This window comes from Thalia democratica, chromosome 4 (genome assembly GCF_965202585.1).
Source record: "Thalia democratica chromosome 4, ktThaDemo2.hap1.1, whole genome shotgun sequence".
NCBI lineage: Eukaryota > Metazoa > Chordata > Thaliacea > Salpida > Salpidae > Thalia > Thalia democratica.
This window is the reverse complement of record NC_139168.1, coordinates 56,733,784-56,877,962: the sequence shown is the minus strand read 5'-3', so window position 1 is coordinate 56,877,962 and position 144,179 is coordinate 56,733,784. Positions and strand designations below refer to the sequence as shown.

The 144,179-nt window shown below is 25.4% G+C and overlaps 3 protein-coding genes and 1 pseudogene across 7 annotated transcripts; 1 reads left to right on the top strand and 3 right to left on the bottom strand.

Moving 5' to 3' along the window:
* Nucleotides 1-9,291: 9,291 nt before the first annotated feature.
* LOC145835233 (WD40 repeat-containing protein SMU1-like) lies at nucleotides 9,292-28,888 on the top strand. The gene is made up of 10 exons (XM_082942795.1): nucleotides 9,292-9,414; nucleotides 12,529-12,618; nucleotides 13,082-13,354; nucleotides 18,922-19,166; nucleotides 19,650-19,818; nucleotides 24,973-25,068; nucleotides 25,185-25,343; nucleotides 25,672-25,833; nucleotides 25,988-26,095; nucleotides 28,248-28,888. Exons 1-10 carry the CDS (start codon nucleotides 9,322-9,324, stop codon nucleotides 28,395-28,397), a joined length of 1,545 nt encoding a protein of 514 aa, XP_082798921.1. The 5' UTR covers nucleotides 9,292-9,321; the 3' UTR covers nucleotides 28,398-28,888.
* Nucleotides 28,889-41,932: 13,044 nt separating this feature from the next.
* Nucleotides 41,933-60,234, bottom strand: LOC145833457 (SUMO-conjugating enzyme UBC9-B-like; annotated as a pseudogene).
* Nucleotides 60,235-64,959: 4,725 nt separating this feature from the next.
* Nucleotides 64,960-94,455, bottom strand: LOC145834021 (solute carrier family 53 member 1-like). Its single transcript, XM_082941329.1, has 16 exons — nucleotides 94,376-94,455; nucleotides 85,941-85,992; nucleotides 83,925-84,023; nucleotides 82,948-83,150; nucleotides 81,184-81,270; nucleotides 80,855-81,004; nucleotides 77,350-77,430; nucleotides 76,974-77,110; nucleotides 76,616-76,760; nucleotides 75,940-76,131; nucleotides 73,238-73,391; nucleotides 72,483-72,680; nucleotides 69,457-69,644; nucleotides 67,659-67,795; nucleotides 66,454-66,687; nucleotides 64,960-65,530 (listed from the first exon to the last, which is right to left on the bottom strand). The coding sequence occupies exons 1-16, from the start codon at nucleotides 94,442-94,444 to the stop codon at nucleotides 65,452-65,454; spliced, it is 2,205 nt and encodes a 734-aa protein (XP_082797455.1). The 5' UTR covers nucleotides 94,445-94,455; the 3' UTR covers nucleotides 64,960-65,451.
* An 11,369-nt stretch (nucleotides 94,456-105,824) lies between these two features.
* On the bottom strand, nucleotides 105,825-135,699 carry LOC145834339 (calpain-15-like). Of its 5 annotated transcripts, none has more exons than XM_082941746.1 (19): nucleotides 135,539-135,699; nucleotides 135,180-135,242; nucleotides 135,017-135,080; nucleotides 134,385-134,458; nucleotides 129,494-129,522; nucleotides 124,446-124,577; nucleotides 123,037-123,153; nucleotides 122,742-122,862; nucleotides 122,417-122,577; nucleotides 121,415-121,629; nucleotides 121,186-121,356; nucleotides 120,908-121,045; nucleotides 114,533-114,706; nucleotides 113,659-113,767; nucleotides 112,719-112,821; nucleotides 108,282-108,427; nucleotides 107,344-107,540; nucleotides 107,076-107,266; nucleotides 105,825-106,136 (listed from the first exon to the last, which is right to left on the bottom strand). In XM_082941746.1, exons 1-18 carry the CDS (start codon nucleotides 135,684-135,686, stop codon nucleotides 107,086-107,088), a joined length of 2,343 nt encoding a protein of 780 aa, XP_082797872.1. In that variant the 5' UTR covers nucleotides 135,687-135,699; the 3' UTR covers nucleotides 105,825-106,136; nucleotides 107,076-107,085. The 5 variants fall into 5 exon arrangements, 4 of the variants coding, with proteins under 4 accessions (XP_082797872.1, XP_082797871.1, XP_082797873.1 ...); XM_082941745.1 differs by having other exon boundaries at nucleotides 105,825-106,090; XM_082941747.1 differs by having other exon boundaries at nucleotides 105,825-106,090; nucleotides 135,180-135,239.
* Nucleotides 135,700-144,179: the final 8,480 nt, after the last annotated feature.

The window sequence follows — 144,179 nt, the reverse complement described above, 5'->3', positions numbered from 1 at the left end:
ACGCAGCAACACTTTTAAACTAAAAAATTAAGCAAAAAAAAATCAAGTACAACTGGTTTAAAAAGGCAGCACCTCTTATTTACTTTTAAAACTTAATTTAAAACTTGAGTTAATTTATTACTAATATTTTTTTAGTAAGTTGAATTGTTGACATTAATCGTAGCAGTTAAATATCTTTGATAAAAAAGGAGTTATTTTTTTAGCACTGGGGTAGAAACAAGAAGCTCCTGTGAAAAGTTCCAAATTTTGTTGAATAAGTCAGTTCTTCTGCTTTAATTTAAATCTAGTGTTCATAGGGTTTTCGGTTTAGTTTAGTTTAGTTTAGCTTTAGGATCACCGAAATTACTTTAGGTGATCACCATATTCAATATCAAAAGCGTTTTCACAGGAAAATTTAGATTTAGATATTTAGTTTTACAAGTTAGTATTCAGTCTACTTGTATACCAGGGCTTAAAAATTAAAAGTTTTGTTTGAATTAAACATATAATTGCAATTATTTTCAAGTATATTGCAATAAAATTGTTTTAAAAAACGGAAGTATGCATTTTACCTAAATTACAAAAAGAAAAATTAAAATAAATACTTTCTTTAGTATATTGTGATTAAATCAATTAAAAATCACGCATATCAAACATGTAACTTAATATATATATATATTAAATATTTAATTGCATATGTTTTAACATATATTGCAATTCAATCACTTTAATATAACACAAACTATACATATACAATTCATTATATTTGTTAAGAATATAAAACAATGCATTGCAAACTTTAATGACTGATTTTATAAACTATTTCAGAAATAATTAATTGTATCTATTAAACAAATACAAATTTTATCTGAAACACGAAATTTTTATTAAACTAGATACATAAATCTTTAGTAAAACAATTTGTGATCAGCATATTTTTTCTAAGTTTATTCAAAGTGATCACAGTCAAATACTTTTAAAAAATTCTAAAACACGAAACATAAACTATATTTTTCATTTATTTGCTATAAAAGTTTGTTTAAAGTGTTCACATGTAAAATAATATTTTTAATATGATATGAAACAAGATTTGTTCGGCACTTGTATCAAACTAGTTAAGTAAAGGTGTATACGCATTTAAATTACATTTGAATTTAAATTAATCATGAAAAATATTTTTAGTTAACCTATGTTTTGTCCATGTTTAACAAACGTGATCACATAAAAAAAAACTTAAAATTGTTGTACGATAAAGCTTAAACTAAGTTTTTCAAACCAAAATCATTTGAAAGGTTCAAATTTAAAAAGAACACTTAAATGGAACAGAAACGTAAAGTTTTGTTGAAACAATGAGCATTCGGCCAACTTTTTTATGTTCTATTTGAGCTCAAATGTTTTCTAAATACTTGTACTATACGTACACCTTAATTGAACTAGATTGATGCATGTCCCAAAGAAATCTTCTTTCATATAATTTGAAGTGTTCTTTTTAAATGGGAACACTTTAAATGAACTTGTTTTAGTAAATAATTGAAAAAGATAATTTATGTTTGAGGTTTTAGAAAACTTTAACTGTTATTTGATTGTGATCATTTTTAATAAACTTAGAAAAAACATGCTGATTAGAATTTGTTTTGTTAAAAATTTATGTCGCTAATTCTTTTAAAACTTCGTATTTCACATCAAATTTTATTTTTTTAACAAAGAAAGTCATTATTAAAGTTTTAAATTGTTTATAAACCCAGTAATTAAAATTTGCAATATATTATTTTATTTTCTTTGTATATTTTACTAATTGAAAATATTTCAATTTTATTTTAAAGTGATTTAACCGCAATATATGTTAAAACGTATGCTAATAGTTATTAAATAAATATTAATTAAACATTTTACTTGCGTTATTTTTAATTGGCTTAATTTCAGAATATTAAAGAACATTTATATTTTATAATTTCAATAAACTTTATATTTTCGTGTTGTTAAACTGATTTTATTGCTTTATATTAAGAAGCATTTGCAATTATATATTTCAAACAAATAATAAAATTTACATTAAACTTTTTATTTTAAGCCCTGGTAAAAAAGTACTTTGAATATTAGTTTGTAAAAATTATTTAAAAAACTTTAGTTCCCTATCAAAATGCTTTTGATATAGTACTAACTTAAACTGAACCATAACCATTTTTTTTTCATGTTCTTAAAACTTAGTCTAGCCTTGGTTACTCAGGTTGGAATTTTGTCTTTAAAAGTTGCAACACTCACTCAACCAGTATGTTATAAATACACAACCAAATATTTCAAACCATATTGTTTAAATCCTGCTCAAATTAATGCTCACCAAGTTCAATTCCCACCTGATCAAGTTAAATCCAAATCAACTCCCATATAATCAATTTCCACCAATCACTTTTTAACAGTATCACCTTTTATTAAACAGTCACTTTTGCACTGCATCAGTTTTGCATGAACATAAACTTCTGAAACAGTCATTTCTTTTCAATAAATCATTGAATTTTTAGGGCTGCTTTTATGCAGGCCTAATGGAAATGACCATGGGTTAGAACTTTGTAAGTCCTGACTATTAGCAGAATGTTAGTTCTAGGGGTACACAACATTTTTAGTTCTAGTACTTCTAAGTTTTTGTTAATTATCTCTTTTAATAAATATTAAAAAAAAATATTGCCATCATGATCTTATTAATTAGAGTTACATGAGATTGTGATCTTAACTGGCTAAAGTAAAAAAGTCCTAAAGTTTCCGCATGAGTAACTACAATAACAGTTGCTTGGCTAAAGTAAAACTTGGCTAATGTTGGCTAAAGTATAAATTAATAAAAATGTAGTCCATTAATAATAAACAAACAAAATATAAACTTTAGCGAACTTTTTTACAAGCTTAGCATAAAAACGCTATTCGACTCTTACACAAGTTATAAAAAAAATCAAACATCATTCTATGATAAGTTTCATTTATAATAATAAGTATAAATTATAATAAGTTTCCGCCAATCTAGCTTTCATATTCTTTAAAATCGTTTGCTGTAATTAAGTAAAGTATTTGTTGCACTAATCTTAAATTATACATAAAATACCTCAATTGCTATTGCGTCAAAATCTAAAAATAAAAAAGTTACAGTTTGTCATACTTTACGGAAACTCGTTAAAATATTTGCATATAAAAAAAAATGGTAACTTTGTTTTTAACATATCTTCTAAAATTTCGCTTCAATAACTTTATAACTTTTCAAACATAATCTTTAATAGTTTATGAATAATCATAACTAAATTTATATCTTATTCTCGAAAATTACACAAGTTACAGTCTATCATAGTTTTACGAAACTTCTTCAAAATGTTTGCTTTTAAAAGTAAGTGTTGTCCTCACTTTTCACTTATCTTCTACAATTAAGCTTAAAAACCTATAAAACTTTGCAAGCATAATTTTGAATCATATATTAAACTTCATTTTAAATATTATGTCTCTATCACGTAAACAAATCAAGTTACAGCGTTTTCAAATAAAACTTTGCTTACCTAAAAAACTTAGCTTAAAACACGGTTTTCTTAACTTTTACTGTTTTAGAAGTAATCGTTGTTCTTGTTTTTCACTTATCTTCTACAATTAAGCTTAAAAACCTATAAAGCTTTGCAAGCATAATTTTGAATCATATATTTAACTTCATTTTAAATATTATGTCCCTATCTAGAAAATAAATTAAGTTACAGCGTTTTCAAATAAAACTTTGCCTACCTAAAAAATTTAGCTTAAAACACAGTTTTCTTAACTTTAACTGTTTTAGAAGTAATCGTTGTTCTTGTTTTTCACTTATCTTCTACAATTAAGCTTTAAAACCTGTAAAACTTTGCAAGCATAATCTTATGTTTTTACAAAAAAAAAATAGTTTAATGAATTAAATACATTTTTAATCAAATGGTTTGTTTTACTAAGTTTGGTTTATTTTCACAATTTGTACTTTTTTATATATATTTACTTATTTTTAAGTAGTTTCTAGCATAGTTCAAAACATCTTTTTATTTTTAGTAAATGAAATTTCTCTTGTTGTTTATTTGTTTGAAAGAGTTAAGACACTTCTTTTAATAGTTTTTTTTTTCAAACTATCAAAAGCTGTCTGATTTAACTCTAAAATAGGTAGACTACTTGCATGCTATACATATTTGTTATAAAATTAAAGTTTGTAATTTTAGTACTGAGTTTTTTTTTTTCTTTTTAGGTTATAAGAAGAATATTAGATGGAAAAATAAAAAACTGTTTTGTATTTCGTTAAGAAACACTTATTATATCTTTAAACAAAAGTGTTTGAAAGTGACACTTATTTGTGCCGTTTCAAGAAGTTGTAAGTGTCACTGGAAACTTACCATTTATGAAAAAAGAATTCATCTAAAGCGAATTAACTCACCAACCTATGAAAAAGAAACTAGAATGAAAGAACGAAACAAATTGACTAGCAAGGAAGCAGGTTATATGAGTAATGATTATTAAGCTTTGACTGTTTTGACATTTTAAGTACTTAGGCTTAATTCATATTAATAGTTTTTTAGATAAAATTGTTCAACTACTAGACAAGAATGCCAATGTTGATTATGTTGCAATACAAATGTCACAAAGTTATGACAGTAGAAAACTAAAATCAGGTTCTTATTCTAATAATTATATCTCAAAAATTCACTTCAATAACAACATATATAAAATAGAACTATTAACAAACTAAATAATAGAACTAGTTGTACTATTGTAAGTAAAATGTTATAGATCACATATGGCCTTGTTCAAAAGTTTTGCAGAAAATTAAAATAATTAATAATTGAAATTTGAGTTGATGTAACTTTAAATAAATAGGAAACATGAGTGGATTTATTGAGCATAAGACTATAGTTAACAAAAAATACCAGGAAAAGAAAAGAAGACAAAGAAATGAACCAAGTTTTGAAAAAAAATCAAACAAGAGATCAGAAAATTAGAAAAAAATCCTAGAATTAGTAGCAGTAAGGTAAAAATATAAAACATATGTTAATAACCTGAAGTAAAAAAATAGTTGTATTATGGTTAAATAAATTTTATAGATTATAAATGGTATTGTTCAAGAGTTTTGTTCGAAACTATTTCGCATAATTACACACAACAAAAAGCAATTGAAGATCAAAAAAGAAAAACTAAAAAAAAACCTCTAAAAGTTCTAACTCTAAAAGTTAATAAAACTGTGTTTTAAGCTAATTTTTTAAGGTAAGCATAGTTACATTTGAAAACGCTGTAACTTAATTTATTTTCGAGATAGAGACATAATATTTAAATTAAAGTTTAATATATAATTCAAAGTTATGCTTGCAAAGTTTTATAGGTTTTTAAGCTTAAATGTAGAAGATAAGTGAAAAACAAGAACAATGATTACTTCTAAAACAGTAAAAGTTAAGAAAACTGTGTTTTAAGCTAATTTTTTTAGGTAAGCAAAGTTTTATTTGAAAACGCTGTAACTTGATTTGTTTACGTGATAGAAACATAATATTTAAAATGAATTTTAATATATGGTTCAAGATTATGCTTGCAAAGTTTTATAGGTTTTTAAGCTTAATTGTAGAAGATAAATGAAAACAAGGACAACGATTACTTCTAAAACAGTAAAAGTTAAGAAAACTATGTTTTAAGCAAAGTTTTATTTGAAAACGCTGTAACTTGATTTGTTTACGAGATAGAGACATAATACTTAAAATGAAGTTTAATATATGATTTAAGATTATGCTTGCAAAGTTTTATAGGTTTTTAAGCTTAAATGTAGAAGATAAGCAAAAAACAAGAACAATGATTACTTCTAAAACAGTAAAAGTTAAGAAAACTGTGTTTTAAGCTAATTTTTTTAAATAAGCAAAGTTTTATTTGAAAACGCTGTAACTTGATTTGTTTACGAGATAAAGACATAATATTTAAAATGAAGTTAAATATATAATTCAAGATTATGCTTGCAAAGTTTTACAGGTTTTAAAGCTTAATTGTAGAAGATAAGTGAAAAACAAGAACAACGATTACTTCTAAAACAGTTAAAGTTAAGAAAACCGTGTTTTAAGCTAAATTTTTTAGTTGGGCAAAGTTTTATTTGAAAACGCTGTAACTTAATTTATTTTTGAGATAAAGACATAATATTTATAGTGAAGTTTAATATATGATTCAAAATTATGCTTGTAAAGTTTTATAGGTTTTTAAGCTTAAATGTAGAAGATAAGCGAAAAACAAGAACAATGATTACTTCTAAAACAGTAAAAGTTAAGAAAACTGTGTTTTAAGCTAATTTTTTTAGGTAAGCAAAGTTTTATTTGAAAACGCTGTAACTTGATTTGTTTACGTGATAGAAACATAATATTTAAAATGAATTTTAATATATGGTTCAAGATTATGCTTGCAAAGTTTTATAGGTTTTTAAGCTTAATTGTAGAAGATAAATGAAAACAAGGACAACGATTACTTCTAAAACAGTAAAAGTTAAGAAAACTATGTTTTAAGCAAAGTTTTATTTGAAAACGCTGTAACTTGATTTGTTTACGAGATAGAGACATAATACTTAAAATGAAGTTTAATATATGATTTAAGATTATGCTTGCAAAGTTTTATAGGTTTTTAAGCTTAAATGTAGAAGATAAGCAAAAAACAAGAACAATGATTACTTCTAAAACAGTAAAAGTTAAGAAAACTGTGTTTTAAGCTAATTTTTTTAAATAAGCAAAGTTTTATTTGAAAACGCTGTAACTTGATTTGTTTACGAGATAAAGACATAATATTTAAAATGAAGTTAAATATATAATTCAAGATTATGCTTGCAAAGTTTTACAGGTTTTAAAGCTTAATTGTAGAAGATAAGTGAAAAACAAGAACAACGATTACTTCTAAAACAGTTAAAGTTAAGAAAACCGTGTTTTAAGCTAAATTTTTTAGTTGGGCAAAGTTTTATTTGAAAACGCTGTAACTTAATTTATTTTTGAGATAAAGACATAATATTTATAGTGAAGTTTGATATATGATTCAAAATTATGCTTGTAAAGTTTTATAGGTTTTTAAGCTTAAATGTAGAAGATAAGCGAAAAACAAGAACAATGATTACTTCTAAAACAGTAAAAGTTAAGAAAACTGTGTTTTAAGCTAATTTTTTTAGGTAAGCAAAGTTTTATTTGAAAACGCTGTAATTTGATTTGTTTACGTGATAGAGACATAATATTTAAAATGAAGTTTAATATATGATTCAAAATTATGCTTGCAAAGTTTTATAGGTTTTTAAGCTTAATTGTAGAAGATAAGTGAAAAGTTAGGACAACACTTACTTTTAAAAGCAAAAATTTTGAAGAAGTTTCGTAAAACTATGATAGACTGTAACTTGTGTAATTTTCGAGAATAAAATATAAATTAAGTTATGATTATTCATAAACTATTAAAGATTATGTTTGAAAAGTTATAGAGTTATTGAAGCGAAATTTTAGATGGTATGTTAAAAACAAAGTTACCATTTTTTTTATATGCAAATATTTTAACGAGTTTCCGTAAAGTATGACAAACTGTAACTTTTTTTTTTATAGATTTTGACGCAATAGCAATTGAGGTATTTTATGTATAATTCAAGATTAGCGCAACAAATACTTTTTTTAATTAAAGCAAACGATTTTAAAGAATATGAAAGCTAGATTGGCGGAAACTTATTATAATTTATACTTATTATTATAAATGAAACTTATCATAGAATGATGTTTGATTTTTTTTATAACTTGTGTAAGAGTCGAATAGCGTTTTTATGCTAAGCTTGTAAAAGAGTTCGCTAAAGTTTATATTTTGTTTGTTTATTATTAATGGACTACATTTTTATTAATTTATACTTTAGCCAACATTAGCCAAGTTTTACTTTAGCCAAGCAACTGTTATTGTAGTTACTCATGCGGAAATTTTAGGACTTTTTTACTTTAGCCAACTTTAGCCAGTTAAGATCACAATGTTACATGAGTACTTTTTACTTTTGAAAATCTAAACTATTTTTGACATATGGCTTAGAATTTTGACTAACAAAAAGTTTAAAATTAATTAGACAAAACTACTTTAAAAAAACTACTGAGAAAAATTACATAGATTATAATTTATTTTCAAAATTAAGGTTTGAATATCAGTTAAGTAATATAATTTAAGTTACTTAAAGTTAAATTAAGCTAGTTGATTCACGTACTAAGGTCTTAAAAAATTGCAAGTAAGCATTGATAAACATATTTGTTAATATTTCTGAATGAACTTATAACAAACTCTAAGAATAAAATCCTATTTAAGAAAAGAGTTTTAACATTATGACATAATTATAAGTATTTGGGTTAACATTGCAAGTTTTTAAACAGTTTTAACTTGTTTTTAAGATTATTTTTATAAACTAATATTGACATATTGACAATTTGTATATTAGTTTCTTCACAAAATTCAAGTTTTAAAGTTAAGTTTTCTAATTTGGACAGAGAAACCAAGTAATTTATTCCTTTTGTTTAATGTGATTCTTCTGTCAGCGTTTGTGAATTAAATTTTTTTACAGATAGATTTTGCAGATTGTTTATCCCCCCTGTGTGATGTATAATGCTTAAGTTAATTTGTAATTAATTTTGTTGTTTTTCCTTACAAATATATTTAATTTTTTTATAGTTTTCCCTGTAAATTTTTATGTCATTATTGTGACCCTACCAGTACCACTTGGCCTCCAGTGGCCCCTTGTGCATCCTGTGCTGCTGTGCTTTTATTTATTTATTTGTTGTTTATGTTATAGTATCTTATAGATAAAATTTTTATAAGGCATTTGTTCTTAACAGGAAATGAATATTTATTTAGGTTCGGTATAAGTTTGTTAAGAGATGACAACCTTGCTATAACTGAACAAAAACAAAAAATTATAAATTGGAAAACTAAGAAAAAGATAACAGTGCTAAAGATAAAACATACCAAGTTTTAATAACATGAAAAAATGCATTGTAATTATTTGAAAAACAAATTTTAAGTATTTTGTAACCATAAGTAAAAAAAACAATCTGAAATTTAATATATTTTACAATAAAGAACATTTTTACTTATTTAAGAAAAGTTCCACAGTAGAATTATTACTATTTAATTAAGATTAGATTAAAAATTTTTGATTGTCTCTAAAAGCTACTTTGAGTGTTAAAAAAAGGTTTTTTACTAAAAAAGCAACTTCTAGCTTAGATATTTAAAATGAGATCAACTAGTAAAAAAGAGCCTTACCTTTTATGACTTTTATATTAAGTATGAATTTTTAATAGTAGTTTTTCTTTTCTTAGACTTAAAAGTATAACAAGTAAATGAAAAATGACCCTTGAAATTGAATCAGCTGATGTGATCAGATTAATTCAACAGTTTCTTAAAGAAAATAATCTCCACAACACTCTAGATGTATTGCAGGTTAATTTATTTTATTGCGTTACTTTATTTTTTAAGTTTATGTTATTAAGATAATCTTAATAATATAAAATATATAATTAATAATATAAAGCAACTTACATGAAATTCAACAAATACTGATTAAAATATTAAGGGCATAGGGGGGGGGGGTAAACACCCTTTTTTGGTTTTTGATCTTATTTTATATAGTTTTTACTAAGCTATAAAATGCTTTTTACAGATTTAAAAAATTCAAAACAATTTTTGAGATATAGCCGGTCAAAGTCGGGGGCAACAATGGGATCCTTATTGGAGGCGCAAACTAAAACGGCAAAAATAGACTATTTCACTAAAAATCTATCTTCTCCTACGTTTTTTGAGATAACTACCTCAAATTTTCAGGAAATGTTCCTTGCAATATTTAAAAAATTCTGTCGGAACAAAATTAAAAAAAATTAAAAAATAAAAATTTTATATAAAAAATAAACAAAAAAAACAGTTTTTTTTTAGTTTTTTTGTTATAAAATTTTTATTTTTTATTTTTTTTTAATTTTGTTCCGACAGAATTTTTTAAATATTGCAAGGAACATTTCCTGAAAATTTGAGGTAGTTATCTCAAAAAACGTAGGAGAAGATAGATTTCTAGTTATTTGCCGTTTTAGTTTGCGCCTCCCATAAGGATCCTATTGTTGCCTCCGACTTTGACCAACTATATCTCAAAAATTATTTTGAATTTTTAAAATCTGTAAAAAGCATCTTGTAGCTTAGTAAAAACTATATAAATTAAGATCAAAAACCAAAAAAGGGTGTTTACCCCCCCCCCCCCCCTATGCCCTTAAGCTGTTGTCAAAGATTCAAAAAAATATCCAATAATTACGTCACAATAATACACTCATTATACAATAATATTAAAACTAGTCATTTATATTGCACTGCAAACAAGATAATTTATTCCTTATGTTTGGAAAAAAACTAGTAAATAGCCAAAAAACCTTAAATTAAAGAAATTTTGGAAAAAAAAACCCTGGAATTTTAAACAATTTTTACATATTAAGTAGAAAAATTTCAATTTGACACAAAAAATATATTGTGTAAATATATTTTTTTTGTCATCAGCAAATTTTTTATTTATTTTGAACACATTTAAAGTAGCTTCACAGTACCTTTTCAATGTTTTTTACTAGTTAACGCAGTTTTTTACCTTATACTTATCTTTAAACTAAAAATAGATCCTAAAATGTGTACTTTTAAAACCTGGAGGAAGTTTTGAAAACTTGAAGAGAATTTGCCAAAAAAAATTTGCAACTCTGTTAATATGAATTCTAGTTAGTATTAACTTTACATTTGTTGAATGACTAATTACTACTTTTTTGTTTTTCCTGTCTTTTAAGAAAATTAATTTCTTATTCTTTGCCATGTTTATCTAAGATATAATGTAATTGTTTACAAATCTTTCCTAATTCAATCAGATACATTTACAAATGTTACTTTGTTGTTTTATTTTAAAATTTAGTATGTTCTGTAAAACACAAAATGATAAAAATTCAATTGTACTGTCTTTTATTGTATGATGAACAAAAAACATACTTTTTTTCACTAGTATTTTGTTTTGATCAAAAAGCTACTTAAAAGTTTAAACGGTTATTAATTATAAAAATCAGTGCAACAAAATTGTCAAATAGTACTATTTTTAATCAAGAAAAGTCTACAAACAAAATAAAAAAACATTAATGTAAACCAGGCCCCTTTTAAAGAAATTAAAAAAGCTATGGTCCTCTTCAACAAGATTACTCAAAAAACTACCATTAAAAGCATCTAAGATCTTTTTTTTGCTCTTCATCAACAACTCCAAAATATCTAGTGTAAGTTTCAAAACTACCATTAAAAACACCCAGCACTTTTTTTTTGCTCTTTATCAACAACTCCAGTAAGTTCCAGTGTAAGTTTCAAATTATGACCTCATGGCCCCCTGTGGCTCATTAAGTGCACATGCCCCCCTTTGGCCTCTTTGCTGCTAATGGCCTGCTGAGTATCTGTCATTGCACCCAAGGGCCCACTTTGGGAAACCCTGATGTAAACCTAGGTAAAAGTTTTCAAATTATAAAAATTCTTAATTTTTTTTGGCCAGCTTTATACTTCTTATCCATTGACCTACCTTTATAAAAATTGTTTACTTTCTTTTATATAACCTTTTATATAGCCTATTTAAGCTCTATATTTTATGTCAATGAACTATAAACAGTTTGTAATTTTCTTCTTATTAAGTTTTAAAATTTTTAAGATTTTTTGAAAATAACTTTATTAGTGTTGCTTTGATTATTTTTTTATGAGCGTTAATTTAGCTTGATTAGAATTTTTTGCAATTAAAAAAAAATGTCCAAACTTTAGATTTAATTATTTTCCTTATCTTTAAAGCTAAATTAGATTTTTTTTAAATTCTATAGAACGCTTCTTTGCCTTTAATTAAAAAAAAATCCATTGGATTGGGGTATGAATTTTTGAGTGGGCCTCTTAGAATTTTTTTTTTGGAATTTTTACTCTAACAGATGTTTTAGCCAAAATGTATATATATATATTTTTTAATGTTCTTATTTTGCTGTGAACTCAAGGGTTGTTGTTTTTAATTTCTAATATTTTGATAATATATAAAAATATTCCTGATTTTAAATTTCAAAAACCTTCAACTTTCTAAAAGTCACTGTAGCAAAAAATTTTTTTTTTCTAAAGCTTGTTTTAATGCACTTAATTATGAGTATTTTAAATGGCTAACACTTTTTTTTAATCTAAACTGTTTTTATGTAAGACATGACCCATGTACCTTTTACTAAAATTGTCATTATTTGAACATGAAATCCCTCATACTTACTTTATGAGTTTTAATTTTTGACTTTTTTATAATATATACAATGATAACATTTTTGAAGACGTTTAAAAAATTAAGCAATATGAGTCTAATAGATTTTTAATTTAATTTGTCAAAAACTTAATTTCTGATTGTAATACTGTTAACATTTTTAGATTTTACTGTTTTAATTTAGTTTTTATTGAGTATGTTAAATTTTTTGAATTAAAATTAATTTTTAAAAACTATTGTGTAAGTAGTTACAATTGTCTGAATACTAATTGTACGTACAGAAAGAATCCACAGTTTCTTTAAATACAGTTGATAGTATTGACAGTTTCATAGCAGACATAAATAGCGGTCATTGGGAAACAGTTTTAAAAGTTTGTTTGAATAAATATTTTGTGACATGATTCCAAACAAAAAGTTTTATTTTATTAAGTTTACGTTTTTTTTAATAGTAAGTTTTAATGTTGTATATATTTATAAGTTTTATAATCTTTGTTTATATACATCTTTATCTACACACTACATATCTACAAAAGTTTAAGCTTCTTATGTTTGCTAATTACTCTTATAATTTTGATTTTTACCAAAAAATGTCTACAATCATTTTAAATTATTATATTTTATGTATTTTAGTATTAACAATACAAAAAAATCAACTAATGTTCGATTTGTTTACTATAGTTTCTACGCATTAAGCGTTTTATCAAAACAATAATAAAGTTAACAGCAAAGTTTTCCAAATCACAAAAATACACTGCATGACGTGTCAAATAAGTTTTTATTTAATTTTTTTATCACGAATTTTATATATATATTTAAATTCTCAAATTCTCACAGTCCATAGGTTCATTAAAACTTCCACAAAAAACTCTTGTTGACTTGTTTGAGCAAATTGTAATTGAGTTGATTGAAATGAGAGAATTAGGAGCTGCAAGATCTCTGTTGAGGCAAACAGACCCAATGACAACGTTAAAACAAGCACAGCCTGATCGATATATGCATCTTGATAACTTACTCACTAGATCTTATTTTGACCCTAGAGAAGCTTACCCTGATGGTTCTACAAAAGAAAAACGTAGAGCTATTATAGCTCAATCTTTAGCAAAAGAGGTTGTTTGTTCTTTTTAATACTATATTAAGTTAAGGGCATAGGGGGGGTTCAACATTTTTAATTTTTTTTTTTCATTAGAAATAACATTGGATCTTATATAAAAGCTTGAAGTACAAACTACAAGCCAGTTTTTATAGAATTAAAAATTCTTATTTAACTTTTGAGATATTGTAAGTTTTATAAAAATGTTTCCTTACAAACCGCAAATTTTTTGGGGTCAATTTTCTTGGAAACTTAAAAAGTTCCTAAAAATCTATCTTCTTCATTTTTTGAGCTAGAAACTTCAAATTTTTAGGAAACGTTTCTTTTAAAGTTTAAAATAGACTTATTGTAAAAATTTGAAGAAGGTTGGTTAAAAATGAAGGAAAAGAAAGGTTTTTATTAAAATTGTTTTTTTTTTGCGTTTTTAGTTTGCGCCTTCCATTTGGAACCTATTGAGGTCACCGACTTTGATTGCTCATATCTCAAAAATTACTTTGAATTTTATCAAGCAGTTAACAATGTCTTATAGCTCAGATAAAACTATAAAATAAGATCAACTTGTAAAAACCTAGGTTGACCCCCCCCCCTCCCCTTATGCCCTTAATCTAATTTATGAAATAACAGTTTATGCTAATTTATATCTATCTTTCTCAGCCCTTTCTACTTAAAACATTTAAGTTTTATAAATATATCAGCTATCTTAAATGAAGGTAGATTCATCATTTTTTTACAGTACCTACAAATAAACAGTTCAGTGCTAATGTACTAGACTTGTTTTTAAGATTAGACTGTTATTATAGTTCATTGTAGTAACCATGTATGCTTGATGATTTATTGAGGACAAAATCAAGTTGCAAAATGTTGTGTGGATTTTTGTTGATGATCGTTAATGCATTCTAGTTCTTACTTTTAATTATTAAATGTTTTTATATAATTTATTTACATGCCCAGTTTAAATTGTAGTTGTTGAAAAAATTTTCATTACAAATTTTTCAAACGGATTTATACTTTTCGTTTTATCAGGGTTGCCACTTTACCTGGAAACCTGGAAAAACCTGGAATTTTAAATAATTTTAACATTTTCAGTAGTAAAATTTCGATTTGACACAAAAAATCTATCATATAAATAAATTTATTTTGTCATCATCAAAAAATTTTTGATTAAAAAACACATTTAAAGTAACTTTACAGTATCTTTTCAATGTTTTTATACTATTAAACACAGTTTCTTATATAGAAATTAGCTTAAAACTAAAAATAGACCCAAAAATAAGTACTTTTAAAAACCTGGAAGAAATTTGGAAAACCTGGAAAATTTTTTAAAAAAACAAGTGGCAACCCTGTTTTATTCATTTGGAAAATGAGTTGAATCTTTTTATTTAATTTGTAAGAGAGTATACTGTAAAAACAAAAAGTTTGATAATGTTTTAAGAAGTAACAAGTGCCTTTTAAGATTCTAAATATCTATTAAAAGCATATATTAAGATTAGTTATTGAATTAATTTTTTATAATTAAAAAGATAATTATTTTATTCTAAACAAAAATAAAAAATGGTTAGAACCATCAAAAAAATCAGTCTCAGTCTTATACACACACTTAAAAGAGATCTTTCGTTTATTAAAAAACAAACATTTTGAATTCTGTAGAAAACAAAAAAAATACTAGCAACTAGAGAAATTTTATACTGTTAATTAGATTTTTTTCGTTAAAAATTCAAAATAAAAACTAAAACAAAAAAGTTACTATTTTACTAAAATATTAAATTTTATACTTTTACTTCTAGATTAATAGACCACTTATATTTGAGATTAGTCAGTTAAGTTTGATATAATTTTTTAAATTTGCGAACCTGAGAAAACAAAACTTAAGAAAATTATTTTTGTTTACTGTAACTAAGAAAAACTATTTTTATAAACAACAAACCCCTAATATTGTATTTGATAAAAAAAAACTGATGACATTTTGAACTTTTTATTAAAACTTTTCCTTAAAAACATTGTTTAAATTAATTTTTTCGTTAGTTTTTTTTATCCACCATTGTTCTGTATAGTCTAGATTAGTTCTTATAAGGCTTTCTTAAAACTGGACTGTGTATGCATTTTCAATTTGTTCTGGTATACTTTCCTTGTAAAGTTTTTTATAATGTGTAATTAGAGCAAATTGGTCTTTTATTTCATGATTAATTTTAGTTTTATTGTTTTTCATATGTTTCTGTGGGCATTCCACCTCTTAGTAAAGCTGTTCATAGTTTGTCCAATGTATAAATTTTTGCATATGTTGCATGTAGCTGCATATATTCCTTAATTTTTGCAATTTAAATGTTGTTTAATTTTCATATTTCGTATTGTTTTATTGTTACTTATCATACTTTTATTATAATTTCCACATAAAGCACACTTTCCACATTCAGCTGTTTTGTTGTTTTTTTTTTTGTAAAATTGTTTTTGTTTATCAATATATTTCTCAGTGTTTTTGGTCTCTTATAAGTTAATCTTAATAATTCTGTATCATTACATTGTTCATTTTTGTTAAAGTTTATAAATTGTTTAAAGCTGGTTGCCCAAGTTACTTATCACTTTGTTCTGATTGTTTTTTGTTATTTGTTTTAGGATCTTTATTACATACTTCATCTAATTCATTAAAGGTATTATTTATTAATTTTAAACTATAACTTGATCTACTGCATTTAATCTTTAAGTTAGTTAGTGCATTTACATAATCTTCTTTTTTTCTTTTAACTTTTTAAGTCTATTAGCTTCTGATAAATGTACTTCTCTTATGTTTTTTGTTTTAACTTGTTCTGGGTTTAATTTATGAGTTTTAAATGTTGGATAGATATGTCCTGGGTTATCATTTTTAAAATATTTAGCTTTTGGACCTGTAATTTTGACATTATTCCACTTTTGTTATTTTTTTTCCTTTGTGTGAAATAATTTGTTTTCATCTAATACATTTATTTTGTTTAAATGTTCTACTTTAAGTTCTGCTTTTACTTTGGTTTGATTTATAAAATTGGTTAAAGATGTATTTGTCCTGATTTCTTCAATTTTTTCAGTTTTTAGAAACAATAATGCTTCTGCCTAGAAAATAATTTTGTTAGTTTTAAAAATACTTTATACAAAAATAATCAAGGAATACCCACAGGAGAAAATTTCAGCGTCTCTCGGCCAATATTGCCCTCAATTTTTTAACCAAAAAAGTAAACTTACAAAACTTTTATTACACTTATAAAATATACATAGACGACATATTTTTTTGTGCCCGGAAAATAAATCAAATTTTATTCAAGAAGAACTCACCAAAAAATTTCAAACTCATGATTTAAATCTACAATTTAAAAAAGTCTCAACTACAGAAGAAGGAAAAGAACTTGAATTTTTAGACATCTTTTTTAAAATAAATAGGATGAAACAAACGGATTTAAAACAGTAAACCATACTAAACCCACAGCAAAATTAGCAAAATTTTTAAATGGCAATTCTTACCATCCAACAACACATGTTTTTAGAGGGATAATTTTATCAGAAGCTAATAGACTTAAAAAAATAAAAGAAAAAAAAAGATTATATAAATGCACTAACTATCTTAAAGATTAAATGCAGTAGATCAAGTTTTAGTTTAAAATTAATAAATAATACCTTTAATGAATTAGATGAAGTATGTAATAAAGATCCTATAACAAATAACAAAAAACAATCAGAACAAAGTGATAAGTAACTTGGGCAACCAGCTTTAAACAATTTATAAACTTTAACAAAAATGAACAATGTAATGATACAGAATTATTAAGATTAACTTATAAGAGACCAAAAACACTGAGAAATATATTAATAAACAAAAACGATTTTACAAAAAAAAAAAAAAAAACAGCTGAATGTGGAAAGTGTGCTTTATGTGGAAATTATAATAAAAGTATGATATGTAACAATAAAATAATATGAAAATTTAACAACATAAATCAATAAAACTAAAATAAACCATGAAATAAAAGACCAATTTGCTTTAATTATACATTATAAAAAATTTCACAGGGAAAGTATACCAGAACAGATTGAAAATGCATACACAGTTTAGTATTTAGAAAGCCCTATAAGAACTTATTTAGACTATACAGAACAATGATGGATAAAAAAAAACTAAGGCAAAAATTAATTTAAACAATGTTTGTAAGGAATAGTTTTGTTTACCGAAAAAAGTAACATCATCTATAAATTTAGTTGTCACTGTTGTAGTGACTACGTGGGAAAAACATCTCAAAGGTTTCATATAAGAATCGATCAGCATGTTCCGAAAGTCTTGAAAAGCTGGTTTGATGGCCGTTCGGAGAAACCAACGAAAAAATACTTCTCGGCGATTGGGCAACATTTGTTGGACAATACTGAGTGTGCTAAAAATTATAAAATAGAGAATTTTTCTGTTTTAGTGAGAGCGGAGAACTCTTTTCAACTGCATATTCTGGAACCCTTATATATTCAATCGTTAAGGTCCAGTTTATGTAAGCAGAAAAAGTTCGTATACTAAACTAGACTTTTAAAATCGTTATATTAAGTAATTTTAAAGTAATTAGTTTCTTGTTAGATATCATTTTGAAGTGTAGATTTAATTTTAATTTTTATCGCTGATTTATTTTAGATTGTTTTTAATCTAACGAGTTTTATTAGTACACCAAATTTATAAAGCATAAGCAGTTACTTAATTTTTAACATTCGATTATTACGTCATTTTATATTTTTAAACTTTAAACTATAGTATGATTTTATTACAATTTCTATTCATTTTAACTTAGTAAGATAAAATTTTTGATGAGCCTTACTGCAAAAGTACTAAAATAAATTTAAGAAAAATGAACTGTATTTTGTTATATTTTTTAAATAAGTTTTGCACCGGAAAAAGCTGTTCAAATAATCTAGAAGTAAAAGTATAAAATTTAATATTTTAATAAAATAGTAATTTTTTTGTTTTAGTTTTTATTTTAAATTTTTAACTAAAAAAATCTAATTAACAGTATTATAATTTCTCTAGTTACTAGTATATTTTATGGTTTTCTACAGAATTGACAATGTTTGTTTTTTAATAAACGAAAGATCTCTTCTAAGTGTGTGTATAAGACTGAGACTGATTTTTTTGATGGTTCTAACCATTTTTTATTTTTGTTAAGTCTAAATTTCAACCCTGTCCGGTCTTTAAAGTCAAAAGAGGCAGACTACCTTCATCCCAGTTTAATTATTTTTTTCTATAGATTAATATAAACAATAGTTTTTACGAAATGTTCTTTGAATCAAAAGTAGAATTGTATGTTATGAGGTTTCATAAAGATTTTATTTACAATTCTGAACTTTTTTTTTGATAAGTATTGTGATGACCTTATACATTTAAGTTTGTTAAGAAATATTTATGTACAAATCGTTAAATACATTAGAATATTCATGCAAGTTTTATAAAATTGCCTTATATTTTTAGTTACTTGAATCTGTAAAAATCTGTTGAATTTTAATAATATCCGTAATTAAATCAGCTACTTAATCTAATTAACTACTTGCTTTGATTTAAGTTAAAAAAAATGTTACTATTAAAAACTAATAGGTGAGTGTAGCGCCACCTTCAAGACTGTTGGCGTTGTTGGGACAGTCCATCAAGTGGCAGCAGCATCAGGGACTTCTTCCTCCTGGATCTACCATTGATCTGTTCAGGGGGAAAGCAGCGACAGTTCATGAAGAAGATGAAGAAAAGTATCCAACACAAATCAGCAAAACTATTAAATTTCCTCAAAAAGCACACGTTGAAACGGCTATTTTCTCACCTGATGGCCAGTTTCTTGTCACTGGCAGGTTTTCAATTATATTTTGTATTAACAATGTCTGAAAAATAATTAAGTCAAAATTAATAGGGTTTATATTAAAATCAACCTAGCAAAATATTTCAGGTCAAGACTTTTTTATTGGTATAAGTTAACTTTATAAAAACCTGATTATGATTCGCCATATTGGAGAAACTAATAACATTACCTAGTGTTTGTAGCACCTGCAACCTTGAAAAGTTGTAATAAACTAATTCAATTTTGAATTATTACTTTTAATAACATTTTGATATAAAATGAACGAGCTTTAACAAAAAGTCTTCTATCCATCAATTTAAATAATATGTAATTGTTCTAAGTATATTGTTTTAATTTATCTAAGATAATTGCATAATCTATTTTTTACTCAATATTTTAATTACGTGTTGATGATTATTGTATAAATTAGTCTTTGATAACTGATAGAAATATACTTTAAAAAGCTTGTTAGCTGATACCAAAAACATTTGCACAGTGTTGATGGATTTATTGAAATATGGAATTTCGCAACTGGAAAAATCAGAAAAGATCTACCTTTTCAAGCAGACGAAAAGTTTATGATGATGGACACAGCTGTTCTTTGTCTTGCGTTCAGTCGAGACAGTGAAATGTTAGCTAGCGGTGCTAAGAATGGTAAAATCAAGGTAGGTTTTGCCACAATATTTTTTCTTAATATTTCAAAATTGTGTAAAGAAAATTTGTTATAAACCAAGCTAGGAACACTTACTGAAGTTGTTAGGTTACTAGCTTAAATAATAGAAGAAGAGATAGGTTTTATAAATATATTGTTATGTTTTCCCTTCAGTAATAGACTCTTAGTTTGACTGGCATTATCTAAAAGGTTAATTTGAATTTTAAAAATCAGTACAATGAATTTTTAGGCTAGCTAGAGGTTTATAAAAAGTTAACATCAAAAAAAATTTTTTCACCACCCCACTTTGATTAATAAAAGGCTTACATGACAGTTCAAATTGCGACAATTCAAATTCTTAATTATATATATTTTTTAAGTATTTAGTTTAATATATAGTCTTTTGAACAAAAAAACGAAAAATTGCTCAAAAATTTTTGGTTCAAGGACCTGGGTACACAAAATGACCTCTCGGTCATCGAGTTGCATACCCAACTATAATCAAAATTATAATGAGCTAAAATATGAAAAAAAAAATAAAGTTAAACTCTAAAACGAAAAACTCTATTAAAAATTGAGACTATTAAACTTTACAACATTAAATATTTTCTTGCACAAAAATATCCAAAAATAAATTTTTATATAATAGTATCTAATTAAACACACATAAAATTTATATTGAACTCTACTTAAGGTAAAGTTCTAATCTGAAATGTTATTTAATTTAATTTTTTATTATTATTTTAGCGATTGATATAACCTTTTATACATTTTATATGATTAAAAAATAAAAATAGAATAAAAAAAATAAATCTTAAGTTTTGAAAAGTATGTTTAAGAATTTAAATTCTAACATGAACTTTCAATTTATCAAAAAATAAAGCATATAACATTAAAAGAAAAAACAAAAAAAACTGCATTAAAAAATAAAAAAAGTAAAATAAAACTGTATCCAAAAAAAGCTATGCTTAATCTAAGTAAAAAGAATAAAATAAATATACCCTTTTAATTAAAACTATCAGTTTTTACAAACTTAAATAAATATCTAAATATAAGAGTTTAAGCAAACCAAAATAATAATGTAAACAAGCACAAAAACACTTTAATATAGTAAATCAGATTTCTCTGTAAAAAAAAAAATAATTATAAAAAAAAGTCAACCTAATACTAGTTTCAAATGTTATCATTAGTTTCAGCTTATGATTTAAGTATTTAACTTTTTTTTGGCAAAATATATATAGAGATTATTAAGTTTAGTTACTTAGATAAAATGTAGACTATTTAATTAAACTCTTTATTTAGGAATTATAATTATGTAACAATTTTAAGTATTAGTCAAAATACTATAATAAAAATATTTTAATTATTTAATACTCGTGTAAGCGTTTAATTTTAAACGTTAATAACACACGACAATGCACGTCGTTTTATTATAAATCTTCTGGTTATAATGTTTTTACTTAGTGCTTAATTAAATTGAACAATTGTGTTTAGTAATATATATTAAGTTTCTACACTAGTAATAGATTAGATATAACACTTATTTTAAAACTTATCACTGAATTTGTTATGTTAAGGGCATAGGGGTGGGGGGCCAATCACCTTTTTCACAATTTAGTCTTATTTTATTGAGTTGTAACTAAGCTATGAGTTGCTTACTGCATACTTTTGAAGCTCAAAATATTTTTGAGATAAAGCTGGTTGAAGTCGGAGACTATAGTAGTTCGAATCAAGCCCCCCCCCCCCCCCCCCCAAATACCTAAAATGACTTCTAAAGGGGATTTTCCTTACTTTGAAAAAAATGTCAGGCTAAATTAGTCGCAATCAGGCTAAATGAAAAAAAATTTTGCGTACGAACCCTGCATTTGTTTTAAAATTAAAATGACTTATAATGTTGGGAATTTAAAAATACTACAAAACAAAAGTTTTAGATTAAAAAGTAGGTGTTTTTTTTATCTATTTATTTTTCAAACTAAAAGAAAAGGCTCTAAATCGATTTAGATATTAAAAATAGACTTATTCTAAAAATTTGAAGAAAATTGGTTAAAAATGAAATAGAAAATAGATTTATATAGAAATTGTTTTTTTTTTCGCGCTTTTGGTTAGCGACTTCTATAAGAAACCTATAGAGGTCACTTGCTTTCATCGCTTATATCTCCAAAGTTACTTTGAGTTTCTTTAAGCGGTTAAAAATTTGTTATAGCTCAGATTAAACTCTACAAAATAAGATTAACTTGAAAAAATCAAGGTGGACCCCCTTATGGCCTAAGCTCTGATACTAAAGCCTATATCAATAAAAATGCCCCATGCTCTGAAAAAGCTATGGTATACACAAAAAAACCTAAAAGTGCATTCTGGTCAATTAAGAGTACTTATCATGTTTCTTTCTTACACGACTTCTAACCTTCTTTGGCGAATTTGGTCTTTAGGTAAAAGGCACATAATTTATATTGGAAAAGCCTTCTTACAGTTCGTTGCTATGAACTTAAAACAAGACAGCATAATATTAAATAAGAACAGTTGCGAATTTTCTTAAACTTGCATGAACAATATTAAGACAATAATCCACAGGCACATCAGAAATATCTAAAGAATAAAACTACTTAGATGTTTTTTTTTGGATTTATTTCTTTATACTTATAAGCTTACCACAGATGTTCTTGTGCTAAAACTTTATTTCAACTAACGGCGTTTCACTGCTCTCAAATAAATTTAAGAACAGATCTACGGAGTCTATAAAATGTTAACACACATTAGAAAAAAAAGCAGAAAAAGCATGTATAATTATGTATAGTGTTTATGTAGGTAGTAACTATAAATGAACTTTATGGTTTAAAAACAAAGTTTGGGATAAAAACATAAAATTATAAAATTGTCTACAAAAAATACAACATTAATAAAAGTAGGCACTAACCTCAAAAAGCTCTAAGAGTAGGCAAGTTTTTAAAATGAAAATTAAATTGAGTTGTGCAGAAATGTTACGTCGTAATAAATTTAACAAATTGGTCAATAATTTATACAGCTTAAAAACATGAAGTATTAAACTTGCAAGTGTATGTAATTGTAATGTGAGTGTTGTGAAATAAATTAGTACATAAGTAGGCAGAGTTATTTAAGGTAGAATCGTCGGTTGTGGGGACAAATATTCGATAAATCTTGCCGCTTATTCAGAAGTAGGTCTTTATCTTCTGCTGCAATTACTGCTCTTTCTGTATTGCAAGTTGGGCAAATTCTACTTACTCCGTTGGATGCATGTTTGATCTTTGAAACAATACTCCACTCCATGTTTGGCCTTTTACCGTACCTGTGAAAAAAGCTCCAGACATAATCCGATAAACGCGTGCTTTGTTTTTCATTTATATTTTTAAAAGTATGTTTATGGTTAGCATATCTATCCTTGAAACTACCTGCTGTACTTCCGATATAAATTTTATCTGGGCCTTTACTTTCAACTTTGACTTTATAAATTACATTTTTAATTAAACAATTACCTTTTAATGGGCAGTTATCTTTGTTTAATTTACGGCAATTACATGTTTTAGGCATATTACTTAACTTATTACTATTAGGGTTAATTGGTTTTGAATATTTATTTATAGTTTTATTGTTATGCATTTTGCTTATACTTTTAGCGCTATTATCACTTACTTGTTATAAGTTTTCTTTTATCATTTTAGAAATACTTCTAGTTATACGTTGATTATTATAATCTACACTATTATTAGTACTATTGATATGGATATTTTCGTTATCATTAATATTAAAGTTATCATTACAGCTTATATCTTTAATGTTTAAATAGTACTAATAATAAATAGTTTTAATAGTACGAATAATAGTGTAGATTATAATAATCAACGTATAACTAGAAGTATTTCTAAAATGATAAAAGAAAACTTATAACAAGTAAGTGATAATAGCGCTAAAAGTATAAGCAAAATGCATAACAATAAAACTATAAATAAATATTCAAAACCAATTAACCCTAATAGTAATAAGTTAAGTAATATGCCTAAAACATGTAATTGCCGTAAATTAAACAAAGATAACTGCCCATTAAAAGGTAATTGTTTAATTAAAAATGTAATTTATAAAGTTAAAGTTGAAAGTAAGGGCCCAGATAAAATTTATATCGGAAGTACAGCAGGTAGTTTCAAGGATAGATATGCTAACCATAAACATACTTTTGAAAATATAAATGAAAAACAAAGCACGCGTTTATCGGATTATGTCTGGAGCTTTTTTCACAGGTACGGTAAAAGGCCAAACATGGAGTGGAGTATTGTTTCAAAGATCAAACATGCATCCAACGGAGTAAGTAGAATTTGCCCAACTTGCAATACAGAAAGAGCAGTAATTGCAGCAGAAGATAAAGACCTACTTCTGAATAAGCGGCAAGATTTATCGAATATTTGTCCCCACAACCGACGATTCTACCTTAAATAACTCTGCCTACTTATGTACTAATTTATTTCACAACACTCACATTACAATTACATACACTTGCAAGCTTAATACTTCATGTTTTTAAGCTGTATAAATTATTGACCAATTTGTTAAATTTATTACGACGTAACATTTCTGCACAACTCAATTTAATTTTCATTTTAAAAACTTGCCTACTCTTAGAGCTTTTTGAGGTTAGTGCCTACTTTTATTAATGTTGTATTTTTTGTAGACAATTTTATAATTTTATGTTTTTATCCCAAACTTTGTTTTTAAACCATAAAGTTCATTTATAGTTACTACCTACATAAACACTATACATAATTATACATGCTTTTTCTGCTTTTTTTTCTAATGTGTGTTAACATTTTATAGACTCCGTAGATCTGTTCTTAAATTTATTTGAGAGCAGTGAAACGCCGTTAGTTGAAATAAAGTTTTAGCACAAGAACATCTGTGGTATTTATTTCGATAAGCTTAGCTTATCAGGATCTCCAGGATTTAACGCCTTTTAACGTTACATCTTATACTTATAAGCTTATTTAGCTAATAATTATTTATAGAGAAGTTTAAAAAAAATAAAACTATATCAGTGTTATTAATAGTATTAAAATAGTATAAATAATCTCAAGTATTTTTTGTTTAGCCGTTGAAAATTTTCAAATCTTTTCATTTTACATTATTTTTAGCGTAATAGCATTAAGCAAAACTTATTTTTCAGGTATGGAAAACAGCAACAGGTCAGTGTTTAAGAAGATTTGATAAAGCTCACAGTAAAGGGATTACAAGTGTCGCGTTTTCAAGGGATGGCTCTCAGGTGATAATACATTTTATTTTTTTACTATTGAAGTTATTAATCCGCTTTATATAAAATTTAGACACAAAACTTGAGTATTATTAGTTTTATTGTATTGATATCTATGAAAATAATAGGTTTTGAGTACTTCATTCGACGGAACTGTCAAAATTCATGGTTTAAAATCTGGAAAAACATTGAAGGAAATGCGGGGACATACTTCATTTGTCAATAGTGCTGTTTACATGCTAGACGGACAATCACTGATATCTGCTTCTTCAGATGGAAATGTCAAGGCCAGTTCATATATAATGAGTATAAGTATAAAAATACTTTTTTAATCTAAATTATTTTTACCTTACCTATATATCAAAAAATGTTCTAAATTATTTAAACAGGCACATCTTTACATGTGTTTCGGGCTAGATGCTTTATGCATCAAGCTTACCTCAGTGTAATGATGGTCTGTTTTGTATACTATATATATTGCTGTACTTTGCTTTTTACGTATTTATTTCATTTTTTAAAATACTCTCTTAATCTTTTTGTTAACTTGCATATTATTTTTTATAATAACTCAACATTCAAATGTTATGTACATTAATGTCGACAAACAAAAAACAGATGTGGAATTTAAAGACAGCTGAATGTACAAACACATTTGCCTCAATAGGAGGAGTTTCTAGTGAACAAGAACTGACTGTCAACAGTGTTCATACTATTCCAAAAAATGAAAATTTTGTTGTATGCAATAGATCCAACACCGTTTCTATTACAAATCCACAAGTTTGTTATTATGCTTTTGTGGCTATTAAATCATTGTAAATAATTTTTCATTAAGCGTATAAACTTAATCACTTTAACTTTTTTTATTTTGAAAAAAGTTAATAAATTTAAATTTTAAATTGAGTACATAAAAAAATAATATGTTCTTATAAAGGGTCAAATAGTCAAGTCTTTCAGTTCCGGTAAGCGTGAAGGAGGAGATTTCGTTTGTGCAACCCTATCTCCTCGCGGTGAATGGATATATTGTGTAGGAGAAGACCAGGTAGTGTTTTAAAATTTTTAAACTTTACCTTAAGCCAGTGGTTCCCAACCTTTTTGATGCCCCGCACCCCTAAAATATCTTAATTTGATCTCGCACCCCTAATACTTGATAATTTGTTTTTTAATTTTTATGATAGTGTACTATATTAACAAAAATAAAATGCTTTGAAATTTAAAAACATTTCAGTGTTCAACTGTTTCAGCGCAAGTTAAACCAAACTGAACATAACTATCATTCCACTTTCTTATCTTTGACATGATTGAGTACTAATTATATAAACTGTATTCTAAGAAAAATAAAAAAGTCAATTACTAAGACATTTTTTTCATAAAATTTATACAAAAACATTGCTTCAGCCTATGACTTCGTCATTTAGTTTTTTAAGATTTGAAAAAATATTAGAAGTGAGGAAAAAGCACTAGAAAAGTAATAAATATTAGGCTTAAACTTAAAACTAAACTTTTTATACATTTTGTTATGAATATATGTACTTAAAAAATAAAAACCAGCTGTTTTAAGTTAAGCTTATGTAATGTTTTATTTTCAAAACTATTAGCAGCTAGGAGGTTTCAAAATAATAAAGATTTTTAAAAATTAAAAGATATTTAGTCTTAAATTGTCTAAAGATATGTATAAAAGCAAATACAAAAAAAGTTTGTATGCTTACAACATAAATAGAAACAAGTAGATTGAAAAACATAAACGGTTTAAGTTCAAAAAAGGAATGAATAGAAATAAAGTTGATGCATTGATTACTTTTGCTAATCTATAAAAATTGGTTTCACTAAAGCTAAAAACAAGTTTTCTTAAATGGTATAACATACAGTAATTGCTGTGAACTTTACAATTTACTGATGTAAAATCTTTAAGCACAGTTTTCTGCACAACTAAGCTTAACAAAAGATTACATTATAAATGTAATAGACTTAACAGAACCTGTTCTTAACAGCTATAAAAAACCTGCTGAACATACTAATTTTTAATCTAAGTATTTTAATTAAAATAGATGCTAGATCATAAACTGTTTTAAACAATTAATGGCCAGTTAAGAAAATAAAATATTTAAAGAATAGATGATTAAAGTTCACAGGTGTAAAACTCTAAGAAAGCTTTACTGAAATGTCAATTCTAAACTAACAGCTATAAATGAAATTAGAAATTTACTTCTAGAAAAGCGCTCTTGCTCTATGACGTATTAATAAAATTAATTTATTCAGAAAATCAGCGTCAACTTCTTTTTATAACAAAATGTACTTTTTAACTTTATAAACTTTATCAGAGAGTGAAAATCTCCTTATTTATTAAACAAAAATAAAAACCATCTCGCACCCCCAAGGGGTGCGAGCACCCCTGGTTGGGAACCCCTGGTCTAGATGAAAAATCAACAAATTCAATTTATTTTACCTAAAAAACTATAGAATATATTAAGCCTTTATTTAAACTCTACTATTAATCTCTAAATTGGTTTTGCATTAGTATTTTTTTTCATTTAGGGTTGCCACACCCTCAGGCTAGTTTAAGTTTAAAAAAAATCCAGCCAACTCAGTATCTTTGAGGTATTTTGTAAAACTAAACCTAGCTAAGCCTTGTTTGCAATTTTTTAATAATTCTGACTATTTTGGTTTTAATCTAAATGTCAACTTAGTTTTTGATAAATAAGGCTTATTTTTTTTATAAAGTGGCAACCTTGCTTATGGTTTAGTTGTAAAATGTCAGTGGTTCAAACTGTTTAATATTAATAATAAAAAGATAAAACTTTTTAACTTCTACTTTGTGTTATTTTGCGACTAATTAGTTGTTTGTTTATATAAATCCATTTCATTCAGATAAAGTTTTTTTAATTTTTATTCTAAATATGAGTTATACTAAAAATTTAATTTTACTTGAACTGTATTTATTCTTTTTACATTACTTTAATGTTATTCATGAGTTGATAAATACAGATCATTGATTTGAACTTTATTCTCAATCATTTAGTCTTAGTTTTTAATCGAACTTGGACTTTTTTATTTTTATTTCTTGTGTTTTAATATTGAGATTACAAACTTTAAATGACTGAAGATATTTTGTTAGAATAAAAACTGAAAATAATATACAAGAAATAATTTAAAATTAATTTCTACATAAAATACGCAATGTTATTATAACTTAGGTGCTCTACTGCTTTTCTACATCAACTGGAAAACTTGAAAGAACATTGACTGTGCACGAAAAAGAAGTGATTGGTATTTGTCATCACCCACACAACAACCTTGTTGCTACTTATTCTGAAGATGGTCTTTTAAGAATATGGAAGCCTTGAATATTTACTTGTAGTTTTTTTGTGTGTATTTTTATTCTTAATTGTGTTAAGGTTAAATTGAAATTTAGAATGTTATATAGTTTCAAACTGAACACTTTTAGCAAATTTTATTTTTACTGAATAAAGTTTTCTTTGTTTTTTATTAGTTCTTTGTAATTTTTCAAGAAGATTTTGACTGTTACAAGAGCTATATTTTAGATGACTTTTTTTTTTAATTGTAAATATAGAATTTGAAAAAATACATGCATACCACTGAAAAAGTTCTATTTTAAACATTTATAGTTTTTAAACTCAGCTATTTAATTATTTTTTTTTTAATATTATCTTTACTTTAGTTTAATGTAAGTATTAAGAACATTTCAAATATTGAATTGCTGCACTTGATTATATTTTATAAGCATAGGTTTTATGTTGTAAACTAAAGTGTTGTGTACACATAGACTTTATAGTGCAGTAAAACTTCGATAGTTATTGTAACATAGGAAATTATGTACCCCATTCTTTGTTATTTTAAAATGTTTTAGTTTATCATTAATAAAATTTAAAGTCACAAAAGTTAAAAAAATTTTATACGATATTTAATAATAGAGTTGTTAAAAATATTACTGGTCCAATTCTTACACTCAGTTGTCGTAATCAGCTACAAATAAGTAAATTTTTAAAGTGATTGTATTTTGATAAAAAATCTATCTTTCTTCTACCAACAAAATCAATTCATGTATAAAAAAGTAATTGCTAAAGTCTATTTTAAATACGGTTTTTATAACATTAAGAATTGTTGTACTATAGTAATATTAATTTTTTAAAGCATTTGTTACTTGTACTAAGTTTTACAAATTTGTTTACTTTCAACAGGAAAAAAGAGCCTTCAATCTCGCTAAGTTTTGACATATAACCTTACTATAAATGTCTAGCATTTTAGAGCTAAGTGTTTTTGGGAACTGCTCATTTATAATCCGCATTAAATTTCAACCCGATTAAATCTCAACCGTACAAACCTTATACATATTTTTTTCTGTTTTAATCAAGTCTTGCCTGTTCACTACAAAAAGAAATGAAATTTGATAGCCCTTTTCTTTTGCTGCTGCTCTCGTGACTCATTCTAAATTATTTGCCTAATTTAGGGTTGCACAAAACCTTGAATTTGTCAATTTAAGTATCCTAGAATTTTAATAATGTTATATTAAATTAGATATGAAAATCTCTAACACAATATAAACTTTTTTTCCTTGTTTAGATGATTATGTATTATAAAACATATTTAAAATAAAATTATAGTATTTAAAAAAAATTAGTTTAACACTTCAACACTGTAAATTTGTGATATATAAAGTCTTTGGCTGACATAGCCTAGTCCCTAAACTTATTTATAAAGGGCTTGAATCTGACCATTTTATATATTGTGGACACTTCGTTATTTACCTAATAAGGCTACGTATCTTATTTTGCTTACTAAGATGAAGTCCGAAAAGTTTTCGTACGTTATTTTTATGCTAGACTTACAGAGGTTCTAACATAAACCTAACTTTTTTGCCCCAATATATAACGTAGTTTTAAAGATTTATATATTTTGGTGCTACTTACCTTACAAGTTACAACAATAGGTAAACAGTAAGCTATAATTTTCTAAAGAATCTACTATAAGTTCAACTCTAGTTTAAGTAATTAGTTATATACTTGTAAATCGATTAAAATTTTAAATGACTGTCATTTAACACTTATTTTAATAACTTAAATGATATACTATTACGTATTTTATGCCTTAAACACTTGATTGATACTATTTTTGATAGATATTTGTGTTTTTCTTGTAGAAGGTCAAGTTATTCTAGAAGATATTAAAGTTCTAAAAAAATCTTGAATAGTAAAAACTAATAAAATCAAATTCTAAATTTGATGTAAATCACTACTATACTAAGCTATAAAGAATCTTAATTTATAACAAAAATACATAGTTTAATACACTGATAAAACGTGACATTTGATAATTTTTGAACGTTATTGTAAACAATGGGAAACTTAGTTTATGTTAAAAAAAGACAGTGATCTTACAATTCTACTAATTAATTCTAATTTGTAAATAGTGTAGTTAAATGACTAATTTTCTATAGAATCGTATAAAGACTTCAACATAAGTTTGATTAAAAACTCCCTTGTTTATGACTCATGAAAAATGTTTAATTAAATTTTAAAATATATAGTAAATTATGACTGGACTTTGAAAGCATAATCTAAGTTTTTTCATGGAATACTTTAAAATATTACTATTCGTGTTAATCCAAGAAGTCTAATTGCTTTCTTTTCATCCTATGTTTGTTGAAAGTTTAAAATGCTGCTAAAATTAAGTTTTAGCTTTATAAAATCTAAAAGCTTATAATGTTTTATTAATAGTCCGACCAAAAGTCCTTACGATGTGAATTTATTTGAATAAGGAATTGTCGGTTTCGAATTGAAATTTGTTGTGGAAATCAATAAAAAAGTGATTAAAATTTCAACAGTTGGTCAATGATCATTTGAATGGGAATTACTTCCGATAATAGTTGATAAGGATAACATTTTCCAGTTTGCCTTATAAACGGAAACATAATTTAAAAATTAACTTCATTCGTCATACTGATGCATACTAGACATATTCTTATATAATTTTAAACTAAATTTTAAAAATAAATTACATAAACACTTATTCAAATTTGTTTTATTTAAATTTCGATAGATTGAATGTTTAATGAACGACAAAAATGCGGTTAAAAAAATTTTGCTCATGGGTCGGGTCAACTGCGGTTGTAAGGTTTTCGATTATTTTTTAATTTATAACTTTATGCAAATGAGGTAAAGTGATAATACAACAGTATATTAAAATATCTAAACCCTTATCCCTAACCAACTACCAAAATATTAAAAAAAAAGTTTTATCAGCTAAAACTTAAAATAAAAATAAGAAAAAAGCCAGTCAATTATAGCGTCTTAGATTTCAGCCGACGCCTCAAGGGCCTGGTGTAAGAAATAATATTTTGGTCATTGAGTCATACACCACTGGATATAGTTTAATGCCTTGTCCAGGATAAAATTATATAATAAATAATAAAAAAAGTAAAATTGGTTAAATAGTAATAGGTTTGCGGGTAAAAACATAAGGGTAGAACTATTAATTACAATTTTTTAAACGTAAATACTGTATAGAAAATTTAAAAACGTAATTATTTATTGCAAATGATACAACTTATTTCATTTTATAAACACATTGTATAACATTAATAAATATTAACACATTAATAAATATTTAGGCTAGCTCTCGAATCGCGATATTTAGGTATACAAGAGTTATTTGTTATTCTTTATAACGACCAAGTTAGTTAATAAGTTTATGTTCATTAACTTTTAAAGCCTTATCTGATGACGCATTATTGTAAGATCTAAACGACAAAAATATTTATACACGTTTATAAACATTTTCTGAATAGAAAACAAAAATAATAGTATGTGTAGACATTAAATTTTTCGTTTGAGTGATTCGCTCTTTTATTTTAGAAAAAAGCTGCTACTTGGTCTCACCAACATGTTAGTTATCTAGATCTCCTAGACACCGGAATTTAAAAACTAGGCCGCTTCTGTAGTTTCAACTGATAGAACCTTTTTAAGAAAAATAGTTACTAACTTAGTTATACTGCATGCCGTGTGCACTTTGTTTCCATCTTCAGTGTTTTGGTTATTTTCTGATGACATTTTTTAAATGTTCTTTACATATGGTATTGTCAAACACTACTTTTTTGTAGACTTTTACGCTAATGCTTAAACTTAATTTCATCTTTTAAACATCTAAGTTTTATGTTTAATAAAATTTAATAGATAATTTTTTCTACGTTTTTTTATTCATTATTTACTTCTAACTCTCTGAAAACAAGTTTTTCTTTCGTATTGTATGAATATTATGATGATTTTTTTTCTAAGAATATGGTGTAAACAAATTGAAACCTACAAAAAATTAAGTATTTTATAGTTTATTGTAGGTTGGAGTTCCAAGGTTGTTGTTTCTTACTTTTATACTTATTTAAAGATACATTATATTTTTTTCACTAGTTTAGAATGTAATGATCATTTCCTTATTAAGTTTATTCAGTTTTTGTTTAAATTGTTTTATTGTGTCTTTTACTTTTTCAGTATATCATCCACAAATTGGTAAACATTTTTTAGTTTTTGAAATTTTCCATGTAAATACTTCTTTAAATCACTGACTAGCCAGTTTAAAAATTTTCAATCCAAGAAAGAAGCCTCTGATCTGTTTATAAACTACTTCATTTGACATGAAAACACTCTTCGAACTGGTTCTTTATAAGTCTTTTTTAGTAACTTTTTGTTTTGAAAACATAAAAATTGTATTAAATTTGTAAAAAGTTTCATTGAATTTGTTTATTGTGTTGTTAAGTGAACTATTCTTTACATAATTTTTATTTAAAACATGACACACGTGTATGTATTTAAAAGGTTAATTTAGTTAAACTTGTCAATATTGTTAATTTTCGAGTTTTTTATATAGTAGTATTTTAAATATGACTTTAGTGACGTGTTTTTATCAAATCCATTCATCTTATTTGGCTGCAATTCCTTTGAAATCAGTTTATATTTAAACATTTTCATCCACCTTTGGTTTATAATAAATTATTTATTAGTTTATACTGTACAGTTACTTTATATACAAATGACTTATTATTATAAACAGTAATTGAAAAACCGCATGTAAGAATATTTTAGAAAAGTTCATCAAAAACATAACTAATTGGCTGGAAAACGGTATTTGAACTTTTTGTGATAAAAAATCTAAAAAAGTGTTATACATAGCTTGGCAGAACTAGATTTTTTGTAATCAAAACTATTCTTGTTTTATTTATGTCTCACTTTTTCAGAATTGGTGTAAATTTAGCTTTAAATCAACCAGTTTTTTGTAATTTAAAATCATAAGTTTTATTAATATTTGTAGAAATTAAGTTTTGCAATAACTACTCGAAAATACATGAAATACTTAATTACAAATATTCTTTTTAATACTTTGTTTGATATGATAGTATTTCTATTAAAAAATTGCAAAAACCTTAGAAAATTTTGAATATTTAACATTGAATTTGTTATTAAAAACTAACATTTTTTTTTAAATTTTAATGTAAATATTAGGCAATTTAAGAGTATATTGAGGTTAATAGTCCAAAGTAAACCTACGTTTGATTTTTCTAAGACTTTAGCGGAATGTAAAAAGAAAGTCAAAATAAAGTAAATTTCCAAGTAAAAAACATTGTTTAGGTTTTTAAAATCAATTTTTATTACTATTTTCTTTTTTTTTAACTATGTCATTAAAAACAAAGATTTGTCACTAAACGCATTCATAATCATAAAGTTAATTGTATAAATAGAGTTATATTATCTAAACGTTGTTATTGAAAACGTTGTAGTTTAATTTTTCTAAACCGAGATGTTTAATTTAATATTTAGAACACTTTTTTTTAGTTTTGTAATTTAAAAAAGTTGTAATTTAAATTATTGGAGGTCGAATCGCTGATATTCACATTGTCGGAATTCTTATTGTCATGTAATCGACCATAGTAAAAAAAGATCCACAAAAAAAAACAATACATAATGATATAGAAAGGACTCGGTATAAATATTTAATTTTATAAAATATTTATTTTTTGTAGATAGATAAAGTATATCAATAAGTCAAGATTAGTAGAACTTGATGCAATAAAGTTAGAACTTGTAACAGTATATCAATAAATGAACTTAACATACATATTCGTCACTTAGTAAAACCATAAATGTTGCAGTTCAACTCTATCTTTACCATTACAAAATAGTTAAAATTTCATACGACAATAAATATAATTCAAAAGAACATTGAATTCTTTTTTGAAATTAGAAGTACTCAGGAAGTTTTTGAAAATTACAAAAAAAAATTCCATGAACAATGTACTTAATTTTTTAGAAAAACTAATCATTCAAACTCTTAACTTCATTTGTTTAGTGAAAAAATATCTTACTTTACAAACTATATTTAAGGAATGAGTGTTTAATTTAGATAAAAAATTCTTTTTTTTACGTTTAGATAAGCCAGTATAAATATTAAATGAAAATGTTTGATTACCATTTAAATTGTTATTCTTAGCTAAGACAGACTTCTAAACAATAATTAAAAACGGTAGTATTTCGTACAAGAAAAAGCTTTTAAATATGATATTAACCTTTTTAAAACTGTAACATTATTAATTCGTATTTTCTAATGTAAATTAAAAATTTTGAAAAGTATTCTACGAATAGCATAGAAACGTTGTTAGTTTAAATAAATTGAATACTTTTCAAAAGCTTTGTTGTTTTATTTTAACTAGTGATGTACCGGACCCGGTTAGTTTTTTTAAGTTAGAATCCGGCCGGAACCGGATATTTTTTTAAAATTAAAATCCGGCCGGATCCGGATTCTGAATACTCTAAGTTATTTGTTATGTAAATAGCATAAAAAATACTATGTACGATAATGGAATTTTATATAACTCAATACTAACTAAGTATAATTGTGTGAAGTTTATCTTTTATGTGTTATATCTAACTATATCCTTTTGAATTTTGAAAAATTATGGTTTAAAAAAAGTTTAGACTAAAAAATATAAATGTGTTATTAAAATAATTAAATAATAAGAAAAATTATAATATTTTATTAAGGTCTAGTTAAGATTAACAGTTAAAAATAGTAGCTGGTATGTTGGCTAATTTTCTGAACAATATTTACATTTAAATTTTATTAAAATTGAAAGAACAAAAGAAAAACTTGAAATTGAAAGAACAGTATAAAAACTTCAAATTGAAAGAACAATAAAAAACACTAAAATATCTATTTTGCTAAGTTGTGGTGAAGAAGTAAAAGCTTTTCCCCGGTATTTGGAAGTAAGCGATTGCGCTTATTTTCATACAAATTGCCAGCTTCAGAAAACAATCGTTCTAAATACACAGAAGATGGAGGTGCAGACAGACATTTCCTTGCAAAGCTTGCAAAATAGGGGTATTTTGCTCGGTTTAAGTTCCACCATTCTAAAACATCGGCTTCTTTGGCATGACTTTTTAAATTTACTTCGGTTAAGAAGCTGTCAATCTCAGCAACAACCACGTCACTTTTTATACTTTGTTGCTCGTTCTGTGCCTCTTCTTCAGCAGAGTAAAAGCTATGAAAGTCATTTGGATCAAACGTTGAAGATTGTGACTATGAACTTTGATTTCTAATGGTTTATGTGTAGGAGAGTCACAACGTCCATTTGCCTCACAGCTGCTATGCTTTTTGACCTCCATTTGCAGCAGTGTCTTAACTATAATTCAGAAGGAAAAACTGAAAGGCGATAGCGCGGATCAAAAACCGTTGTGGTTAACAGTTATCATTCAGGTTTAAACCCGAAGAGGTACTATAAAACCTGTTTTCGCACGCCTCTTCCATTTTCCGATGAAGTTCTTCAGTGCTCGTGCATGCGAGATAACACTAGAAAGTAAAGCATCATTTTTGCTACTATCTTTAGTAACTAATTGAAAAGGTTCAACAAGCTTTAGTACAGGGCTTCCCAAAGTGGGCAATATCGCCCCCCTGGGGGCGATTTTAGCAAGTCGGGGGGCTATAATTAGTAAGGGGGCGAAAGGGTGGGCGATAGCTAGTAAGGGGGCGAAAAGGGGGCGATTTTGAAATTTTGGGCTGCCATAAAATTTTTAATTTTTAAATTGCTATTTTACTAATTTTAGCTTGCTATTAAATATTTGACCCTGAGGTAAAACTTAAACAAAAAAAGTTTTTTTATTTATGTAAAATATAGAGACAAAATTCAAGTGCTTATGACTCCTACTTTAAAGTAAATTACAATTTTTCATTCATATATTTTCTTATTTAACAATTACATAGATCGTAGACGATCGGAATCCCTCTCACCATTTTATAACCTGACATATATGGTATTTGGGATCATAAACCGTTCATAAAAATCTATGTGATATATTATTAAGTTTCTAGGTAAATTGGCAACCCTGTATAACTTTATTTCTTATTCTAACTTAGTGACTTTTCAAAAAACAATTGAAAATATCATGAGGTGATAGTTATATTACCTCATGATATTTCCAATTATATTTTGAAAAGTGACTGACCTTGAACTAAAAGTGAATTTTTCCAAAGAACGAAATAAAAGCTTTTGGACTCAACAAAAACTAAGGCAAAAGTATCCAATCATTTGAGAGGAATATAGATTGTTGTTTATAGTTTTTCCTTCTAGCTATGTTGTTGAGAAAGCTTTCAGATCAGTTATCAATATCTTTAGCAAAAGATCTAACCTAGATATTTGTAAAGGAGGCTTTTTATAACTGATTAATAATCAGATAAGAAAAACTTGCAAGCAGTCATGAACCTCATCCTTCACATTATATTAGACTTCAATAGCAGACATTATTTTATGAAATTTCTTTTGTTTTATTTAATCTTTTAAAATACTTTTTATTTAACCTGGTTTGTATTGTATTTAAGTAGTCTTTTTATAATATTTTTTTTTAAGTTATCTATTCTACAACAGGTTTGCATAATGCTTAATAAATATTAATTACGGTAGACTTCCTCTTGAGTTCGCACTTTTTACCCAAAAAAAAAGTGCAAATTTATATTTTCTAAAGTTTAACTTAAATAAAGTCTATTACTAACTAAGTATTAATAAAACAAAAAATACATAATATTTAATATCTTATATAGATCTATTTTTAATGAATGTTTGTTTTATGTTTTAGTTGATTTTATGATTATGCATAACGTTATTGCATATAATATATTTAAATTTATCATTTTGTAAAAAAAAGGTAATAACTTTTGAGTTTGCACTTTTTGATTTCGTTCAAAGTGCCAACTCAAGCGGAAGTCTACTGTATTTGTTAAATCATTTATGTTTTAAATCTGATATTAGTTTTATTTTGATCTGGTTAATTTTGTAGTTTATGTTTGTCGTTTTGCATTACATAAAAGTTTTTATAGCATAGTGATTAAAGTGTTTGTTTGAAAGAAATTTATTTGAAATGTTTTTGTTATTACTTGTTTAATCTGTAAAAATAAATTAATCTTGATAACCATTAAAGTTTTTATTTTAAGTTTTTTTTTTGGTTTTAAAAGAGTATAGATTTGAGGTCTCTATTTGAAACTACTTCAAATTTTTCATTTAAAACATTTTTAAACTCAATTTTTTTTTCCAACTTGATTTATTATCGTTAAAAAACCTATACATTAAGGAATTTTAAATTATTAATACAAATATTTTTTGTTTTATCTTAATTTTTAATATATTAGCAATTAGAATGCGTTGTTTATTTTAATAGTTCAACACTAGCTTTTAGTTTTTCACTATTTTCTTCTGGTAAATTATCATAGGCTAATGACTAGAGAAAAAATAGATTTAAAACAGTATTAAATAAGCCATTAAAAAGACTGCTGCAGTTACGAAACAAAATTTTAAGCTAATTAAAAGAATTTTTTAATCGATTGCTTTCTGTTCACAGAATTAACTGTAAAACTTTTTATTTTTTTTGAATTTATATTAAAAAAAAAAGAAAATGTTAAAATTAAGGTTTAGTTTCCTAAAGGTTATTCCAAGTCAAATACTATTCAATAGTATTCTATTACAAAACATGTAGTTTAAAAAGTTTAAAATTAAGTTTTTAACTTTACAAGTAACTTGCTTATAATATATCTTAGCATTGAAATTAATAACTTTACTTCATTAACTGAAGCTGTTGATGAAACCACTTTTCATGTGAGATAATCAACCAGTCGGTCAAACTTCCTCAAACTAGATCAGAAATTATGTTATGTTATTTATTTTATTATGTGTAATATAAACTGTTCATTTTTTTATAAATTCTTTATCTCTGGTATAGTAATTTTAGAATATGCCTATTTATAAAATTACTATACCAGAGATAAAGAATTTATAAAAAAAATACCTTGTGCGGCTTAAACAAGTTACTTAGTATTAACTTCTAAATGTCCGAAATTTGTTATATGAGAGATTATTATAATGTCAGGTTTAAATTAAGATTTCAGATGGGTAACGTACGGTTAAGATCCAGTCAAATATCGACATGCTAAGTAACTTGGAAACTAATTGTGCAAAAGAAACAAAATTTAGTTTTTTGTTACTAAATATTTTGAAATACACTTTCAATTTGGATTTCTGTTCACAATAGTATTTCCTAGATCACAATAATACTAAATCATTTTATTACAATTTTGCTCGAGTTTTTTAATTTTCTTATATGTTATTTTTTAAATTATGCAGCCCGCAATTACATTTTTTAAACGAGTTGAAACTAGAAAAGATTTTTTAGTAAATATGAATTGCTGACTACAAAAGTTGTCCACCACTACCCTAAAAGTTTCATTAGTTTCAAAACAGTTCATATCTAAACAAGACTAATTACAGATTACACAAGGCTTTTTAATAATTAAGTATTTTAATACACTTAACTGGGCTTATAAGAAAACAAATGTAACTTATTTTCTCAAGCCCTGTAAACTACTTTGAACACAGCTCAAAAGTGCGTGCATAAGAAGTACCAGACTAAATTACATTTCGAACACAACTTTTTCGGCTCAAAAGTTTCTACTCAAGAGAAAAACTACTTTGTAAAATCGTGGGGGGCGATTATTTTTCGAATTTCTGAAAAGGGGGCGATTTAGAAAATGAGTTTGGGAAACACTGCTTTAGTACCTGACATACCAATTGTCACTCTTTTTCTGTAATGATAAGAGCTTGCAAATGGCTAGCTACATAGTTCTGGACATTAATTTTTAACTTATTTAATCTTTTTAGCATTAGGTAGGTCGAATACCACCTTTACACAGGGTTTGTTTTTAAAAAATACTTTTCTGTATGCTCTTTTACTAACTAGATCCAAATAGGCCGGATATCTGTTAGGATCCGGCCGGAACCGAACCTTTTTTTAAAATCAAGATACGGCCGGAACCGGATCTTTTTTTTTTAAATCGAGATCCGGCTGGAACCGGATCTTTTTTTTAATATCAAGATCCTGATATCAGACAGAAATGGCAATATCCGGATAGTGAGTCCAGTACATCAACAATTTTAACACACACTTTTCGATTACTTAATAGCAGACATAACGAAGTTATAAAAAATCAATATTTTAGTTTTAAATTTACAAACGATAAAACTTATCTATATTGTTTTAATATATTAATCTTTTTGTATCCGTTTTTTGAGAAAATTCAAATAAAGTTTTCTTTTAATGAAAACCACGTAATAGAATCAATATAGTTGCAACACATGAAGAAAAATGTAGTACTATTTTTATATAGTTTACTGCAACTGTCCATAAAAACCCTTAAATAAAAACCCAAATATTTAAAAATGTCAGTTTTATTTTTAGTTAAACACTTTTATATTTATTAGAAAAAATGCTTAAAAATTTAAAAATATAAACGTTCTTAAATAGAACAGCCTAAGCTCGGGCAAAAAAGAAGTTACGTGCATTTGTACTAAACTATTGTAAGTTGTATGTCTCAAGTAAAAATAATACCAGTATATACTACTAAAAATTTTCTGAATACTTTAAAATTATTGCAAGTTTCAGAAAAATTTATCATAAATGTCACATATGTATAAGTATACCTGCTCTGTAGACCAAAGCATCTCCTACATAGTAGAGGCATCGCATCAAATCATTTACATGAATGTATACTGTGTCAAATTCAAACATCAAAATTAAGTTCAAAGTTCTTATTAGGTTCACTCTTTGAGTCAAAAAAAATATCCTGAGTGACCTTAAACTGTCCTGACCCATCCTGAGTTATTTAAATTCTTTTTAAAAATGTTATTTAACCTTTTCACAACCAATACAAACTAATTTTTTGAATAAAATTGGTTAAAAACTATAAAAACACTGAAACAACTAAATCTCATTCAAGATCTAGAAAAAAATGAACTGAGATTTTATAAAAATAGCAAAACTTGTCGAAGCCATCTTGAGTTTAAAAAAATTCAAACTGTCCATAGTAATTGCGAGTGTGTAGCAACCCTGATTATAATTTAATATTGATGCTAATCGAAAAAAAAACAAGTAGACGTAAATGGGAACATAGCTTTATTGACAATATATTTTATTACTTTCGTTCTTAACTTTAGCAGAAACTATTTTCTTTTTATTACCTTGTACAATAACTTCATAATCAATTTAAATTTTAACCATCGTCCAAACAACTTCACATTTCATTTAATTACTGACAAAGAATTGAGTACAACTGTAAAAGTTTAATTAAACATTATAAAAGGTGTACCCGAGTTGAACTTTATAGTTTGGAATAGATGCTCATTGAAAATAAAAAAACAAAACTAAATACACAAGTTTCTGGAGATGAAAAGATAGTATTACTAACAATATATTAAGTGAATTATTGTTATTAATTTTTTCTTTTGCTAGCATTTTATATAGCTTTGTACAACTACGTTATAATTAGCTTAAATTATATATCAATCTTTAAAACTGTTTTACAATTCATTTAATTTTGATAAAGAATCACGTTGATTCGAAAAGCTTTAAGTTTTATGAAATTTTTGAAAATAATAAATATGTTTTTATTGAGTTGCAAGTGTTTAAATTAGATAAATTTACGAAAAAGAAAAATGTAGTGATTTTAAGTTGCAAATGTTTTTTAAAACAACAAAATCTATTTCTCGAATAGAAATATACAGATAACATACAGAATATATTCTCTAAAGCTAGAATTTTTTTTTTTTATTAACAGGGTGGCCAAAGGAGTTCTAAATTGTTCAAATCCAGGTTTTCTAAATTTTTCAGAGATTTTTGAAAGTTTAATTTTATTGTAAAAATTGACAAAACTGTCTTAAATAGTATAAAAAAATTAAAAAGTTATTGTAATTCTATTTTAAATGTGTATCATAATAAATAAATATATTAAAATAAAAGTTTTGTATTATATACTTTTCATACTGTACCAAAATTTCATTATAAACATGCAAAAATTCTTTAAAACTCAAACTATTTTTAAAATTTTTTAAACTCCAGGTTTTTTTTCCTAGATTAAGAAATTCTAGGTTTTATGAAAAACATGAATTGAAAAAAAAAGAGTTTTCAATTTAGTTAGGAACTGCCATTATTAAATGCAAAACTAAAATACTAGTAACAAATAGTTAAGTTTATGAACTAGGATTACAAACACTAATTTTCTAGTATTGTTTGGCACATAACAAAAAAACTTAGAAACTAGCTTCTATAAACAAGTGAAAGAACTATTATAGAACTTAAAAAACTTAATTTAAATAAAAATAGCTAAAGTTAAACAATATTAATAACATACTGAGCTGGCAAAAAATTTAAAAAATATGCATAAGTAAACAGCAACCCTGACAACATTTTTGTAAAGAACTATATAATATAATACAAAAGTATTTATAAAAAGCTTTATTTCCTAAAACATTCAACAAAATATTTTTGTGGTATATACAAAGGCATTATTTTTTAATAAACTTTTTACTGATATTTCACAAAGCTATTTGAAAATAAAACACATTTGCATGGTAAATAATCAAAATCCACATTTTAAATGACAGCTAGACATCACTATTAATAACTTAACATTTACATAGTAGACAAAAAACTATTTTAGTTTTAATTAATTAGCTTTTTTTTTCTAAAATGGAACATACATAATTAAGGCAGTATCCATGCTAAGACAATATAGTGTTGTTTATAGAAACGAAACTAATAATATATTTACTATTAAAAAATTACTGATGCTTTTTTGCCTGTTTTCGTATTTCTTTTTCATACTCATTAACACATTTTTCGTACATTCTACAAGCTTTTACTTGAGCAGGACTGTTAATATTGGGTTCTGATAGTAAGTCCTGAATTCCAACTAAAATCTCTTTGACTGTTATTCCAGGTTTCCAATTCTCTTCATCTAAAATTGATAAGCAAACAAGACCATCATCATATATGTTTACATGAAAAATAGACGGTTTAAAAACACAGATGGGAGGAGATAAAGGGTAATCATCTTTGAACATCATCTCTAGCTTGTAACTACCACCTTCCCAGCTTGTATTTTTCTTTCCAGGAATTAAACAGCTCCATTTTTTCAGATTAAAATTACCTGAGGAATCTTTAATTGGTTTTGCTACAAATCCAAACGGATGGTCTTTCCTCCAAGCTTTTCGTTCAGCAGCAAGTCTTTCTAAGCATAGTTTTGACATTTTTATATATATTTTATTTGAAATTATAGTACAAACTGTAGATTTTATTTGTTTAGGAACTTTGTTTCTTACATTTAACATATACTAGAATCAAGATTTATATGATTCAATTTATTAGCTAATCTATGTCAAAAGATATAAGAAAAATAAAACATTTTAATCACAGGACAGATTGAAGAAAGAAAAAAATTAACCAAAAATAAACTAGAAAATCATGGAATTTGATATTAAAAAAAGTAATAAACCTGAAAAATTTAACTAAAATTAGTAAAAAACCTGGAATTTAGATTAATTTCTCAATCAACATAAAAAAACTTAGACTAGATAAGAATTACACTAAATTATATAACTCAGATGTTATTTATTACAAATACAAGACACATATAGAGTACATTTTTACAGTACATTACAGTACATTTTTCAGGGTTCCCACTAAAATTTCAAAAAAAATGATAGGGAAATCCATTAAATATAGCATATTTATAAGAAAATTATCAAAAAAATACAAACGTTAAGAACATATTTTTAAGGTACAGAAAGTAAAATATGTCATTAACCGTTTATAACACAGTCTTAATAAGAAATTTACAAAAGTTTGAGGGTTTTTGAGTTCTAATTTTAGTTAAGTAAGTTAAGGCCATAGGGGGAAGGTAAAACTCTTTTTTTTTACAAAAATTAACTTTGGCTTTTATATGAAAGCTTTAATTACAAACTATAAGCCAGTTTTTATAGAATTAAAAAATATCATTTAACTTTTGGTATATTTTATTTTTTGTAAATAGTTTACGATACAAATGTATGGATTGCAAAATTTTTGGAAATTTAAAAAATCACTAAAAATCTATCTCCTCCTTCATTTTTCAAGCAATCTCTTCAAACTTTCAGGAAATGTTCCTTACATTATAAGAAAAAAACGTTACCTATAAATATTGATAACTTGAAAAAATAAAAACTTTTTGACAAAAAATTTAAAAAAAAAACTTAAAAAAAAAAAAAATATTTTTAATAATAAAATTTTCAATTCACAAGTAACGTTTTTTGTTATTGTGCAAAGATTAGACTGTGAAAGTTTGAAGAAGATTGCTTGAAAAATGTAGGAGATAGATTTTAAACAAAATAGTCTTTTTTCGCTGTTTTAGTTTTCCCTTCCCATTGGGAACCTATTATGCGACCCGACTTTGACTGATCATATTTCAAAAAATAATTTGAATTTTTTAAAACCATAAAAAGCATTTTAAAGCTTAGAAAAAACTCTATAAAATAAGATCAACTTGTAAAAAACATGGCTAACCCCCTATGGCCTTAATTTTAGATAAATTGAATTTATTATGAAAAGGAAAAAATATCCATTAGGAGGCGCAGTAGGATTACATTTTTGTACAGAAATTGCAAAGCTTTTGATTTAAAAAAATAATTAAATTATAAATTGTTATAAAAAATCAAACGTATGCACTCATTATAATGCATTTATGAAATATGTATAATAAAATTCTATTTGAATAAGGTGTAATTTTATTAAATTAAAATGTCAATGCAAAAAACAACCTTGAAGAGTTTGGAGAAATTGATCATGGAGGTGATGGATGACCTTGTAAAGGTATGGGGGGTCTTTCAAAGGATATGAGGGAACTGAAACAGGGGCTAGTGATCCAGAAGAACAGAGTTGTTGAGCTTGAAAAATCAGTGAAATTTATTAGTGGTGGTTTTGACAAACTGGAGAAGGAAAATAAAGTTATGAAAAATCAAATAGAAGTTCTAAAATCAGATAATGCAAAATTATCTGAGAATGCTAATAAAGTTAAAAAAGGTAGTGAGTTGTCCCAAAGAGTTAACCAGATGAAAAACTTTCTAAGAAGGTCAAATGCTGAAATCCAAGGGGTACCGGTATCAGACAATGAGAATCTTGAAAGTTTGGTGATGAACATATTGAAAATAGTTGACCCACGGATTCATAGAAAGGATATTGTTTCATTTAGAAGAGGGGTCGGCAAACTGCGGCCCGCAGGCCACATTAAAATTTTTATTTAACTAGTTTAATATACTAATATTTTCAAAAACACAAAAATAAAATTTTAGTGTTTTATTTGAAGGATATTCTATTGCCTAATTTTTTTTGTTCAAAAAAATTGTCTTTAAATATGTTTTTTAAAGCACATAAAAAATGTTCCTTTTTGACCTGCCGGCCCATTATTTAGAATAGGGGTGGGCAACGTAAATAGTTGATGGGCCGGACCCAGAAAAAAATAGTCCTCAGCGGGCCGGATCATTTCAAGTTAGTGATCTTTCGGATTCAGCTAGATCTTTTTTAGATCCGGATCCTATTTTAAACATATTATATAGATCCGGCTTAATTCTAATTTTAGACAAAGATCTGGATCCGAATGGATGCTAATTTCAAAAAGATTAGAATGGCTAGATGCTTATTAATCGGGTATTTTAGAATTTTGAATCCATATATTAATTACCAACGTTCTAAATTATGAAATTTTATGTTAAATTTTGTTAAGAATTCATAATTCTGTATATATTATAATTCTGGACTGAATTAATACTAGTTAGTCCTAAAAAATGATAATTTGGTTACTAAAAGTTACTCGAGCCTAACATCTCAAGCTAAAACTTAAAAAAATTGCTATTTATCGAAATTAATTAATTTTGGCAATCCTTATCTGGAGCTTATATTGATAATATTTATCAAAAATTAACATTCATTACAATATCAAACTAATACTTTTTAATTTAATTAAGCTAAAGAAGATTCATTACATTTTTGTGCATGTATAAAAGAAACAAAACAAAAAATAATTCTGATACAATAAACAGTTTTACCATAAAAAGCAAAAAAAAAAAAGATCTTGATGAAACACTTAAATATTATGTATTAGAGTTGATTAAATCTAGTTGCATGACAGTTTGGGAAAATCTGCAAGTGAACTGAAATACCGATTAGGTTTGAAGTTAGCTTATCCTTGTATATGGTCGGAAATGTTTGTTTTTAAATGTATGAAGTATCGAACAACACAACTAGTTTCATGGTCACCTTTAGAAGTTGACAAACTTTGGTTCGATCAATAATACATAAAATCTATCTAAAAAATCTTATAAAAGCAACGAAAATTATATATTTGATTTCAAATTTTCTTATTAACTTATTTAAAAAACAGTTAAGCCTAGATAACAAATTACTTTGGCTTAAAATTTTAACACTTTTATTTTCAAAATATCAAATAGTTATAAATAATTTACGAAATTTAACTAAATTATGTACTTAAAAATTATTATTGTCAAAGAATGTACCTAAAATACTTTATCAAGAGTACTAACATAAAATAACGAAATATTGAAACAAAAAAGAAATTGATATATATTTTTAACATACCAAACATATTAAAATAATAGACTTTTAGATTAAGATCGATTTCACTAATGAAAATAATACTAAAGAAGAACTAAAGCATAAAACTGTCACATTATACTTTAAATTTTAAGTTTAAAGAATTTAGCATGATAATTACACTAAAAAGAAGTCAATGAAACATTTGTGGATCGTAAAAGTTTTTAACAAGTTGTTTAAAATCTGGAAGTATATTTGAAGTAGATATTCTCAGTAATGACTGCAAATTAGTATCAGTAAAATTTGAACGCAGCTTACTTTTGTTTATATACATGGTTAAGAATATTTGTTTGAAAATATATGTAGACCCAAACAGAACAAATAACTTCATTGTCATCTTTTTTAAATTAACAAACTTTGACTTGTAAAGTAAGTCATAAAATCTGTCAATTTTTCAGTTTTTAACTTTTCTTATTGTGTATTGCCACATTGAAGTTCAACAGTTCTAAAAATATTACTAAGTACATTTTCGGTGTCAAACGTCGACGGTTATGAAATAATGTCGAATTCTTAACTTAATTGTTGAAAGTCTGCAAAACGACGACCAAACTTATTATCAAGTGAAACTATCATCAATTGGTCATCACTAACCTTAACCATGTTATTAATCAAAAAGTCCTTAATGAAAAAACAATAGCAGAAAAAGTGCAAATTGCATGGTTGCCACTGATCAAGCTGAGAAAAATTTCCTGACTTTTTACCAAAATTTTCCTGATTTTTTTCAACCAAACTCTTAAATTAAACTTATTCTAAAATACATAATCTAACACTTGAAACTATATAAAGCTTTCAGTCTAATTTAAATACAGGTTAAAAACAACAGTTTTTTGCTGAATTCTTTCATCAAACTTCCATTACATCACTTAAACCATCTGTGTATGATTGATGTATTTGCAATAAACAGCTCTACCAGCAAAATACTTGTATTATTACCTTAAAACACAGCTTGTCTGAAAAAAGGCACAATTTTTTAGCATTTCCTAGCATAAATGTATCTAGATAAACAAACGACATATAAGGAACTTTCACAACTAAAATCTTAAATCAATAACAAATTTTTACAGTTGAAACCTTAAAACAATAAAGAACACAATTTTTTAGAATTTCCTAGCATAAATGTATCTAAATAAACGAAACGACATATAAGGAACTTTAACAATTAAAGCCTTAAATCAATAAGGTACTTTCACAACTCAAACCCTAAAACAATAACGAACTTTTACAGTTAAAACATTAAAACAATAAAGAACTTAATCAAATAATGTTTTTTTTTAATGAATGTACTAAAAACTATTTGTTCCGTTTTTTATTTGCACTTCAACCTCTTCATCTAATGAAGATATGGTTTCCTTCATCTGAACTGCATTCCGCTTCATTTTCTTGGCAATTAAAATCATTTGCCTCATTTTATTTAAATCGCTCTCATCTGCTGCCCCTACACTTGTTGAAGAGAATCTTTTCTCTAAATCAAGCCACAACTTGTGGGCTTCATTTCTTTTCTTTTGGCACTCATTTATTTTTACTTTCATTTATAAAATATTTCCTCTTATCAATTAGTATAAAATTTGTAACAAATAAATATACTCTTATATACTTTAAAAACTTAAGTTACTCTACAAAAAATACAAATAAATTTAATCTTGGCATATACCTCTCTTATAACTTATTACATAAATTTAAACAACTTTGAGAAAATTATAAAGAGGTAAAGTATACACATTAACTTGTTACATAAAATACTAAACTAACTGCTTAGTTATAAAGAACTCAATTATTTACTTAAACAAAAAACACTTTGATTCTAAAATTATGCTAGTTAAACTTTTTGTATATATCACAGTTTCACTATGGAAGTGTCCTTGCTACAGATCATCAATACTAAAAAGCTTACAAAATCTGCTTGTTCAAGTAGGGTACTTGTTCAAAATGTTAATAGAAAATTTTTGCAGTTTTGTAAGGGATATTTTACTAATTTATACCAGATGAAGGCATTGGAAATAAAATTATGATTTTTGTAAATTTTTAAGAAAATTTTGTAGTTTTTTTCTGACTTAAAAGGACTTTTAATTAATTTTTACAAGGACTTTGGAAAACAAGGAATTTTGTAAATTTAAACTGACAAAATCTGACTTTTTAAAAATTTTATCAAATTTCCTGACTTTTTTTCAAAACCCCCCATTTTTTCCTGACTTTTTTGATTTTTTTAAATTTTTCCTGACTTTTCCTGACCGAATGGCAACCCTGAAATTGTAGTTTCAACTTAAAAAATTTGACTAAAATTTAAATTAAAACAGTTTGACTTAAAAAAATTGTCAATGTTTATAAATTTTTTTTTTAAACATTTAAAAAACAAGTCAATACTTATCTGGAAAAGACAGCAATTTTGACATGTCTATATTTTATGAAAACATTATGGTAGGTAAGGTCATCAAAGTTAGTTCAGCAAAAAATTGCTTTTGGATAATTTGAAAAAGGATTACTTCAACTGACTTGAAACAGAACAAGATACTATAACAAAATAGTGTTTTATCACCAATAAATAATAAGCAATTTTCACAAACGTTTTCAGGGTCAAAATCTTACAGTTTTGTTTAATGAAACAGTTCAAAAAAGGTATTGTAGAAGTTTTGTAATAATAAAGTTGGCTGGCTGGATTTTAAATAAATTTTGAAAATGCTTAGCAGGCCGGATCATCCACTTGCGGGCCAGGATAATTTTGTCTGCGGGCCAGATTCCATTTAAAATTAAAAAAGGTTTGGGGGCCGATCATTTTCACTCTGTGGGCCGGATCCGGTACGTTGCCCACCCCTAATTTAGAAGGATGAAACCAACTGGAAAGGCTGAAGATAAGAAAAAAGTATTTAATCCTATTTTGGTTAAGTTTAGATTTTTTGAGCAGAAGGTTAAGATCATGAAAGAGAAAAAAAAGTTGGCAAATGCTAATCTTGACTCTATGTGTAATAATATTGAGAAGGTTTACATCAACAAGAATCTGACACAATTTATTCGGGACCTCCTTTACCATACAAGAAGGTTCCAAAAGGCTAATGGCTGGAAGTTCTCTTGGTCATCTGGTGGGGTTGTTTTGATGAGATTAATTGTTGTTTCTTGTATATATAAATGACATATTTTCAGCTACAAATATTAAATTGAGATTGTTTGCAGATGATGCTTGTCTGAGTTATCAACATTGTGATATTGACCATATTAATACTGTTATAAATATGGAGTTGAAGAAAATTGATGAATGGCTGTGTAAAAATAGATTGTTAATTAATTATACAAAGACAAAGTTTTTGATGTTTAATAGAACTGCAAAAAAGAATGAATTCAGTGTTAAGGTAAATGGTTTTGTGATTAAGAGTGAAAATATTAAATACTTAGGTGTGGTATTAGACAATAATTCAAATTGGAAGGCACATTTAAAGTACCTTAAATCTAAGTTTTTGAGAAGTTGTTTTATGATGTCAAAATTGAGATATTATTTAGATATGAGTACTTTGAAAATGGTGTATTATAGTTTGTTTTATCCTCATATCCAGCATTGTATATCTGTTTTGGGTGGTGCTGCTAGTTGTCATTTGAAGCCAATTGTTTGTATGCAAAAAAGAATTGTAAAATATGTTTATCCTGTGCCTGCACTGACTTAAACAAATTCATTGTTTTTGAAAACTGGTATTCTGAAATTTAATGAGGTGTTTAATTTGCAAGTTTGTAAGTTGATGCTGAATACTTTGAGGGGATTTGAGGTTGACCACAGTTGTTTTACTTCTGTTTGTATAGTTCATACACACAATACAAGACATTTAAAAAATGATATTTTTGTAATTGATTGACTTAGAACACGGCTTGGCCTAAACTCATTTAAGTATTTTGGCCCTGAGTTGTGGTCTAGTGTTCCAGAAATATTTAAGAACCTAAAAAAGGATCAGTTTAAATACAGTTACAAAAAATTCTTGTTGAGCCAGTATACTGAGTAGGTTTAAAGTGCCGTGGTTGAGTAATTTGTGTTGCATGCAGATTTTGCTTAATTGCTTTTGGTTGTTATTTTTTATCTGTTTCTCTTAATATATGTATGTTGAATTTTGTTTGTGTTTACTCTGACCATGAATGGCTGGTTTTGGTCTGTTGATGGAAAAATTATTGTATAATTGTACGTAATTGTTTTCTAGTTTTGTTATATTTTATTTGTTAGCTGTATATATTAATTACTATTACATAAATATAAGTTTTTCTATTCTTCTTACTTTTATTAGACTTAAATTAATTCTACGAATAAGTTTCAGAAACTACATTTTTCTTATTAGTTTTTTTTTTTCATTTAGCTTTATTTTTAATTTTTTATGAGTAAAATTTCAGTAAATTAGTTAGTTATCAAGCTTTAAGATAGTTATTTAATACTAATGTATTCATTATAAAAATAGTTTTATGCATTTTCTCAACAACTGATTGTGAGTTCACTATGGTGGCGGTGGTGGATTGTTGGTGTGATTTTTTTTGTTGTGTGGCTTGCTTGGGGATTTGAGCCTTATGATTTTCCCACACTTTGTGGTTTTTATTGCTGAGATTTTAGCCTTGTGAGTGTTCTCCAAATGGTTTGTCACCAAGGGTTTTTTTATTTGTTTAAAATATAGTTTTTGTTTATTTCATTTTTGGATAGTTAAAGTTGAATATTAATGGGGCAGGTAAAATTACATATGATTTAACACACTCACTTTTCCCCAGAAAACGTTTATCGTTGCAAAAGGTAGAGTTTGAGACTGATGTTTTTTTACCATAAAAAAAAATTCCAGGTTAGATGGCAACCCTGTTTATATCAAATTAGTACATACTGTACATCTTACTTTTTTTTAGCAAATAAATTTTTGATTTACATTTTCAAATATAAAATAAGCAGCACTCATAAACTGCCTAAAAGCTATGTTTGTTGTAGGAAATAAAATACTTAAGTAAAAAATGTTGATTATACAAAGTTTCACTGAATATGGTAAATTTTAGTTTTGAATTTGATGCTAGATTCTTTTATGTTCAATATTTTCAATAACCACTTATCTGAGAATGCTGAATTTAGTGTAGCATTCGCCAAGTATTTTATTGTTTTGCCAGAGAATTAGTCTTATAAGAAGTCTTAATTGGTCTTTAAATATAGTATGGACGGTTTTCTTAAAATATATATTTTAGTCTTAAGTTTTAAAGTTTTTGTAATACTTACCTTATGTTTTGCAAGATATTTATCTTATTAGGAGTCAAACTTGTTCTTAACATACGATATGTGAGTCTTTTTTTAAGATATGTATTTCTTTAATTCTGTCTAATACTTTTATATATCATTAATTATTCCCTTAATAACGTATTAAAAAGACCTAAAAGTTTTAACTGATACTCCAGGTACATATCAACCTTATATTTTTATTGTTAACTATATATTTTTGTTGTTTATTGAACAAAAAAAGCGCTCAAAATATTTGGTCCTTGGACCTTGTGCACCAAAAAACCTTTCAGTTATCGAGTCGAACACCACTTAAATACCTTTTAGCGTCTTGTCAAGGACAGATTTTACAAATTCAATAGTCGCTAATTTTAAAGTTTATTTTATCTAAAGATTGTCAGTTCGTCAAGTGTATAGTTTTTAAAAAAATGTTGCAAAAAGTTTTAAATTACATTACCTTTTATAAATTTAACTATCAAAAATATGATTACTAATATATGTTTTGGTTTTAAAAAAACAAATAGAGAGATCAATATGACACAAGAGAGAAAAATATGATTACAATGAAACTAAAAATACAAAAATAATTTAAAAGGCAATAGTTATTTAATCTAAAAGTTCTTAATAAGTGTGCTAACTTGTTAAAAAGTAAAGTGGAGAATCTCCACTTTACTGACCACTGTAGATATTGACAGTCTTTAATTAATTTTAGTTATTTCTGTCCTTAATAAAGAAATTAGACCATTTACAGGACGTTTATACAATGTTCTTAATGTGTATGTTAACTTAAAAATTTGTTTGCTGATAATTCTCTAACTAAAACTGCTTTGAAATTCACTAAGAAACCATTTTTATTATTGTTGCACTAAAAATTTCTTATTCATGAAGTTTTAACAGTAATTTTGTGTTTATTTTAACTAAAAAGAACTTCATTTTTAAACTTTGTAAAGAAAGGTCAGAAGAAATATGTTTTTACTATGTAATTTTGTTTCTTATTGACAATTATTTTTCTACTAAAACTGCAAAACTTTCTATTATTTAAAATTTTTTTGTTTAAAATTTTTTCTCGTAAACAATGTTTTTGGTCAACTTCGTGTATGTTTTTTTAACATATATTTTTTGTACATTTTACTGTTTAAACTCTCAAAAATTCATGTTTTTACTTTGAAGTCCGTTTTAAACCAATAAAGCTCTATTTAAGAAGTTATCGCTATGTTTTTGTGATTATTTTGAATATATGATAACTTTTGGTCGAGATTTTTATAAGTTACTTTTCAAAAGATTATGTCTAATTTTTTTTAATGTAATAACTTGCTCTATTTTAGAATTAAACGGTCTTTTTATTATTTCACTAAGTTAATTTAATGTCTTTTTGATGTTAAAAATGTTGAATTTTTTGTGTTACCGCAATTTTTTAATGTATAACTTATACAGTATAAGTATACTTAAAATATCAATTTAGAATTATAGCTTGTGTTTCTATGTGTATTTTTGATTAAAAAAACATTTATTATATATAAAAAAAACCTAGAAATACTACGTTCGCTACTTCATGTCATTTATGTTGCAAAAAAGAATTTTAATTTATTAGAATTTTATTTATTAAGTCTAAGTTTTCTGAATGACCTCATTTTCATGCACTGGAGTCATGCACCTTAATTTCCTATAAGTACAAAATTTAAAGCATGATAACACAAAATTTATTGGTATTTAAGTTTTTAATTGAATACTTAATAGTTCTAATGATTTGGTTTTTTATTTATGATATTGTAGTAGTTATCTGCTTATTTCTTTAAAGTAACCTTAGGTTTTACATGGCTAGTAAACTTGAAGGTCTTTCTGAGCTAAAAAAAAAATGAGTGAGCAAAAAAAAACTTTTTTGTTACTTTGTTTTTAATTTTAGTTATATAAACTCTATTTTTTGATTAATTTTTAAAGTTTTTGGGTAAGGCGGGTTGAAGGTATGAAATATAAATAAGACTTAAAAGAGCTTTAAAATAATTTGGTGACTCATCTTTTTTCAGCTCAGAATGATCTTTAAGTTTACTTTCCGTTTTACATAAAATTTTTTAATTAATGAAGATTAATTATTGTGCCGTTTTTTTTATGTGATTTGCTACGCACAAAGATTTAAACTAAGCTTAACTCTAAGGTCAGGCAACATATGCACCCTACTACACAGATGAATAAAAACCATTAGATACCAATTTTCCAAGTTTTCACTTACTTAAATAAAAAATTATATAGTTTTAAAACAAAAATTAACATTTTTGTTTTGACTATTATTATAATAAAAAATTTAAGTAAACTATATCTATAACTAACTTTTTTGAATTTATTTGGAACTATAACAGTAACTATTCTAATAAAATTTACATCAAGTTTATATTTTGTTTATGTTTATTTATGTTCTATGTTTACTTATGTGCACCTTCAATGCCATTGAGCAACCCCTATCCAAGTTTGTGGTATTTCAACTTGTAGCGTCAAGAAAACACGGAGTCTGTTATAAAATACTTGTACAGTGCTTATTCACTTATCCGAACTTCACTTATCCGGACACTCACTTATTCGGACGCTCACTTATCCGGACAGTTTCGGTAAGAAAAAAAATTCAAAAAAAATTTCAATAGTAAACGCAAAAATTCATTCAAAAAGTTTCGCAACTTTTTGAATTCCATAAGTTTTCTGCTGAAAAACGTGTTTAACTATAAAACAAACGTATATTATTTCTAATTTTAGTAAAACTTCTAATTAAAACTAGTTTGTTAGGAGTGATATGTTTCCTTTAAATTGACTTTAAACTTAGTCAAAGTTTCCCGTTTTTTTTTTCTGTCTGTTTTTTTAATTAAAAAAAAAGTCTTTCATTTTATTTAAAGAGATAGGTTTACATTATTTTTTTGTTTTTAAAGATAAATTTAATTTATATTTTCTGTTAAACAAAAACTGATATTTTTTTAAAATTAATAGTTAGGGCAGCCGGAATTACAAAAGATGAATTTTACTTGCTTAACCCATAAAAAATGTATATAGTTGCAGAGGGTTAGTAAGTCTGATGTTTTTCAACCGAAAAAAAAATAATTAATTAACCTTAAGTTTAGCTTTTATTATTTATAATTTCATTATATATTACTTACAGTTACATTGTATTTGTTTTTACCATAACACTTTTATTATGCATTGCATTATATGCAGCAGTTATATTAATATATGAAAAAAAATATTTTTTGTAGCTATCCGGGTTTTTAGTTATCCGGACACGTTTACAGAAAAATCTTGCCCAACGTGTCCGGATAAGTGAATAAGCACTGTACTTATCTCAGGGTTGCCACTTGTTTTTTCCAAATTTTTTCCAGGTTTTCCAAATTTCTTCCAGGTTTTTAAAAGTACACATTTTTGGGTATATTTTTAGTTTTAAGTTAGGTTTAAGGTAGGAAACTGTGTTAGATAGTATAAAAATATTGAAAAGATACTGTAAAGTTACTCTAGTGTGTTTTTTAATAAAAAATTTTTTTGATGATGACAAAAAAATTTTATTTATATGATAGATTTATTGTGTCAAATCGGAATTTTACTACTGAAAATGTTAAAATTATTAAAAATTCCAGGTTTTTCCAGGTTTCAAGGTAAAATGGCAACCCTGTTCTCTTTAACTTCGACAACAGTTTCTTTATTTTGCAACATCCAAATAAAAACTTGGAGTCTTAGGGTTTGGTGTTGGTCTTCAGTACCATATAGTAACTGTGAGATTCGAAGAGGCAGTCCCTAGCTCTAGAGTTTTTAATTGGAATTAACTCTGTAGGTATTCCAAGTTCCAATTTTAAGGCTGCTTCATCAACTTCATTAGTTTCAACAAAGTGTACACCTTGTCTGAACACACTAAGTAGCCCGAAACTTATCTGGGAAATACACTAAAAATGTTTTGTAAACTCATTTTCTGCCAAATGTTTCCCCTACTAATTAATGAAAAAATTTCTTGTGTCATAGCTTTTAAAAAAGAAACTTGTTACATAAAATATATTAAACAAAATTAGTAAATGATCATACTTTGTAGGGTTTGAACTAAAGTATAAGTTGCTTTTTACTGTTTTAAAAAGTTTAAATTAGTTTTTGATATATAACAGGTCAAAGGTAGAAACCAAAAAGTATGGTAAAAGTAAGAAACTCAAATCATTAAGCAACTTCGTTCACCGTGCAAGAAAAAAAACCAAATAATCAAACTGTGTAATAAGTGTTACCAACAAAAATTAGTATTTCATAAAAATTATTTGATGAGCATTACCACAAATATTTTGACCTATAAAGACCAACTTTACAAATGTTTTGTTTTATATTTGTTTATTTTTTGTATTTTATAACAATTAAATTATTATATGCTTTCATTTTTAGAAAACAAATTAAGTTTAGTTTGTATATAGTTAAATTTAGTTTTTTTTCGTAAGAATTTAGTTTGCATAATGAAGTGTTGAAAGGATATATATAGTTAAGTAATTAAAAATTCTGTTATCTAGTCTCCTATTTTTCTGCTGACACTTTTACTTCGTTTTAATGTTTTATCTTTTAAAATAAGTACAAAATATTACATACAATACAAAGTATATAAATTATAAAAATTATATTATCTTGTATAAAAAAAAAGTTAAAAATAAATTATTATATTTTATTTTGATACTTAGAGATAAAAATTGGCAATATAAAAATAAAACATTAAAAACATTAATAAATTTTTAATGACAAAATTAAACTTATAAAAAAGCGAAATACAAAATTTTCACTTGATCTGGCTATAGTAAAAAAAAGAGCGTTCATAAACTTAACTTTAAGCAAATTTATAACATTTAAAGTTAACTAATGTGTTACTTTCTATGTTTTGTTTAAGCCAGTATTGTTTACATTGCATAAACATAAACTTGAGTTCAACATTTTAGAGGCCTAGACAATTTTTGTTGTTTGTTTACGAACTAAAAATACAAAAAATTTATTTAATTGCAGCAACACTTATATGACATCACATAGAATTATACACAGATTTGTTTGCAGCAATTCTATGCATAAAATAGAGCCCATAATTTAGCTACGCATAAAAAGATTAAACCTTTTATATGCAAAAACTTATTGCATATGTACAAAATAAAAAAAAAGAATATCAAAAATTTAAGATAAACTTGTTTATCTAAACTGACTTTATTTAAGTTTTTTATCTTTTAAAGATACTTTAAAATAAATATTAAGATCATTAAGTTTTTATTAGTATTATTGGATATTTTAAAAGTTCAACTAGATTATTGTAAAAGAAAAAATCAACTTTCAAGTTTAAAAAAAAACTTTTATCGAGTGCATGATTATTCAAATTCGGACAATTCAATTTCCAAAAACTCAAATTCTTAAAATAATGTTTTAAGGGCAACTATTCAAAAAAAATGTATATTTGGAAAAAAAATTTCAAATATGTATGGGGTCTAATTAATACCTAAAACCAATTTTTTAAATTGCAAAATTAAAAAGAAATTGAGATATGGTTATAATAAGTTTTAAAATTTAGTAATTTTTAGTAATCATTAACATTCTTATCAATAATTTTCATTTTTTTCAATATCATAATATTATTAATTAGGTCTAAAACAGCATTTTTAATTAAAAAAAATAGTTATTAATTTGGAGATATGGCATATTAATTATTTTTTTAAGAATTTGAATCGTCGGAATTTGGGTTGTCCTAATTTGAATTGTCATGTAACTGTGTTGTCCAATTCGAATAGTCGTGCACCCAGTCAATAACTAAATATACTATCTACAAAATTTAAAAAACAATAGTTGAGTATTTTTAGATTTTTTAATACTTGTACTTGACTTATAATTTTTTTTTTCTGAAATTCTCAACCAACAGTTGGTATCTACTGAATGTTTCAACCAAAAGTTACTATCTAATAACAATATCTGCATAACTAAAAATTTTAGTTAGTTAAATGTTTTTTCATACGTTTTTTAACTCATAATTAGTTTTCTGTGTTGTATTAAAATTTAGCAAAAAGTTAATACTAAACATCTTCTAAACTAAATGACCTTATTGTTTAAAATTTGTTTATAAATTAAATCTTTGAGCGAGAAACTGTTAGAGAAATATTTTTTGAGAATAAAAATAATTAAAGTGTAAACTAAACGTTAATGAGAATTAGTATAAAAAGCTTATATAAACATATTTAATAAGGTGTGCATGCATTTTTTACTAAAATTATTTTCAATAAATGCATAAAAACTTGTTTACTAAAAAATAAAGTTTTAGCTTATACTTATACTCGTTCTAATACAAGCTATGTTTAAATCAACTTTTAAGTTTGTGAGATAGAGGACTTTATTATCTTTTAAAATCAGGTATCACAAAATATAGCTTTAATTTAGTGTAAAAATGAGTTTAGTACTTTACAAACAATATTAGGCTGATTAAAAACTAATATTATTTGAGCTTATTTGAATTTATATTTTTTCTCCAAAACAGGGGACTATAGCTAACTAAAACTAAGTAAAATTTCTTTAACTTTCTTCGCCGTTAAAAAGTAATTATCGAAAAACTTTTGTCGAATAATTCTCTAATAAATAGATAATAAGAAAATAAAAAAGATAGACGTCTTGATCTTTCTTAAGGTCAGTAAATTTGTATACTAGTCTTTGAGATTTTAACATTTTTCAAAAAAGAGTAATAAAAGTCTACTTTTGTTATAAATATTTTGTCGGAGAATTCTCTAATAAAGTGATAGTCGAAATAATATACTAAAAATTAAAAAGCTTTTTTCCTCGAGGTTTGCAATTTTTAAAATAAATCTCTGATTTTAAAAAGGTTTTTTATGTAACAAAAAAAACATTTTTTGACTTAAAAACCTTTTGACGGAGACTTCTTATATAATCAGTCAGTATCAATACTGAACAATGGTATGTGATGTGCGTCTTCCTCAAGATATGTAGTTTTGCAAATTTTTGTGAGATATTAATTTCTTTTCTAATAAAATTTTAAAAAGAATCTTCTGAAAATATTTTTTCTCGGAGAATTATTTAAAAAAAGCAATAATTTAAACGAGCAATTAAAAATAACTTTCTCTATGCTTATCTGTTGAAAAAAGTGTTTTAATAAAGCTAGTCACAATAAAAAGATAATTTTGTTTTGGAACGTTTATTCGTAAGTTCTTTTGTGAATGAGACAAAAATTGTCTTAAAATAGGTATTGGCTTCTTCTTTTACGTCTGTAGTGCTGCAATACTTCTTTTTTATAATCAAAAATTTACATTATTTTATTCCAAAACAAATAAATACAAAGTAGTTTATTTTTATTATAAGACTTTAAAAATAGAAAAAAAAAAGTCGAAAATTTGAAAAGTTAATTTTGTAACATTTAAGCCTAGTGTTTAAAAAAAAATTACTTACAAAGTTTTTAAAAGTTGATTTCTATTTAGAACTTACAAGTAAAAGATAATCTTATAAGTTTTTAATAACTTGTTCCTAACACTCGATAATTTAATACAATTTTAACTTTTCCTACTTTTATTAGCTTATTAACTCTGTACTTAAATTTAAGTCACTAACGTTATAAGTACGCACCTTTATATACTAAATAAAAATTGGAGTTAAAAAAATATTGCTATTTAAAAGTTACAGTTTAGTCCAAATAAAGGAATTTTATCAATTAATATAATAGTAATTATGATTTTATTTTAAAACTGTGTGTATTATTAGTTTTGTATAATTTTATACTTAAAATTTATACAAAACTAATAAATTTTCTAGAAATGCTGTTAAAGTGCGCCTTGGGTTGCCAACTATAAGAATACGGCATTATACGAAAACCGATAAAAACTTTTCTAATCTTGCATTTCCGAGAGTAAAACGAAATGTTTAAAACTTACAAGTACGAGATTTTCATGTGCTGACGTTGCTACAATCGTAGCTCAACCCGCCTAAGATTTTTTGACACTGTTAAGACAATTTTTGTCGGTATGCTAAGATTAGGCGTTAACACTAGATTTAATAAATTAAGTCAAGGAAAATTCTAACATCAGTCAAAACTTATGGTTAAAATATCAATAAAAAAACTTGTAAACATTAGTTCAAATGTTTCGTCAAACACATAAAGTGACAAAGAAATTAATTGCCGCATTATTAAAGCTTTAGTCACGTTTGCTCATCTGTCTGTAAGAGCTCGGGATAACCAAAAGTTAAGTTTTTGCATAAAGTCAAATGTTTGTGCCTATTCATGCAGTACTTTGCTGTATGGTACGAAAACGAGGGCCCTGTCGAGCGTGTAGGAGAATAAAATTAATATTTTCCAACTAATATGACTCCGCTGTACCCTTAAAATTGTTGGCAACAAAATATCTAGATCGTCTTATAATTACCCTCAGCCAGCGGAGACTTCGCTCGTTTGGTTATGTTCTGAGGATTGGCAAAGAGAGTATGCAAAATTCTCTGTTAAACAGCAAGTAGGTTTTTGGCAAACGCAAATGCACCTAAAATGAGGAGCTAGCTAATTACCGTAATAAATTGCTATTTTTTATGTACAAACGAATGAATTGAAAAACTGATTCGGTAGAAATGAAATTAAAAATGATTTATACTTATTTATTTTAGCACTTTAGTGCATCACTGTGTATGTCTTTGTTTTTAAGTTGTGTGACTACCGCTTAAGTACGCAAATTGAACCCGACCAAAAAGTGCGTACTTAGCACGGGTAGTGCGTACTTTTTGACGACATAGTATAATATGAAATTTAGTTGTTTGTTTTCTTTCTTACAACTAGCCACTAAATAATTAAGCCAAATAAACAAGTCTTTTTATTTTAAATCCTGAGCTCTATCACAAGCTAAAAAGCACACATGAAAAATATTAATTTTTGCTAAACAAAGCAGCCTTATCTGAGCAGGGCTCGCACAGAAATAAAACCAAGCAGCTCACACTTTTTGACATGATGGAATAGAGCCAAGATTTTTTTTTTATTCTGGGTAGATTGCTAGTCAAGCTAAGTTTAGTTTTATGTATTCTTAAAACCATTTTTCTGTTATTTGCTAAATTTTTTCGGTTTAGAATAAACCTAGTTTTGTTTTTTATAGTTGCGATTTTTGTTAAACATTTAATTTAGAAAGTAATCAATTTGTTATAATTTTCCATTAGCTAAAAAGTGTTTGATTCTTTTTATTTAAATAAAAACATTTCAGGAGTGTTTTCTCGCAAAAAATCTGTGAAAGTAATTATTCAAGTTATTTGTTTATTTAAATTTGCTATAAATACATAAAAAAATTATAAAGAATTTATATAAAAAAATTAGAAATTTTCTTTGTCTTTTTGGATAAGTGCGTACTTAAGGCGGGGTGCGTACCAAAAAAAGTGCGTACTTTAGCGGTAGTCTACTGTATTCATTATTCTGGGTAAAACACCAAGAGCCATATTTAGAAATTTTTATGATTTAGTATGTAATTTACTCTAGTGCAAACAAAATAGCTCTAAATTTTGGCAACTATGCCCATCGCCAATTTCGACTGATAGCAGGTTTTTTACAATTTTTTTATAGTCTTTAGCTTAAAACTTAATAATTAAGACTAATTTATTAGAGTATTTAAGTTTTATTGGTTTTTTACTGTTAGTTTAATTATTTATGTTAAGTTGTTTATTAGTTATTCCGTATTTATCTTAAGTTAGTCTAATTTGTTTTTTGTTCTTGATAAAAACTTACTAAGTTGCTGTCTTGGTATTTATTAAGCTAGTAGTAAAATTATGATGTAAACAAAGAATCATAAGTGGCGAATACGTAGCAGTAACTGAATAGCATATTAAATGTTCAGCGCGCCTTAGGGTACCTGTAGATTATAACAACAGATAATTTTCCAGAAGTTTTGAAGAACGGGAGCCAACGTCTACGAGTTTCAACAAGACTCTTTTTTTAATGAACATTTAAAGTAATTATGTTTATCAATTTATACTTAATATAAATAACTAACATATTTTGTATGAGCTACTACTCACTAGTCTGGTACATGGTTTACTATCATTTCTAACTCGCTATCATTTCTAACCTGATCATTTCTAACCTGATCACTTCTAACCCGATCATTTCTAACCCGATCACTTCTAACCCGATCACTTCTAACCCGATCACTTGTAACCCGATCACTTCTAACCCGATCATTTCTAACCCGATCACTTCTAACCCGATCACTTCTAAACCGATCACTTGTAACCCGATCACTTCTATCCCGATCACTTCTAACCCGATCATTTCTAACCCGATCACTTCTAACCCGATCAATTCTAACCCGATCACTTCTAACCCAATCATTTTTAACCCGATCATTTCTAACCCGATCATATCTAACCCAATCATTTCTAACCCGATCGTTTCTAAACCGATCATATCTGACCCGAAATTTATTTAGCCGATCTGTATTAATATATTAAAATATTATTTTTTTAAGATAAGGATTTATTTTATAAACAAATTAATCTCAACAAAATTGTTTTTTTGGAAGTTTAGTTTATTTTGTTTAAAATAAAATCTAATTTTCAGATAGCTTTTGTTAAAACTTAATTGTTGATATTAATTTGTTCATTTATTGTTTTGATAATAAGGTTTAAATTTGGATTATTAATTAAGTGTAGTTAATTAGTTTTAAAAAGCATTAGGAAAAGTGTAAGTCGTTTGTATTCTAAAAATTAAATATTAAGTTTTGATAGTCGTCAATGTAAGAAATATAATGAGTATCGCAGCGGCTAAAGTCTACTGTGTACTTTTTTTTAAAATGATTCTATATGGTTATTATATATTTTTAAGTGTAGAAACCAGATTACCAATTTGCCTCTAAAATCAGGGAGAATTTATATGAAATACAACATTTTTTTTTAAATATTAATATCAGCGTTTATGAAACTTTAAATAATACACATTATAAAATTTAATAATTGTAATTATAATGGTGGTTTCATTAAAAATTAATATCATTAAATTGTAAGTTGTTTAAACGAAAGTGTATACTGTTTAATACAAAGCCAAAAATAGAGGTAGAAGGTTTTTTTAATATTCAGAACTTGTCATTTACTCGAATTTTAACTTAATTTTAATTCTTAAATCAACTGGTAAATTGTATATAAAGATTAAATGTAATTAAGTTATAATTAATTATAATAAACTAAACTATGAAAGTTTAATGTCGAAAACTTATTATTGCGCATTTTTTCTTTTGAAATAGAATTTATGTAGGGCGAAATAAATTTACATTTTTCATAAAAATTTAAATGTTTTCAAAATTTAAAATTGCAAAAACACGATTATTCTCACGATTAATAGTAGATATTTCTAAAATAATTTTCTTGGTATCTTTTGAAAGCTATTTTTTTACAGGTTTTCAAAAACTTTAGATTATTTAGCGATCATTAAATATGAAATGTAAGTATATATTATTAGATTAAACTATATAACTTAAAAATTTATAACAAAATAATAAAACCAGTTTGTATTGAGAAACCTATTATATAGGTTTAAATTTTTATTAAAGAAAAAACTCATCATATTTATAGAAATTTAGAGGTGCAAAAAACCACCGAGATTAAAATCAATAGACTGCAAAATGGCTTTACTGTAATGAATAAAAAATAAAGATGTTTTGTGTAATAATCGTCTGGAAAAATGTTTGATTAAAAGAAACAAAGAACTTAATGGAGTTTTTATAAAATTCTGCTCCTAATTATACTAAATTAAATATAATTAATTTATTATTCTATTACAAAATGTTTAGATTTAATACCTATTTTGTTTTTACTTACGTTATTTCAACTGCTCATAATAAAGTAATTTAAAGAAATGTTTTTCAATTAAAGTACTAATTTAAGTCGCAATTAAAACATAGGCGAGATTTATAGATGTACTTAATTCGATCTTGTTATACAAATAAACTTGTCTGTTCAACAATTAGTGTTAAACATTATTTTTGCTCTAAAATTAAGTAGGAATTTATTAATGATGTGAAATCTAGACGGTCAATCGACATAACAACTTTTGCGGTTTAGTTATATGACAAAACTGTTTTAATAGCTAATTTCTATTAAAAACAATGCTTTTCCACTTAATATAACAAAAGTTTTTAACTTCTCCTAATGCTTGTTTGAATTCCATTGTCTTAATAGGCGTATGCAAGTTGCATAACAATTTGTATAAGTTATTAAGAGGAAACTTAAAACTACCCTACTATAAAAGGTTAATACATTAGTAAGTAATAATAAAACATTTACGTCAGACTTTCAATGTAGTTTTTAAACCGTAATATAAAAGATTTTGTATCTAAATATTACAATTGTAAGAGTTTACTTTTTAAAATTTGCTTATGTTAAAACTATTGTAGTCACGTTAATTACAATAAGATCCAACTAAAATATAATTATCACTGCTTATTTTTAAATCCTATAAAGAAAAGTTCAAAATACTTTAAAGTAAACAATTTAGTAAATTGTGTATGATTAACGAAAAACGTCTCTTTAAGTGTATTGAAAAACAAAAAAACTAAAATTATGTGTAGGACAAAAAATCAAAAAATAAGGTAATAAAAATATATTAAGATTATGCTAGTTAATACTAAAATTAAAAATAAAAATGTTTTTACGTAACACATTAAAATTATTATGTATTTAAGTAACTAAAAGTTTAATTATTTTAAATTATTTTGATAACTTCATAACGACTAGTTTGTTTTTGCATGAAATCCAGATTAAAAAATAAAAACGTTACTAACATAAGTAAATTGGGTTAGAAACGATCGGGTTAGAAATGATCGGGTTTAATTGGGTTAGAAGTGATTGGGTTTGAAATGATATTGTTAGAAATGATCGGGTTATAAGTGATCGGGTTAGAAATGATCGGGTTTGAAGTGATCGGGTTAGAAGTGATCGGGTTAGAAGTGATCGGGTTAGAAATGATCGGGTTAGAAATGATCGGGTTAGAAATGATCGGGTTAGAAGTGATCGGGTTAGAAGTAATCGGGTTAGAAGTGATATTGTTAGAAATGATCGGGTTAGAAATGATATTGTTAGAAATGATCGGGTTAGAAAAGATAGCGGGTAAGAAATGATCGGCTCCCCTGGTACATACATAATCAGATTTATATGCTGGTAACAATCTTTTTTGTTGAACAATATTATTTAATAAAAAAATCGGTTATTAAGTTTAATAAATAAGGCCTTGTGTTAACTTTAAATATTAAAAAAAAAATTAACGGGATACGGTCTATTAAAGGTATAACCTGCGGAAAGCATGCAAATGCACCCCTCAAAAAAAAAATCGAAAATGACAATAGATATTCTCAGGTTTGAAGTGAAGAACAAAAAAGGTCTTAAGTAAAATTTACAGGAAATACGAAACTTACACTAGATATTTTGGGTGTTCTACGAAGAGTAAAATCTGAAACTACGACTGTGTACCCGCGACAATCTTTGTTTCAGAAATTTGTTTTGCGCCCACCAAATACCTGCCGATCCCTGATCTAATTTATTATATTCAGAAACACCACTTGCCAAAAATTCTTATATAATATAATTAGTGAAAAATTTTATTATGTTAAACAAGTTTAATTGCACATTATAAAATCAGAAAACAAGAAGAATTTTAATTATTAACTATTGATACTATACGTACTGTGAATACTTCTAAATGAAACAGAATTTATCTAGTTTAACAACAAAGAGGTTGCGATATTAAACATTTTTTCGTATTGTTTAAACTCTTAACAACTTAAAAGAGTTATAAAGTAAACTTTTTTAAAAACGCAATACAAATGAATGTGATTGTAAAGTTCAAAGCAGCTTAAGTAGTCGGCTCTTAAAAAACAGAAAAAATAAAACTTTAAATAATTGTTTAACTTACGAAAGTGACTTTCAACAAAGTACAAAAATACTTAAATTAACAAAAATATTAAAAAAGGTAGTTATAAAAAAAAAGAGTTAAATATATTAAATGAGATTTGGCTTTAAATAAATAACTTCATTAAGATTTATCTGTTTTGTATAAAATTGAATTTGTAACTTTTTATTTGGTTTAAGAAATAATTAAAAAAATATTTTGTACGCTCAACAAATGTTAAGTGAAACTACTGCAAGGAAGAAAGAGAAAAAAAGGTATCTGAAAATGTCATGTTTTTATAAATACTAAACAGCACTATCTCCTATAGAAGTATTATCGCCTAGATTAGGTGGTAGCTCCACTTTTGAGCTTTGTATAGAGTTCCTGTTTAAAGTTAGTAAGATTACAATTTGTCTAATTATTCATTTTAATAAATATTAAAAGGCAAACGAGAGGGCAAATTAAAATTACTTGAAAATTGTTATTTTGGATCTTTGTTATCAAAACCTAAGCCTTCTAATTGAATTTTATTAGCTCAAGGTTAAAATAGTTTATTTTGCAGGAATAAAAAAATTACTTAAACATAATAATATTTTTGTCAATAAATTAAATTTGTAAGCAGGGTTTTGAAGCAATCAAAAAAAAATAAGCCAAACATTTCTTAATAATTAAAAAATAGTTTTCTATTATAAAATATATACCAGGTATGTATTTTGAATACAAATCTGTTATTGGAACTTTTTTTCTTCGTAGTCTATTTAACACAAACTAAATTTATAGCTATGCAACTTTTTAAGTTGCTGTTTTAATTTATTAATTGTAGCTAATTTCCACTAGTTAAGAATTAATTATTGCTACTGAAATTTCAGCTCATTCTTGATATTGATGACTTATTTACTTCACAAGCTAGTGTGTATAAAAACTACTTTTTTTGCACATAAAAGTTAATAATAATACATGAGTATGTTTGTTTTCTAATCTAAACTAGTTTAATCTTTACTTTGCTGGTCTCTTTTTAAAGTTTTCAGGTATTTAAAACGGTTTCAAATTACTTATATACTAAAATATTTTATATAAATATAATACTTAACTTCATAATAAAATAAACGATTAAAGTATTGTTTAGTTTAGAAATACTCAGCTAATAATTTAATCGATCGGGCAGCGACTTTTTTCCTAGATATATTATAATACAAACTTCTTGTAATGTTCAATATTTTAGCTTGATTTTATTGACTCAAAAAATTATTAATACTTATGCACATTTTTTCAGTTTTTCGAGTTTTAAAACTTTTATAAACATTCACCTTTTTAGTGATGTCATCGGAACCACGGAAGTTTGCTTCACATTTAAAGCAGAATATCTGGTTACAGGATCGATGAGATAATTTTCCGCACCATCGCTATCATCAACAATGTTTTCAACTTGCTGATGGTCATCTTTGCGAAACGGAGTAATAGAGATATCTCTTACTGCTCGAAACTCTCCAATGTTATTTAAATGCTCGTTCTCTAAACGAAAGAAATTCCATATGAAACGCCTGTAAAAAATACAGTTGTATAAAACTAAACCTACCATAATACAACTCATATTTTTACTAAAACTTTAAACTTAATAAAAATAAAACAGAAATTACAATTATACAAAGCTTAAATTCGTATTAAAGTATGATTGTTATAAAATATACATCAAGTAAAAGCAAACTGAATTTTATAATAAACTTAAAGAAAAGGGGATTTTAAAAACCTCAATAAGAAAAAACTATTTTAAACTGTTTTTATTGCCACATAGGAACTATTTAAAAAACCTTTTTGGTAACATAATAGGTACTTAGTAAAATATTTTTTTTTAAGTTGTATAAATATTTTGATAAAGTTGATAAAAATTGTTCTAGAAAATATTTTTTTCTATTTTTAGTTACAAACTAAAACAGCACATGATAAAAATAGGATTTATAACAATTATAGCTTTAATAACAGTAAGGAAAAAAACACTTCAAATGTAAATTAAATAGCTTTATTTATTTACATTTTCAAATACTTAAACTGTAAGTGCAAAATTTAAGGTTATACATAAACATAAATTTTGTGACATTAAACTCCGGGTTGTCAAAGGTTCTTCCGGGTTTTTGAATGAAACTTAAGGTAAAAACAAATGTCCTAGGTAGTAGTAAAACTATGAAAAGATACTGTAACTTTAAAAATGTTTTTTAATAAAAAAATCAAATGATAACATTTTAATCTTTGTGATTGATTTTTCATAATTAATCGGAATTTCGTTACTTAACAAATAAAAAGTTTAAAATTCCAGGTTTTTTGGCAACCCTTTTTAACTACAAAAAAAAATCTTTTTAGAATTTTAAAATAGTAAAATGTAAAACAAAAACAAATTAAACCATTATCATTGTACTGGTTTTATAAATATTTAATAATAATTCTGATGGACGGAATTTTTTCTTAGTTATATCTTTACACATTTATTAATAACAGATTCAACTAATGTAAAAAATACCTGGTTACTTCAAGCAAAATTGCTATGTTTTCTAATATTGAAGCAGCTGTACTATCATAAACTTCTTTAATAGCGTAAATAACTATCCAAAAGAATCTCAAAACAAAATCTACTACTATAGCACCGTAGTAGTATACCTACAAAAACAAATTAATTAATATACAAACTAAATGGTTAAGTAAAAAGGTTTTAATACAACTGTTAACTTTTATTATCTTTAGTTCGGTATAATTTTTGTAATGCAATTACAAACTTTGATTCAGAAAATACCAGTTAAGTTACAAAAAAGTTTAATAACGTTAGGAAATAATTTTATGTTTGAAAACTTATAACATAATCACTTTTTACAAAACTTTTCTTTATCCATCGATCTTATCTGATGAGTACTAAATTTTATCAAGAATAATTGTAGGAGAGTATATACATTTTTAAATTCTTTAAACTAGATTATCAGGAGAATGTGCAAAGTTTTAAGCTTGGAAAAACTTTTGCACTTGATAAAAAAGACTCAACTTCAAAGTCTTTAGAGTTTACTTGCTTAATAATTTTCGTATTTATTGCAATTAAACCGCTTTATTTGTTTATAATGCTCATTCGAGTTATTTTATACTTATACCTTTAACCCACATAAGCCTAAAATACACTGTTACTTAAAATGGTTTTATACAGACCCATATAGTTAGCCAGCTCACATAGGGTTTATATTTATACTATAGTCCTTGATGATAAATCTGGGTTAGGTAGGTTAGAGTGAAATATAAAGCTTATAAAGAAAGTAATTAAAATAATATTTTTCTTGGAAAAGTTTGTATAGTTGTGTTTGCTATATTTCATTTTGTTCTAATGTAACTAAAAATAATATCCATTTTAATGTTATAAAAATTTAAAATAATAAAACAAGATTGTATCTACTACTTTTGAAAAAACTTAAAAACTAGTTGGAATTTTTTGCAACTGCTTTTTATAGATAAAACGTATTTAAATGTATTATTTTATTTTTGGAATCTTATAAGAGATAAAACTAGGAAATTCTTTCAAACAATATAAATAAGACTCATTTTTCAGAACAATATATATTTCCTGCTTCTTTCGTCAGTTGTATACTAAGCAATAAAAATAAAATTTCAAATCTAGCTTATATATTGAAAACGCGATCAACGTAATTAATAATAAAGCAAAGAGTAATTAACAATACATAAGTACTTCTAATTACAATGCAACTAAAAAAATTTAATAAAACAGAGCAACAACTTATAAAACAATTTAAGAAAACAAAATAAAGATTTTGATTATACTGTTTCGTTGTTTTTTTAAATTGTTTTATAAGTTGTTGCTCTGTTTTATTAATTTTTTTTAGTTATTTTTTTTTATTTTTAAATTTTTAATTACGTTGATTGCATTTTCACTACATAAGCTAGATTTGAAATTTAATTCTATTGCTTAGTATACAACTGACGAAAGAAGCATGAAATATATATTGTTCTGAAAATTGAGTATTATTTATATTGTTTAAAAAAAATAGGAAATGACAGAAAAAAGACGTATGATTTTCTAACCACTTTACATTGCAGTTTAATACACAACTTTATTATAATTTACCTTAGCCCAATATTTCCGAAAAAAAATCATATTAACTCTCTAAAAAAAAACAGGTAAAGCATGAAATATTTTTGCTGACTTTAACCAAACCTGTTTTTATTGCTTCAAAATAAAGTAGAAAAACAGTTGGGAAATTTCATAAAATAAGTTTTAATATATAAGTTTATTAAAGATAATTTTAGGTAAAATCAACAACAACTTTTTCAGAGTATATAATTTCTTCACGAAGATACTTGTTTTCTTTCGGAGCAGAAGCTTCAAAAAATCCCCAATCCATTTTAATGTCCCATGAAAACGTATAGCAGCTGCTTATGAAACAACATGCAAACCATAAGTAAAAATAAACGGAATTATTCGCAATGTTTTTATCATCATTTTCTAAAGTATCTAAAAAATTTATTGTACTTGAGGGAAAAAAAAAACTATTAACATACATTCTATTTTATTGACAAACAACATCTATACAAGTATTCAGGGTTGCAACTCGTTTTTTCCAAATTTTTTCCAGGTTTTTCAAATTTTAAAAGTACACATTTTTGGGTCTATTTTCAGTTTTAAGTTAGGTTTAAGGTAGAAAACTGTGTTAGATAGTAGTATAAAAACATTGAAAAAATACTGTAAAGCTATCTTATTTATGTTTTTAATAAATAATTTTTTTTTATTTATATGATAGATTTTTTGAGTCAAATCGAAATTTTACTACTGAACATGTGAAATTTTTTAAAATTCCAGGTTTTTTTTGCCTAAATTGTCAAATTCCAGGTTTTTCCACGTAAAGTGGCAACCCTGTTAACAGAGCAAAATTATTCTGACTAAAGTGTTCATTTTTATTATTCAAAGTTTTTTCAAATTGATTTTTGCAAGTTTACTAAATAATAACTTTTGAGTTAAAATGTCTGTTTAGTCTTTGGTTTTAAAAAGCAATATATATTCTGCAACTCTTTAACAATCAAAAAATTATTATGACAAAAAATGTAAAAATGTATATTGAATGCAAATTTGATAGTTAATTTTGTTTAAATATTACATTTAGACAAAAATTATGTCAAGGTATAATTTTATTTTGTTAATACTAAAAGTAATGGCTACGCATAAAACTCTTAAAAGATAAATTATTGGTATAATATTTACATAAACAATTGTGAAGTTTAATATGGTTTATATTTGTTGTTATAGCTAGTATTGTTTTACTATGCAGAACAAAATAGCTATAGATGAAAAAAGCTCATTTTAAAAACTTTGTAATTTTGAAAATTCTGAGATTTTTTTTTTCAGCTTTCAAGACATTGTGTTTAACTTGCACTTTTTTTTTTTTATTCTTTACAATTATGAATAATGTTTCTTTAAAAATTGTTTGAAATAAATAATAGCTTTTCAATTAAATTAATTCTCAATATTTTTTTTGTTTGTTTTCAAAACATTGTTCAAATGTTTGATTGTAATATGTTAAGGCATAAGACTTTTTATTTTTTTGCACATTGAAACTTGCTTTTTCACATATATTAATCATCTTGGTCTCAGAAACTCTCAGCAGCGGACTGCATTGCTTATGGTTCCCAAGTTCCCAGGTCAACTGAACCAAAATTGCAATTTTGCTATCACATGCTCCATCTCCCACTTAGAGAGCACCACAGATGAAAAAAATTTGTGAAATAAGTGCCAGAGAGCACCACAGATGAAAAAATTCTGTGAAATAAGTGTCAGAGAGCACCACAGGTGAGAAAATTTCTGTGAAATGCGTGTCAGAAAACACCGCCATTGAGAGCATGTTAGTAGAAGATGAAAGGGCCAGTCATGGGACCTGATTCAACCATGAGCATGCAGCAACGACACTTAAATGCAGTGATAGGAGGGAACAGTCAAGACGGAGAGGAAGCAGCGAATTTTGTGAGTCGTTGATGAGAGGGAACGGTTCAGAAGATGACAAGTGCGTGATGAAGCGGCAGCTAATGCTAAAGGAAAAAAAAATAAGACGAAACTAATTCTAATAACTTTACTGTGTTTTGAAATAATGCGATGTATCAGTTTTTCATAGTAAAATTTTTCCATCTTTCACAAAATTCATGATATAAAACAGCGCTTAATTAATTTTTTGAGTTCACATGTAATTACATTTTTTGACTTTAATTTAATAAAAGAAACATATAACAATAGAAAACTCTCGTAAGGGCTTCAGTTAATGGGCCAAACGAGAAAAATGTAACAAATTTGCCCTTTGTTATTGATTGTATATTAGTTTTCGGCCATTTTTGTCATGTGTTAGCGGTTAATGTTTTTATTGTATATAAGTGTTGTTGATGTAAGCAGTTGTTGCACAAACTTTGTACATATTCTTAAAAGTTGTTCTATCATTGCTGTTATTAATTCAAGATAAAAAAGAATAAACTATTTGTCACTCTGAAACACTTGTTCTTAACTATATAAAAATTAACGTAGCTTTTTTATATAAAAGTAATCCCTTAACACAGGTCTAGGGTTACACCCCTAACCCTTACAAAAATAAAAAAGACACCTCGGTCAGCAACTTATTATTATTATTTTTTTTTATCAACTTTTTTTTTCTTTTTTTTTAATTTTTACTATCACGGTTACTTCTAACCCTTACCCTCGGTCGGTATCTTTTTTGAATTTTTAATTAATTATTTTTATTTATTAATTTTTCTTATTTTTTAAATATTATATTTTATTTTTGCTAACACTGTTACAGCTTACCCTTGGTCAGTAACTTTTTTTTTTTCTTATTTGTTTCTTTATTAATTTATCTTTTTTTTACTCTAGTGCAAAATTGACCCTTAGTGCAAAACTGTCGTTGTGCAATTTTGTTCCCTTGTGCAAAATTGACCCTTCGTGCAAATTTGACCCGATCTCAGTTTTTTGAGAAGTCTTGTCGGAACGAGCCATATTATTTTATTTCTCTCAAGGGGGGCTTATAAAAAATGTTTGAGAAAACCGGATGTAGACTTTTAAATTTAATCGCAAAATGTTTTGGTATATTTTGTATATCTATTATTTGGTATATTTTCTAGACCTAAATTAAAGTTCACTGATTCTTTGTCAAACAAAACTTAATATACAGCTTGAGAAAAATAATCAGTTAAACTCAGCTTCAATTTTATGTTGTTTTATACTTATCGAAATTGTTAACTAAAACTTATCAAAAAAAAAAAAAATTTAAAACACCTGGTACAAACCAAAAAATATCTCAAAATACTTTAAACACCTTACCAAGGTAGACCATGTACAAGGCTCTGAAGGTATTTTTGAAAAAAGATGTAGAATACTTTCCAGCGTTAACTAGATGTGGAAAAGCTTTTCTAGAGTCTTTATAACGCCGCAAGCATTGCACAAATCTAATATATGCTGGATATGAGGCCAAGCAAGCGAATAGTGCATGAGAATACGGAGAACAATTTATTCTACCATCTGATTGAAAATAACATTTTATAATTAAATCATTTAAAACAAAAAAAAACTTTTAAAGTAATTCTACGAAAAACTGCTTGTATTAAATTTTGAAGATCAAGATTTTCATCGCGAAAGCCGAGGTAAAATATGGCTTGATAATAAACATAAATAAATTAAATATTAATAGGTAAAGTAAAACAACCTTAGTACTTTAGGTTTTTATACTGTAATAACAACTACCAAACTATTTAAATTTCCAAAAATAAATGGTTATAAATAAATGAAGGGATATACTTTATAATGACTTACTTATAGTTTTTTATTAGTTTACCTATTTTAGCAAAAATACTTTAAGCTTAAGTGTACTACAACTGTTTCTAAAAAGTTATGCTTTAATTGTTTATACTTTTCTGTTAAGAAGCAGAGGTTGTATAGTAATAGATTAGATTAGTATGAAAAATTCAAGTTTTAGTTTAAATAACAATAAAATCAATATTTTGTAAACCTTTTGTAAAAGTATTACATTTGTTCTAAATTTTAATACAAATAAAAAATGTGTAAAAAGAATAACTAACTTTCGATCACAACTTCATCATCAACTGCAAAGTTTGAGTAGTAGCAAATAATGTACTGTGTATCTACAAGAAGTACAGCCAGGCTGTTAAGTTGATCTGCTAGCCAAAAATCAGCAAACGCTACTGGATAAAATCCACAAGCAACTAACCTCCACTGTTTTGCACAAAAAGTAATAGTTTAATGTAATTTAATCCCACTTTTAAGTAACAAAATAGATATTTAAACAAAGCTTTATAAAATGTATTAGGGTTCATTCATATTCCTTGGTAAGAGAACTTTAAGTTTAACATTGGTAAATATAATTACTACAACTTGCAGTTTGATTGTAATTAAAAAGCAGTAAGAATAGAATATATTTATTAAATAAATAAATCTTACAATAACAGATATTTCTACAAAAAACTAAGTCTGAAAACTGAAATTAATATGGTACTGCTATTTATAGAATATTCTTTTAACTATCATTGACCCAATGACTTAAAGCTTCAATCGCTTTCAAAAATATACTCACTGATTTAAAGTTATAATAAAATTTAAAAAAAAACAACCAAAACTCTATTTCAAACAAATATTTGCCTTAAAAGTTATTAAATATTAAATTTTATCTTTAATTTTTAATTTGTTTAGACGTTTTGCTCTATGCTTTAAATTTCTTTAATTCAAAAACATAGGCAGCTCTTTTTCAACAACCTGGAAATTTAACGTTTTATTTATAATACTAAAATTTTCTACATTTTTAAACACAATTAAATAACAATACAAACATTTGAGGTCGAAAATAGTTTTAAACAACATAACAAAGACACTCAGTGCAAAAATCCAGATATACTTCACGCTATTTTCATCAGTGGATATATAGCAATAAATAAAAGATAAGTTTAACTTATATAGTAAAAGTAGTAATCATCATAAACAAATAATACATACAAAGTCTATTACACAAAACTAATCGAAATACTAATTATTAGAGCTGATTAAACACAAACATATAAACACTAAAAAGAGCATTAAGTAAATAAAGCAACACTATAGTCAAATTCTTTTTGCCTACAAAGGGTAGGTTTTCTATTTAAAATACATATAGCTTTTGACAAGTCAAAAACGTTACAACAACTTTTAATTTTCTTAAATCTCTCCAAATTTAAATTTTCATCACAAATTTTATTCATCACCAAATGCTCCGCAATAGCAGATCTTTTAAATATATTAAACTATTAAATAGCTTAGCATGAAAAACAGCTTAAAAAAATTTTTTTTAGCTTCAATGAAACACGTTTACAGCTTATCACTGTTAGTTTTATAAAAATTGTTACATATAGAATAATTATTTCAATTTTTTGGTAAAAATTGTGCTACTTGCGTTATAAAAAACTACTAAAATTGTTAATTTTTTGAATAACAAACATTTCTTAAATTAAACTTTCGTAATTCATAATTATAAAATATTATTTAAAAGCATAGGGGGAGGTAAAACACATTTTTTTCAAGTTTAATCTTATTTTTTATATAATTAGATAATCTACTTGTTACTTTTTACCGCTTGATAAAATACAAAATAACTTTCGAGATATATGTATCAAAGTTAGAGCGTTCAATAGGTTCTTTATCGGAGGCAGAAACTAAAAGGGTAAAAATAGACTATTTCACTAAAAATCTATCTCCTCCTTCAGTTTTTGAACAATTATTTTGAAATTTTTTCAAAGTAATCTTGGATAAATTTTAAAGAACTTGTAGGACACATATAATTAAATTTTTGTGTAATTTTTTTAATAAAAAATAAACTAAAAAAAGTGTTTTCTTAATTTTGGTCATTAACTTTTTTTTATGGCTTTTTTTTAATCTCCTTCCAATAAGACATTTGTAATATTGAAAAGTGTCTTTCCTGAAAATTTGAATTAAAGTGGTCTAAAAATAAAGAAAGAGATATATTTTTATTAAATTTTTCAAAATTTTAAGGAAATTAGTCTTGAATTTTTTTGATTCCATACGGTTGTTTCGGATTTTTTTTACAAAACTTGCTATATCTCAAACTTTATTTAAAAATTTTTGTCGTATGAAATGTATTGTATAGTATATACTATAAGCTTTGAAATAAGAGTCAATGTTAATTTTTGTAAAAAGAAAAGGTTGGACCCCCCTTTATGCCCTTAAAAAACAAGAATAAAAATAGTTAATTTAAATTAAATGACAACTAATTAAATAGTGTTAAAAAGTATTTAGCCTGATTAAAAAAATCAACTTTATTTAACGATTTAAACATGTTTAATTTAAGAAATTATAATTTTTTACAGCTACTATTAATATTGGTTATCAATGTGTTATTTTGAAATTTAATTAAAATAGAAATGTACACAAAGATTTATACTATGAAGACAGCTAACAAGAAATCATAGAAGTTACTTATAAGGGGTTAGTTATTGGTAATTTTAGTGATCTAAAAAAAAATAATCGAAGTTCAAAAAAGCTATTATAAATACTATTGTGAATAAATTGAGAATGCTAAAATTGTTAGTTATAATCAACATAAGAAAATTAAATTACCGTAAACTAAGATTAGTTTTTGTTAGATAAGGTAAAAATATATAGAAGTGTATAAAAATACTGTAAACCTATAAATAGATGAGTTAACTCAAAGTTAGTAAGTACTTAACATATTTCTTATTCTGAATTTCATAAAAATTAACAAGTAAACGGAGCTTACAAGTATTTTGATTAGCCAGAAACGAGACTTGTGATAAAAAACAGGAATTGGATTGAACAAGAAGATAATAAAAAAAAGGTACATAACACCTGGATTGATTGAATACGGCACAAAGTCTTTGACAGCTTCCACTCTGCCGAGAACATACGCCACTACACTCAAGCACCATATGAACAGAACAAGCGCGGATATCTGTATAACATTTGTCATTGTGTATATTCATGTAGTCAATAAGGCATCTTTTGATTTTGATAAAATATTGAAACTTTTTGCAATTTAAAAAAAGTTGATACAACAAAATTTTAACTCTTGATAAGTGTTAAACAAAATTTAATTAAATATTTGAATTAATGAATTAAGTATCCAATAGGATCATTTATAATTAAAATTATATACTGAGAAATAGGTTGTATAATTAATTATAAAAGCAAAACTTAAAGCTAATAATTTATTTGAAACATGTTTTAGAAATAAAAAAGATCTAAAAAAAAACTATTGTAATATAAAATGCATTTAATGAACACAGATGTGTCACTTATAATGTATTTTAAAAAGCAATTCTTTTTAACACGTAGTACTCCAATATTAAAGTTTTTATTAAATCATATATATTAACCAAGTATTATAAAATTTAGTAATACTTCTTTTAAAATAAAGAAACAATATTAAAAAAAACTTCGAAAAAATGTTGATGTGATAAGTGTTGCCTTGGGTCAATTTCAAATATTAGTACGTGATTAACTCCACATTTTTTCCAACCTTTGACGTTTAAACCCAAGTAAAAAAAGAAAATTGAACAAATAAGTCCACTTCTATAAAGTCTGTGTTGTTAAGATTTTTATAAGTTAACATAATTCATCTGAAAATTAAGACATTATATAAGAAACATATTAGATAAAATGTTGTTTTATTTTAAGATTAATATATAGTACCTGCCTAAAACATGTAATATTAACTAAAAATTATGGTATTTAAGTTATTTAAGATTTATAATTTATTTAAATCTTTATATTTACATTATAAAATTATCTCACTTAACTATCTGTAACAAATCATCATCATCATCAGTTTTGGGTAGGTAGTGGTAACCAAGCACAAATACTAAGGATAATATGATTGACATACCAAGAAACAATCCTATTCTAAATATTGTTCCCTTAGGATGTGTAACCTGAAAACACATACAGCTGTTGTGATAGTTATGTCAAAAATATATTTGTAGCTTTTTTTAGTTGCAAACTGAAAAAAAAATTATATAGATTCAACTTTTCAAAACTAAAGTGAAATAACTTAAACAGATTTTTAATAAGTATTATAAATATTATGTCTAGAAAATTTTGTACCGAAACACTTAACTGAATATAAACTTCAGACAGAATATAAATACTATATTTTAGAAACACTACTTACAGTACCAGTCAAAGGCGGCACTCTCAATCGTTTCATTGCCCTAGTTCTATCTCCTCCTTCTAAGTGGTTAATGTAAGTGTCCTAATTGTTAGACTTTTTAAAATCAAAGTAGATTTTAAAAACTTAGAAATTTAACATAAGTTTTTAAAGTTTTGTATGTTCATAATAAAATATTGTTAGGATAAATGAAAAATAATTAAGATTATGCACTAAATATAGAATTTGCATTTACGTAAAAAAAAAATCATTTTATAACTTTTATTTTTAATTGTTTATTAAATATTAGCTGATTACAAATTAAACTGGATTTCTTAACAGCTTAAGTATATGCATTCTGTGGCTAAAACTTAACTTTTACGCAGCAGCTCAATATAAAGGTTTAATCTAGATAAGTAAGTATTTAGATAAACAAGCCAAAAATACAAATTTATACATGATGTATTACGAGTTATTAGCAAAAAGCAAATAAAAAGTAATTAAATTGTAGTTTAGCAATTACGATACCCAGAAAACATAATATAAAATTTGAGTTTACTATATTGTATGTTATTTAGTGCAGCTACACATTTTATCGTGCCAGAAAAATTGAGCTAAGTGACTTGTATTACATATATATTTTTTTTCTCTTAAAAGTTTTAAAAATACCCTTTTTTAAGATATGCTTGACTGTATTAAAAATAAACTTCCTTAAAATAAGTATAATTTTCATGGAACAGCGTTCGGAGAGCTTTCATTTAATTATATGCTATGATTTTTTTAAAGTTTAACAACAATTTTTAAAAGTATTAAGAAATTTAATGCAGAATTTCTAAAAAAGATATATTACAAGTTTACATAATTGTGCCGACTTTTACCATTATTACGGTTGCAAACTTACCAAGCAAAAAACGTCGGAGTTTATGAGTAAAAATTAAAAATTCAATTCTGGTTCTACTTCTACTTTATAAGTTTTATAACTACATGTTATGGTAAATACCAAGTAAAAAATGAAAGATATTAATTTCTTCTACATAATAGTTTCTATTTTTAAAGGTTAGTAATTCATGTGTAAAGTAAGTTAACATATATGTTTGTTGACTTTGTAAAAAACAGGGTTTCCACTCGTTTTTTCAAATTTTTTTCCAGGTTTTCCGAATCTTATTAAAAATTTCAGGTTTTTCCAGGTTTTTTTTTAATTTCTCAAGTTCCAGGTTTTTCCAGGTTATTTTTGCCTAAATTGTCGAATTCCAGGTTTTTCCAGGTAAAGTGGCAACCCTGAAAAAAGCATAAGAAGTTGATATTAAATATAATTTAACTTAATTATTAAGATCTGTTTAGCTAATTGAATTTAATATTTTGAGTTTGGTAAAGGTCACAATATGAAAAGTATAACATCATGTGTCAATTAATTAAATTAAAAATTAACTTTGAAAATATATTTAATTTAAAATATTTAGTCTTAAATCAAACAAATGTAGTTTCAAATTCAAATATAAGGATACACCGTAAAAGATTTATTGCATTATTAGAAACAATAATATTCTAAAAAACATGGTAAATGATGTAATGCCTATGTTAAAATGTTATAGATAGGGTGTCAACGTTTTTTTTAAATAACTAGTCGAGTTTTTAATTACGTCTGTTTAATTTATCTAAAGTTGTATAGAATAAATTATGCTTTCAAACTAGAAAATTACATCAAACTACGTTTTAAATATATATAAAAAGTACATCATTACATTTTTTTAATATGAAACAGGTATCAATAATTTTAAACATATATTAACTTATTTACTTTTTGATACTGTTTTTAGTTTAGATTAATAACTTAAAAACTTATAATTTAAAATCTTTGATTTCTACAGTCAACTAATAGTTTAACTTCTCTGTTTTGTTTCAAGTCCTTAGAATGTAAGCCGCACTTTATTTTAAAAAATCTTTAAAATCTTCTCTTACGATTTGAATGGAATATATCAATAGTTAATTTTTTTCTAGAAATGCTCTTTGCAGTATTTAGAACAACTAGTAGATAGCAAAATTAAATAAATATAAAAAAACAGTTTTCAACTTAATTTGTTTGCATAAAAAAAATTTATGAAAAATATAGGTTCCTCAAAGTTATTCATAATTTTTAAAAGTTTAGACCAGGGTTTCCCAAACTTTCTTCAAATGGCCCCCTTTAGAGAAATTTAAAAGGCTATGGCCCCCCTCCAACAAGACTACTCAAAAAACTACCATTTAAAAAAACATAAGACCTTTTTTTCTGCTCTTAATCTGCATCTCAGAAATATCTAGTGTTAGTTTCAAATTACTAATAAAAACACCTAAAACCTTTTTGTAGGTTTCAAAATTTTAAAATCGCCCAAAGGGGGCGGTACCGGTTTAGGTGGGAAACCCTGGTTTAGACTGAGAGAGTTTGAAAAAAGTACTTTAAATAAGTAGATTATTAATAAAACATTATTCTTAATTGCGTAGTTGACGTCTTAAATGAAGAAGATTTTATTTATTAACCGAAGATTAAAGTAATAAAAATAAGGTACAACAATTTGAAAATATCGTAGTTTTTAAAATTAAAACAAGACTACACTGAACATTTATAATAAACAACTTACTTTATGTCCAAAAATTTACTTTTAAATATAGTTTTTGCAAGTTTAAATTGTACTGATTGATGCAACAATTTGCAGCTAATTAAGCTATAAATATTTTTTTCTTGTTACTGAAATTTAAAATTATTCTGAAGTAAAAAATGGAAAATTATTTTCATAAAAAAAGTTCTTAAAATAACAGAAATATAATTTTTAATTTTCAAAAAAAATTAATTCAAGAATACTAGACTTGTAAAATAAAAAGCTAAAACCTAAAAAGAACGAAAAGAAAATTATTTAAATTTGGCGACTTATGTAATTAACACACTATGAGTACAGAGAGAAGATTATCAAATATCCTATCCTAATTAAAGCTATTTATCTAAGTGTCATATGTTCAACTACGCACGATACATACTGCAAACACTTTATTAACATAATGCTCAGTAAGATACCATTGATTTTGTAAAATATAAATAACAAAAACATTTATTCCAGAAACAAGCATATAATTATAATGTTTAATACACATAAAATTAATACACGAAACCAATCATATTAAATAGAGTTTATATGACAGCTTTTGGTAAGAAGTAACTTTAATAATTTATGATTAAAACGAGCCCATAAAAAAAATAGCAACAATATATATAAAGTTAGTTACACAAAATTTTACAGTCTTAATTTGAACAAATAAAAAAACGTGTTTAATTTTAAAATAATAACTAAAAAAAATGTTAAATAAAGGCTCAGTATTAATGTATTGTATTACTGGACTTATAATGTGTACAGAAATAAAAACTAGAGCTGTGACCAATTCATTAAAACTATTACAATATGTTACATACTTTCATTGACAGAATACTTACTTATAATACTTAATAAAGTTTCAATGCAACAATAGATATTTAAAATATTATTAATTTTGGACAACATACCTCAGTTTTTTTAATGTAATTAGATATTAGATTATCTGTGTAGAAAGGTGAGGTTTCAACATATTTAATCCGCCATTTAGCACCTCTTTCTGTTTTCAGCACTTTATCGTGCTTTTTTAGTATTTTTCTAAATCCTGTAAAATTTAGTTCCTGTTGAAAAATTCTTGGGTTAAACGAAAACTTAAATTACGACATTTAGTTTGAAAAATATTTTTGTAATTTGAATACATTTATGAAAAAAATAAAAAATGCTCGTAAAATATTACTAGTTTTACAGGTCTAATAGTTTTTATAAACATCTAGTGAAAAATAAATTGAAAGCAATATACTTGGTAGTTTTGAAGCAATACTAAACTCAAGTAGAATTCTGTAAATGCAAACTTTATTTCCTTCATAGTTTTTAAACGCACTTTTTCCTGGTAATTTTTTTAAATAAGTAAGTGCACCAAATGAAAGTCATTACACTTTATACTATGTTTAGATTTAAACAAAACACTATGTACTTTCTTAATCAAAACTTAAAATGTATCTTTACGGCTCAAAATTGTATTTTAATTATTTTAATTATTAAATTATTGTAACATAAGTATTAAAAAAACTAAAAATAAAACCAATTATACTTAGTTATGTATCAACTGCACATGCATTAAAAATTTTATAGAAAGTAAATAAATATTAAAAACGTCTAATATGTTAACTTAACGATAATGACATTAGTATGGTAAGCAAAAAATAAGTACATGTTCTAACTAAAAGATAAAATTTTAAGTTAAAGTTTTATTTTAGTTTCTAATATAAGTTATATATAAGTTTGTACGTGATTCATTTCATTTTATTTTTTAAAAGTTTTGTATTTATAACAATTCTTGTTAAGAAACTTAAATAAAAACCATTCATATATATAATTTGAAAATACTAAACTACCTAGAAAGAGAAAATTGTAAAATATATAAATTCCGTTAGTAATATTTTTGAACAAAAACAAATATTGTTATTTATTATATAAAGGATTCAAGTTATGACCAATTTGAAAGTAATTATTCAAAGTAATTTACTTTTTTTTTATTAATTAGTTTTATTGAGTTTAATTTCTTTCTATATTATTTTAAAGAAACATATATATCTATAAAAAAAACTAATAATAGTTAAAAAAAAAAAGTTTTGGTCGATAGAACTCAATAATTTGATTTGGAGCTAAATATTTATTTGATTATATAAATTACAATAGGTTTATACGACCGTTTCGTATATGAGATACATTACCTCATATACTCATCAGTAAAGCTAAAGTTAATTAACAATGTTTAAGAGAAAGTAGTTTAGAATTTGAAAATTTAAATTCTCAAACTAACAAGATCAGCGTATTTTTAAAACTAAACTTGCTGTACAAAAACCTTCATTATTACTACATCATACTACTTGTAAAATTTTCAAATTCTAAATTTCTGTTAAACATTGTTAACAAACTTAAGCTTTACTGATGAGTATATGAGGTAATATATCTCATATACGAACGGTCGTATAAACCTATTGATTTTTATATAATCAAATAAATATATATAAATCTAATGATAACAAATTATACAGTATCCTTCTTTTATTACAGTATCCCACTTTTATTACTTTATATGAGTGTAATAAAAGAAGGATACTGAATAATTTGTTATTATTATATATTACATAGAATTTGTTTCGCTAGGATCTTTTGTTAACAAACGCTAAAATTCATATTTTGAATAGTTATATAAATCTATATATAAACTTGTAGAGAAGTTGTTTTTAAGATAAGCTACCTAAAATTATTCAAATTTATTTGACACTGCATAATGGATATTTTTGTGATTTCTTAAAAAAAAACTGCTGTTACCTTTATTATTGTTCTGATGACACGCTTAAAGCGTAAAAACTATAGTAAAAAAATCGAAAGTTAGTTGTTTTTTGTATTATTAACATATCGATATATAGTATTAGCTAGCTTAAGATTTTCATCTTTAAATAAAGACAAAACATTACCTTTTATTTAAACGTTTAATCAGACAAAATAATTGTTAAAATAACTAAAGTAAAAACTTAGTAGTAAAATGTTTACATACTGTTTGTTTAAAAAATAGTTTAGGCCATTCATTTGATGCTTTCTTGTTGCTATTAGTACCAGATTTTTGTGACATTATTGAAGGTCGACTGACCATACTTGTATCATTTTTATTTGCAATTGTTTGAACAAGTAAAATATCTTTGTGTGCTTCCAGCTCGTTTTGCAAAAAAGAAAATCTTCGAGTAGCTTCAGCTAACTTTTCTATTCAAATGAAAGGTTAACAAACATAAACTAACAGGAAATTTAAAAATCTAGAAAAAAAAGGTAAACGTAGTTTAATAACAAATTAAAACTAAGTACTAAAAAACGTGAGTCAAACTAATAACTAGGTAGCAAAAGTAATAACTTTATTTAAAAAAGTAGCTAAATATGTTGTGAGCATTCTTTTTGCAAAAACTATACAGGCTCTGATTTAAAAGCAAAATATATGAACTACAAGCTGCTAAAAAAAAAATCATTAAATTTTTATAATTCTACTATTTCCATTATTTTTTTAACTAAAATCTCTAGTTTATTAATGCTATGGTCTACTTGCATGATTCAAAATTATTTATTTTAGATACTTTTAATCATTTAACTAAAATTATGATTATACTTAAAAAAATCTATATATAAGACAATTTGTTTATTACTTCTAAAAGATCAACTAGACTAAAAAAGACTGTAAACAACTGCTTAAAAACTATGAAGTAAAATACATTTTAATGAAATAAAAATTTTGGCTATTTTAGTTTTCTTCTGTCTTATAGTACATACTTAACTCTTAAAACTTTGATCAAATATATCTACAAAGTTACTTTGATTTTCAAAAAATCGTAAAACTCAAGTGGTAGCTTGGTTAAAAATCTAAAAACAAGACCAAGTTGAAAACTCCTGTGGCCTTAAGGTATTAAAGACAAGTATAATAAAGTTAATTGTTATATTAGTTTTATAGTACATAGTTTTAGTAAAAACACACAAAACATCAGTAAAAACCTGCATAAAAATTGTTGACCTTGCTTAGTTCAGCATCACACTTTACAAAAAACCTTTCTTCTATTTTAGTTAATTCTCTTTGATATTCTTCTTCTATTTCTAATAAAGTATAAAAATATTTTTATATGCTTGTTCTCCCTTATAAATTGATTAAAATAATTAAACACATATTAGTTTAATAACATTAGTTATTTCTTTTTTTAAAGTAAATGAAAACTTCTCAATAAGCATCATATATTAAAAAACTAAATAGTTGACTAAGTAAAAAGTCAAAATTAATCATTTAGTTTTAATCATTTAATCACATTTAAGTTGTTCACATTTTGTTGTAAATGCATACAGCAAAAAATCAATTTAATGAAACTTGAATCATTCTAAATTCAATTAAATATTACTATAAAAATTTTACTGTTTAATGAAATATAAATTAAAAGTTTCTATAAAACATGATGTACCTTTTAAAATAATTTTTAAACAGAGTGGCCACTGGTTTTTGAGAAATTTCTTCTAGATTTTCTGAATTTATTCTAGGTTTTTGAAAGTACACATTTTTGGGTCAATTTTTGTTTAAAGTTAAGGCCATAGGGGGGGGGGGGGGGGGGGGGGTAAACCATGTTTTTTACAAGTTGATCTTATTTTATAGAGTTTTTTCTAAGCTTCAAGATGCTTTTTATCATTTTAAAAATTCGAATTATTTTTTGAGATATGACCAGTCAAAGTCTGGCCGCATAATAGGTTCCCTATAGGAAGGGAAAACTAAAACAGCGGAAAAAGACTATTTCATTTAAAATCTATCTCCTCCTACATTTTTCAAGCAATCTTCTTCAAACTTTCACAGTTTAATCTTTACACAATAACAAAAAAAAACGTTACTTTGAAATTAAAAAAAATTTTTGTAAAAATATATTTTTTTGAAAAAAAACACTTTTTTTTTTAATTTTTGTGATAAAAATTTTATTTTATTAAATTATTTAAATTCTAAAGTAACATTTTTTCCTTTTATTATAAGGAACGTTTCCTGAAAATTTGAAGAAGATTGCTTGAAAAATGAAGGAGATAGATTTTTAGTGAATTTTTAAATTTCAGTGAAAATTGACCCCAAAAAATTTGCCAGCCATACGTTTATATTGGAAAATTTTTACAAAAAATTAAATATTTCAAAAGTTAAATAATATTTTTGAATTCTATAACAACTGCCTTGTAGTTTATACTTAAAGCTTTTTTATAAAAGCCAAAGTTAATTTTTGTAAAAAAAAATGTTGGACCCCCCCCCCCCCCCCTATGGCCTTTAGGGCATAGGGGGGGAGGGTCAAACACTTTTTTTGAAATTTCATCTTATTTTAAATTGTTTTTACTAAACTACAAGATGCTTTCTACAAATTTTTAAAATTTAAATTAATTTTTGAGATATAGCCCGTCAAAGTCGACGGCAAAAATAGGTTCCTCATGGGAGGTGCAAACTAAAACGGCAAAAATAGACTAGTTCACTAAAAATCTATCTTCTCCTACGTTTTTTGAGATAACTACCTCAAACTTTCAGGAAATGTTCCTTGATAAATTTAGAAAACTCTGTCAGAAAGAAGTTTGTTTTTTGTAACAAAGTTTTTATTTTTTATATTTTTAAATATAAATATTTTCTAAATATTGCAAGGAACATTTCCTAAAAATTTGAGGTAGTTATCTCAAAAAACGTAGGATGAGATAGATTTTTAGTGATTTCTAGTTATTTGCTGTTTTAGTTTGCGCCTCCCGTAGAGAACTTATTGTTGTCTCCGACTTTGACCAGCTATATCTCAATAATTATTTTTAATTTTTTAAATCTGTAAAAAGCATCTTGTAGCTTAGTAAAAACTATATAAAATAAGATTAAATTTAAAAAATTCCAGGATTTTCCAGGATTTCAGGTTTAGTGCCACCCTGTTTAAAACTTAAAGCAATTATTCACTGATTTTTAGAATATATTGATGCAGCAACTTAGAATTAACAATCAAAATTTACTGCAAAAAATTAACTAACCCTCTTTGCTAACTAAAATTTCTTGATATCGGTAAATAGTTTCCTTTAACATCTGCCAAAACAAAACTTATGAGTTAAACTAAATACTAAGTTTAATATTGAATTCTAATTCACTATACTTAAATAACTTATTACAGTTTTTATTTGCACAATCATTATCATTTTTTTAAGTATTAGAATTATTGTAAGCATTTACACACAAAATATTTTCATTTATTTATTGAAATTTACATGGTTGTAAAAATATATTTTGTATATTTCTTTTAGGATTTTAAAACAAGTTTTTTGGTCCATTTTTGTTTAAAACTTTACGTAAGTTAAAAAAAACTGCCTTGTATAATATAAAAAAATTGAAAAGAGACTGTAAAGCTACAGTATCTGGAATGTTTTCAAATGATTTATTTTAACAATAAATTTATTTTTTACCTTTATAACATAATTAAATTCTTTATTTAATTTTTGTATTATTGTTTTACTTAGGTTTTGTTTCAAAAGAGTTATTTTTATTCATCTATAATACTACTTCTTAAAGATAAAAAGTTTGTAAGATACAGTTTCTTATAGATATAGATTTTTGTAATAACTTAAAGATTTGCTTGGAAAAAGATTTATTTTTATTACACCAATAGCAGTAATTATTTATTAATAATTACTTACATCAAACAGTTCCTTACTAAGATAGTTTTAAATTTGAAGTTTATGTCAGTAAAATGTTTGTTTTTATATTCATTTGGATTTACTTTTACATACAAAATATCATTATAATGTAAAAAAAATTCTAGCTTTTAAAAATTTGGTTTAATTCACAGTTTTGAATTATTACGCCACAATAAATATTTTCACTTTTATTTAATTAGTGGCATGAATGTGTTTTATTTCTGTTAGTTCACTGAAGAAGGACTGTTGTCCGAAATCGATTAGAACTTAAGTATGCAGTAAACTTGTAGATTTTTTAAACCATCGTTTGATTTTTTGTAACTATTGATGCAAGAAACATTTCCTGAAAATTTGAGGTACTTATTTCAAAAAACACAAGTGTTAACATTCGTGGAAAACATTATTTTATAGGGCTATATTTTAGAGTTTTAAAAACTCAATTTATGCATATCCTTTTCCAGACATTTTTCAATAGTTTTTACAACTTATTACGTTATAAGTTTTTTTATATTATTTTACAACTAAATTTAGTCTTATTAAATAAATCTTTGTCTAACAACTGCATGGTTGCCACTGATTAAGCTGAGAAAAATTTCCTGACTTTTTCTGACTTTTTACTAAAATTTTCCTGACTTTTCTAAATCAGTTTTACTTATATAAATTGTTCACTTAGCTTAATAAAATACTACCCAAACTATTTAACATAAAACAGGGTTCGTGCGCGAAATTTTTTTCATTTAGCCTGACTGGGACCAATTTAGCCTGACATTTTTTCAAAGTAAGGAAAATCCCTTTTAGAAGTCATTTTAGATATTGAGGGGTCTTAATTAGTACTATTGTAGTCTCCGACTTCAACTAGCTTTATCTCAAAAACATATTGTTTTTATATTATTAAGTTTTTTTATATTATTTTACAACTAAATTTAGTCTTATTAAATAAATCTTTGTCTAACAACTGCATGGTTGCCACTGATTAAGCTGAGAAAAATTTCCTGACTTTTTCTGACTTTTTACTAAAATTTTCCTGACTTTTCTAAATCAGTTTTACTTATATAAATTGTTCACTTAGCTTAATAAAATACTACCCAAACTATTTAACATAAAACAGGGTTCGTGCGCGAAATTTTTTTCATTTAGCCTGACTGGGACCAATTTAGCCTGACATTTTTTCAAAGTAAGGAAAATCCCTTTTAGAAGTCATTTTAGATATTGAGGGGTCTTAATTAGTACTATTGTAGTCTCCGACTTCAACTAGCTTTATCTCAAAAACATATTGAGCTTTAAAAGTCTGCAAAAAGCAACTCATAGCTTAGTTACAACTCAATATAATAAGACTAAATTGTAAAAAAGGTGATTGACCCCCCCCCCCCCTATGCCCTTAACATAACAAATTCAGTGATAAGTTTAAAAATAAGTGTTATATCTAACACTAGTGTAAAAATTTAATATATATTACTAAACACATTGCTCAATTTAGTTAAGCACTAAGTAAAAACATTATAACCAGAAGATTTAAATTAAAACGACGTGCACTGTCGTGTTTTATTAAAATTTAAAATGAAACGCTTACACGAATATTGAAATTCAAACAAACAGCTAAGTTGGTGAAATATACTGTAATGTTTAAACTGTATTTTTTTTATGAATTTTCATAATTATGACGTATATAATCTACTCAAAACAAAATAATGAAGATTAATAAAAATTTTTAGAGATTCAACAAAAGGTTTTAAGCATTTATTTTTACAAATACTGACTGATTTTTTCTTTAATAAGTAAATCAGTATTTAGAAATAAATTCACATCTTAATTTGATCTTAAAAAGATTTCTTAATTCTTTTTAATCAATAATTTTGTAGCATTTGAACTGAGAAAAACTGAGATTCTCAAATTTTAAATAAAAAACTGATTTAGCCTGACGTTTTTCAACTTTTTTCAAAAAAACTGATTTAGCCTGACTTAGCCTGATTTAGCCTGACGCGCACGAACCCTGATAAAATCCTTAAATTAGAAATCAATTAAAAATTAATATACTTAAGTATCTGTAAAAAAAGACAAAAAAGTAAACTACATGTCTGTTGTATAAAATATTTCCTCTTATCATTTAGTATAACATTTGTAACAAATAAATGTACCTTATTTACTTTAAAAACTTAAGTTACTCTACAAAAAATAGAAATAATAAGTAAACTTAATCTTGGCATATACCTTTCTTATAACTTAATTTATAAATTTAAACAACTTTGAGAAAATTATAAAGAGGTAAAGTATACACATTAACTTGTTACATAAAATACTAAACTAACTGCTTAGTTATAAAGAACTCAATTATTTAAACAAAAAACACTTTGATTCTAAAACTATGCTAGATAAACTTTTGTGTATATATCACAGTTTCACTATGGAAGTGTCCTTGCTACAGATCATCAATACTAAAAAGCTTACAAAATCTGCTTGTTCAAGTAGGGTACTTGTTCAATATGTTAATAGAAAATTTTTGCAGTTTTATAAAAGATATTTTACTAATTTATACCAGGTGAAGGCATTGGAAATAAAATTAAACATTTTTAAAATTTCTAGGAAAAATTTTGGAACTTTTTTCTGACTTTTAATTAACTTTTACCATTTGAAGGATTTGGAAAACAAAGAATTTTGTAAATTTAAACTGACAAAATCTGAATTTTTTTAAATTTTATCAAATTTCCTGTTTTTTCCTGACTTTTTTTCAAAACCCTCCATTTTTTCCTGACTTAAGTCTTTTTTTTTTAATTTTTCTTGACTTTTCCTGATTTCCTGACCAAGTGGCAACCCTGCAACTGTAAAAACTTCATTTAAATATAAGTTAGTCTGTGTTAAATGAAAACTAGATTGAAAATATGTCCTCATTAATTAATTTGTTGGCAACTTTGTTTATGTCAGTAACAGCCAATTAAGTAATTCGAACAGCACATATGACATTTAAATAAAGAATTTTAAATTACTAATAACTTCATAATACATTTTATGGGAACGGGTCTAAATTGCGCGAAGACAAAAGTGCACGAGGTTACTAAATTGCACGCGGGGACTAAATTGCACGCGGGCACAAAATTGCACAAGGGGACAAAATTGCACGAAGACTATTTTGCACGGAAGGTCAAATTTGCACGAGTTACAATTTTGCACGGAAGGTCAATTTTGCACGACAGACAGTTTTGCACGGAGGGTCAATTTTGCACAAAAAATATCAACTTAAAATAACTAAATAAAAAATATAATAAAACCTTTATGTTTTATAAAAAAAAATAATAAGCATGTGCTAGTGTAGTTCATTCTAATTTAACCAGGTTTAAATTAATTTTATTTAATTTTTTTTCAATATGTAAAACCTTTTTTTTATTTAAACTAAATTAATGTGTTTAAAAACTATTATAAATTAAAATTTTATTTTAATAAAAATAAAACTAGAATTTTATCATACTTAAAATAATCCTTATTTAAAAATAGACATGTATTGATGTAAACATAAATTATATTATAATTATACTAAATTTAAATATGAAATAAAACAAGATTAAAAAAAATATAATAAATAAAGTTTTACATGGGTAGGTGTTAAAATTGCGCGAGTGTACAAAATTGCACAAGGGGACAAAATTGCACGAAGATACTTTTGTACAGAAAAAACGAGCATACGAAATAGTGAAACAATAAATTGAATTTAGAAAAGAGAAAATCCGTCTTTTGAAATTTTTATTATGCATTGTACAAAAAGTTCTGTTACGGCTTTGTAATTCCATAAATTATACTTAAAATTGTACTTTTTTGTTTTATATAAAAGTTTTAAACCTAATTTATATATCAGTATTTTATATTTTTCTAAACTTTATCTTAGTTGCATCAGTATTTGCACGCGTTTTAGTCTAATTAGCTCTTAAGTTTCTCCTGCTCTGTATTTTCTCTTTATCTAACCAAGACTTGCGAAAAAGCACTGTCAGAAGCAATTTTATTTTTACATTTTTAGAAGAAAAAGGAAATATAAGCTTTAGACTTAAATGAAACAAATAAAATAATACAACAGCTACAATTAGTTAATTTCTATTTTTAACAAAAAAAAAAGTTTAAACAAAACTCTTTTTTTGGTAATTGTATTTTAATAACGGTTAGAATCTAATTTTATAATCTAGTTTTTATTTTTATTTATATAATTTTTTTTGATAGATTTTTGTTTATTATTTAAATTGTTCATTTTGACTTTTATATTTATTATTATTTCATTTAAATTTATTTAGTTACTTATTTCATTTAATTTGACTTTTTATATTAATCTTATTAACTTTTATTTTGGACTTTTATTTAATGTATTTATTATTTAATTTTAAATTTTTGTAAATCTTAAATGTTTTTTGATTTTTTAAAACTTATTTATTATAAAGTTAGTTAATTTTTTATATTCTAACTTTTTTTATTATTTAAAAGAATCTAATTAACTTTTAATTTTTTTTTACTGAAAAATATTTTTTTTTACTTAAAAGTACTATATATATTTTTTTATTCACTTAAATTTTTCACTATTTTATTTTTTACTTAATATTTTTTTCTTAATTTTTCGTTATTTAGTTATTAAATTTTATAATTCAGATTTTTTTATTTTTTTGAATAATATGTAATTTTGTTTCGTATTTTTTATTATTAAGTTATAAAATTTTTAACTCTGTTTTTTTTTTTTAATTTTTTTAATTTTTCGTTATTTAGTTATTAAATTTAATAACTCAGATTTTTTTATTTTTTTGAACAATATATAATTTTGTTTTGTATTTTTTTTATTAAGTTATAACTTTTTTAATTCTGATTTTTATTTTTCGTTATTTAGTTATTAAATATTATAATTCAGATTTATTTTTTTTGAATATTATATAGTTTTGTTTTGTATTTTTTATTATTAAGTTTTAAATTTTTTAATTCTTATTTTTTTATTTTTTAAATATTATTAAAAAATTTTGTGCAAAATAGTCTTCTTGTGCAATTTTGTCCCCTCGTGCAAAAATGTCTACGCGCAATTTTGACCCGTCCCTGGGAAGGAAACAAAACCCGTGCAAAATTGACCCTCCGTGCTAAATTGTCACTTGTGCAAAAATGACCCTTCGTGCAAAAGTGTCTGCGTGCAAAATTGTCTGCTCGTGCAAAAATATACCCTCGTGCAAAAGTGTCTTCGTGCAAAAGTGATCCTTTGTGCAATTTTGTCTGCGTGCAATTTTATCTTCGTGCAATTTTATGCTCTCGTGCAAATTAGTCATCGTGCAAAAGTATCTTCGTGCAATTTTGTGTTTTCGTGCAATTTTGTCCCCTCGTGCAATTTTGTACGCTCGCGCAATTTAGACACCTACCCACATTTTATAGGTGTACTATCAAAATTGCAAAGAAACCATTACAGGGTTGCCACTATTTAAGTCAAAAAAACAAAGTTCTTCAACAAAATTGTTAATAAAATGACAAAATATTGCAATTTAAAAAATCTTAAAATTATCCTGAGGTTTTAATAAAGAATAAAAAATTGTCCTCAGTCAAAAAAGTATCATCATAAAGTAATATCTGAGTCATCCTTGGATTTTCTAGAATTTCAAATTATCTTGAGTACCTCAAGTGTGTGGCATCACTGTTTCTATTCATATTTTTTTGAATCATTTTTAAACAATCCTAGTTTATTTCTAAAACTGCTCAAACTAGCGTTGACTTTTACAAGATTTAAGGATTCTTGCTGTGAAAAAGTTTGTTCAGAATATTAAATTTGCCATAGAGGTCAAACAAGTATGCATTATCTTTTTTATTTATTCAAGGTCATTTGCTAATTCATAGCTCTTTGTTAAAAATTAATGAGTGTACTAAAAATTGTAAAAAAATCTCTCTAAGCAGTTTCCTTTTGATAGCTATAAAACTTCAGTTTGCCAAATTAAGTTGTCAAAATCCTGATCATCAAAGTTACAAAGCTCTTTTCATAAACAAATTAATAAACCACGTTTTTTTACTTTGTTCAAAGCTTTTATTACCCAATTTAATGAAGTATATAGACAATACACAAATACTTTTTAGCAAATAAATGATACCTTTGTATAATACAATGAATTATGAACAACTTTTAATAAATCTTTTTGAAACATGTGTTCAACTCATTACGCTTACCTACCATGGAGAAAGCACAATATGTTGACAATTTCTACCTATGACATTTTCTGAAGGTTTTTGATTAGATCAGGGAATCTAATTTACGTAAGCCCCCCTTTTTCAGAAAAACAAAAAACCACAGAATATCAAGTGAAAGTTTCAAAACTCCTCTTAAGTATGTTTAAGACTTTAATTCAAGCACTCTGTGAAGACCACTGCTCTGGAACTTCTTAAGCTATATTATTATAAAAACTGGAAGGAACTGAAATAAGTAAAGTAAGTTTATTGATCTACTGGATCCATAACACTAGGTCCTGATGTATCCTGATACTTTTAAATTAGGATCTGGCTGAATTCAGATCTACAAACACATCATTTGACCGGATACAGATAATGGATTTGTTAAATTACCAATGGTAACCCTTATAAAACATATTGATAAAAGGGTGTTTTAACTATTTTAAAACAGAGTTGCCAACATTTTTTTGAATTTTTTTTCCAGGTTTTCAGAACTTCTTCCAGGTTTTTTAAAGAACAAGTTTTTTGGTTCATTTTTAGTACATTTATAATTTAAGGTAAAAATTGTCTTAAATAGTATTCAGGATTGCCAAGAAATGTTTTTGGCTAATTTTTTCCAGGTTTTTAAAAGAACACATTTTCAGGTCTATTTTTATTTTAAAGTTAAGTTGAAGGTGAAAAACTGTGAAAATAGTATAAAAATATTGAAAAAATACTGTAAAGCTACTTTAAATGTGTTTTTTTAATAAAAATAATTTTTGATAATGACAAAACTTTTTTATCTATATGATAGATTTTTTGAGTCAAATAGAAATTTTACTACTAAACATGTTAAAATTATTAACAATTCCCGATTTTTTTTTTAATTTCTCAAATTCCAGGTTTTTTGGCAACCCTGTAGTATTACAACATTGAAAAGATAGGTAAAGCTACTTTAAATGTGTTTTTCTATAAATAAACTTTTAAAAGATACAAAAAAAAGTAGTAAATGGTATGTTTTTTGGGGTGCACGACTATTTAAATTTGGGCAATTCAATTTCCCACAATTCAAATTCTTCAAAAAAAAATTGAAACAGCCACATAAAATAAGTAATGTATATTTGTCAAATATAAAAAAATACATATGTAGGTCAAATTATTATCTACAAGCTATTTTTTCTTTTTGCAAAACATTAAGTATTATTTGAGATATGACTTAAATATAGTAAAAAACATAGTTATTTTTAATAATTTTAAAATATGTTGAAAAGTATTTTAGACCTAAAAAAATAATGATAAAGTGGTTTGTAGGTATTAACAAGATCTACATATATTTTTTTCAAATTTATATTACTTATTGAGATATAGTCTTTTAAATATTTTTTAAGAATTTGAATTGTCGGAATTTGAGTTGTCCAAATTTGAAATGTCATGTAAACAATTTTTTGTACCTACGTAGTTAAAATTTCACAATTTTACATGAAAATGTTTATTAACGTTTTTAGTGAGTTTTGTTTGAAATTTCAGGTTTTTCTAGGTTTTGTTTTTGACTTAATTGTCAAATTCCAGGTTTTTGGCAAGCGTGAAAAAGTAAAACATTTCAAAACTTTAAATTGTTATTATAATAAAAACTGACAAACCTCATACTCTAAATATTGACTTCTCCATTCAGGTGTTTGAATGGTTTGTAAATTTGCACCAAATTTCATATTAACATTTATTGACTGTTAAAAAAACCAAATAAAAACTAGTCTTAGTTTAATAACTGTAGAGTGAAAAATTGAATGAATTAGATGATTTGAAAACATAATTTAATATAATAAATATCATACAATAATATAATAAATATCATACAATTGTATCTAAAAACCTTTAAATTGTTGAACATAAATTCAATGAATTTTTTGAACGAATTGAATTACTAAATAAATTAATAAAAATCCTAATTATGTAATTTTTTTAAAATTATGTCTAGTTGATAATCAGTTGTGTACTATTATAAAATGAAGTACACCTCTTGCGCACTTGTTTGCAAACGCACTCTTCACAAAGTTATGCATTTTAGAATTCTCAAATATTACAAAAAGATTATTTGAATAATTTTTAATACTGTAAATTTATTGACTTATCAACCATTCATAAAACATACTTTTTAAATTTAACATTTTTAAATATAGAATTAGATACATTTTTAAATAAATTGAGAATTCTAGATATTATTTTGTGCCTTCCATAAGGAGCCTATTGAACTATATGGCTTTTCTCTTTATATTTTAAGTGTCTTAGCCCCCTTTATACCTTTAAATCAAACAAGGTACAACGTTCAATTCCTTGCAATATTTATGGCAAAAAGTTTCATTTCAGCTCAATAAATCTCTTGTTTTTAGGTAACTAGTTCCTTGCCTATTAAAGATAAAACTTTTTATGCATCTTTCTCTAATGTCATGCAACAGAAGTTTAATATTACGTGGGCAAGTAACCAAGTAGAAAAAAAAAATTGTTTAGACATAAACAATTTTTATAAAAAAACTTTTCATATTTAAGTACAACTTGAATTAAAACTATTTTTATGTACAAAAATAAAGTGAGAAAGTCTCAAAACTGGATTTAATTAAGGCCATAGGGAGGTAAACCATGTTTTTTTTACAAGTTGATCTTATTTTATAGAGTATTTTATAAGCTTCAAGATGCTATTTATTGTTATAAAAATTTAAAATTATTTTTTGAGATATGACCAGTCAAAGTCGGGTCGCATAATAGGTTCTCTATGGGAACGGAAAACTAAAACAGCAAAAAAAAACTATTTCATTTAAAATCTATCTCCCCCTACATTTTTCGAGCAATCTTCTTCAAACTTTTACAGTCTAATCTTTATACAATAACAAAAAAACGTTACTTTGAAATTTAAAAATTTTTTTGTAAAAATGTAGTTTTTTGAAAAAAACACTTTTTTTTAAATTTTTTTGATAAATTTTTATTTTTTAAATTACTAAGATTCTAAAGTAACGTTTTTTCTTTTTAATGTAAGGAACGTTTCCTGAAAATTTGAAGGAGATTGCTTGAAAAATGAAGGAGGAGATAGATTTTTAGTGAATTTTAAAATTTTTGAGAAAATTGACCCCAAAAAATTTGCGGTCCAGTCGTTTATATAGGAAAATTTTTACAAAAAATTAAATATTTCAAAAGTTAAATGATATTTTTGAATTCTATAAAAAGTGGCTTGTAGTTTGTACTTGAAGCTTTCATATAAACGCCAAAGTTAATTTTTGTAAAAAAAAATGTTGGACCCCTATGGCCTTAAATGCACTATAAGAAAACAGCTAATATAGTAGGTATACTTGCTACTTCTTGTTTAGTTCATTTTTGCTGTAAACACAATGTGCATAGATTTGATAGAGGTGACTGTAGTATTAAATGATTTTATTTAATTATCATCAAAGCATTGTAATTTTTGTGCTATAGATAATAAATAGCTGCTTATGTGTCACTACAGTATTTAGGAGAGATGAAAATTTCATCAACCTATGAGGCAAAAAAGAGACTTTACTATAACTTGCTGTCTTATTTTTTGTTAATGATTTTTAAAGATATTCTTCTGGCTTTTTAGTTCAAAGATTAAAAAATAAAAGTATGCCTTCTCAAATCCTTGGGCTTACAAGTCACTAATGTAAAAATCATGTATATTAACAAAAATTCTGGTAACCCAAAAAACATTATAAAACGAATTCCATGTATAATAAATCAAGGTTTAAAAATATATAATATAACACACTAAATATTTGGTTATGCTTAACTTTAGGTGAGCAGGCTTAGATCAGTAACATGATTTTTACATCAGTGACTTACTTATTATTTTTATTTAATTTTTACTATAACTGTTACGCCTAACCCTGGTCGGTAGCTTTTTTTTTTAATTATCAATCTTTATTTATCATAAGTTACTAACCAAAGTGTGCTCACCTAAAGATAAGCATAACCAAATATTCTAATGACAAAATTACAAATAAATAATTTAAAATTCTGATTTAATGATAAACTTAAGTTTGAAATATTGGAGTAAAATACAAACAAAAACAATAGAAATTAAAAAAAACTAAATATAATTGGTATAATCTCTTACTTAGCAGTTCACTTAAAACAAATATAGAAGAGGATTAAAAAATTTAGTAGGAAAATAATTTATTAAAAACAATCCAATATTAGATAAATACTATTTGCAACTAAAAAGTAAAATAGTTTAATTCATTTTTGATTTGAAGCTTTTCGTCTTCCATAAAACTTAATCAAAAATGTTTTAAATAAAAAATTTTTTTTTATTTTACAAAAAAATCTACAAATTTATATGTATTCGTTATATTGCTTAAAGTACATACTTTCAAATTTTCTTCTTCAGTAGGCAATTAGAACCTAATTAGATAATATGATTTTGAGTTTTCTCAAGCTACACTTATTTCCAACATAATTTTTAACATTTCACAGGAACTTTCTGGTTTTTGTACCAATTTTCTTCTAGAATCAAAATTACAAATAACATTTTAAAAAATTATACCAGGGCTAAAGTTAAACTTATTTTTGTTTGTTATTAATAAAGTCTTTTTAACTGCTACTTTTAGTATTAATTAAATTATTATTAAATAAACTTTTGTGTTATAAATCATCTTCAATTTTACTAGTAAAATTGTTTTTTCTTTATATTTTTTAATGTATGGCTATTAAATCACTTTAGTACAAGAAAATCATTTTCAACATCAATAAAACAAAAAATAAATATTTTGTAAATAAAAAAACGTTACGTTAAAATTTGTAATACATCACAATGTATTTATAATTCCTTATTTTTAGCTAAAGAAAAAGTAAATCAGAGGTTATAGTTAAAATAAAACTCAAGTTGCACAAAAATGACACATTAAAAAAATATACTTATGTTATTTTGTAATCTAAAATACTTTATTTTACTAAACCATTTACATAACTCAGTTACAATATTTTTTTGTTTTTTACGATTTATGTAAATGGTTTAATAAAATGAAGTGTTTTAGATTACAAAATAACATAAGTACATTTTTTTAGTGTGTCATTTTTGTGCATCTTGAATTTTATTTTTACTATAACCTCTGGTTTACTTTTTCTTTAACTAAAAAAAAGAAGTATAAATTCATTGTGTTATATTACAAATTTTCGGTGCTTAAAGCATATTTAAAGTATACTATTCGTAGCAAGTATTGACTTAAAAATAACTCAAGTGAGTTAAATACTGCTTTAATGCTACTAATTTATTTTTAATAATTTAAATAGTACAATTAGCTTCTAACTATAATACATAATAACAGCAAATGAATTTTATAATAAATTATAGTAACTTGATTTTAAATATAAAAAGATAAGGATATTATTCCAAAATTGGTTAAAAGAAGAGAAAGTCTAGTATAAGTTTTATTATTTGTAAGTAAAAATTTAAAACAAATAAACATATTATTCTTTCAAAATTGGTTCGAAGCCTACACAAACAAATTAAAATACCTTTAAAGTCTAAAAACAAGAAAACATTATTGTTATTTAAAAAAAATTTTAACGGAAGCACTTCTAATATAAGTTTAATGCTTTTATAAATAAAATGAGAGATAAACAATTCTTTCTAAACTAATTAAAAGGAGCAGCAATATACTTTTAAACATGAACACTAAGATAATTATACCACTCTTTTAAAACTAATACAAAGTTGCTGCATGTGTTGTAAAAGTTCTAAATTTATTTTTTATATAGTTTATGAATTTAAAAAAATAAATTTAAACCTAAAATTTGACTAAAGTATATTAGCTATTAAAAACTGGCTTAACGTGGCAACAAAAACAAGTTGGAAGACTTTTCAACTTAATTTTTTTTATTTGTTATAAAAATGTTTTAATACCTGAAAGCAACATTTAAACAAATATGATTGCAATAACTATTCCATTGCTTGAAATAAAATTTTGTGACGTTTAATAAACTTGAAAATAATGCATTTTTATATAATTAAAATTTTTTGATTATATAAAAAAAACTATAGGTTTATTACGACCGTTTCTTATATGCGATATATTACTTCATTAACTCATCAGTAAAGCTAAAGTTTATTAACAATGTTTAAGATAAATTTAGAATTTGAAAACTTTAAAAGTATTATTACGTAGTAATAATAAAAGTTTTTGTACAGCAATTAAGTTTGAAAAAATAACTTATTAACACACATAAACAATGTTAGTTAATCTGTTAAAATTTATTATTATTATATCATTCTTGTGAACTTGTTTCGCTTGGATCTTTATTAGCAAACGAATAGCTTAAATTTTTTATGGTTACAATAAATGATATAAATAATAAATTGTTTATGTATATATGTAGTCCTTTAGACAATCATCTTGTACATGAATATGAATATATCATGACAAGCATAAAGTTAATTTTAAAGGCAAATTTATTATTTTTTTAAAAAACATAAAACTTTAATGTCAATTATTTTCCTTATCTTAAAAGCTATCTAAATTTTTTATTTTTTTTAGGGAACGCACCTTTGTCTTTAATTTGAAAAAAAATATTTGGTTTGGCGTTGGAATTATTTCATGGGGTCCCTCCAAAAATAAAGGTTTTTTTTATTTTTATTTTTAAATATATTAATATAACCAAGAATAAATATTTTTTTTTAATTTTTTTTTAATTTTCCCTTAGTTTGCATGTTATTTAAACTCCTAAATGTTTATTTTATAAATAATATTAATATCTTTTACGATTTAGCCCCAAAGCAAAATGATGTGTAATATACATCATTTTGCTTTGGAGCCAAATCGTAAAATATATTAATATTTTTATAAAATAAATATTTAGGAGTTTAAATAACATGCAAATTAAGGGAAAAAAATTAAAAATAAAATAAAAAAATATTTATTTTTGGTTGTATTACCATAGAAATAAAAAAAAAAACCTTTATTTTTGGAGGGACCCCATAAAATAAAATTATTTTAAATTTTAATTTTTTTAGTTTAATTAAATTTGTTGTAATTCACATTCTTATTAATTTTTTTTTTCCTTTTATCATTTTTTTTATCTAGGAAATGGCCAAGGCAAATGATAGTGTAATATACATCATTTTGCTTTAGGGCCAAATCGTAAAATATATTAATATTATTTATAAAATAAACATTTAGGAGTTTAAATAACATGCAAACTAAGGGAAAAAAATTAAAAAAGAAAAAAAGGAACCTTTATTTTTTAAGGGACCCCATGAAATAATTCAAACCCCAAACCAATTTTTTTTTTAATTAAATACAAAGGTGCGTTCTCTAAAATAAAAATAAAAAATTTTAGATAGCTTTTAAGATAAGGAAAATAATTGACATTAAAGTTTTATGTTTTTTGAAAAATTAATAAATTTGCCTATAAAATTAACTTTATGCTCGTTTTTAACAATTTAAACATTTAAGAACTTTTGTAAAAAAATATTTAGTAAAAAATAAATTTTTTACTGTTAAGTAGAAGCTTAACATTTTACAACAGATATTTTATTGCAAAATACACTTTTTTTAAACTTTAACAACTTAAATAACTTAAGTGACTAAAATCTTAGATGAATATAAGAAAAAAATTAAAATTAACGGTGACAAAACAACTTGTAAAATATAATTAAAGTTATAAAAAATTGTTGCTCAAAATATCAAGTTTTTTTGTAGTGATAGGGCCATGACTTTGCAGCTTCAGTCATTAGTAGATGTAAATTATTTTTAGGTGCTTTGCCATAAACAAGTATATGTAACTGTGTCGGCCTACTTTCTTTCCAACACCTCTTTCAGGTCCTCACTATATCTCTCTACAGTTTGTGTTCGTCGATCAAGAAGTTGTTCAAATCAACAAAGCTGAGATTGTGGTTCATTTAGTGATGTTTGTAGTTTATTGAACTACCATTAGCATCCCCTTTTTTTTTATACATCATGGCAGGCTTTACAGCAATCAAAAATTATTATGGAGAATATTTTGTAACAAACAATAAAAATCATCAAAACATCTTTGTCACGTTTGCCACTGAATCCAAGCCCACAAGCAAATTTCTCTGCCAGTTGCTCTCCATGCCCGGGACAACCATTACTGCTTACTTCAAAAAGCTCTACCGCAACAACTTTTATTGCTGACGATAGATGGGTTTCGTCTATTTCTAAGATAACACCTGTACCACAAATCTTGAAATTTTCAATGACATATTTGCAGAACTGTTTTTGTTTGTTAACTAATTAATATTTTTATCTTTTTTTCTATATCTTTTTGTTTTACATTTAAACATATTTTTTAAACAGTTGTTTTATTTACACTGATTGTAAGAATAATAAAATTAATAAACACCATACATTTACAAAAAGTTAATTTTTGGTTTGACACAAAAACTTGTTCTAAAAATTATAATTTTTAAACTCACTTTCTTTAAAAGTAATATTGTAAAAGAAGCAAGGGTTTGTTCACCGTAGACAATAAAACTAATTTCTTGATAATTTTTATTTCTTTTTTATTTTTAAGAACTAAAACTAGTAAGTAATTAAAGATTTAGGTATTTACTATAACAAAAATATAGTTTTGTTGTTAGCTAAATAAATCAACTTACAAATAAATAGTATACCTCACATATCTTTTAATATCAGTAATCTAACCTTTCAAAAAAAATTGAACTAGTCTATTACATAGCTGTAAGTGACATCAAAAAAATCATTTTCAAATCTACCACTGTATCTGCGATGTCCATACTAACAGTAGAGTTTTACTTAAATCTTAACCTGTTTTAATATTTTAAAAGCGTAAAATTAAATTACTGCATAAATTTTTTTATAATTCAATAAGTATTAAAATTCTTTTTTTTTTCGCGTCAGTACGTATTTCTTAGGTACACGCACTATTGAGTATTTATTTTTTACCCAAAAAATTTTGTATTGAATAAAGTTTTTAGTTTAAATAGTTTGCTTGAAAATACTTTATAATAGAAAATAAACAAAAACTAAAATTTACTAAAATACTGATAAGCAAACAGTAGATTCCTATAAAAAAATAATAACAAAAAAGTCAATGTTTATTTTAGTATCAAATATGATAGTTTTATGTATTGTGATTTAGGGTAAGGATGGGCGACATTTTAAGTCGGCAGGCCAGATAAGGAAGGTTTTAGTCCTTGGCGGATCAAAACGTTTAAACTACATTTGTTTCACGAAATTTACTCAATTATCAAATACATTTATACTAAGTGTTAACTTTATGTGTATTTATTTTTACTATATCTAATGTAAGTTTTAAATCTTAAGTGAATTTAACCTTATTATTTTTTTTATTCATATTAAGATTTTAAATATCTAGTGTAAGTTTAAAAATTTGGTTTAGCGGGCAAGTTTCACATGCAAAGTTTTAGCTTAGCGGGCCGGATTGCACTTAGATTTATAAACATTGACGGGGCGGTAGTTTTCACTCCGCGGGCCGTACGTTGCCCTCCTTTAATCGAGAGTGAGTGAGCCAGCTTTTTAGTTGTATTTAGGTTTTTTAGTCTATAGACATAACAGTTTTGCGTTACAAAAAATAGTAACGTACAACGTTTTACTTCTAAAATGTAACGTATATTATTCTTAAATTACTACAATTTTTAGCGGAAATACTTATCAAGTTCGATTAGTCTCAGAGATAAGTTTTAATATTTTTAAAAGTTATATAGACTTTGTTTATACAAATTTAATAGCCTTACAATTTATTCTTGTTTAAACAACAATTTCAGGTTTAAAAGTTTATAATAAATAAGTTTTGAAAAATAATTAACTTTTAAGTTTGTGAATTTTACATTTAACTAAAACACGCGGTCATTTAAAAACATTAAATAAATTTTATTTTTTGTTTGAAAAACATTTAAAAATGAATAAGTTAGCTTTACATGTGATCAGATTTAGAAATGTTCAGTTGAAAAGAAATAAAGTTTATATTACATGATAAATGCTTTATTTTTAAGTTTTTAAAGTATAATATAATTGGCTTTATTTAAAAGTAAAAAAAATCAAAACTTATATTAGAGGTGAAGCATTTTAAAATCAGTTCTGAAAGAACAATATATTTCTCTTAAATTTTGGGTCTATAAGTGTTCTAATGCTGCCGCTTTAAATTAGTTTTTAAAGAGTGTATAGTAATCTGTAATTATAAGTATGAGTACTTTTTTAGAGGTGCTACCGCTAAAACCAGCTTTGATAGAATATATTTTTTTTAAATTTATTTTATTATTTAACTGGATTTGCTGTCATTATGAAATAAACTTAAAATCTACTTATATTATTTCAATTACTAAAAATCAATTAGTAGCAGCTGCGCAGATTATTTACTTTTTTATTCTTTTTAATTCAAGATTTGCTGAACATATCATTTTAAATAATAAAATTAAGCATCGAAATTCAGTAATATGATAGATTTATACTTCCTTATTCTTAGATCTCTCAAAAATTAAACTTAAGTTGCAGAATATAACAAATTAAAAACTACAAAAAATTACAAGCCTATGGTTTGTTAATGCTAAGAAGCAAGTTTGCTGGAATATAAAATAATAAAACGTTCGCAATGATAGTACTTTTTTTTGTTGTACTATAATTTGTTCTGTGTTATTTAAGTTAACACAGTCCCACGGAGTTCTCTAAAAGTAAGGAGTGCTGCAAGAAAAGATTGATTTATCTACTTTATATTCTATTCTTTACTTGCAGTACTTAAACTTCTTTAACACAGAGAAACATATGTTAGTTCAGCATAGAAAACTTTTGTGCGCATTAAAATTTTTTCAGCATTTTTATATACTTTCTAAAAATCTTTGACTTAGGTCAGTAACATTAAATGTTTGTTTTTGTATGTAAACTTAATTAGTTATAAATAAATTGCTATTTCGGTTGGTAATCTTGGGTAGGTGTCAGAAAAGCACAGCATCACTTTAGCACGGAGTGTCACTCTAGCACACAGTGAAACTTTAGCACGGAGTTACACTTTACACGATCGATACTTTTAAGTGATTAATAAATAATCATAAAAAATATATTTAATAAAATATTAAAATTTAACTTTATATAGTCAGCATCCTGTCGATTACGCATTTTAGGGTGTGAATTCAAGGAGAAGTATATTACCAAAGTTATTTTTATTTAAAACTATAGTCAAGCAAGGAGTAAATTGAAAACCACAGCTTGGCAGCCTTTTAAAGTAAACTATTAAAAATGTTATAAAAAACCTGGAGCTTTTTTAAGTAGCTAGGTTTGTACAAACAGTTTTATGTTGAACATATAAAAAAGTTTTATAATACCTTCGTTAAAATAATTTGGTAAAATGAGTTAAAAAAATTGTAAAATTACTTTTATATTACTATTAAAAAGTTAAGGTTTTCTTTAAAATAACTGATAGTATTTTATTTTAAACACGAAGTTTTAGTTAAAGCTTTAGCTTATAACATAATTTTAAACATAACAGTAAATATGTTATGTAAGCATAAAAAAAGAGTGTCAGTCCATGCTAAAGTGTCACTCCGTACTAACGTGACGCTGTGCTAAAGTGTCACTCCGTACTAACGTGACGCTGTGCTAAAGTGTGACGCCGTGCTTAAGTGTAAAACCGTGCTTTTTTGACCCGTTCCCGGTAGTTTTACACACTGAAATTTTTGCACGATAGCTTTGACTTGAATTTCTGGCAAATCTTACACTAAATTTAAGTGTTTTTCTGCTCCTTCTATATAAAGAACAGTAATTTCTTTTGAAGGAAAGTTATCCTGCAATTTTCATCAACACTTAACAGTCATTTAATAAAACAAAAAAATATGGGTGCAATTTACTAGAACTTGTTCAAGAGTACGCAGAGGGGTAGGTGTCAGAAAAGCACAGCGTTACTTTAGCACAGAGAAACACTTTAGCACGGAGTGACATTTTTGCACGTAATGATTTTAAATATTCATTTAAGTAATGCTTAATTATCTAAAATAATTAATTTAACAAACAATTGTGAAAATTAGTTCTAACACTTTTAAAAACATTGCCATTAAAAAAAATTATAAATTTTTTACTATGGGTTTAAAATGAAACAAGAAAGTTTTTAATCTTTACATATCTCACTTTTTATTTAAAACTTATGCTTAAAGTTTAGCCTTACTAAAATTACTTAAAGAATTCACTAATCCTAGAGCTCGTATTTATTGCTAGCTTAATTCAAATAGTTTTACGTCAAAAATTTTAAAGTAAAAGCATCAAAATATTTTGATCTAAAATTAAGTAGTAAAACAAGTTAATTATGTTTTTAAATTTACATTTGTTTTAGTTTTAACTAAAGCTTAGACTTGTAACTCATTTAAAGCTTGTTAACTTCTAGTTTACATGTTGCATAGTTCGTTTTTAGATTTTTAAACAATACAGTACCTAATGTAATTTAAGCAAAGAAAGAAAAAATTAATTGTGGGCTAAAATGTCACTTCGTGCTAAAAAGTCACTCGGTGCTAAAGTGATGCAGTGCTAAAGTGACATCTGTGCTAAAGTGTCACTCCGTGCTAAAATGTCACACCGTGCTAAAGTGTCACTCCGTGCTAAAGAATACACAGAGTGTTAAGGAATATTTTAATATGAAGTTTTGATTACGAAATACAATGCTAACTTTAATCTTGTTTATTAAATTTCCAAGTGTGCAAGTAAATAAAAACTTAAAACTTTTTTTGTACCATCTACTTATAATCAACTGTCATAATGCGTAATTTTTGTGTACTTAAAATTAAACTACAAAAAAGAGAAACACTAATCAAGTGAAATTAGTATAAAAAAAAGTATGTCTACAAAAAGCTATTAGAATTATTAAGTTTTAATTTATACAGTAAACGGTTAGACAAACTAGTATTATTCCATTCATAGTTTATAAATTCATTTTAAATTAAAAAACACATACAGTGCGGAAGTTAATAATGGCACAGCGAATTTGAAAAAAAAAACATCTAAATAAAATTTCAAAACATATAGTTGACAATACCCATAACTATATGCTTTAAAGTTAGTATCATTTAAACAGATACAATATTATTTAACATAATTTATGCGTAATCAGAAAATAAGTTTAATTATTCTGCTTGAAAACTAATAAAAATTTGTGCATACATTATTGTAAAAGTAAAAACTAGTTATAATTTAAAATATTCTTATATATTTTGTACGTTTGTTTAAAACTTGTGTAACAAATAGTTATATTTAAAATAAAAACATATATTTGTAATACAAAAAGATAAAAATGATGTAGTTGATTTGAATATTCGGCTGAAGATTTCAAGGTTCATCGACTATTTTATGATTGAACAGATTTACAAGAATCTAAAATATTGTAGTACCGTTTAGTTCATACTTTAGTGTGTTAAACCTATGAAAAAAAAAAAATAAAAACTTAGAAGTATTACAAATCATTAAAATTAACATTATACACTTGTTTATAGCATTTCATAAAAATTATTAGTTTTCTAATAAATAATTTACATTGTTTTAAACTATAAATAATATTTCAATTAATAAATACTGCTTTATGTAAACTAATCAGATAATAACTATTAAAACTACAGATCAAAATAAGTCGAAATTTTTTTTATTTTTATTAAGTAAAACCTACTTGATAGATGGAAAAAAATAGTTGCGAAGTAACTTACACTTAATAAAAATTATTTCACATTAATTTTACATAAAAAAGATGTAGGAAATAAACATTTTAAAATATGATATTAAGACCATATAGCAGGGGTCAGCAGCCTTTTGTTACTCGCACTATTTAGAAAAAAGTCTTCGAGGGCCGCAGTTAACTAAAAATAATAATAGTAATTACTAGAAAAATACTATTTTAAACGAAAGATATAACAAAATAAGCAGTAAAATAGCACCTTAAAGAGTATTTATTAAACTAAAAGCCTAGTTGTAAGTTTTTATGGCAAAATAATTTATTTTAATGTTTTTTTATAAGTATACTTTTAACTAAAAGGTACCTTACGGGCCGTAGATTTTGCCTTTGAGGGCCGCATTTGGCCCGCAGGCCGCAGCTCGCCGACCCATGCCATATAGTTTCTTTAAACATTTAAACTTTTTAAAGGAGAAAACATTTTTTATTATAACTCTCAGAAATGCGTAATAAATTTAATAACTTTAACTGCTAAAACAAAACTTTTTTCACTATAGTGATTAACAGTTTTATGGTTTCAACTTAAAGATGTGACTGAAACATACTTTAAAACCATATCGTTGTAACAAATAAATACCATCTTTTTTTAATAGTATTGCTCTATACTAAATGAGTACCATTAATTGTATATCAAACCTAAATTATTTTATGAACAAGTAGATTGAATTGGTTGAGACTTGAACAGGTTTGGGTGAATTCGAAGGTCGGTCAACTTATTTTGAAATTTATTTAAGTTTGCAATTGTTTTTTTAACTTTCGCGTTAACACTAGTGCTAATCTGGCATCTTGATAGGCGAACCACTCTCGTTAACATATTCACTACTTGACTGCAATCAAAATTTACAGTATTTTTATAGTAAAAGGTTTAATTCACTAAAAATAAATTTTCTGAAGTAAAACTTACAAATGCAAAGGATCTAAAACATCATAAGTACTGTATGTACCTCTAGTCGGTATAAATTCATTTTTAGCGGCTTCAGAAACACAGATGACGGAAGTAACATGAAATTGCAATCTTTTAGAAGAGTTGACTACCATAAGGATAGGGGGACCAAGTCCCTTTAAAGAATAACTTTCTAACCCAAGACGAAGATAACTTCCCTGTGAATATAATTTATATCAAACGTGGTTGTGAAGTTATACCTTAAAAGTAAGTTGTTTTTGAAATTTAGTCGTTTGTTTGTTACAAACCACCCACAACTTTGAAACTTGGGTTTAAACGCATAAAACTATATAAATCGAAAACATATCCACCCACGAATTTATTCTTTCTAATTTTTTGAAAATTTTAGGAGGTCTTCATCAGATAATAACTTGGCGCTTGTTTTTATAAACAAATGATTTAAAATACGTATATTACAACCCAACAAATAACTAATTAAAAAATTAAATACAAACACTAATAAAATAAAAACAAAAAAACTTTATCGCCGTGAAAAATTGTATATTAAATAAAACTGATTACATATCGGGGAATGAATTAATTTGTAATGATATCTTTATAATTTATGACGTAATTATCAAACATTTAAAATGAACAAAAAAATTTTTTTTACAAAGTTTACTTTTTTTTGTAACAAATTTAACGTTTAATTTATAATATTGATTGTAAATTCAAGTTGTTACTTAATAATTGTATGACGCACACTTATCAGTAAAACGTGAATTATATATATTTTTTTAAGTTTTTTTTCTGTTTGAAACTTACATAGGTATTTAATAGTATTTACATAATGTGTGCAACATTATATGTTATAATAAATTCATAATATGATAAACTATAACAAAAAAAACATCGTGTATCTGATAGCAACAACATAATATATAAGAATAAAAGATAACCTTAGGGTCCAAATAGCCTTTGTCTTTGACTAGACGAAAAATAACTTCAGACAATATATTTGGAACTTTAACGCGACTTATGTGCACTTTTTGTCGTGAATGAATTGTTACTGTGAATGGTTTGCTAGCACTACGAAGCTCTGGAACTAAAATAAATTATTGTTGTAGTTGAACTTGCTTTGTTAATAAAATTTAGTTACGAATATACAAAGCTACTGGTTGCTAACAATGTTTGGTATTCAACGATGAGAACGAAGCGAGTTTTTTGGAATATAGCAAGAACAACTTGAAAAGTACTAAAGAGTTCTAATGTAATCAAACTAAGAGCATAGGGGTAAAGCTTTTTTTACATGTTGATCTTATTTTAAAGAATTTAACTGAAGTTGCTATTTAACATTAAAACAAAACATATTAGTCTTTCAGATAGAGGGTACATAGTCTGAAAGTCCAATAGGTTTCTTATGGAAAGGCTAATTAAGAAAGTTGAAAAAGACTGTTTCAGTATAAATTTATCTTTTACTACAATCTTTAAGCAAGTGTTCTCATAGTTTTCTATTCGAATGAATTGTATTGTACAAATTTAAAACATCTTTAGTAGAAGTTTTATTTTTCAAAAATGTTTTGATGATATAATTTGATATTTTTTTTATTTTCTAAAAAATATCAATATAAATATTTCTATAATTCAAGGAGTATTTCCTTATAGCTTGCAGGGTTGCCACAGATCAAGCTGAGAAAAATTTCCTGGCTTTTTACTAAAATTTTCCTGACTTTTCTAAATCAAGCTCTTTATTTAAACCTAATGTAGAATACATAATCAAACACTTAAAGCTATATAAAGCTTTTAATCTTATTTTTATACAGGTTAAAACAACAGTTTTTTTGTTAGAATTCAATCATTTAACTTCCATTACATCACTTGAACCATCTATGTATTATTGAGGTATTTGCAATAAACAGCTCTATCAGCAAAATACTTGTATTTTCTATCTTATAAACACAACTTGTTTTAAAAAAGAAACAATATTTTAGCATTTCCTAACATAAATGTATCTAAATAAACGAAAAGACATATAAGTAACTTTAACAATTGAAACCTTAAAACAATAACGAACTTTTACAGTTAAAACCTTAAAACAATAAAGAACTTAAGAATTTTTTCACAGAGCAAAAGCTATGTGGAACAGACTACCTCAGGATATAGTATCTTGTGAGAGGATAAAACAATTTCGTTTAAAGCTAAAAAGATTTGACTTAAATACGATAAATACCAGTAAAATTAACTAATTTTCCACTGTAACAAAAGGAAAAATATTTGTTTCCCTACGCCTCCCCCCTACAAACTATTAGTTTACTTATATATTTTGTAGTTATGAATATTGTTTTATAAGCCATGATTTTAGACAAACTTCTTTACTGTGTGTACTAAGTAATATATAAATTTGAATTTTTTGAACTGAATTTTCAATTTAGTTCATTTGTTTATCATATTGTGTTTAACTTTGTGTTTCAATTTAAATTATGTTTGTATATATATATATGTATAATTTATCTTAAAGTTTTGAATATAAGTTAATTTTCTTTTTCTCTTTTTGTGTGTCCTGTTTAAGTGGCTCAGGTTTTGATGCCTGAGTCCAACATTGCACAATAAACAATATAATAATAATAATAATCAAACACAGTTTTTTTTTACTATATGTACTAAAATTTATTTTCTCCTTTTATTTATTTGCACTTCAACCTCTTCATCTAATGAAGATATAGTTTCCTTTATCTGGTCTGCATCCCACTTAATTTACTTGGCAATTAAAATCATTTGCATCATTTTACTTAAACCGTTCTCATCTGCTGTTCCTACACTTGTCGAAGAGAATCTTTTCTCTAAATCTAGCCACAGTTTTTTGGACTTCATTTATTTTCTTTTTGCACACATATTTATTTTTAACAGATGAAAGTATTGGAAATTAAGTAGTTTTGTAATTTTTTTGCAATTTTAATCTGATTTTATAGGGTTTTTAATTAATATTTTACCATTTGAAGGCTTTAAAAAATTAGGAATTTTGTAAACTTGAACTAACAAAATCTGACTTTTTTCATATATTGTCAAATTTCCTGTCTTTTCCTAACTTTTTTTCAAAAACCCCCATTTTTTACCTGACCTTGAGATCAATTGATTATAAAACAAAAGAGAAGATAAGATTTTTTAATTTTTGAGATAAATGACAATAAAAATAATCTATCTTCTGTCCATAAGTTCGTTACACAAACTTTTTACGAAATTACTATATTTCAAAAGTTTATAAAGTTCTTACATTCTATTAAAACTGACTTATAGTTTATATATTAAACTTTTATATAAGAAACAAAATCGGTTTTTTTTTAAGTACCCTTATCCAACAATGCCCTTAATTATAATTACAACAAACACTAATATATAGCTTACTCATGTAAAATAAAAATTTATAAACATTAATTTTGAAAACATTTACTCAAGTAATACTAAAAATTAAATAAATGAAAACAAAAATAGACTGTATAAGTTGACCATAATAAAATAATTTCAACTAAGTTGTTGAGCAGATAAAAATACTAATCAAAAGTTAAATTAGTTGTGTAGTTTAATTTTATAAGTAATAATTACGACATAGTAGTATTCTATCTGCATTATGTTATATTGTTAATTATTGTTTATTTTGTTAAATTTATAAACACTATTCTAGTTACAAATAAGGCAGTTTAAGTGTTCGAATTTAAATACTATAAAAATATTTTAAGTGTGAAAGAACTAAAAAAAAAGATTCAAAATACAAAGCAGTAGTAAAAAGTTTAAGAAAACTTTCTTACTGGATACTACAAATATATATATATAGAAGTATTTTATAGTCAATTAACTGTTGTTTTCGTTAATTTTTAGTTGTTTGATTAGTTAGATGGTAGATCAATTTTTGTACTGAATATTTGTAATGTACAATGTTCAATTCTTACGTCATATTGTTTTGTTTTTTTGTAAACTTTTGCATCTTCGTTTACTAAACTGCTTTTTATTTTAAATTTGATCTGGCTGAAGATTAAAGACAATCTTTTTTGTCTTTATGAAACATATGTTCCAGTATTTTTTAAAATCGTCATTTCAATAAATTATTTAAAAGCCCTTAAAGTAGGCTCAGTAGAAGGTGTTCAAGTTTGAATATTAACCTTATTATAAATATATATATATATTATTATATAAAGCGAGAAGGGTAAGAACAAGAAAAGAAGGAGAAGAAATATTCTATATTTGAACGCTCCATTCTCCAAAAGTGTGGCAACACGGGTTGGGAAGCGCTTCTTAGAGATTGTGGACAATAACTTTACTGAAAACCATCCATATTGTAAAGTTTTTAACAGGAAGACACTAAAAGTGTCCTACTCCTGCATGCCAAGAGGCGAATGTGTGACTGCAAAAAACAAGAATGCCCGGTAAATGGAAGTTGCTTAATGGAAAATATTATATATAAAGCTACAGTCATAACTGAAAACCAGACCAAGGTTTATGTTGGCTCGACTGGACTATCGTTCAAGAATCGCTACACAAAGCACAAGTACAATTTCAAACACATAAACATAAAAATACGACAACTTTATCGCAGTACATTTGGAAACTAAAAAATAACGAAGTTAATTTTAAAATTCAGTGGGAAATATTAACAAGAACGAAAAATAAATATAGTTTAAAAAACGGATGTAAATTGCATAATGCGGAAAAAATCGAAATTTTAAAAGTTAATAAATCAGAATCTCTAAACAAAAGAAACGAATTACAAACTGGCTGCATACATTATCGTAAACAATTTATCTAAAAACTATGTTAATAATTTTGTCTAAAATCAACTATCTATAATTACGTAATACCTAATTTTGTATAATTTTATTGCTGTACTTACAAGTTTGCTTTTCATTAAATAAAACTTGGCTGAAGACGCGTATTAAACGTAGAAACAGCTGTCCCTAGTGTATTGTACAATATTACGTCATACTGTTTTTTGTTTTTTGCATATTAAAGGATTTTGAATTGGGTGGATTTTGAATGCGGGTGAATTTTGATAGTATACCATAAAAAAGGGCGACTCGTTAAAACTTTATTGGGGGTGTGGAGCAATATAAACTACCTTAAAATAGTTATCTCATATAGTTGTACTCCATTTTTAATGTTTAAGTATTTATAACATAAAAGGAGCTTTTTAGTACAAAATAATAAACTTGGGATAGTTTATATTGCTCCGTTCCCCTATGACGTCATCACGCGACGCCCTGATAATAACCTAATCTATAATTATTAAATTTTTATGATAAAAAAGTCAGTTGAGCTTTTCAAAATATATTTTAATATAAACATATAACTTAAACTTTGTTAGACATATTTATATTGAACGCTTATTTAAATACAATATTTCTAACTTGTTTTATGCTGTCTTGGCACACACCAGTGGTTAAAAGCTATTCCAACAATCACATAAGTTCCTTTGTCTAATACACCACCACAACTTAATTGGAGCTTTATCTGTTTTTAAACTGTTTAAACATATTTTTTTCGAAGTTCTAAATACAAAAAATATAATGTTTTTTATTATTATTGCACAGTTTTAAAAAATACAACTCAGGAATTATTGTCTATTCAATTACCAAGCTTTGTCAGCAATTATAGTATGCATTTTGTTTTAATAATTGATGTATAAATATTTTTGCTTTCGCAACATAGGAAGTCTTTAAAACTATAAAAGGAATGTTTCCTGAAACTTGAGGTCTCTAGCTCAAAAGCATAATTTATATTTCTAGTGAATTTCTACATTTCTGAGAGAATTGACAATGGAAAAATTGCAGTCTTTACGTTTGTAGCAGAATTTTTTTACAAAAATACCTCAATATTTGAATAAAATTTTAAATTTTATAAAAACTGGATTTATATCGTTTATATAAGATCCAATATTAGTTTTTGTGAAAAAAAAAGTTAAATTTTCCTATGGTCTTAAGTTCAAAATAATTATTGTCATTTTAGTTTATAAATGTACTAAATATTTTTAACTTAAACTTAATTTATTTGTTTTGTTCTACTTCTTTCTAGTATGAATTTTTAATTAAACTTCAGGTTTTATTAAGTTAGTGTGTGTATATTTTCTTTACACCAAAAGTATCATAAATCTAATTATTGTGCATAGTATTTATAAGATAGCATTAGAAAAGTAATTTTTAATGTTTAGTAGAAGTATCAATCATAAGCAGTCCAAATACCACTGGATATTTTTTTTATACAAACGATATTTGAATTGCTAACTAATACAGTACTTATTTATCATCAATTTTATAAACCAATTGAACTAGTTTAACAAGTAATACTTACAGTTCTTTTTGTGTGTAAAACGCATTTATCTATAAGATATTTTCCATTAGAATCAGTACCACTTGATTTGAATACTAACAAACAACAATCAGACTTCTTACTCGATTTGCTGTAATCAAAAAAAAATTATAGGTTTGTTGCTGTAGACAGTTAAAAAATGATACGGTTCAAAGATCATGGTTTTCTAGTAAAATGCACTTAGACTTAGTATATTTTTATTAGTGCTATGCTATATAATAATTATATAATACAATGAATATAATTATATTAAAATGAATTTAGTTTGAGAAGTTGATTAAGATCATAAAGTCGAAGCTTATACTATGGATAAATTAGCAGTAGCCAGTAGTTAGGTAAATGCAGAAATAAAGTAAAAATATTGAGCTTTAGTATTTTAGTAACACTTGAAATTTAAAAACTTAATTTGCTTTTATTTAACCTTTTGTTTGAAAGTAGTTACTTATTTGAGTAATTTAATTTATGTCTAGGCTAAGCTTTGTTACCTTAAGTATAAAACTGTCAGTTTGTCTTAGGTTTAGATTTTTAAAAATATACCACAAACAGAACTGAAATAGCCATAAATGTATACTTAAAAAAAAGATCATACTTAAAATTAATATTAATTGTTAAAGTTGAAAAAAAAAATCTATACTTTGAATTGTAACTTAAAAGTACAAACTGGAGATATGATGTAGTAATAACAATTTTTGTCATAAAATAAGCTTTGTCTAGTAATTTAATATAAGTTTCATTTATAGTTTTCAAAAATTAGGCAAATAAGTTTTTGATTAAAGAAAAATTTTAAATTTAGAAAAATATATTAACCGTTTTATTTATGCTAAAAAAATAAACATATTATGTCTGCAAAAATAACCGATGAGTATGTTGAAAAATGCTCAATTCGACTTCTGTAGTTTTTTCTATGCGCATGATGGCAGTACATTCACTAATATCATCCATTGTAGTAGCACCTTCAGGAAAGTTTCCCGAGAATGATGAAAGTTTCCATTCAAGATCTACCATGCAAACATCGAAACGTTGAAAGTATCTAAAAGAAAACTGTTTAAAACAAAATTGTATCATAGAGACACAACTAACATATCAATTGAAAGCTAACATAAATGAGGTTAGAAAAATGCTAACTAGTAAGTAGTATTAAGTTTAAAAAGTTTTTTAGTAAATAATTGTTTTTATATTAACGGATGAAAATTTCGTCAAGAATTACTAACATCTAAAGAAAAAGAACAATCTCAAGCACGTAAAAATGAAAAAAAAAATTACAGTTTTAACTTTCATAACACAAACAAACAAAAAGTTATGTCAATGCATCTAACTATAGTACTATGCTTCTTGAGCTTGCACTTTTGTGTTGAAAATTTTGTGTTCAAAATGAAATTTATTTTAATCTTTAAATTAAAAAAATTATCTGAAAATAAGTAAGAAAAACTACCATACAATAAAATTGATATCTAAAGTAGATAAACAAAAATACAAATATTCAATACAAAAACAATGAATAAAAAAAGTACGCAAAACTTTGCAATTTTAGACTGACATTTTTCCTAAGATTTGTTGATTGGTGCCCAGTTTAGCTTATAAATATATTAAACGACGTAAACGTTCATATTAGTTTAGGGTTGCCAGAGGTTTTTAGAAAAAAATTCCAGTTTTTCTGAACTTCTTCCAGCATTTTGATTTTTTTTTGCCCACTTAGTAGAGTTAAATTTAAGGTGAGAAATTGTCTCAATTAGTGTAAAAATATTCAAAAGATACTGTAATGCTACTGTAAACGTATTTGGTAATAAATAAAATTCTAAATGATACCAAGAATTTATTTTTATGATGGATTATTTGTATATAAAAAAAAATTTCATTGTTTTACATGTAAAACCTGTTGAAAATTCCAGGTTTCCAATTTTAAGTAATTTTTGCGCAAAATTCCAAGTTTATCCAGATATTTTTCAAATTTTTTTTTAATCATTGTTTTTCCAGGGTTCCAGGTTTTTTGGCAACTCTGTTGATTGTAACTGCGTCGCTTCTATAAACATAGTTTTTTAGAACTTTTTTAAGTTTGAAAAAAAAAAGTTTTTGGAATCTGTATTGATATGTTAATGCTTGAGACATATCTAAATTCTATTTTAGCTAACTTACTCTAAATTTTTCAAATAACTTTAACTACTTTAACTTTTTGTAAAGTTTAGGTCATTTTAAACATAAATTCTGATTAAAGAAATCTAAAAAATACTGATTGAGTTGGAAATGATCTGGTTAGAATTGTTTGGGTTAAAAATGATCGGGTTATATCGGATTTAAAATGATCGGGTTAGAAATTATCGGCTCCCATTTTTTATGTAGATTATAAAATTATAAATAATTTCATTCTAAATAACATGGTTGCCATAAAACATGAATCTTGGAAGGTGACAAAAATGTGCAGATGAGACAAATGCACTTCTGGTTGGTGGATCATATACACAAAATTTTTATAAGGCAGTTGATAGTATCAATGTAGTCAAACTTGATCACTACGTCTTTGATTCTTTGAGTGGATGGAAAGAATCAGTATCACTGAAACATCCTACAATTCAACTAAAAGCTTCTATTGATAAACAAGCATACACTCAGATGAATATAAAATGCCCTATATAAAATTATTGCAAAATCAACTTTGTTACAGATATGGGTGCACAGTCATGTTTATGGGACCTTGATAGTTTCCTGAAACATGGTTTTAAGAAGTCAAATCTTATACCAGTTAAAAAAATGGTAGCTGCAAACAGAAAACGGATCAATATAACTGGGGCTAACTTTATGGAATTGATGGCTAAAGATCTAAAAGGTAAAATTCGTATAGCAAAAAAAAGGTATATATCAGTCCATGTACTGACAGGTTTTTTCTTTCAAGAAATGCCTGCATAAAACTTGGTATATTAATTCTTGATTTTCTCGCATTGGTGCGACCATTGAATCCTGCACTGTCCATAAAGAATTGCAAACTTGTGATTGTATACCTAGAACTCCTCCCCCTGATAGGCCAAAGGAATTGCCATTTGCTTGCATTACTGCAAACAATCAAAAGATGAGAGTGTGGCTATTAAAGAGGTACGCATCATCTACATTTAATAAATGTACTCACCAATTGTTTCCAGAAACGATAGGTCCACCTTTGAAAATTCATACTGACCCAGATGCCATTCCTAAAGCAATATCAACAGCTTCCCCAATTCCAAAACATTGGGAAAATGAGGTAAAAGAAACTTTGGATAGGGATACTCGATTAGGTGTACTTGGTAAGACTCCAGCTGGTGTTCCGTCTACTTGGGTACATCGTATGGTTGTGGTTGCTAAAGCTGATGGTAGCTGTAGAAGAGTTTTTGAGCTCTCACCTTTAAATGAGTATTGTGTAGGAGAAACACATCATGTAAAGCCTCAATTAATTTAAGTATTCAAAATTTCTGCAAACACTTGGAAAAGTGTGACTGGTGCATGGAATGGGTTTCTATCAGTATTCGACCGGAAGATCATCATCTCACAACATTTCTTACTCCATGGGGAAGTTACTACTACAAAGTGGCACCACAAGGTAATTTGGCAAGTCGAGATAACAATACTTATAGACTATAATATGAAAATATTCGTATCTGATTGTTTAATTTGTAAAATTTTATTTTTTTAAATTTGCTTGTGTTAAAATTATATTCTAGTTACCTAAATGACAAGAACATAAACTTAAATGTAGTTAAACAGCTTACTTTAAGAATTCAAAAAAGCAAAACTTCAATAAAAAACAATAATTCTAGTAAATCTTATTTAATTTAAAAAAAAGTTTGATTTAAGCAGGTTTATATGAAGAAAAAAAATTCAATATAAGGAAAACTATTTGAAATGATGTTAAGTTGAAATAAAATGAATACTGAAAACGTATTTTAATTAAAGCTATATAAATAAAGACAAAGCAAACCTTTTTAACTTAAAAACAATTTTGTTAACATTAGTTTGGTTTCAAAATAAACATTGATTAAAATAAATGTAAAAAACAATCAATTTTTACTGATCGGGTTAGATCAGGTTAAAAATAATTGGGTTAGATATGATCGGGTTAGAAGTGATCAGGTTAAAAATAACCGGGTTAGAAATTATAGTAAACCATAAAAAATAGAGATTCCTAATCTTCTCATAGAAATTCAGAAACTTTCAAGCATTTGAACTGACATAAACTGAAATTTTGCCAATATTTTTAAAAACTGATTTTAGCCCGACTTGGCCCAGTTTAGCCTGCGCGTATGGACCCTGAAAGTATAATTTTGAACTGTTTTAAACGCCCTTTACGTGATTAAATATGTCTCCAATGAATACTATCAAATATGAATACGTCCACAATAAATACCCAATATTTTAAGTATAAAAAATTTAAAAAACCAAGTGAGTCTTAAATTTTTTACTGTTGTTTTGAATTTTGAAGTTTTTGTTTTTGACAATTGACTTGGATAAAAGTGACTTAGAACCGTTTTTTGATGTAGAAGCGCGTGATTCACTTGTGGCTAATTTTTGCATCAAAATCACTGAAATTGTCGACTTGAGCGTCTCAGTATGTTTTTCCAAAATTTCGCAGAGAAGGTTTTTTATTGGTAAGAAGCTGGAACTTGATGCTGAAATGGAAAATTATGCAACTGTTTTTGCTATTGTTGGAACTCACAGATATTTGAAAGTGTTGATGAAAAATTTACTTACTAGGAGGTGAAAGACAAGTCCCTTTTACATCAAAGCGTAACAAAGTTGATAAGTATAAGTTTTATGTGTTTAATTTTTGTTTTCTATGTTTTTCTATAAATTTTAAATAAAATTATGTTTTTATGCTCTTTAAATCTTTATACTCCAAAATTTTTTTTCAAATGGCCCCCTTAAAAAAGAGATTAAAAAAGCTTTGGCCCCCTTGTACCAAGACTACTCAAAAACCACCATAAAAAACACCTGAGACCTTTTTTTTTGCTCTTCATCAACAACTCCAGAACATCTAGTGTAAGTTTCAAATTATGATCTTATTGCCCCCTGTAGCTCCTTTACTGCTCATGGCCCACTGAGTATCTGTCATGGCCCACTTTGGGAAACCCTACTTTAAATGAACTTTTGTGTTGTTTTTTTTTACGTCTCTTCCTTATGTGTCTTTCAGTTTAAATGGCCGAGGTTTTAATACATAGGTCCATCGTATTGACAACAAACATGCAACGATAATATGTAAAATTAGTTATTTAAAGAAAATAACAACAAATGAAGTTCATATTTATTAAGAAATGGATGCTCTTGAAAACATGTCTATTGGAGTAGTTTTTGGGCTTAGGAAATTCTTTTTGTTATTAACATATATAGAAAATTTATTTTAGGTAATCAAATGTAAATTGTAGCTTTCTTGAGTTATTATTAACAGCATTTATCTATGCTAAAGACAATTCATCTCCAAAGATGACAGAATTTGCATAAAAGTCACTCACTAACAACTTTTTAAATATTTCAGTTACTGCTAATTTTCAACAATCGCCTAGTAAAACCAATAACCTATGGCTTATCCTCATCTGATGTTTTGTTCTTATTTAATGTTTGCTGTTTCTCTATAAAGAAATGATTATTTTGCTTTTTTTCGTTCTCCATCGTAGTAAAGATAATCTCAAAAAACTTCAAAAGTTTATGATTGTTCTAAGGTAGGGGGTGGGAAAAGTGTTTTTCAAGTTGTAAACAACAGATAAAATTGAACTTTTTAGCATTAAATATATTAAAATGTAATCTATAAAAAAAAACTATAGGCAGTAGTACTTATTAAATAATAATTTCAATACAGCTTGTGCTTTTTAAGAGTTTTTTGATTCATATACTATAATTTCCAATTTTATGCAGTCTGCGAATATTATTTTTAAAGTCTGGCCCGAAAAAGACTTTTTCTGGTAACCCTGGCTTGCCTACTAGAAAGTTTACCTACTCTATTCTAAGGTTACTCTGACAGCACTTTCTAACCTTGGGTTTTCCAAAGTGGCTGATAACTAGTAAGGGGGCTAAAAAAGTAAATAAGTATTTATATAGTTAAGGAGCGAAAACAAAAAACAGGGCAATTATTATTTTTTTAACTGATGTTAAGTAGCTTATGAAAATATGTTTAGGAAACTTTGTTCTAAACTTATTCTTAAGTCTGCCTTTAAGAAGAAATTTTAGATAGTTCTACTACTTATTTTATCCCAAGTTACTTTAGCATCTAGCAGAGTTCAAGTTTCACCAATAACCAAAAAAAATTAAGAGCTTTCTCTTTTTAGTCATTGTCTAGTAAAAACAAAAAGAGACAGAAAGAAACAAAAATCATTAATTTAAACATGTTTATGGACAGCTGCAATAATTCCCAAATGGCATGGCAGTTCTATTTGGAGAAAACGACGTTATTCCTTTGAATATCCTCGAAATATCCTGGATCATTGTCCATGAACAAAACAACAAAAATTTGAACTTTAAACAATGTCTAACTCAGATTCACTCACATAAAAAACAGTAGCAATTCACATGCTTCACTATTTTTTATTATATAATAAAGGAGACTGCAAAATAAAAATAATTTCCAAATGCTTAAATATGATAATTTTCAATATACGTGGCTTTTGGTAGAATGGTGATGACAAAGTCACCTGTTAACTCTTTTTTAAGCTAAGTATTATTTAATCGACTATTATGTTTATGTATTTTTTATAGCGTGTATTTATTTTGTATATATTAAAATGTGTAATAAATTATAAAACCTTTTGAACAGTACTTAAGTTAATATCACATAGAGATACTATTTAGAATGTATTAGCGAAGTTAGCTTTTTGTAGTAATACTTAGTTTATATAATGAATCATCAAGTCCTCTATCACTATAAAACATTCTAGACTGCAAATACTATGGTTAAATTTACTTAAGACCAGAACTTCGTTAAGTTCGAACTTTTGAACCATGTTTAAAGTGCAAACTAAAGCGGCAGAGTATTTTATGATGTATTATTGATTTGAATTACTAAAAAAATTAAAAGAAATTACAACTGCTAGAAATTTATGTTAAGCACGTGAAAACCATGCTATTAAATAGTTTATACAAGTATCTTATAAGTTTAACTATTTTTTGTGGTTTAATTGTTCAGATTTTATCTTAACCTTTTTGTTTAAACACCAAATAAAATAGAAATTATTATTTACAAAGTTTCTAAAGAAATAAGTAAAATTATAAAGTTTAAAACTTTTTTATGTCATAAAAAGACATCCAGAACATTCCCTGACAGGAAGTTCCTGGTGAGTTTGTCATCAAAGCTTCACGCAATCCTCTGTTAGAATTCCACAATGAGCTACTCTCACCCCAGTCTCCTGACCAAACAAACCTATATATTTAAAATCTAGTTTTTATTAGACAAAATAATTTTCATAGTTTTCATGAATAATCAGCTTAATTTAAGTTAAAGTCGTACATGAAATGACAACAATTTATGTAAAACACAAACAACAATTATTTCATTTTAACCTTCCCCATGGGTTACGAAACTGCACAAAATATTCGGGTTTATTGTTATCTTCTCTGACTACTAATCGAACATCGTGGACAGAGTAATTGTGACGGAAGCGCAAACCAACTAATTCGTAACGATTCGGATCACTGTCCTGCAGAAACCCACAAGATGCAACTATCATGTAACTAAAAAATTTGAAAATGCTTAAAATTATTACACTAATTTTAATAAAATAAAACAAACTTTGCATTATGAGCGGACTCAATTTTAGTCCAAATATTTTGATCACATTCGACGCGTCCAGACACGTCGGGTTGCAATTGTATGGGGCGACAAGGCATGCCAGTTAGAGTTGATAGAGACTCAATACCAAGTCCAGACACCAGGGAGTCGTACGATCCGTGCATCTTGGCCAGTACTTTTTCTATGAGAGGAATAAAAAGTTGGTTACGTGCACCCTGTTAAATATTTACAAGTTAAACTCTTACAACTTTTAAACAATTCATTTAAGTAAACTTTTTAAATTAGATTTCGTTTTTACAGGGTTGTCAAATGTTTTTGAGAATTTTCTTCCAGGTTTTCGAAAGTACAAGTTTTCTAGTCTATTTTTATTACAAAATTAAGTTTTTGGTAAAAATCTGTCTTAATTAGTATAAAAACATTGAAAAGATATAGTAAAGTTACTTTAAATGGTTTTTCAATTAAAAAAGTTCTAATAATAAAAATAAAATTACTTATATGACAAATATTTTGTGTCAAACTAAAATTTCATTAGTTCACATGTAAAAAAGTGTTTGATATTCCTGGTTTTTTAGTGATTTTTGTTCAAATTCAAAGTTTTTCCAGGTTTTTTAAGACTAAACTTCCAGGTTTTTTGGAAACCCTGTTTTTACCTTTAAACGAAAGCATGCAATTCGGAATCACTATAATAAATAATCTGTTACTGTTTAATAACAATAAACTCTTTAGGTATAAAAATGTATTTGTATAAATGTAACAAACTTAAAGTCATTATAAGTTCAAACTCTGAATAACAAAACAAATCTAAATACTTATCAAATTTTATTCTATTGAATTTCATGAGCAGTAAATAATTATGAAACCCCTCGATATCATATTTTATTATACACATATATTAAAAAAAAGCAAATTTAGTAAACAGATGAAAAAAAACATTTAAAAGTTGTTACAGACAATCGGAGTTAAAACTTTTAAAACATTAAGTAATTTTAACTGTCTACTTGCCGTCGTGAAAGCGACTTTACCAGTGCTTTTGACACATGGAACTCTTGAGTCTATTAATACAGATGTCCATTTACCTTCAACAAACAGTTTGAATTGATATGCTCCTAATTTACTGACTTCTTTAGTCTCCATAATACGGTCAAGCAGTTTAGGGTGGTTTGCTGTCAAAGGTGTATTAAAAACGGCTTAATAATATAATTTTCATTTATTTTATAGTTTACTTGTGTAGTAAAAACACAAAATTTAGCTAGTTAAAATAATTTCACCAAGTATTTAAAAATGCAGCAGCCTAAACAATACAATAATTATAATAAACAAAACCAACCAAGTAAAGAGACTGTAGAAACAAACCAACAATTCCCTAACTGGCCTTGTAAAACATCACTTGGTTTAAAATCTGCTCTTAGAATGCGATTACTTTCAATAAGTTCATCTTCGTTAATAAACTGTTAAAACAGCAAAACATTTTATGCATAGCAATTATTCAAACAGCTAATTAGTTTAATTTCATCAAACGTATATAATGATGTAAACTATTTTTTTTACATAATTTTCTATAAAAAAACTATTCACTAAGTTGAGATTAGTTTTTATGATGTATTGCTAAAAAAATAACAAACTTCTTCAAGTCTTCGCCAACACAACTTATCGATATCGCTGTAACTGGACCCTATTGAAGAATTGCATGCTAGAAAAGAAGGGTCCTCAAAAAGATGCGTGTTGCTGATGTTATACACCTTTGACAATTGAAATTGTACAAGTTTATACTAAGTAAAAAGTATCAAATTAATTTAATTACAAACTAATTCTATTTGTCACCTACAAACTATAAGAATACAAACAGGTTTTAAACTACTTTTATATTAGTGCACAAGGGTTTTTAAAATAATTAATTTAAGAAACTTAGTTACGAAAAAAGTTTACTACACTTAAACTTGAAAATGATAAATTATGAAAGAAAATCAGTTAAAACTATAAAATATTTTAGAGTTATTATGATTGAATTTATAGGACACAGTTTCTTATTGTAAATCTATTTAAATAGACGATCAAAAATGGTATTAATATTTTTAAAACAAAACTGAAACTATAAACAATATTTTTTACAACCTTAACTTGTAGTTGTAAATTAGGATGTTAGTAAAATGAGAAAATTTTGCAAATTTATCTATCTATAAGATTAATGTAATTAAACAGTCTTAGGTTAGAGAAATTTTAGTACTATTAAAATATTTCAAAATTCCTGTATTTAAAATCTCATAAGAACTTTTAATATTTATAAGTGCGAAATTTCACAATTAAAACAGGCGAATCATATACATTTATAATTATGTATAAATAAGCATTGTGGCTGCATAATGAACCCTAATAAGTATTAAACCGGGTGACTGATTGTCACATGGACTGTTGTTGATGGTTAAGCGGTACAGTTTAGTGCTTATAAGTTGATGGCGTAAAAAACATTCCAGCATTGCTGAAAATAGAGAAATTAAATACTAGTTAACTGATCTAAAGTGCGTAAACTACAATCTCACATTACAGAAGACAAAATCTTAGACGTTGAGTTTTGAATGATATAATTCCAGAACTTTTTTGGCCTTCTACCCACAAACGTACGCTTAAGTGTTAAACTACTTAAGCACGTTTAGTTATAACTAATAAAACGAACTATCGTGACTATGTCTGCTTGATGAGTCGTAATAAGGACAGGTTGCAACTTGTCACATAGACTGTTGATAATGGTCGAGCGGTGCAGTCTAGTGTTAATAGATTAATAGGTTAAAAACACCTTAGCATTGCTGATGATATCCGACATAACTACTATACTTAAAGAATTAAATAACTATATAAGTTTTTGTTTAATTTCTGAGCCCACTGAAAAGTTTTTTTTTTTAATATTTTATTACTGAAAGCAAAACTTATAAGTATTTTAATAGTTTAAACCAAAATTTAACAAAACAACTTATTATCTTGTTACTGTTTAAACATCTTTAAAAAACTATCTAAAAAAAGTAAAAATTAAAAATACATTATGTTTCGACAATTCTTGTTCATCTTTAATTTCATATATTTTCTTTAAGGTATCATCTACATCTTCATTAGGAGGAACTTCTAAACGGGGTATAGGTTTGTCTGAAGAGATAGGTGACAAAATGTGTTTCTGCAAATAATATCACAATTGAAAGAAGTCGTTAAATAAAATTGAACAACTTGTAAATGACACGCAAACATTAGTCTAACTTTAAACAAAAAATTTAAAATCAAAAAGTTTTCCGTTTGCAAGTATTTTATTAAATGAACGAAGTTTTTTTGCTTACAAAATATAAACAGCTTTTTAGAACATCAATTAAAATTCTAGCTAGCATTTTTTAATTGGAAATTTGGGTATTTTAGTTAAGTAATTTAGGAATTTGAGAACAAAATTTTACCTATATCATTTAATAAGTGTTTAAGGAAGATTTCCTGAAAATTTTAAGACTTTGGTTAAGAAATTAATAATCTCGAATATAAATACTCAGTTTAGTAAAGTAGTAAAATTATGATGAAAAAATTAAGGTTAATAAATTTAATTGTGTATGAAATTTTTGAAAATTTACTGTTTTAAAAAATAAAATGACACTTTAAAATTCCGGAAAAAAAATATTTGTAGCTTATATTATAACTTTTATATAAATGTCAATGTTAATTTCATTAAATTATGTTCTTTGCTTTCTACTATGATGTTTTTAAAGTTTGTTCGGTAATTCAATTTGTTTTTAATTTAACAACTTATGATTAATTATTTAAGATTGTATTATATTTTAAAAACCATATGGTTTTATTAATTATAACTAAACAAAATTTTAAAATATGCCTATAAGTGTCAATGTCAATTTCATTAAAAAAAATTCTTTGCTTTCTACTATGATATTTTTATAGTTTGTTCGGTAATTAAATTTGTGTTTAATCTAACAACTAATGATAAGTAGTTTAATATTTTAATATATTTCAAAGGATAAATTGTTTATTAATTTTAAACTAAAGAAAGTTTTTAAATATATATTATTAAATTTCAATTTTTCAAGTACCTTTAGTTAAAAGTATTAATCATAAATAAATTAATTTTTTAGCAGTATACATATAAAGTAATAGTTTTTATTTTGTATTTTTATTCTATTATTAAATAATCGTTTGTTTATAGTTTCATAATATATCCATTTATTATATTGATATTCACACGCAACTTCTTAATAAATACTCCATCAAGATGTTATATTATTAAGAATCTTTAGAACTTCATTATTGATTTAGCACAAGTTAATATCGTAAGTAGTGATATACCGCATACACAAATTTTGGATTCGGCTAGACCCAGATACATTTTAAAAATTGAGATCAGGCCGGATCCGGATCTGTTTTTTAAAACAAGATCTGGCCGGATCCAGATCCAGTAATCTTAGGTTTAAAAAAAATTAAAGATAAACTAGACTTAACAATTTTATTTTAATAATTCAAAACCTGTAATAGACAGTAGGAAACTTTTTTAGTCGACGGTTCATAATCAATAAAAAAGCCTTAAACAGTTTTTGTTTTTTTAATCATTTTTATTTTTTAATTTTGTAACGACAGAATTTTCTAAATATTGCAAGGAACATTTCCTGAAGGTTTGAGGTATTTATTTCAAAAAACCTTAGAGAAGATATTTTTTTAGTTGTCTACTCCCATAAGGAACCTAATGTACTTTCGTTTCAAAAACTATTTCGAATTTTGAAAATTTGTAAAAGCTTCTTTACAAAACAAGATCACATGTGAAAAAAATGATTTACCCCCTCTCCTCTTATGCCCTTAAACTACAAATGCATACTCTACTGGTAAACATTTATTAGTATTCATTTAAGTGGTATTTAATACTTATTATACTTTTTTTTTTCTATCTGAAAACTACTAATTTTATTGGAATAACCTTGCAAAATAAATGTTAGAGTCTCACATGACTTTAACCTTTATTAAATATGAATGTAGATTCCAACAAAAAACACTTGTATCAAACTTCTATTGAAATTTAAATTCAAGACCAGTACGAATAAATTTTAAAAGTTTCAATTATAATCAAAAAAAAAACACAAACATAATAAAAATCAATTTGTTTAATAGGTTTTCAATATTTATACTAATATGATAAGAGATTTATTTGTAACAGTGTGTAAAAGGTTAAACCTGTTTGAAGTTAAACAAAAACATTTTTTATTTTTCAGCTTTGATATACTTTTAGTAATAAAAATTTACTGAAATAAGATGTAAAAACTAATTAACAAAGTTTTAAACTACATATAAAAATGTAAAGCAATTAATAAAATAACTTTAACTAAAAACGAAACACGATGATTTTATTATTTATTGCTTAATATTTACTTATCTTATATTATATATAATTACTTTTGCTTTTTTAAGCAGATAAGAATTGCTTGTAATATTAACAAATTTAACATTGTAAATTTTTTTTAGTACCTAACTTTGAGTACAAAAACAAATAATTATTAAGGGAATAAATAAGTGAACGGTTTTAAAAGTTGATTTTGTTTACTTTTTTTTTCTGTAGCTATTAAACACCTTTAACCCCTTAACAAAACTCAAATTAGCGTTTAAAATGTAAAAGATCAAAGTCGGTGAGTTCAACAGGTTATACATAGTAGACGCAAATAGATAAGGCAAAAAAGACTATTTAAGTAAAAATATATCTTCTATTTCATTTATATTTTTAATCTTTAAGTATATTTGGTATCCGTTTGAAAAGCAGAGACCTCTAATTATTTTTTCAAAAACCAAACAAACCTATAGTTCTACTACATTTACATTCAATTTTTACAGCAAGCCCAATACTATGCCAGTATTTAAATTTGTCTAATGATGGAATGTTAAAAAAAAACAGCAAAAAAGTTGCAAAAAAACAATATTTTTTTCTATAAATGCTAACACTACATTTTGTTTAATATTTATGAAGTAAACCCTATAAGTTTCAAAGTCTTTAGCTCAAAATCAAAAAAAAAAGTATATTTTAAATTTTCCAAGATAATTAACAATGAAAAGAAAACAATTCATACGTTTGTATCAAAGTATTTTAAACAAAAATAACTGTAGTTCAAAGATATAGAATAATTTTTTTATTCTTTAAAATATAATTTTAGTTTATACTTTAGACTTATAAAAAATCTAATGCAAACTTTTATTTAAAAAAATACCTTTTTATGTTCTGCTATTTATTATATTATAAAGCTTTTTCTAGTGAAGCTGTTTTTTCTCTCTAGTTTCCTTATACATATTTTCCCAAATTAAGTTAATTCATTTATATTTTTGTAAAACTTTTATTACTGTAACTATCAATCCTTTATCATTCTACTGTCTGTTCATGATTAAAACTGGAAAAAAAATAAACAAAAGTTAGAAAAAGTTTGATAAGTTTTAATGTAACTTCAAAAAAGATATTTTTTTCTATGTTTCTATGACTTGATTATTTGACTTCAAAAAATAGCCTTTAATTTGTTTTAAGAGCATGGAAATAAAAATTAATCTACTTTCTATGTTTAAAGTCTACTGACTTTTTTTTTACTTCAAAAATAGTCTTTATTTACTTTAGAGTTAAAACTTAAACAAAATAAAAGGTCAACTGGAAGCCTTTGTTTTTTTAAGAGTATGAAAACAAAATATATTTTTCTAGTGAACCCAATTAAATTCCCAAGTACAAAGGGACAGAAGTTTGTAAACATTCCTAAAATTTTTATCAGTAATATTTTATTTTAAACTGTTTGAACTTGAAACCTAGGGTTCTACAGTTTGAATATTGTTTTGTTAGAATCAACTCATTATGACTTATAATTGTAAATCTAATAATGTTAAGGTTTTTTTTGTAAGTAAAACATATAAAAACAATTCTGAAAGTCAGTTAATTTATCTTCACAAACCTACCAACTGCCTTTGACGTATTAATTGAGCTTAATTATTAAAGACTGCTAGCTATAGCTTATTTTTTTCTTTTAAACCGTAATTAAAATTTTTTAAACAAAATAGTTGTAATAACATTTCTGATCAAAGAACATGTAACTAGTGATCTACCGAGCCTAACTAAAATCAGGATCAAAGCAATTGGAAAACGCACGTGTCAAGGCTTTTTTTTGTAGATAAAAAATGTCTTCAATTTAAAACTAATCTCACAAAAATTTATAATTAAAGTTCCTTAAAAAGTCAATCTAAAGTATTGTATACTTTTTTTTAAATAGTAATAACCTACTTTGTAAAAGTTTACAAACATTTATTAGTATTTTCTTATTGTCACAGAAGCTACAAAAACATTTAAGAAAATATCAAAAGGTAAATTTTTTACTTAGTAATGCATAATTATTTTACACTCTTTTTTTATGACCAACAAACACTAATTTTGTATTTTTTCTGTACTGTTTTGAAATTTAATGAAACTTTTTATTCATAAATCATAGATATTATATATACGTTTTTTTTTTCTATGTTTTATAATAGGGGTAATGAACATACAACTAGCATTCAATTACTCAATAAGTTTTTCTGGTCTTTAACTTATTTCTAGATATACTTCTATATACTGAATAATTTAGAATTTTAATTAAATTTACAAGGATTATATTAAGTTAATTGTAAATAATCTGTGATCATTTCATTATCATTTTTTGGTTTAAAAAAAAAATTATTGTAAATTTACAAAAATAAGGTGGCATGTGAAAATATATGATGTATCTAGTAAATCCAGCCCGTTTTAAACAAAAGTTTTCTACATTCAGCCTGCTAACTATAAGAACTGCTCAGCCCTATTGTCAAAGTTGGCTAATTTAAAAACCAATACCAACTAGTTATGTAATTCTACTGTTAGATAGAACAATGAAGATAATAAGAAAATTAAAACTATATTAAGAAGGTAATTAAGCATTAAAATTTTTGAAAATTAAAAATTATCTTGATAGAATTTTAATTAGAAAAAAGATCGGGACCAGGTAGATCACTACATGTAACTTATGATAAAAAGCGAATTATAAAATACTTTAAAATACAGAATATGTTAAAGCAACTCACTTGAATGTTAGAACCTTCGAACGGTGTATCTGCAAAAAAGAATTAAAACTTTGATTACAAAACTAATGAAAAACTACAAAACTATATAAATTAAAAAATAAGATGTAACGTTAAAAGGCGTTAAATACTGGAGATCCTGATAAGCTAAGCTTATCGGAATAAATACCACAGATGTTCTTGTACAAAGTTGAAATATGGTTTTAGCACAAGAACATCTGTGGTAAATTAAAAAATATTAAATTTAAGTACTTATTTGTAGAATAATTAGACTATAGCTCATTTTTAGTGTTTATATTTAAACTTGTTTTCGTTTCAGATTTTACATTGTTCATAAATTATTAAACTAAATTGACAAGGAGTTATTCTTTCATGTTAAATCTTATTAACAATTTGAGAAAAGTAAAATGGTTGTAGTAAAGTGCCCAATCCGTGGATGCGAGTTCCAGACGCCAGATCTATCCGGTGATGTAGTGAGTAGCCTTCTCAACCTCCACAAAGTGGAGCATCAGCAAGATTCTAGGTTATCCAATAATGGAGTAATACCAAATGCACCTCAATTGATTCGACCAAGGGTTGACAAGGGGATCAGCCAAGAGACATGGCTTGCTTTCATTCGGAGATGGGAGGCATTCAAGATTGGTTCAAATATAAGCAACCAAAATGCAAGCATACAGCTTTTTCAGTGTGCGCAGGACAAGCTTGGCGATCTTAAGTTAGCAAGTGATCCTCGACTGATGGCCAAATCAGAAAGTTACATTGCTAAACTGATGGAGTCGATTGCAGTCATAAAAGTTGCTATTAGTGTAAAGAGAGCAGAACTTATGAACCTACATCAGGACCATGATGAACTGTTTAGAACGTTTACCACTTGTGTGTACAAAGCAAAGCAGAAACCTGAAATTTCACTACAGTCTGTGAGTGTGACTGTGGGAAAAGCAATGTGACGAGCTACACAGAAGAAGCAATAAAAGATGTGATGCTCACTGATGTTGGGGACGATGACATAAGAAGAGAAGTTCTCAGTACTGAAGATATCTTATCCAGGTCATCATTTGATATAATTTCCTTTATTGAAAGTAAAGAAATGGGACTCCATGCAACTGAGAATTCGCGGACTATATCTGCAGTCTTTTCCTTTCAACGTCAGAAGAAGGGACGTGTCAACATAAGAGATAAGTCCCAACATGTTCCTTACCAGAACTGTAAAAAGCTTTTCTATCATTTCAACAAAAAAGGTAACCGAAATAAAAAGCCTTTCAGATATTGTCTATCTTGTTGGCGTAGTCGATCAAAACAATTTATATATATTCATACTATTTTTAATATTTAGTAATTTTATTTAATTATATTGATTCAATGAATGTTTTTATATAATTTTTTCAATAGTTGAATATATATATTACTATTGTTTAGACTATCATCATAAAAACAATAATAATAATAATAAAAATTTTAATTTTGAAAAAAACTAACACAAAAAATGACTATAATAAATAAATTTTTTTGAAGCAATAATGTTAATAAGCTAAATTGAGCAGAATAAAATTAAATAAAAGAAATATTAAAAATAAATTGTAATTACTAGATAATACTAATAACTATTATATAAATGTTACACGAAAACAAACAATTTAATTTAAAATATATAAGTAGCTTTAAATGACTATAAAGTAGTTTTAAAAATAAATTCAAGCTTAGGTTTTTAATCAGGGGTATAAAATAACATCAATGTAATTGCTGTTTTTTGTTTGGTAAGTATAAATTACAGGTGCTTACCAAAGTTTTTGAAGATGTAATGATATAGCTTTGTTTGTAGTTATAAAACAGCTATGTTTAATGACGAACTAGTTTTTAATAAAGGCTAGTGAAACAACTGTATCACAGAACCAAAAGTTCACTATATATACTATAACCAAACCATGTATATAATTATTTGTTGGGAGGCTTCAAAGCATAGGCTGAATTTGTAGGACTGTCCTATACGCGAGTAGCTTTTTTATCATTATGCGTAAGTGTTTTTTAGTTAGAGTTATGGTTGAAAAATAGGGTATAGTAAAAGTAGAAGTAAATAAAAAATAAAGACACACAGTGGAGGGGGTTGCAACTGAAAATAGCAAAAATAAATTCTCTTTGAAAATTTGTAAGTAGAAAGCCAAAATGCTAGTACATTTAGTGCTGGGAACTAAACTAATCCGTCTATAACAAAAGTTTTGCCAGTTGGCACAAGGCTATTTGAGTGGTTTTTTATCAGTTCAAATTTTTATGTCTTATAAAAAATCTAATATTAAAGGCTAAATAAAATACTTTTAGAATTTACTTTAACATAAAAGTATTTCATTACTGTTTTTATAGTTTAAAAAAGGTATTTAAAAAAATTGTTTAATAATTTATTTGGTATTTTTATCAATATTTTTTACTTTTGTAAAACAACTGTTAAATATGTCTTTTTTGCATGTTTTTTTTTATCAACATCTAAGTAAACTTTCTGAAATTAAGGAATTTCCGCATGCAGTCAAAAGTAAATGTACAGTAACTCTCGAATTTATGCATTCCTTTGGTTCTGCACTCTCGTTTAGTTATGAATTTTAGAATTCTAAAAAAATACAAAAAAATCATAAATCTTTAATATTGTTTTCTTTCTCAGGTATTTCCATATTTTTACAGGGTTCCAGTTTTTTTGATTACAACAATGACAAGAATTTCTTTTAGAAAAATTTGAAGAAAATATTTTGAAAATATTAGAGGAAATAGATTTTTAATAAAATTGAGGTTTTTGCATTTTTAGTTTGTGCCTTCCATAGGAACCTCTTAAACTCTCTAAGGCTTTTCTCTTTATATTTTAAAAGTCTTAGCCCCCTTTTATGCCTTTAAATCAAACAAAGTACAATGTTCAATTCCTCTTAATACTTATGGCATAAAGTTTCATCTCAACTCAATAAATCGTTTATTTATAGCTAATTTGTTCCTTGCCCACTTAAGATTAAACTTGTCTAGCATGGTATTATAACAGGGGGCTGCAGGTCAAAAAGGAACGTTTTTTTATGTGCTTTAAAAAAATATTTAAAGACAATTTTTTTGAACAAAAAAAAATTGGCGATAGAATATCCTTTGAATATAGCACTAAAATTTTATTTTTGTGTTTTCGAAAATGTTAATATATTAAACTAGTTGAATAAAAATTTTAATGTGGCCCGCAGGCCGCAGTTTGCCGACCCCTGTATTAGAAAAAGGAATAAAATAGAAAAAATCACTTTGTACACACATATCAAATTATTATTAAAGAACTTTTCACAATTATATACAACTAAATAAAAACTTAATGTACAGAAAAAAAAAGTTAATAAAACTCCAAACTGTATTTAATAAAATGCATTATAAGAAAATAGCCAAAATAGTAGGTATATTTGCTACCTCTTGTTTAGTTATGCACTTTTGTTGTGGACACAATGTGCGTAAATTTGCAAGAGGTGACTGTATATCAGGGTGTATAAAAATTTTCATCTGTTTTTTAATAAGAATGAAGCATTCTAGAAAGAATTATCCGATGTAATTTTCGAAAACATCTTATACGACCTTTTTCTTTAATTTTAATTAAGTAACTATAGTAGAAAAAGTTGATTTTTGTTATAAAAACTTTATATTTAGTACCTACTAAACATCTACAAGCTGTCAAAAAAAAAATAATAAAAAAATGAGATTAATTTATCTTGTTTATTTTTTTAAAGCAAAGAAATTTTTAATACAAAAAACTGCATAGAGCAAAATCATTATATAAAAGCTACAAATTAAAGTCCAATAATCTTTATTCTATAAGGAAATTATAATTTGGTTTATAATGTTCAATAGATACAACCTTCGACTGTATTGAAATTAATCAAATTTTAAGATTTTTAAGTTTTGATTTTTTAAGAAAATTTGTTCCCTATTCTAGTTAAATGCGTTTTTGCTCCACTGCTAGACACTCTTTCAAGCAGATTGGTAAAAAAACTGAATGTAAGTAGCAGACCTAAAAATTCGAGAACATTTTAAATCTCCAAATTTTTTAATGACTTATTTTATGACGATTTTTGTTTTAACTACTTACACGTTTCACTGCTTTTGCAGCTTTACATAGACAGCTTGTTGAGAAAGTTGATACTTATCTTAGGGCAATAATTAAAAAATTATTGATATTATCAAGCGGCCTTAATCTTTATAATTTGATTTACGATGGGTTTTTTTGTATACAATTGTTAAATATCAAAAACTATTTCAGTTGGTATACACTCTTTTTTAATCATTAATAATTGCTACTAGTTTTATTGCTATTTTATTACTCATTATTATGTATTGCAATTAGTATATGTTACTTAAGATTTGTAGCTTTATATCATATTTTTATTCTACAAGCTCTTTTTAGTTTTCATATTTTTTAGATTTGTATTAGTAGTTTAAAACAGAAAAATGTTTGATAGACTAATTATTGTTCATAAAAAGATAGTTCTTAATTTAAGTTTTAACAAAACTATAATTTTCTTTAATCAATTTACCTAACTGTTTTTTTCGATCTACCTTAAACTTAAAAAGCATTTATTATATAACTTAGTATTTAAAAAAAAAAATTTTATCCAAACTAAAAACCATCATACTTGATATAAGTTAAATCTTAAGAAATTCTTAGGTTTTAAAGCATATAAATAACAAAGATAAAATTCTAGATTTACATTTTTAGATAAGCTTTTTTTGAGCGTGATTGAGTTTAACAAAAATTGTTTAAATTTTTTGCTGCTTTTTTAAGTGTTGTGTTTCTTCAATTAAACTTGTTTAATATGTTAGCATACATTTATCAATCGAAGTTCACTTTATCAAATTTCTAAATAAAATTACAAAGCTACAAAAATACCTAACAAACCTTTAAAGTTGAAAAAAGTAAGGTTTTTTATTGAGCTTTCATTTTCATTTTTATTTGATTCAGAATTTTCACTCCTGAAAATTACAAGAGTAATGTATTTTAGAATAGATTGTTAATTTGTTAGCATATTGCTAAAAAAGCAAATAATTTAAAACTTAAGTAAAATTTGAGTTTCAAAAAAATATTTATATGGTAAAATGAGTTATTAAAAAATATATCTTATTTATTATCTAAAATTATTAAAAACTAAAACAAGGTGGGTTTTTGAAATAAATCTATAATCCAATATTTATTTTAACAGTTTATTACAAACAAAACAATGTTTCACTCCTATACTTGCATATAGGAGATCCTCAGTTGTTGTAAATAGGTCTTATTCAAAAAGAAACATTCTATTATTATTTACAACAACTGAGGATTTCCTATATGCAAGTATAGGAGTGAAACATTGTTTTGTTTGTAATAAACTGTTAAAATAAATATTGGATATAAATCTCCTTAAAGACATTTAAGTCGAGAACTTTAAATTGTTTGATTTAAAATAAGTTACATTATTATAAATCTATAATTTAATTTGTTTAGAGTAAAACAAAAATTTTTCCTTAAAATTTTACCTCCATAAATAAACTCACTTTTGAGAGCTTTTGCTGCTATTATTTTCTTTTGAAAAATTAAGGGATGCAGATTCATTTTTTCCTTAAAATATTTAAAAAAATATTATTGATTTTAAACTTAGCAACATTTTTTGTTTTTTAATTAAAAGAATTATTTTTTTTTTATATTATGGGCACTTACCTTTTGTTATAGCAGCAGTATCACTGAAATGGTCATGCTTAAAATTCAACTTAGGTAATTCTGCTTTAAAATTAAAAGTTATACAAAAAAGGAAAAATGTTGAAATATTTAAACAATTTTAACTTTTAATTCTAAAACTGACTACAACACAAATGGTATTATAAAATAACTCTAAATCTATACATACTAATTCTAAAAAACAATTATAATACAATTGAAGAAGAGAAGCCCAAGTTGAACAAAAAAATAGAGGCCAATGGATATGACAGGGTTGACACACTTTGAGGCAAAAAAGCCAGTCTTAGTGACCTTAGCTTAGTTAATTTCAAAGCTTATTAAACATACTTTACAAACATTACCTGCTTGAGTTAGCTGCTGAAGTAGTGCAATATTGGGAAGTTTCAAAAGTTTAGGTTGTTGACATATTTCACAGTTTTTGAATGAATAATGGTTATTAAAAGTACAATGGGTACAAGTCCAACTTTCCTTTTGTTGCTCGAAATTCATAAAAAAAATTAAGTTAAAATGATCTTTAAAAATTTAATTAAAATTCAATTGTTTTCTAACAGAGATCTTGGTAAAACAAGTTCACTGGAGTAAATAATAACAAATTTACAGAGTACTCTTTCCTTATTATACTATCATATGTTTCTGTGTATTAATAACATTAACACACTTCAACAGAGCTATTAAAGTATTATTATTTGTAGTATTTCTTCAACTTTCATAGCTTCAACTTTCATAGCAATCTAAATGTTATTATTAAAAGATTATGTAAAAAACACTGTGTAAAGTTCTGTAAAATTTGTTATAACTTGAAAACTCAATTTTTTTGAACTATAAATCTAAAACCTGAATAAAATTCTTAAAATTATCTGAAATATTATCATAAAAATATCTAGCACTAAGCCAAAAAAGTATGTGTGAAAATCCTAGACAAGACGTTAAAAGCTATCTGTGGTTAATAACCAAAAGGTTCATTGTGCACCAGGTCCTAGTGCCAAATAGTTTGAGCGTTTTTTTTTTACATTCAATAAACTAACAAAATAAATATTAAACAGTATATTCAAAAGAAAATCAATGGATTTTCACAATTTTAATTTAGGAAAGTCTAGTGATTAAGTTTTAATTTGTAATTGAAATACCTATTAATGAACTTCAGCACATAAGCATCAACAACAACAGCATCCGAGACAACCTACAACATGTTTTGTCCTTATTAAGACTTATCAGGTAGGTAAAGTTGCAAGAAACCACTGTTGAGATCTAATTAAGTGGGGTTAACTGCATATGCACTGAATTGCACTAAACTATTTACAGTCAAGTGTCTAAGACAGGGTTTCCCAACCAGAGGTGTAAGAGGTCTTTTTAATTTTATTTGATAAATAAGAATATTTTCTTTAACTATAAGCTAAAACCTTTTTTTACTAAATAAAACAAAACTATCAATTTTTAAAGCTAACAAGCAATTCAAATCATATAAAATGGAGTTTTGGGTGTAGAGCAAAAAAAAGCTTATTATGAAAATTACACTTGATGTTCTGGTTTGGACAAAGACCAAAAAAAAGGTTTTCAGTGTTTTTAATACTAATTTCGAACCTTACACAAGTTATATGTACCTTAAATGTACTGCAAGGAATACAAGAACATATAAAAATTGTTTAAGGGTGTGAGAACAAATAATAAAACTTTAGGGGTGCAAGCATCAAAAAGGTTGGGAACTACTGGTCTAAGACATTGTCAGCTTTTTGGGAATTTTAGTCTACGCTTGTTTACCTGATTGACAAGTCCTAATAAGAAAAAACAGGTTGTAGGTTGTCTTGGATGCTGTTGTTGATGGTTGAGTGGTAAAGTTCATTATTTTTTATCAATGGCCCAAAACATTTCAAACTTGTTTAATTATAGCAAAATAAACTGTTTTTAAAACAGCTGATGATTTTAGTAATAAGCTACATGAAACTATTGTACTGTTATTTTTTTCAAATAAGTATATATTAGTTTATTAATTAGTCTATTTTTTATACTAAACTTATATAAAATACATCTTACTTATTTGAAAAAAATTTCAAAAAAAATTACTTCTAACTACAATAGTTTTATGTAGCTAATTTCTACAATCAACAGCTATTTTGATTACAAATAAAGATTCAAATACTTTATCACTAGAAGAAAAATGTCAACGCTCACAACTAAGGTCAATGGATTGATGTGGAGAAAACTTTTTGGTCATTGAGCTGCTCACCATTTGCTTGTAAATAATACTTTGATCTAACTATAAAACAATAATGGAAAAACAGTAAAAAATAAAACTTATAAAGTAATTACATACATTAATGTATATACACAATTGTAATACAAAAAAAAACTAATTTTCGTATTGTTTACTAAAGTTTCAACGTTTAACACGTTTCATCAGAACAACATAAAGCACATTGCATAGTTTTTAAAGATTCACAAAAAAACATGTTTTGACATAACAAATAAAATTGAATAACTTTAGTTAGCTAATCTTAAAAACAACTTATGTATAAGTTAACTTATTTTATATTTTGCTTTGTTTTTGTTTTTGATTTATTTTGTTGTTATTTTTTATTATTGATTAGTGTTTTCTATTCTTTTAAAGTATATATTTTGATTGTGAAGGCAGGGTTGCTGTTTTTTTTCTTTTATTTAATAATAAATCTTTTTTTTTTTGTTTAATATTTTTCTAGGCTACATAAATTGCATGTTTTGTTATTTTTTGGTTTTGTTAATATATACATATATACTATCATATACATTGAAATAAAACTGATTAAGTTTAAAATTGGTGAGCACCCTTTTTTAAACCATTACTGCCAATATTGACCATGGAAACCATAGTATACCATCCACTCCACATCATCTCCTCCCCTAGATTTTTATTTTTACGAATATTTACATTCACATTTTTCTTGTTGCCCTTTCTACAAGAGCCAATCACAATAAATAAGGGGGGAGAATTTGTAATGTCACTATACATAAAATATGTAGTATACTCATAATTCTGTAAGAGCACCATGTACTCTTAAATAGTGTCTATAAACTTTTAGTATATGTGCTAGTAGGTAGGTAAAAACTTTAAATTATTAAATATGTGTTAAACTGTTTTATTGATTTGTAAATAAATTACTTTTAATCAACAAAATTTAGTTTTTGTAACTTTTTAAATTTGTTTAAACTACATAAAATTAAATCACTTCAACTACTGAACTACTGGACTTAAAATAAAAATAATAAAATTATACAAATATTCTGAAAAAATAAAATAATAATATAAGTATTATAAGTGAGTTGAATAAATTTTTATAAAAAAAAAAAACATTTTCTGGCTAAAATAACAGTTTAAGTAAAAATATCCAAAAAAAAAATTTTTTTTATAAGGGGCCCCACTCAAAAAGTCAAACCCCAAAGATGTTGTGATATTTTTTTCCAGCTTTTTATTGCTTTTAAAATATATGAACCATACAAGTTTTACCAAAACTCTTAGCACTTGAGCAAGAAATCCCTCAAATAGCATTGCTAAGAATTTAGGTAAAACTTGTATGGGTCATATATTTTTAAAGCAGTAATAAACTGGAAAAAAAATATCACATCATCATAAAACATAACTATACAAGTCTGTTAAAAATAAAAATTACTAGAAAAAAATTTTATTATTGCATAAAAGGTTGTATATCTAAAAAACTAAAATTGTGTAAAGTTTGAATTTTTCTGAAAAGTTTATTCAGGCTTATGGTATACAAAAAAAGATTGAAAAAAAAAGTTTATAGCATCATTAAACTCATTTTAATAAGTATGTTTAAGAAAAAAAAAGAAAAAAAAAATATTTTAAGAAAAGGTTGTAGAAATAAAAAAAAAAGAAAAAACACAAAAATTTTAAAGGGGCCCTATTTTAAAAGTCAAATCCCAATTCAATGGATTTTTTTAATTAAAGAAAAAGGACCGTTCTTTAGAATAAAAAAAAAGTTAATTATCTATTAAGATAAGGACATAATTGGGTCTTAAGTTTGGAAATCTTTATAAAATTCCTAAAAAACACTCAGGAGCTAGGTTCATGCTTCTAGTGAAAAACATATGCTATTGATTTTTTTATAAATTGTAATAATAAAAACTCCCCTATAACAAACATTAAACGAAAAACGAAATTAAACCAACAAATCAAGCCTAATAACAAAACTATATGCAGCAAAACTTTTTGATATAGATCTTGAAAAAAAGACAAAAATACATAAGAAGGATAAATGAAATGTGAACTATGTAATAACTTTAAGAATTGCATGACAAACTTTGATTCTACAACAAATTCAATTTACAAACAAGGTAGTCTGTGCCAGAACAAAAAATGTAATGCCAAGTGCCATGCCAGCTAAGCACTTAAGTTTATATTGTAACACCTCTTGCTAAATAAAATAAACTTTTCAATATTGCAAACATTAGGGGGTTTTTTTTATATTGTTTTGCCACCAAACAAACAAAAGTCGAGTAGTATGGTTTTTCTTTTGGAGTTTTTAGATTGGATTTTTTGATAGAATTTTACATAGAATTGGACTGTTAAAACGTTGTGAGTATATTTAATATTGTTTTGGTATTGTTTTTGCAGGAAATTCTGTTTTATAATAAATTCTTTGATTTGTTTATACATTCTGAATTGCTATAAATAAATAAATCTTGTGGTTGCTTCATTCACATTACTAGTTAATTTTTTTTTGCTTTAGATTTAATAAGATTTGTAAACAGTTTGCTTCTCTTAAAAGTTATCTCAGTCAAGATTAAATCTAAGAGTTTTAAAATAATTGAATTCTTTAAGTAAAATATTCTAATAACTAACCGTTAGTTAATTTATATTTGGTTGTTGCTATAATTAAATAAGTTTTAGTTTTCGCAACTTTTATTCATAAGTGTAAATCATTGTGATTTTAGTAAATAATTTGCAAGCAGTCTCTCTCACTTGTTAACATTTTTCTATACTGGTGGTTCAATAGTGTGGCTTAGCACCACTATACCCTGTTTAAATAATATCATCAGTGTAATTCATGGCTTTAGCACCCCTTTTCCCTAAATAACTTCCATCATGGCCTGTAATAGTAATGAGAGTTAGCTTAACTTTACAATACGAGTTGGTAACCGACTTCGAGACCAAGACGTCGAGCCCCGGCCTATTGACCCGCAATTCTCTGCACTCTGTGAGTTCTTTTCCCACTGGAGAAGTATCGTCCGTAAGTGTACAATAATATAATTCAAAGAAAAAAGTAACATTCCGGTAATTATGAAAATCGTTTCAACAACTATGGTCTGTATTTTGTTGTTATTTATTCTGAAAGCTTTGAAAAAAAGTTTGTGAAAAGATACGATTTTTTTAATTATAAATAAACTAAAAACGAATAAGTGGAAAAGTTAAATTTCAAAAGTGTCAAAATTAAGCTTGTTATAGATTTTTAATGACAACAAAGTAATTTTAAACTTGGTTCTGCTTAACTTCACTAGTTTTACAAAAGTTTAGCTCTTTTAATTTAAAACATTTATAAAATTTATTTTCTAATTTTTTTTTTCGTAAGATGAGCATATATAGTTTACTATAGTTTGTTAAACTATCTGTTTTTTCTTTAATTAGTATTGATATTTAAATGTTTAAAATTTCAATGTTCAATATACATACATCAAAAATGTTTTGTTTAATAAACTTGTTAGCATAGTTTTAATGCAATTGCAAGAATCAGTCCCTACTCGGTCGTTTGCAACCCAAAGCAAGTCCACCCGAATAATTTTATACCAATTTCTTTTTGCACATAGATGCCAAATGTAGCTTAATTGCGGAAAATTTGTCTTAAAATCAGCTCTTAATCACTATAGCTTATAGCTTAGCATAAGCCTTTTTAAATCCGAAATTTTATTTTTATAGCAGAACGGCCTAGAGGGGAATCACGTAAAGGGGAGTCCCGTTATTTAAAGCATTTAAAAAATAATTTAACAGATTTTAAAAGTTGTATTAACAATGCTTGTAAGGCTTGAAATATGAAATTTAAATTGTGACAATTTCAAACATTATAAAAGGTTCAAAAGGAACATTGCTCTTTAAATAAATTAAATTTGAAAATATCAAAGAAATGCTCATGCTCAAAACTTTTATAATAAAAATCATCATTTTTCAGTATGGTTTAAAATTTCATTTAGCTATATATATTTTTAATTTTTTAAGGTAGAATTTCAAATAATGTACTTAAAAAGCTGTGATTTTAAACTTATTTAATTTTTTTAAATTATTTAGCGAAAATAAGACTAAATAAGACTCCCAGCAAAATAATAAACTTAGTAAGTTGTTTATGAAACCTTGCCAAATCCTTAATTACACTGAAAATACAAACTTTTAAACTTACAAGATGTACAATTGCTGTTAAGAAGCAAAATAGAGGGTGGAGTAAGTCTGATGGTTTTCTACCATAAAAGATTAAAATATCTTAGAAATAAAACAATAGATTATGATTAAAGCCTTAAAATACTTAAAGATTTTAATCAAACATATTTCTTTTTAATTTAGTTTTTGTATTCTATTTTACTGCAATAATACAGTTTATAACCAAGAAATTACTATATCTAAATTACTAATTATTCAAACATAAGTTTACCATTTTTTTAAAAGTAAAAATAGAGTTTAAAGTTTTTTTTGTAGTTTTTAGAAATGTCTTCTTTGACTTAACTCTTGCACATTTTTGCTGGTCACTCTTTACTGGCCAACTGGTTTGTTAGAGACAAAGTTACTTAACAAAAATAAAAGACCTAAAATGTATTGCAGATATGTTGACAACATTTTACTCAAAAAAAAAACAACAGATTGAATCTTTAAGAAATTGGTAAATAAGATTTCTTGAAACAACATATCTGCAAAGTTTAATTTAATAATGTCTTGCATTATTAAAGTATAGCCCTGTTTGTATAGTAGCAATATACAAAGTAGCCTACAATTGTTCATAATTATTTTAACCATTAAAATTATAAAATTGGTTAACCTGTGTTAGTAAATCAGTCCCATTTTATAATCTAACTCTTATTTAAACTATATTTAAAGACTCTCCTTTTGTAACAATTAAATTATTTAATTGTATACTTATTTATTTGTTCAAGAATAAGCTAAATAGACTTTAGACTAGTAAAAAAACATATTTACCTATTATTTTAGAACCTAACAGTTATATAACATTTTCTTTTTAATAATAACACTTTATATACTTAAGCTCTTCTTTGGTTTCCTAAAACACTTCTTCTGTTATTTAATAAATACTTTTTTACCAATCAAGAAAATTATAAAATATATCAATTAAACTTAAATATAATTTACTAAAATGCAAAAGAAAATCAACAAATTTTAAAATTTTTATATACAGATTTTTATTTTTATTAGAATGCTAATCCAAGTTTAAGTAAACATTAAAGATTGAAAATACTCAAAATGCTTTATTTTCTGTTATAATTTGCTCTTCTCTCTTTGTGGCATGTAATACAACTTTCTGATCAAAAGAACTAAATTTTTTATTTTTAGTTAACTTTAGTATTACTTCATGAATACTGTATCGGTTGAATTGAAGTTTAATTGATACTAAAGAATTTTTTCTAAAAAATGCATAGCTTGATCTTATTTTGTAGAGTTTTTACTAAATTATATGTTATTTATTTACTGTTTATTTAAATTATAAAACAATTTTTGAAATATAGCTTTATAAAGCTGAGAGCACAACAACTTTTAAAATATTAACGAATTTTAAATTAACAACGATAAACAAAAAATGATTTAGATAAACATTTGAACTAAAAAAAAATTTAAATTGGTATTATATAAGTTTCGTAACTATAAATAAAAAAATCATTTTTATATACCAGTTATTTCATTTTCTAATTGCTTGCAATTTTAATTATAAAACATTTATAATAACATACTTCACTGCTAGAGTAACTTAAAGTAATTTGTTCTAATTTTTTTTTCAGATGAATTAAAAAAAAAAATTAAACCTGTTTTATTTTTACTTAGTTTAGTACATATTTATTATTATTATTATATTGTTTATTGTGCAATGTCGGACTCAGGCATCAAAACCTGAGCCACTTAAACAGGACACACAAAAAGAAAAAGAAAATAAACTTATATTCAACACTTTAAGATAAATTATATATATAAACAAAAACATAATCTAATAAAAAAATACAAGTTAAACACAATACGATATACAAATGAACTAAATTAAAAATATTCAATTCAAAAAATTCAAACTTATATATTACTTAGAACACACAATAAAGAAGTTTGTCAAATTATAAAACAAAATTCATAATTACAAAATAAATGTAAGTAAACTAATAGTTTGTAGGGGGAGGTGTAGGAAAAAGAATATTTTTTTATTTTGTTTATAGTGAAAAATTGGTGAATTTTACTGGTATTTATTGTATTTAAATCAAATCTTTTTAGCTTTAAACGAAATTGTTCAACCACCTCACAAGATACAATATCCTGAGGTAGTCTGTTCCACATAGCTTTTGCTCTGTGAAGAAATGCGCCTTGCCACTGACTGTTTTGAAAATCATGTTTACATTTTATTTTCATATTATTTTCTCTTAGTTGATATTTATTTTGGAAAAACTAAAAAACTGGTTAAAAAAACTTTTATATTTGCCATTGATAATTTTGTAAAGAGTTAATAGATCAAATTCCTATCTTCTATATTCCAGTGATTCTGAGCCAAATTTAATCATTTTATAATTATATGATGTGTAAGATATGTTGCAACGACTACAAATAAGACGGGTAAAACTCCTTTGCACAGATTCAATTTTATTAATGTTCTTTTTTTAAACAGGGGGACCAATTTTGCGTATTAAACTCAAGTTTAGGGCGAAGGTATGTTTTAAATAGTTTTGACAGAATTGAAGCAGAATTAAATTTAAAACTTTTTGATGTCTGATGTGATTAAAACATGAAGTTTGTGCAACCTT

What these genes read in the sequence shown, in the direction of transcription:
- LOC145835233 (XM_082942795.1), top strand. Translation starts at nt 9,322, where the DNA reads ATGACCCTTGAAATTGAATCAGCTGATGTGATCAGATTAATTCAACAG. An exon ending in ATTGGGAAACAGTTTTAAAA is followed by an intron (nt 12,619 to 13,081) that starts GTTTGTTTGAAT and finishes AAATTCTCACAG; the next exon opens with TCCATAGGTTCATTAAAACT. An exon ending in TTTCAAGGGATGGCTCTCAG is followed by an intron (nt 25,069 to 25,184) that starts GTGATAATACAT and finishes TGAAAATAATAG; the next exon opens with GTTTTGAGTACTTCATTCGA.
- LOC145834021 (XM_082941329.1), bottom strand. Translation starts at nt 94,444, where the DNA reads ATGAAATTTGGTGCAAATTTACAAACCATTCAAACACCTGAATGGAGA. An exon ending in GTCAATATTTAGAGTATGAG is followed by an intron (nt 85,993 to 94,375) that starts GTTTGTCAGTTT and finishes TTGTTTTGGCAG; the next exon opens with ATGTTAAAGGAAACTATTTA. An exon ending in AAATTATATACTCTGAAAAA is followed by an intron (nt 67,796 to 69,456) that starts GTTGTTGTTGAT and finishes TTGTTTTTGTAG; the next exon opens with GTATACTACTACGGTGCTAT.
- LOC145834339 (XM_082941746.1), bottom strand. Translation starts at nt 135,686, where the DNA reads ATGAATTTCGAGCAACAAAAGGAAAGTTGGACTTGTACCCATTGTACT. An exon ending in TTCTACAGTCTCTTTACTTG is followed by an intron (nt 122,578 to 122,741) that starts GTTGGTTTTGTT and finishes CACCTTTGACAG; the next exon opens with CAAACCACCCTAAACTGCTT. An exon ending in ATTTTTCAACATACTCATCG is followed by an intron (nt 113,768 to 114,532) that starts GTTATTTTTGCA and finishes TTTTGATTACAG; the next exon opens with CAAATCGAGTAAGAAGTCTG.